Raw genomic sequence first — 144,179 nt, forward strand, 5'->3', positions numbered from 1 at the left:
AAACAACCATGCACATAAAAATATCAGATTATTACAAACAAACTGTTTTTACTGTTCTTTGATATACCTCTTCAATGTCTTGACCATTTGAACCATCTTTATCTTCTTCATTATCATCTCACTCAATGACATCTTCTACAACACATTGTGTAGTAATAACTTCTTGCGGAATTGATTCAAATCTGTCATGCGTGTTGAATTTTTCTTGACTTAACATCAATTCCTGACTACTTAGTACTTCCTGAAATATACAAGCAAGTCTACATCAATTAGATTTAACAAAGACTTCTCAAAAAGCAGGAACTTCACTAAAAAATTGTTGTGCCCACGAACTTGACTTACTAACCTCTATTTTCTTCTTCATTTCATGATACATTACATATTGGTCAAATTCAAGCATAACATCATCACCCTGCATCAAGCAGAACAAATATATTATTAATAAACTTTCTTTTTCACAACTGTGTATAGAAACAACCTGATTGGGTAATTCGAAATATCAGTGAACAAAACATACAACATTTTTTTCTCCTAAACTTTTATCAACTTGATCACTCGTAGTTAGCATCTTTGCTTTTTCTTTGCTCTTCACTGGTTTCTTCTTATTTACTGCTCTAGTTCTTCCACTTGAAAGCACCTAACAGAAAAACAAAATACCTTTTCAGCAAGCTCAATGGATACCATATATTCACTTTCTAGGCAGTACACAATTGAATTTAGAAGAACAAGACTTGGTCTTATTAAACTAAACATCATCAGTTTAATCATATTCAGTGCACAATGTTTTACACTCAATTGATTCAAAGGATATATTTATTCAACAATGATTCAGTTATCAGGTTGTTTGAGAACTAATGGTTCATCTATTTTGTGAAGACAAAGGTTGTTTGATAATTAGTTTATTTTGGAGACGTAAAACATTTACACACTATGAAAATCACTAAATGGTTCGTCTGTTTTGTGGCCATAAAATAAATTTAATAAAATAACAGCATAGTTTCTTCAATTCCAAATTGACCACATAATAATTAGCTTGTACATAAAAAAAGGCAACCATTGTCAGACATGTCCCTTTTTCTCTCAACTTTTTGGTATTCTAGGCACAAGTACTATGAAGTCTTGACATATTTGAAGAGCGTTAACAATAGAACCTCCCATAATTAATTGTGCATTCGACCAGATGTATTGAGTGGAGAAAATTGCTTAATGAAGAGCATGCTGTACGTCCCTTGTATTTAACCATGCCATTTCCCCCCACCTAAACGGACATCCACTTTTGTGGGATGGCAAGACGAAATTTACTGAGAGAAGATGTAGGACACGACGCATGAACCTTCTCCTACCAATCAAGGAAGTAGCCAGAAGGACAAGAAAAACATGCATAGCCTGTGATTGTCTATCTTGTCAAACTATAGGGTTCAGACCCCTGGCGATGCCATATCATACCATCTCAATTCATAACTCAGATGCATCAGAGAATTCAGCATATAACAAGTGTATGCAGACAGCCAGTTCGTTAGTCTATATAATCTACATAGTTTCTGTACTGACTCTCTAAAAGAGCAACAACTTCTTATATCTGCACTTTTTATACCTAACACAAGAACATAGCAGATTAAGAAAAGAACCTGGGATCTGGATGATCGGCTTGAAGACCGTAGGTTTTCAATTCCCATGGACGCCAATACTGGTGGAATTGATGGCCTCCCATCCACGCCGGAGAATTCCCCACCGGAAATCTGTGCCGCCGCCGCCGGCGGCTCGGTTGCCGCCATTGGCGCCGCCAATTCCTCCCCTTCGGGACTGGTCGAGAGAGTCGAGAGGTATCTAGAACAATTCCCCTGTTTTCTTTCCTTCAGAGTCTTTTCCTCCCAGGTCACTTACTTGTGGGCCCTGACTTATCTCCATAGGGACCTAGAAAATATTTCAAAGCTGCCGCTAGGTGTTTTTTTCGAAAAGTAGTGGCAACATGGTTAAACAGAGGGGCTTATTTGTCAAAAACAAACCACGGGCAGGAAAATTCCCCATTTCTCTTCCACTCTTTATTTATCTCTTGCTCCGGTGACTGCCGACTCTCTCATGGATGCCCTGTTGGGAAATTACTCTTCACCAAGATCAACGCAGGTTTGCCCTTTGAAATCTCTTTTCTGTGTCGTTCCGTAGCTTCTAGATCGTACCTTTCGCCAAACTACGAACCCTAGGTTGAGCTTTTTTATCCCCAAATGCTTCAGACACGCTGGATCTACTAAATCTTAGGGGTTTCTTGGACTCTACCCACTAGGTTCCTACTGCTGTTTTCGGTCAGATAAATGAATTTATTAAGCTAGTGTCAAAATCTTAGCCTACTGCACTGAAACTTTTAAACATCTACGCCTAGTTCACTCAACCCTGCCATGGAACTGGTTTGAGATGCGCTGTAGTCTCTATTTGTTATCTCCCCCACCCTACTGTTGTGGTGATGCACTGTGGCCTAGCAGCTCCATTGCCATGTAAAAACTTTTTAATTATTTGTTCAATATTGAAACAGAGATAAAATTTCAAAATCGAATCATAATGGACAAGTCTTGTTGATATAACCTTTGGTCAATATATTCACTATGTTCTTTCTGTCTGTTGATGAGAATGCTTCTTTTTCCTTCTTCTTAACAATGTTGTCTTTTTGTATAATTCATTCATTGCTAGACTGGCAGACTGGTAGTCATGGCATTACTCTTGCTATAACTTTTTTGTTGTTATGTGCAGATGGGTTCTGTAGATCAAAGTTTCATCAACAAGAGGAGCAACCAGCAGCATCTTGACACTCAATTAAATGAGCATAATGCAGCTAAGAGATTAAAAGTAAGCACAACAATCATATCCCCCAAAACTAAATTTATTCAAACTGCTCTTTTCTCCCCTTAATTTAATTTAACTGCTCTGTCACATGTTCATGTTTTTCCCAATTATAATTCATTGATTGTGTCCACCAGGTCACCGAAATTAATCATAGCAGTCTGCTGATCAAGTTTATATCTGAACTAAATGAGGAGCAGAAGCTCATAGTTCATAAGCTTGGGTTCGGTTCTTTGCTTCATATATCGTGCAACTGTATATTGGATGATATATTTGAATGGTTAGCAATGCAGTTCAACACCACTACTTGCAGCATTGAACTAAGAAATGGTTTCAAGTTCCATTTGACAGAATCAGCTGTACACAAAATCCTAGGCATTCCATGTGGTGGTTTTCCAATACAAACAAAGCCTTCAAAACAAACTATTGATTTCATGAACACATTTCTTGGAACAACAAAAGCAACCCCAGAACACTTGCTATCAATGCTATTTGAAAACATATCTGAAGAAGCTTTCTCTAGGATTTTCATGCTCCTTGTACTTTCCATTCTAATTGCGCCAAATTCAAAGGGACTTCTAAGCCCAAAATACTATAGTGCGTTGGTCAACATTGAGTCAGTTCCAAATTACAATTGGTGTCTCTTTTCCCTGTCTTTCTTGGTTCATGAGATTGCCAAAATGCAGTCCAGTGTTGGGAAGAAGAGGTCAAAACTAGCAGGAGGTTGCAAAGTACTATTGGTGGTGAGGATTTATTAGAACTTTAACTTCTTTCTCACTTTAGATCATGTCAAAGACAATTTTTACCTGACTTTTCACTTCCTTCCATATTTTTTGGCAAACTTTGTCAGATTGCACATTTTGAATTCTTGATCACTTCTGACTACAAGATTTCAACCAGTACGTTCCCAAGACTTCCTTTGTGGTCAGCAGCAATGCTCAGATCATTCATCGCTCTAGACACAAAGCCTGGAGTCAATATTGAGTTTGGGAGGCTTGAAGTAAGTACAAAAGAGACAAATATCAAGATTAACTTTATTTTTGCAGTACTTTTTGGCTCATGAAATTTACCCAGCTGAAAATCCAGTTTCATTTTTTTCTTCAAAGCAAAAACAGATGAAGCACATAACAGGAACTCCATTCGCTGATTCTATCGTTGAGCCACCTATGCAATTACCTGATTCAATTTTGCACTACATCAACAGCAAACTGCCATCGATTCACAACATACAGGTTTGCAAATCTAATTCAGAAGCAAGAATACTTGTCTTTTACTTACAAAGTAGTAGGCTCATCTATATTATTTATTCTTGCTTCGATCTAACTTTATTCTTTCTCAATTCTCATTTTCTTCATATCAGGAAAGGATTAAGCTTCAGAGTTCCAGTCAGAAATTTTGGCAGATAGTTTTAACAAACTCTATTCCAACGCCGCAATCTTATGTTGACGATCTCTGAGTTTTTTACCCTCAAGTTCTGCTTCTAAAGACGAACCTCAATATCAACCTTCTTCAGTTACAGCTCTTTCAGGAGTGCACTTGGGTAATGTTGTATCTAATGTTGATTCAACTTGTTCCCTGATACCCATTAGTGCAATGCAGAAACATACGCACTTGGACTCATTCATGTATTCAACTAATTTCTTGGATTTTCCTGGCCCTCATTCATATCCTCCAAGCTTTGATTCAAAAAATACTCAAGATCTAATTGATTCAATTATTCTAAAATTCTCTGAACGCGTGCTTATTGATGAGCAAATAAATTTCGCTCCTACAATATCTATTGGATCTCCAAGTTCCACAGATTTAGCACTTCTAGAAGTTTTCAGCAAAGATGAAATTAATGAAAACTTTTCCTATACAGTCATTTCTCCTAAAGAAGGTAATACAAACTTTTTATACAATAAAGCTTTTGTTCTGTCCACTTTTTCTTTAGTTTGCAGTCCATACATAATTTTCTTCATATTTAAACTACTTACAATATCTCCAGTTCTTTCTTATTATTAGTCAATAACTTTTCATTTTTCTGTGTTTATTCATTGTATAAATACCAGTTGTCCTGGATTCGCTTAGAAACAAACCAACATGGGAAGACTTGAATTCAACAGAAAATCGTAATTGGAGACAAGAGAAATTTAGCTCTACTCATTGGAAATTTATCTCATCTGATTCATCTGCCACAGGTACTTTCAATTTATTTTTCTTCTTCCATAATTTTTATTTTCTCTTCCGTTTTATATTTTAATGTTCATACTAACATAATTTTTTTTCATCTTGTCTTAATGCGAGGAGACTCTTTCTACTGTGCACCACATCGAGTCGAACTAGAAGAATTACAAGACAATTCAATTCTCATTGATTCACATCCGTATCATCAAACACTTGAAAAAAAATGTGAAACCAATCTTCCATCAAGTCAAGTGTCTCAACCAGCAGCTCCACCTAACTCTTTCCCAGCAAACAACACTGAAGATGACATACCAAGTTTCAATGCAATAAGCGATGCACTACAAGATACACTCCCACCCTGTACGACTTCTTATCAAACAAGCTTATACTCTCATCTGGGTTCTTCGTCCAAACTGGTCAAATTTGGGTTCTTCAATGCTAACACTCCATTCCTGTATAGCAATAGTCCACTAAGGCCTTTCAAGATTAACTCTCCGCAGCCTGAAATTTCTTTCGGAACTCCACTTAACGATCCAGCGTTGCTCAAACTCATGGAAGAATTTGAAGCTAAATCCAAAAGGAATCAGATAGAGGCAGGAAAGAAGCAGTTTCAAAACTTCTCTTCTTCAAAAATTGTTCAGCAGCCCAACTATTTGCAGTTCGAACAAGTTATCTTCTCAACACCAGTGCAAATAGAATTCCACAAGACAATGACTGCAGCTCTCCCAGTTCTGGATTCAAGGTTATTTTTATCCAAACTTGATTCCTTTTAGCTGTACAAATCAGTCATAGTTTTCATCAAACTCTACCATACAAACCATTTATTCGTTCTCACATAATTTTTTTGCTAACTTCTAGTTCAAAGTTTCTAACGTTAATTCCAAAACAACAGCCAAAGAATATTCCAAGTGAATGAAGTATGGGTTGACCAGAAAACCTTAACTATTTCCTTAAGACCTGGTTGCTGGATGAATCCGCACTCTTTGGATTGTTACTCAAAGATGCTCAATACTGACCAACTAATCCGCGGTAGGCAAGGCCTAATACCAAATACTGATGTTATTAGGCACATTGTGCAAAGAGAAGATATGGTATGATACATTTAATTCTTTTTCTTTCTCTGTCTTCGAATGTTTTTCTGTGGTAATATCTGCTAGTTTTACCAACCAAATTTTTTTTGTCTGCTTTTATCAGGCAATACTCATGAGGCCTATGCTTGATCATTCAGACCCAATATGCAGAGACATTTTAAGTGAAGCAAGAGTTGGCTTCAGATTGGAAATAGCAAATTTTGTTAGTACCTTTTCTTTTAAACAAAATTTCTCTTACTAAGTTCTTCAAATGGAAAATTGTGACAAGAACTAACCTACTATGAATTTTCACAGGTCCACTTGCCTTGCTTCAATGATAAGCAATGGATTATAATAACAGCAAACCTACAGAGCGGGAGATTTTTTGATATTATGAATCCTGATGGGTCTGGACAAGACAGATTCACAACTATAATAAGCACTGTCTGTTACAATTTCAAGTCACTGTTTGCACTCACCTACCCTAACTGCAATGCATTCAGCATCAAAGACTTTGACTACAGATTCATTGCAGTTCCTAGGACTCATTTCAGGTTAATCAGTTTGACTTCTTACATCATTACCAGTTTTCCTCCATTTCATCCACATCACGATAACATAAATTTTGAAGTTAAGGATTATTATGTTATTTTAACTGGATTTTTTATTCTAACATGCTAGCTAACCTGATTTCATTAATGCAGGTACGACACAGGTGTTTTCCTTCTTCAAATACTAAAAACATATCGTGGGATGGGAGGTCTTGGATTCTCTACTGTAAGAGTTTCTTATCTTCTAAACAACATATTCTAATTGCAATTATTTCATCTCATAGAGGAAAAATTATTCAGTTGATAATCACAACTGTGCAAAACAGGTTGATCTCCAAGCTATGCGCGAAATATTTTTGTATGAGATTGCAACCTACCAAAACAGCGAGGTCCAACTACCAGTCGTGAGATCATTTCTTCAAAACCACGTAAGTTGTAAACACCTCCTTCAATTTTCATACTTCTCTTAAAGCAACTTTGTTACTAAGGGAAATATAAACCAAGAATTCAATCAATCTGTTTCTGCTTTTATTCTCCAGGGTTTCCGGTCTTTCAAATAAAAGGAGTTCGCACAATCAATAGACTGAACAACTGAAAGGTACACTCTAAAAGAAGTGTGTTTTTGAAAACTAGTACACTTTTTTCACATGATCAATTCCATATTCAGATGTATATTTTATATTAAGAAACTAAACATATTCTGTTTTTGAATTTTTCAGGACCACTTGAAGGTGTAAAATGGATGACATCATATTTTCGGCGAGCTTCACATTTCAATATCGAAACAAGGGTCAACAAGAGCCATCCTAAACTTGTTTCTGGCTTCCACTAGTGTAGTTGTTCTAAGTAATACACCCCATGCGAGTATGATTTTACCTATGGAAAGCTATTGGTTTTTTTTAATTCAGTTGTACTACTTAGAATAAAATTTCCTTTCAAACCAATAAACTAGTGCAAGCCACTACCAAATTCTGAAATAATTCATTCAGCAGCTACTCTGTGAATTTATGGAGATTTTTTTTTGTTATGGAAATTCATACCATTTTTTGGTTCACGCATTTTCTCCTACCGAACAAAATCTTATAGAAATTTCCAGTTCAAAGTATATTGACGAAACAATATAAGTAAACAGTATAAGGAAACAGTATAAGGAACTAGCGCTGAAACAGTCCAAACAGAAGAAACAGTGAACTAGCACCGAAACAGTGCAAACGCGCCAGAATTTGGGCCGAACAAAGAATCAGCCCACCATCCTACTTCTGCAGGCGCCAGTTAGGCTAACTGGCGCAGAAGGCGCCGACTAGGAGCTCCCCAATTCTTCGTACTGTTTGTTAGCATGAGATGGGTCAGCCCATAGGGCGGCCCAACAAAGGCCCTACTCTTGTTTATCCTTTTATCCAAAAACAAAAAAAATCTGGTTTATCCAAATGGGGAACGGGTGCCAGTTTGTACCCTAGGCGGCTGCCGGCGGCCGGCGACGCAGTCGAGCTCGCCCAGTTACCGCTCACATTCTCCGCCGGCTGGGCAAGCTCCTCGTCCTACTCCGGCACACCGCCTCGCTCGCGTCTCATCGGGGCTCCCGCGGAAACTATCTGCTCTGGCGAGGGACTCCGGCGGAAGCAGTCTGCCATGCTGAGTAATCCCCTTTGCTCTTCTTTTGATTTCCGAACAAGAATGCTGAGTTTCTACCAGTAGTAAGTAATCATGGCAGTTCCTCTCCTTTTCTAGAATATAAGCAGCCTATATGCGCATCTCTGTATTAGAAAGAGCTTACAGTAGTACTATCATTTATGGCGGAAAGGGGATAAAATCACATCAATGACTGGTTAAGATTCATAGTATCACAGCATTGCCAGGAAATGGCTGCAAAATCCAGTGCCGTGTGTTTCTAATTAATAGAATTACAATATGGTAGTAAGATACAGATGCAGTGTTAGCGGTACTGCAAAATCCCATGTAGTTCAGTATGTAATCGAACATTGGCCAAGCTAGTGCCAAGGAATTACAGTTTACTGCAGATGCGAGATAAGTTCCCTCAGGCGTGTAATGATACACACAAAAACACACACAATGCATGTTCATGTGTTCGTCGTGTTGTGTGGCATAGGACGAATGTCAGACGACACAAAGGGCTTTGGTGGAATCTGCAGGTTCTGCAGCCTCCCAGTTAACATGTTTACCACCTTCGTCATCGACGGCCGGTTCTTCGGGTTCCACTGGATGCACCACAGCCCCACAATACTCAGCTGTCTAATCTTGTCTTTGTCTTCTGCTGTCATTTCCAAAGTAAGCTCCCATTCCTGCCAAGAAATCACTTTCTCGTAGATCCACTCAGGGAGGTATACCTCGTCCTGGATCTCAACACTTGGGTCTGAGTTCCTCCTTCCACTCACCATTTCCAACACCAGCATGCCAAAACTGTACACATCTGACTTGTATGACACCCCTCCAAAGTTTCGAGAGTATAGCTCCGGTGCGATGTATCCCATAGTGCCTCTGGCTGCTGTGAGCGTAACAATGCTTTGGTCCCTTGCACACAGCTTGGCAAGGCCAAAGTCTGAGATCTTTGGATTGAAGTTGTAGTCCAGCAGGATGTTGTGTGGCTTGATGTCAAAGTGGAGAATCCGCTGGTTGCACCCTTGATGCAGGTATTCCATTCCTCGGGCAATGCCTAGAGCAATATCTAGCATTTTGTTGGGTGCAAGGAGCTGTTGAGAAATATTGGAAATATGCGAGAATATGTATTTCTCCAGTGACTCGTTAGGCATATATTCGTAAATAAGAGCCCGTCTACTTCCTTCGGAGCAAAAACCTAAGAGGCGAACGATATTTGCATGGTGGATCAGTCCAATGGTTGCAACTTCATTGATGAATTCCTCCCCCTCTCCTGTAGAATTCTCTAGCATCTTGACTGCCACAGGAACTCCATTTTATAGCTCTCCCTTGTATACACTTCCAAATCCACCCTGGCCTAGTTTATCCTTGAATCGTCTTGCTATCTTCTTAACTTCAGGGAAAGTGTACCTTGTGGGTTTCGATGTGCCATATGCCTTGAGAAACATTTCAACCTTCATATTTATCTCTTCATTATACCTTGACTTCAAGGACAGATAGATCGTTGTGGCCACCATCACCGAAAGAACTATAAATGCGGTTACAGATGATGTAGCTGCATAAACAGAAGTAGGAAATCATCACACTGCAGGCTAGAAAGCCATCTCTTAGTGATTGGCTGATCGTGATGAGGATTAGAGAAATAAGAGTCAGGGTAGCCATTACTAAGACATTAGTGTGTGCTCTGGATGTTTTTTTATAGTTTTATTGGAATGAATTGAAAGGTGTGGTCACGTTGATTGAAGCAGTACCTGCAATGACTTTGACACGTGAGCCTGCAAATACCAAAAAATAAAATAGCATTCAGTTGAAGGTTTGGTAAGTAAAACTGAATTTCACTTCATGACAAACAGGGGAAGTCATAGCTATAAGAGGTGGCTGAAATACTTGGCTCTTTTTCAAACAGTACCAGGAAAAATCATTGCAAGGAGGGAAATGTGTGGCTTTGGTGGGAATGGGATACGGTAGAATTTTAGTTTGTGAGTAATGACTGTACTATGATTATAACCTTCTTATTCAGCTGTTTCATTAAAAGCAAGACTCCTGCTGGGAAACACATATCATCAGAAGTCAGTTCCCGTAACCATGGTTGTGAGGATTGTTACCCTTATATCATAGTTACAACCTTAAGATTCAAATCCCATTTGGGGTTCTAATCAACTAACTATAGAATATGTTTTGTGGCTGAGGTACGATGTAATGCTATCTTTTCATTCCAATCCTACCCACATGAAAATAATTCTATCTAGGTGTCTGATCTTGGCAACCTTACTAGTGTCGTATTTGTGGATGTCTATGAAGTGTTAGACAATGAAAAGCTCCAAATTAAATAATCACAGTTACTGAACTCTGGTTTATTAACAAACACATTTTCTTTTTAGGTTGCTATTGTTTGTTGGATTTTGTATGGAACTTGGGAGAAATGGCTAGGTGTAGGATGAAGACTGAAGCTAAGTGTGCCCAAATAGTTCATACTACTTCACTAAAAATAATTTGATGGAAAATCTCATGGAAGCTTCAAAGAACCGAAAGTAGTAGTGTGTATACATGTAAAATTACAGAGCTTTGAAGTACTAAAATTACAGAACATTAGATAATAAAGGTGGTCTACAGTCATCTATTGTTTGGCTAGTGAATCTTAAATATAAAAAGAAAAAGCCATACCGTGAGGTCTCTTATCCATGCAGAACACTTGGTGCCTTTTTGAGCTGAATGCGCAGGGTCGCCCTTGAAGTTCACATCGTGTGCAACTACTGGGAATGCTTCCATAGTTATCCCAATTAGCATTCTCCCAAGTAGCAGTTGTTTCAGCAAAATTGGTTATTGTTTCCACCAATTGCTTGAATGTAGGGTCATGCATGGATGTTGATGGGTTGGGTATCGGAATGTTGCCATGTGAGATGACCTTGCAGTCCAAGGGAAGCACATACATGTATAGGCGAGGCATCACAAAATATGCAAACTGACTTTGGTTGCTAAAGCAAGAGATTGGGCCGAAAATATTATCAGCAGTATTCTTGGGATATATGCCACCTGCAAATTCAGCAGTGCCACTTGGTGTAAACACACTTGAACAATGTACTAATTTTCCAGGTGTGGACTCGTATAGTGCACAACGATCGACATCAGCTATGGCTGTTAGATTTATGGAGATGAGCTTTTGAAGCGGGCAGGAGTCTACGAGTGGGACGATGCTGAAGGCAGCACGGCTATAATCTATGGCGGTCACTTTGCATGGGCCAAGAAGTGGGTGAAGCAGGATGGTGTCTTGACCAGAGCATGTTATCTTCGCGCATGTTGCACCACATGATGATGATGAATTGCTAGATTCAAGCCGGAGTGGGAACCGGATTTCAGGTCCATCTTTGCTGCACCAGGACGGTGGACAGTGTTTGAAGAAATCCTTGTCATCCCAAGCCGAAGCCGTGGCCATATCAGTTGCAGGACTCAGAAGAGAGAGCAGGAGGACAGCTATAGAAAGTGTTCTACTCATCTTTGTCTACTGTAATGGTGATGGAATCGGAAGGAAGATGAAGCCTAGCAAGACAGCAACTGTGGAAGTCTGTGTATATGAAAGAGGTGATCAGCGTTTATTGCAAGTAGCAGCGCCAATGGCTCTGTACTATTAGCCATACCTAAAAAGAATCCCTGGTTTGAATGCAACCTCTTGTTGTGTTCTAGTGGTTGGATTGTGATTGTAGACTGGCTGGAGTCCACTCCTGTCAGTCTCATCAGCAATACACACCTATCCGAACAAAGAAATAATTGGTCACCATAAATCTTCTCTGCTCTAGTGGTCTGAGTGTGACTATAGACTTGCCACAGTCCACTCATGACGTACTCATATCTCATCAGTGACAGGTGAGTGTGAAAATGAGGAAGCAATTTGGAATTGTACTGGGTGGGGGTTATGAAGTTTATGTAAGTGGGCACAGTTGGGTTCGGTTTAGTTCTTCCACAATTATCAGAGCAAGCCATGGCGATTTGTAGTTCACTTCATCTTTGTACTACCCTGCAAGCCTTGTTAATCTTTGTTGTGCTTGCAGTACTCTGAGGTGATGTTCATGGGCGACACCACTGCGATACTTTCTCCTGTGGACATCTCCATAATATATCACATCCATTCCGCCAGCAAGGGGATCCACATAGGTGCGGTGTTCAATCATATGAGCTGGTTTGTACTGATAGCAAGGCTATAATTCAGATCAACACAGCGACATACTTTGTCACTGAGATCAACTATACCGATTCATCCTTCTGGGTCATCGATGCCAACTTGGACATGAACAGCAGCTGTCCTCTTCCTCACTGGGATCAGCTTCCTTACTTCATCGGGATCCAAAGGTCAGACAAAGACCAGAGCTGGGAATTGCTCCCTAATACACAGACAGTGGGTAGCTTTGTGAATTGCTCGCGGGCGGTGCCAGTAACAAATGAATTTTATCAGTATTCCTACACACCGGTCCCTTGCCTGAGCAACAACCACTCTTTTGTTTATATAGTGACTGACACTGTGTCTATTGAATACTTAGCGCCTTCTTGCGGGTACCTGGCCATGTTTCTTTTGAGTGATCCGGGTCCTGGTAACTACTACAATTTCGGCCATTATGAAGATTTTGTAAAACACCTGAGGCTTGGATTCTCTGTTCGATTCCCTCTGCTGGATCCTCCATTGAGCATTATTGGGCAAATCAACAGCTGCATCGACTGGTCGTTTCGGTGAGTTTTTGGACTTCCTAATCCGTTTCTCCCATGTATAAACCTAATCCTATTCCCCCCTCCCCCCCTTAATATCTTTTATGTACCATGCATGCAATGCTCTTGCAGCGGCCGACATCGTGATACAGGCAACAACATGAAGAGTTGGACCATGGACATCCTTCTTATGGACTTCAGTTTCTGGGCATGCATATTCGGTGTAAATTTAAATAGTAACAATATGCTTCTGTACATGAGGGTCATGATTCGTGATGATCAGTCATTTCATCATGTTCTGCCCCCAGTATTTGCTCTGGTGATTGTGAAGTGGATTGCTGGTACATCAAAATCACATAAATTATTTTGTTCCAGCAAACAAGTGGTGTATTAACCTCACCGCAGCCAATTCCATATGTAAACTTCTTTGTATGCAGTACTTTGCAGGTTCGTGCTAGCACCCCTAGCGGTATTGATCTTCCTTGCCCACAAGTACTGGAAGACAAGGATCACAATTGATGCGGTTGAAAAGTTCCTCCAGATGCAACAAATGATTGGGCCAACAAGGTACGCTTACACAGACATTGTTGCAGTGACAAGCCACTTCAGAGACAAGCTAGGCCAAGGTGGTTATGGCTCTGTCTTCAAGGGCGTGCTACTCCCAGGCAATGTCAATATCGCTGTCAAGATGCTTGAGGGCAGCTCCAACTGCAACGGAGAAGACTTCATCAGTGAGGTCTCCACCATCGGCAGGATCCACCATGTCAATGTGGTCTGTCTCGTCGGGTTCTGCTCAGAGGAAATGAGAAGGGCTCTTGTTTACGAATACATGCCTGGAGGTTCTCTTGACAAGTACATCTTTTCAGCCGATAAGAGTATTTCTTGGGACAAACTGAATGAGATTGCTTTGGGGATTGCCCGAGGGATCAACTATCTGCATCAGGGGTGTGAGATGCAGATTCTGCACTTCGACATCAAGCCACACAACATCCTTCTTGACAGCAATTTTGTCCCAAAAGTTGCTGATTTTGGACTTGCCAAACTTTACCCAAGGAACAACAGTTTTGTGCCATCTAATGCCTTACGTGGGACTGTTGGGTACATAGCTCCGGAGATGATATCCCGGAGCTTCGGTGCCATATCAAGCAAGTCAGATGTTTACAGCTTTGGGATGTTGTTGCTGGAGATGGCTGGAGGAAGAAGGAATGCTGATCCAAATGCGGCGAACTCAAGCCAGTCTTACTACCCATCATGGGTGTATGACAAACTATCTGCTCCAGTGGTGGATGCGATATCTCCAGTTGCTGGTATGCATGAGTTGGAGAGGAAGCTGTGCATCGTTGGATTATGGTGCATTCAGATGAAGTCACATGACAGGCCAACGATGAGCGAGGTCATAGACATGTTGGAAGGTGGCTTTGATGGCCTGCAGATGCCTTCCAGGCCATTCTTCTGCGATGACGTGCACACTGTTGTTCCAGATTCGTACCCTTTGTTATCCGAGCTGACTGAGATCTTGGAGGAGGATGAGTAGTATATATGTGTGTGTGTGATTTAATGTCTCAAGTCTTACGAAATAACCTACTATTATGTTTTCCCAGTCATGTGAAGTTTTATGTGGAAAGATGTAATAATATTTAGCAGTTAGAGGATGTTGATCTCCAACTGTTAATTGAAACGTAATTATCTTCGTGAAACACACATACTATTCGAGTACATCAGTACATTTGCACTTGGCATTAAAATATTGTTAGCATGAATACAGGGTTGAAGAAATGTAATAAACTTTAGGTGGACACACACAAAAGGCATCATGTAAAAAATGCAGAGTACTCTGTTTTCTTCAGCCGCTGATGATTGCCGCTGATTATCACCACATCACTTGATGAATGAAATCCTATTTCCCGGAAAAAAAGAGTATGAACCCTTGTGACTGATTAAAAGCTTGGGACCATGATGATTGCAGAGGAATTTGTGTGGACGGCGGTGTTTACACTTTTATCTTTTTGCTAAGGTTAAGTTCTTGTAACCATGAATGTGAGTGTGTACCTGCAGTCCAGTGTCGCATATGGACCAAAGTAGTGGACAGCAGCAGACACCTCACCCTCAGCTCAGGGTAAGAAAATTTAAGTTGGTTTTCTTGCTGTCACACGCATTCCGACTTAATCGGCGGTAATTTCAGCAGTATAAAAATCATTCATATTACTTCAAAGTTCAGCAGAAAACTGCCCTACAAGCCAAGAATGCAACCTCCTGCCGTACGCGTTCCTGCAATAACGATTGCAGTAATCAAGTCCAGTCTTTGTCATCACAATTTCTACAGCAATAATTGACTGGAAATAGTATGAACGAGTGCAGGCAATTACCTCGTGCCTGGTAAGCAGCCGTTGCGAGGACGACAAGTCCTGTGGCTCATATTAACCACTAAAGATGACTGGACAGCAGCAGCAAACCTCGTTCCCAGGGCACTTCGCTCTCAGGGAAAGGAAAGCCCAGTCTTTGTCATCACAATTTCTACAGCAATGTTTTTAGACATGTAAACATCACAACGACTTGTAGACCGAGAACAAATTGCTACCACATTCCGATTTAATCTGCGTTAATTTCGTCCATATAAATAACATTCAAATACTTTCGCAACAAAAAGAAAACATTCAAATGACTTGGAAATCCAGCAAAAAACTGCTCCTACAGTACGTGTTCTTCCGAGTACCAGTACAGCTGCAGACTAAACTGACATGTGTCCCTCATCTTCAGCAGAGAATTCCCGGCCGAGTATCATCGACATCAAGTAAATTGCTGCAAAACTGACGAGTCCTTCCATTGCAAATTCACTGGACATCAGTGTACCAGCGTCAGTCTCAGGGTAAGTTGCAAACAAAACAAAAACTTCCATCATGTCCAGTCATATAAGCATTGCAAAGACTTGGAATTCCATCCGAGATGCAATACAAACATAGTCCAGCTGAGAATAACTTGGGATTTCAGTCAGGAATTGTGGCTGAGATCCATCCAAAACTCATGTGGTGTTGGTGTGGCCTCATATCGACCATTGCTAGTAGCAACCCCAGCCAGTCTCAGTGGACAGCAGGGAATTACAGCAGCTAAGAATTCCTGCAATTTCGACTGTGATTGTAGACTCGCTGTCGGTCTTCACCTGCAAACACTCGGTCTCGTATGAACCACTACAAAATTTCAGTCATGTAAACAACAAAAGTGAATCGAAACCCATGTGGCATCACACATGTGGAACAATAAACCTGTGAAATTTGCCAATCCAGCACTTCCTGCTTTGAAAAATACTCCCTCCGTTCTAAAATAGATGACTCAACTTTATACTAACTATACAAAGTTGAGTCATCTATTTTGGAACGGAGGGAGTATATATCTAGAGCAACTTCCTGGAATGCAGTTAGTTCAGACCAAATATCCTACAGTGCAGCATTTATTTCCTTCAGCACTGCACTTCTCTTGCTCATTAATTTCCTGCTACTAGTCTCAAGGCAAATAAAAAAAGAGGGAGCAGGGGTGGATCATGATCACATTAGATCGACAGCACTCGAATGCTTTCCAAACCACAGCTGAGAAGCACACTCAAACACACACGTTTTGCTGATACACGAGGCTGAAATTGTCATTGCTAAAGAGAATAGCTGCCACGCACAAGCATGTGCATAAAGCAACAGACGAGAAAATCTTGACTTCAAATAATACAAGGGTATTCAAAAGCATCTTGCTGCATTAGAAAGTCAGCTAGACTAAAGCGCACACTTAGTAAGTTTTTTCAGATAACATAACACTGCCGTTGATGCACGACAAACTCATTGATCATAAAAAACTGTAGCAGCCCCTCCCTCGCCCTGGAGAACACAAAAGCGTTAATCTCCACGTAACCCAGTATAAATAAAGATAAAATATAACAGAAGCACCTATGTAACATGGTATATATGAACAAGATGCATGTACAAACTCATGATCAGCTATGCGTGTAAGAATTACTATTAGTATGTGTGAATCCCAATAGCCAAATGGTTAGTAGTTGAGGGTGCATGCCCAGATTGGCTGCCAGATATTTTCCAAAGAGAGAATCAAACAGTTAAAATTTCACAAACTATGTTCAGAACACTAGTGTAGTGTCTCCTACTCACGGAAGACAAGGCGAGGGAAACTCCCTGGCTGGCTCTGTGCAGCGTGAAGAACTGATGGGCTGTCGGTCTACTAGGACCTGGGACGCCGGAGGCAATGGGGTCCAGGACCATGCTCAAGATGTTGTTCTGAAGAAAAGCTTACAGCTGCTATTTAAGAAGCGTAGCTGTTATCTCAGGAGCGTAATATCGATTCAGTTTTGCTGAGCCTTTTTTGTGCCGTGTTAAACTGAATTTGTTCTGCTGAGTTGTTCTGCCTGCTAAGGCAGTTGCGGGCGCTTAAAAGAATGTTGTTACTGACGTTTCATTTTAATTAATGGAACGGTGTATGAGCCTTTTGATCTATGAAAAAACTTGTGTACAAACTCATGATCAACTCAGCAACATAAAGAAGACCTATATCATACCCGCTAAGAAAAAGATGTATATCATCATATTACTGGCTATATCTCCTAGGAATATCTGTTAGAGTACGTAATGGGTCTATGGGCCTGGGCTGGTGGTATAGCCTGTTAGTGTTAGGGTTAATTAGAGATAAGGGTCGCTTGCTTAGGGGTCAAATAAACCTCTCTATATAAGGGGATGAGACGTTTCAATCTAATCAAGCAAGAATTAAAAAGGAAATCACTTCCCTCTTGCCCGGCCGTGGGCAAAAAGGCCCCCGGCCGGCCCTCTCGTGTCCTCCTTCTAGCAGCATCATAAAAAATTTTCATAGAGAGAATCAAACAGTTCAAATTTCACAAACTATGCTCACAACACTGGTGTAGTGTCTCCTACTCATGGAAGACAAGGCAATGGAAACTCTGTGGCTGGCTATGTGCAGAGTGAAGAAGCAATGGACTGTCGGTCTGCTAGGACCTGAGCGCTGGAGGCAATGGGGTCCAGGACCAAGCTCAAGCTGTTGTTCCGAAGAAAAGCTTGGCAGCTTCTATTTAAGAAGTGCAGCTGTCATCTCAGGAGTGTAATATCCGTTCAGTTTTGCTGAGCCTTTTTGTGTTGTGCTAAACTGAATTTGGTCTGCTGAGTTGTTCTGCCTACTAAGGCAGTTGCGGGTGCTTAAAAGAATGATGTTATTGGCGTTTCATTTTAATAAATGGAATGGCGCGTGATTCTTTTGATCTATGGAAAAAAACGTGTGAACAAAGTCGTGGTCAACTCAGCAACATAAAAGAAGACCTATTTCATATCTGCTAAAAAATGGCTGGAGCATGATAATGTTCAAAAGTATATTCAAAGGATCTTTTTACCTGGTAAACCATTTCAGCATATCGAACCAGAAAGTTATCCTATGTATGGAGGCGAGGGCCGCTCCGGCGGCATCCAGGGCGGTGTTCATCCGCGGCCGCCAAGAAGACCTAGCCAGGATGGACGTCGTGGTAGCAGGCTAGCAACGGGTTGAGTTCGCTCCTAATTAATTGTTCGTAGAAAGCATTTGTTGGGCTTGGGTCCTGATTGCACAAAGTAAAGAAGTGTTGGGCCCCCGTTCATTTGCTCGTTCTCATGAACCCATGATCCTTATCTGACAAAAAAAAATGAACTCAGGATCCAACATAGGATTGGATTATATTCTCAAAAAAAAACATACGAATTTACATCCAACATCCTTACAACAAGACTTTGATGACCTCATCATACATCTCAGTCTAATTTATTTGCAGTCGTCAATCTGCAAAGACCGACCACATCAATCTGAACTGCTTCTGGCTCTTTTGTTCTTGCTACTGTAATTGATAACTTAAATTTCTATTTTTTCAATCAATTTCGGGCTACATTCTGTTGGTACTTCATCTGGTAAGTGATATTTTGCTTCGGCTCGTGCTGCTCTGTGTCTATTGTTATTGCTCAGACTTTTGTGTTGGCAACTCCAATTTCCCTTGTAATTAAATTCCTCTTGTTGCGACTTAATAAATGAATAAATGAATAAGGGATGTGCCATTATCTGACCTAGAAATATGTCTGAAAGTAATATCATCCGACTGTTTATTTAGATTTGGTACAAGCATTGTCTTTCAGGAAGATTCAGAACCAATATGTCTATGTGTGTCTCTGATGTAGTTCATCCTATTAAGCATACGAGCGGTGAATTTTGGGTAACAAAACCAGGACCAGGACCAGGATGGATAAATCTGGTTGACACGAGGGACGGATTCTTCAGACAAATCATGTGAAGCATCTCGGGTTGATGAAACAAAACAAAGTTATTAGATGAGCATAGCCGAGCACAAATTCTGATGTTGGGGACTTAATCATCATCGGAAGACCGTTAAGCTATATAACCGGTCACGATACAACTAATTAATGCCTTGAGCCAAAATGTACAAATGTTTTTTAAGGGTGTATGATAAAGATACACCTATGTATGAACAAGACGTGTACAAACCCATGGTCAGCTCAATAACATAGCATATGCATAAAGAAGAGTTATATCATACACCCTCAAAAAACCAAGAGCTATATCATATTTCTTGCTATATACAATGACAACAAAATAAACCCTTCAACCTTTTACATTTCTTTGAACTTGTAGAATGTGAAACGTCCAAAACAATGGAGAACTATGGACATACAACATGTCGAAGGTCTGCATAATTCACTTATGATACAACATAAAGTCATTTTTTACTTGGCATCACCTTCATTTTAACTGTTTGTCCATGTTATTAGCATGTGCAGTGCAATCCCCATAGCCGAATGGGCACTAGATTGAGAGTGCATACTACCCATATATACTGGCAGCCATGAATATTATCCAAAGTCAAGATCAAACAGTATCAATCTCACATACTATCTTTACAAGATCTTACCACTTGAACTATTTCCGCACATTAGCACATCAAACCACACAGTCATCCTAATATTTCAACTCCATTGGTTCCACTGGCAATGGTTGTGTCTAGAAGCATAAGAACTCCAACAATTAACAACAATCCCACAATAAAGACAAATGGATATGAGAAGGCAACATGAAACAGTTCAAAAAATGAGCTGACAAATACATGTTGAGCAAGATAATTCACTTATATGACTTATTTCTATAGATAAGAGAAGACGAATGGATAAGTTAGTCTCCATACTAGCAATAGGTAAAACAAAACCACGTTTGTTGTAGCATGCCAGGCATATTCATAGAAGGAATATACTTAGCTAACTCATAATGGAGAATTTAGTTTGTAAGACAAATGAACCTATACATTTCCTCATGCGAATTCAATCCTCATCATGTCAACCAGCCAATACTATGCCAAAACAACAAACACGAGAAACAAATATGATATTGGGTATTCTTTTTTAAATAAATAGATTTCAAGGAAAGAAAGGGAATTTATTTTTGCGTATAAAAATTGAGAAAAAAAATGTTTACAAGGAAATTGCTTGGTAAGTTCAAGCTATAAGCGAACATTTAATAATTACAAGAACTGTACGCGAGAAATCATGTACAGAACATAAAATAGGCTGTGTTCATTCTAAGATATAAAGACCAAGGATGATCAACCACCTAGTAGATAGAGACTCGCTAAAGTATAGCAGTAATATGTAGAGCTGATTCCATTAAGTTTCCTGGCTTGCATTGACTTTGGTGAACCATATGAAGGAAATATGCCCTAGAGGCAATAATAAAGTTATTATTTATTTCCTTATATCATGATAAATGTTTATTATTCATGCTAGAATTGTATTAACCGGAAACATAATACATGTGTGAATACATAGACAAACAGAGTGTCACTAGTATGCCTCTACTTGACTAGCTCGTTAATCAAAGATGGTTATGTTTCCTAACCATGGACAAAAGAGTTGTTATTTGATTAACGAGGTCACATCATTAGTTGAATGATCTGATTGACATGACCCATTCCATTAGCTTAGCACCCGATCGTTTAGTATGTTGCTATTGCTTTCTTCATGACTTATACATGTTCCTATGACTATGAGATTATGCAACTCCCGTTTGCCGGAGGAACACTTTGGGTACTACCAAACGTCACAACGTAACTGGGTGATTATAAAGGAGTACTACAGGTGTCTCCAAAGGTAGATGTTGGGTTGGCGTATTTCGAGATTAGGATTTGTCACTCTGATTGTCGGAGAGGTATCTCTGGGCCCTCTCGGTAATGCACATCACTTAAGCCTTGCAAGCATTGCAAGTAATGAGTTATTTGTGGGATGATGTATTACGGAACGAGTAAAGAGACTTGCCGGTAGCGAGATTGAACTAGGTATTGGATACCGACGATCGAATCTCGGAGAAGTAACATACCGATGACAAAGGGAACAACGTATGTTGTTATGCGGTCTGACCGATAAAGATCTTCGTAGAATATGTAGGAGCCAATATGGGCATCCAGGTCCCGCTATTGGTTATTGACTGGAGACGTGTCTCGGTCATGTCTACATTGTTCTCGAACCGTAGGGTCCGCACGCTTAACGTTACGATGACAGTTATTATGAGTTTATGCATTTTGATGTACCGAAGGTTGTTCGGAATCCCGGATGTGATCACGGACATGACGAGGAGTCTTGAAATGGTCGAGACATAAAGATTGATATATTGGAAGCCTATATTTGGACATCGGAAGTGTTCCGGGTGAAATCGGGAATTTTACCGGATTACCGGGAGGTTACCGGAACCCCCCGGAATGCAAATGGGCCAACATGGGCCTTGGTGGAAAGGTGAAAGGGCTGCCCCATGGGCTGCGCGCCTCCCCCCTTCCCCTAGTCCTATTAGGACTAGGGAAGGTGGTCGGCCAACCCCTCTCTCTTTCCCCCTCTTGGGAGTCCTAATTGGAATAGGATTGGGCGGGGGGAGTCCTACTCCCGGTAGGAGTAGGACTCCTCCTGGCGCACCATATGGCTGGACGCACCCCTCCCCCTTGGCCCCTTTATATACGGGGGCAGGGGGCACCTCTAGACACACAATTGATTATTGTTGATCGTTCCTTAGCCGTGTGCGGTGCCCCCTGCCACCAAATTCCACCTCGGTCATACCGTTGTAGTGCTTAGGCGAAGCCCTGTGTCGGTGAAACATCAAGATCGTCACCACGCCATCGTGCTGACGGAACTCTTCCTCGACGCTTTGCTGGATCGGAGCCCGAGGATCGTCATCGAGCTGAACGTGTGCTAAGAACTCGGAGGTGCCGGAGTAACGGTGCTTGGATCGGTCGGATCGGGAAGAAGACGTACGACTACTTCCTCTACGTTGTGTCAACGCTTCCGTTGCGATCTACAAGGGTACGTAGATCATACTCTCCCCTCGTTGCTATGCATCACCATGATCTTGAGTGTGCGTAGGAATTTTTTTGAAATTACTACGTTACCCTACACCATATACACACCATCGTGACTCTCTAAAAAGATTACATCGGTATCCTCATCATAACCCACCACTTTGAGCGGTTCAATCCTTCTCATAGTCCAAGAATGGATCTTAAGAAGTTCACCCAATGAAACAGTCTTCTGCAACAACCATGTGGTAACACCCCGACAATCGACCCTCCTCCGCCACATTTGAAGGTTAAGCTGGCGAGACAAAGCGACAAGACCAACGGCGCCATCCTCTGCGTCAATGATATGAAAGTTGTCGAAATCATTCATATTCATACCTGGAGGCCCCTTGATAACATTAAGGTTCTGCGTGCCCAAATCAAACTCAACTATGTCATCTCCTTTTTTCTTAGCTGGCCAGTAAAGGACATTATCTACAAGGGTGCTACAATAAGGACCAAATGTTGTATCATCTGAAGCTACTGTTGAGATGACATTGCCCCATGTGGCAGTCTCCGAGGAGTAAACGCATGCATAGGGGTGCTTATTCTCTCTGTAGGACACCAAGACCACCTTGAAGGGGCATAAGTGGCAGCTGCCGTGCACATGGCCCTGGTCGCTAGCAGCACAAAGCACTGTCGCGTTAAAGAAGCGTCCGTTGAACTCGGGCGGAATGGGCACTCGGTGATGTTTGCTAGTGATAGGGTCTTAAGCATAGGGGACGACCTTCGTCCTTTCTCTCTATTCTGCCATGGTCGAGCTTTAAGTCTTAACTTCATACCTTACAACTCAGGCAAGAACTCCTTCTTTGATTGATCCATCTTGAACACCTTCAAGATCACGTCAAGGTATGTGCTCATTTGAAAGTACTATTGAGCGTTTTGATCTATCCTCATAGATCTTGATGCTCAATGTTCAAGTAGCTTAATCCAGGCTTTCCATTGAAAAAAACTTTCCAAATAACCCTATATGCTTTCCAGAAATTCTACGTCATTTATGATCAACAATATGTCAACAACATATACTCATCAGAAATTCTATAGTGCTCCCACTCACTTCTTTGGAAATACAAGTTTCTCATAAACTTTGTATACACCAAAATCTTTGATCATCCCATCAAAGCATACATTCCAACTCCGAGATGCTTACTCCATTCCTTAGAAGGATTGCTGGAGCTTTGCATACTTATTAGCATCTTTCAGGATTGACAAAACCTTCCGGTTGTATCACATACAACCTTTCCTCAAGAAAATCATCGAGGAAACAATGTTTTGACATCCTATCTGCAAGATTTCATAAATAATGCAGTAATCGCTAATATAATTCCAACAGACTCTTAGCATCGCTACGAGTGAGAAAGTCTCATCGTAGTCAACTCCTTGATCTTGTCAGAAAACATCTTAACGACAAGTCGAGCTTTCTTAATGGTGATACTTACCATCATTGTCCGTCTTCCTTTTAAAGTCCATCTGTACTCAACAGCCTTGTGACCATCGAGCTGTTCTGCCAAAGTCTACACTTTGTTTTCATATATGGATCCTCTCTCGGATTATATGGCCTCGAGCCATTTATCGGAATCCAGGCCCACCACCGCTTCTCCATAGCTCGCAGGTTCATTGTTGTCTAGCAACATGACTTCCAAGACAGGATTACGTACCACTCTGAAGTAGCACGCATCCTTGTCATCTCACGAGGTTTGGTAGTGACTTGATCCGAAGTTTCATGATCAATATCATAAGCTTCCACTTCAATTGGTGTAGGTGCCACAGGAACAACTCTTTGTGCCCTGCTATACACTAGTTGAAGTAACGGTTCAATAACCTCATCAAGTCTCCACCATCCTCCCACTCAATTCTTTCGAGAGAAACTTTTCCTCGAGAAAGGACCCGATTCTAGAAACAATCCCTTATTGCTTTTGGATCTGAGACAGGAGGTATACCCAACTGTTTTGGGTGTCCTATGAAGATGCATTTATCCTCTTTGGGTTCGAGCTTATTAGCCTGAAACTTTTTCACATAAGCGTCGCAGCCCCAAACTTTTAAGAAATGACAGCTTAGGTTTCTCTAAACCATAGTTCACACGGTGTTATCTCATCGGAATTACGTGGTGCCCCTTTTAAAGTGAATGTGGTTGTCTCTAATGCCTAACCCATAAACTATCGTGGCAATTCGATAAGAGACATCATGGTATGCATCATATCCAATAGGGTGCAGTTATGATGTTCGGACACACCATCACACTATGGTGTTCCAGGCTGTATTAGTTGTGAAACAATATCCACAATGTCTTAATTCTGTGCCAAACTCGTAATTAAGATATTCATCTCTATGATCATATCATAGATCTTCTATCCTCTTGTCACGACGATCTTTCAACTTCACCCTGAAATTTCTTGAACCTTTCAATAATTCAGACTCGTGATTCATCAAGTAAATATACTCAACATCTACTCAAATCATCTGTGAAGTAAGAACATAACGATATCCACTACATGCCTCAACACTCATTGGACTGCACACATCAAAATGTATTACTTCCAACAAGTTGCTTTCTAGTTCCATTTTACTGAAAACGAGGCTTTCAGTCATCTTGCCCATGTGGTATGATTTGCATGTCTCAAGTGATTCAAAATCAAGTGAGTCCAAACGGTCCATTTGCATGGAGTTTCTTTATGCATATACACCAATAGACATGGTTCGCATGTCTCAAACCTTTCAAAAATGAGTGAGTCCAAAGATCCATCAACATGGAGCTTCTTCATGCGTTTTATACCGATATGACTTACGTGGCAGTGCCACAAGTAGGTGGTACTATCTTATATCTTTTGGCATGAACATGTGTATCACTACGATCGAGATTCAATAAACCATTCATTTTAGGTGCAAGACCATTGAAGGTATTATTCAAATAAACAGAGTAACCATTATTCTCCTTAAATGAATAACCGTATTGCGATAGACTTAATCCAATCACGTCTATGCTCAACGCAAACACCAAATAACAATTATTTAGGTTTAACACCAATCTCGATGGTAGAGGGAGCGTGCGATGCTTGATCATATCAACATTGGAAACACTTCCAACACATATCGTTAGCTCTCCTTTAGCTAGTCTCCGTTTGTTCCGTAGCTTTTATTTTGAGTTACTAACACTTAGCAACCGAACCGGTATCTAATACCCTGGTGCTACTAGGAGTACTAGTAAAGTACACATCAACACAATGTATGTCCAATATACTTCTATCGACCTTGCCAGCCTTCTCATCTACCAAGTATCTAGGGTAATTCTGCTACAGTGGCTGTTTCCCTTATTACAGAAGCACTTAGTCTCGGGTTTGGGTAGAACCTTGGGTTTCTTCACTAGAGCAGCAGCTGAATTGCCTTTTCATGAAGTATCCCTTCTTGCCCTTGCCCTTCTTAAAACTAGTGGTTTCACCAACCATCAACAATTGATGCTCCTTCTTGACTTCTACTTTTGCGGTGTCAAACATCGCAAATATCTCAAGGATCATCATGTATGTCCCTGATGTATAGTTCATCACGAAGCTCTAGCAGCTTGGTGGTAATGACTTCGGAGAAACATCACTATCTCATCTGGAAGATCAACTCCCACTCGATTCAAATGATTGTTGTACTCAGACAATCTGAGCACAAGCTCAACAATTGAGCTTTTCTCCCTTACTTTGTAGGCTAAGAAAATCGTCGGAGGTCTTATACCTCTTGACGTGGGCACGAGCCCGAAATCCCAATTTCAGCCCTCGAAACATCTCATATGTTTCGCGACGTTTCAAAATGTCTTCAGTGCCTCAATTCCAAACCATTTAGCATTACGCACTGAACTATCATGTAGTCATCAAAACGTGTATGTCAGATGTTCGTAACATCCACAGACGACGTTCGAGGTTCAGCACACTGAGCGGTGCATTAAGGACATAAGCCTTCTATGAAGCAATGAGGACAATCCTCAGTTTTACGGACCTAGTCCGCATAATTGCTACTATCAACTTTCAACTAAATTTTCTCTAGGAACATATCTAAAGAGTAGAATTGAAGCGCGAGCTACGACATAATTTGCGAAGACCTTTTGACTATGTTCAGGATAATTAAGTTCATCTTATGAACTCCCACTCAGATAGACATCCCTCTAGTCATCTAAGCGATTACATGATCCGATTCAACTAGGCCGTGTCCTATCATCACGTGAGACGGACTAGTCAACATCGGTGAACATCTTCATGTTGATCGTATCTTCTATACGACCCATGCTCGACCTTTCGGTCTTCTGTGTTCCGAGGCCATGTCTGTACATGCTAGGCTCGTCAAGTCAACCTAAGTGTTTCGCGTGTGTAAATCTGTCTTACACCCGTTGTATGTGAACGTTAGAGTCTAACACCCGATCATCACGTGGTGCTTTGAAACAACGAACTATCGCAACGGTGCACAGTTAAGGGGAACACTTTCTTGAAATTTTAATGAGGGATCATCTTATTTACTACCGTCGTTCTAAGAAAATAAGATGTATAAACATGATAAACATCACATGCAATCAAATAGTGACATGATATGGCCAATATCATATTGCTCCTTTTGATCTCCATCTTCGGGGCTCCATGATCATCATCGTCACCGGCATGACACCATGATCTCCATCATCATGATCTCCATCATCGTGTCTTCTTGAAGTTGTCTCGTCAACTATTACTTCTACTACTACAGCTAACGGTTAGCAATAAAGTAAAGTAATTACATGACGTTTATGTTGACACGCAGGTCATAAATAAATTAAGACAACTCCTATGGCTCCTGCCGGTTGTCATACTCATCGATATGCAAGTCGTGATTCCTATTACAAGAACATGATCAATCTCATACATCACATATATCATTCATCACATCCTTTTGGCCATATCACATCAGATAGCATACCCTGCAAAAACAAGTTAGACGTCCTCTAATTGTTATTTGCATGTTTTACGTGGCTACTATGGGTTTCTAGCAAGAACGTTTCTTACCTACGCAAAAACCACAACGTGATATGCCAATTGATATTTACCCTTCATAAGGACCCTTTTCATCGAATCCGATCCGACTAAAGTGGGAGAGACAGACACCCGCCAGCCACCTTATGCAACTAGTGCATGTTTGTCGGTGGAACCGGTCTCACGTAAGCGTACGTGTAAGGTTGGTCCGGGCCGCTTCATCCCACAATGCCGCCGAATCAAGATTGGACTAGTAACGGTAAGCATATTGAACAAAATCAATGCCCACAACTAATTTGTGTTCTACTCGTGCATAGAATCTACGCAATAGACCTAGCTCATGATGCCACTGTTAGGGAACGTAGCAGAAATTCAAAATTTTCCTACGTGTCACCAAGATCTATCTATGGAGAGACTAGCAACGAGGGGAAGGAGAGTGCATCTACATACCCTTGTAGATCGCTAAGCGGAAGCGTTCAAGAGAACGGGGTTGATGGAGTCGTACTCGTCGTGATCCAAATCACCGGAGATCCTAGTGCCGAACGGACGGCACCTCCGCGTTCAACACACGTACAGCCCGACGATGTCTCCCACGCCTTGATCCAGCAAGGAGAGAGGGAGAGGTTGAGGAAGACTCCATCCAACAGCAGCACAACGGCGTGGTGGTGGTGGAGGAGCGTGGCAATCCTGCAGGGCTTCGCCAAGCACCACGAGTGAGGAGGAAGGAGAGATGTAGGGCTGCACCAACGAGAGAGATCAAATCGCGTGTTATGAGCAGCCCAAACCTCAACTATATATAGGGGAAGGGGAGGGGCTGCGTCCCCTTTAGGGTTTCGACCCCTAGGGGTGGCGGCCAGCCTAGATCCCATCTAAGGGGGCGGCCAAGGGGGAGGGGGAGAGGGAGGCGCGCTAGGATGGGCCTTAGGGCCCATCTGCCCTAGGGTTTGCCCCCTTCTCCTCTCCCTTGCGCCTTGGGCCCTTGTGGGGGGGCGCACCAGCCCACCTGGGGCTGGTCCCCTTCCACACTTGGCCCATGAAGCCCTCCGGGGCTGCTGGCCCCACTTGGTGGACCCCCGGGACCCTCCCGGTGGTCCCGGTACGTTACCGATAAACCCCGAAACTTTTCCTGTGACCAAAATAGGACTTCCCATATATAAATCTTTACCTCCGGACCATTCCGGAACTCCTCGTGACGTCCGGGATCTCATCCGGGACTACGAACAACATTCGGTAACCACATACAAACTTCCTTTATAACCCTAGCGTCATCGAACCTTAAGTGTGTAGACCCTACGGGTTCGGGTGACATGCAGACATGACCGAGACGTTCTCCGGCCAATAACCAACAGCGGGATCTGGATACCCATGTTGGCTGCCACATGTTCCACGATGATCTCATCGGATGAACCACGATGTCAAGGACTTAATCAATCCCGTATACAATTCCCTTTGTCTAGCGGTATTGTACTTGCCCGAGATCCGATCGTCGGTATCCCGATACCTTGTTCAATCTCGTTACCGGCAAGTCTCTTTACTCGTTCTGTAACACATCATCCCATGATCAACTCCTTGATCACATTGTGCACATTATGATGATGTCCTACCGAGTGGGCCCAGAGATACCTCTCCGTCACACGGAGTGACAAATCCCAGTCTCGATTCGTGCCAACCCAACAGACACTTTCGGAGATACCCGTAGTGCACCTTTATAGTCACCCAGTTATGTTGTGACGTTTGGCACACCCAAAGCACTCCTACGGTATCCGAGAGTTGCACAATCTCATGGTCCAAGGAAATGATACTTGACATTAGAAAAGCTTTAGCATACGAACTACATGATCTTTGTGCTAGGCTTAGGATTGGATCTTTTCCATCACATCATTCTCCTAATGATGTGATCCCGTTATCAACGACATCCAATGTCCATGGTCAGGAAAACGTAACCATCTATTGATCAACGAGCTAGTCAACTAGAGGCTTACTAGGGACATGGTGTTGTCTATGTATCCACACATGTATCTGAGTTTCCTATCAATACAATTCTAGCATGGATAATAAACGATTATCATGAACAAGGAAATATAATAATAATCAATTTATTATTGCCTCTAGGGCATATTTCCAACAGTCTCCCACTTGCACTAGAGTCAATAATCTAGTTCACATCGATATGTGATTAACACTCAAGGTCACATCCCCATGTGACTAACACCCAAAGAGTTTACTAGAGTCGATAATATAGTTCACATTACCATGTGATTGACACTTGATGAGTTCTGGGTTTGATCATGTTATTCTTGTGAGAGAGGTTATAGTCAATGGGTCTGAACCTTTCAGATCCGTGTGTGCTTTACAAATCTCTATGTCATCTCCTAGATGCAGCTACCACGCTCTATTTGGAGCTATTCCAAATAACTGTTCTACTATACGAATCCAGTTTACTACTCAGAATAATCTGGATTAGTGTCAAAGTTTGCATCGGCGTATCCCTTTACGACGAACTCTTTTACCACTCCATAATCGAGAAAATTCCTTAGTCCACTAGTTACTAAGGATAACTTTGACCGCTGTCCTGTGATCCATTCTTGGATCACTATTGTACCCCTTGACTGACTCATGGCAAGGCACACTTCAGGTCCGTACACAGCATAGCATACTGTAGAGCCTATGTCTTAAGCATAGGGGACGACCTTCCTCCTTTCTCTCTATTCTGCCGTGGTCGAGCTTTAAGTCTTAACTTCATACCTTACAACTCAGGCAAGAACTCCTTCTTTGATTGATCCATCTTGAACACCTTCAAGATCACGTCAAGGTATGTGCTCATTTGAAAGTACTATTGAGCGTTTTGATCTATCCTCATAGATCTTGATGCTCAATGTTCAAGTAGCTTAATCCAGGCTTTCCATTGAAAAAAACTTTCCAAATAACCCTATATGCTTTCCAGAAATTCTACGTCATTTATGATCAACAATATGTCAACAACATATACTCATCAGAAATTCTATAGTGCTCCCACTCACTTCTTTGGAAATACAAGTTTCTCATAAACTTTGTATACACCAAAATCTTTGATCATCCCATCAAAGCATACATTCCAACTCCGAGATGCTTACTCCATTCCTTAGAAGGATTGCTGGAGCTTTGCATACTTATTAGCATCTTTCAGGATTGACAAAACCTTCCGGTTGTATCACATACAACCTTTCCTCAAGAAAATCATCGAGGAAACAATGTTTTGACATCCTATCTGCAAGATTTCATAAATAATGCAGTAATCGCTAATATAATTCCAACAGACTCTTATCATCGCTACGAGTGAGAAAGTCTCATCGTAGTCAACTCCTTGATCTTGTCAGAAAACATCTTAACGACAAGTCGAGCTTTCTTAATGGTGATACTTACCATCATTGTCCGTCTTCCTTTTAAAGTCCATCTGTACTCAACAGCCTTGTGACCATCGAGCTGTTCTGCCAAAGTCTACACTTTGTTTTCATATATGGATCCTCTCTCGGATTATATGGCCTCGAGCCATTTATCGGAATCCAGGCCCACCACCGCTTCTCCATAGCTCGCAGGTTCATTGTTGTCTAGCAACATGACTTCCAAGACAGGATTACGTACCACTCTGAAGTAGCACGCATCCTTGTCATCTCACGAGGTTTGGTAGTGACTTGATCCGAAGTTTCATGATCAATATCATAAGCTTCCACTTCAATTGGTGTAGGTGCCACAGGAACAACTCCTTGTGCCCTGCTATACACTAGTTGAAGTAACGGTTCAATAACCTCATCAAGTCTCCACCATCCTCCCACTCAATTCTTTCGAGAGAAACTTTTCCTCGAGAAAGGACCCGATTCTAGAAACAATCCCTTATTGCTTTTGGATCTGAGACAGGAGGTATACCCAACTGTTTTGGGTGTCCTATGAAGATGCATTTATCCTCTTTGGGTTCGAGCTTATTAGCCTGAAACTTTTTCACATAAGCGTCGCAGCCCCAAACTTTTAAGAAATGACAGCTTAGGTTTCTCTAAACCATAGTTCACACGGTGTTATCTCATCGGAATTACGTGGTGCCCCTTTTAAAGTGAATGTGGTTGTCTCTAATGCCTAACCCATAAACTATCGTGGCAATTCGATAAGAGACATCATGGTATGCATCATATCCAATAGGGTGCAGTTATGATGTTCGGACACACCATCACACTATGGTGTTCCAGGCTGTATTAGTTGTGAAACAATATCCACAATGTCTTAATTCTGTGCCAAACTCGTAATTAAGATATTCATCTCTATGATCATATCATAGATCTTCTATCCTCTTGTCACGACGATCTTTCAACTTCACCCTGAAATTTCTTGAACCTTTCAATAATTCAGACTCGTGATTCATCAAGTAAATATACTCAACATCTACTCAAATCATCTGTGAAGTAAGAACATAACGATATCCACTACATGCCTCAACACTCATTGGACTGCACACATCAAAATGTATTACTTCCAACAAGTTGCTTTCTAGTTCCATTTTACTGAAAACGAGGCTTTCAGTCATCTTGCCCATGTGGTATGATTTGCATGTCTCAAGTGATTCAAAATCAAGTGAGTCCAAACGGTCCATTTGCATGGAGTTTCTTTATGCATATACACCAATAGACATGGTTCGCATGTCTCAAACCTTTCAAAAATGAGTGAGTCCAAAGATCCATCAACATGGAGCTTCTTCATGCGTTTTATACCGATATGACTTACGTGGCAGTGCCACAAGTAGGTGGTACTATCTTATATCTTTTGGCATGAACATGTGTATCACTACGATCGAGATTCAATAAACCATTCATTTTAGGTGCAAGACCATTGAAGGTATTATTCAAATAAACAGAGTAACCATTATTCTCCTTAAATGAATAACCGTATTGCGATAGACTTAATCCAATCACGTCTATGCTCAACGCAAACACCAAATAACAATTATTTAGGTTTAACACCAATCTCGATGGTAGAGGGAGCGTGCGATGCTTGATCATATCAACATTGGAAACACTTCCAACACATATCGTTAGCTCTCCTTTAGCTAGTCTCCGTTTGTTCCGTAGCTTTTATTTTGAGTTACTAACACTTAGCAACCGAACCGGTATCTAATACCCTGGTGCTACTAGGAGTACTAGTAAAGTACACATCAACACAATGTATGTCCAATATACTTCTATCGACCTTGCCAGCCTTCTCATCTACCAAGTATCTAGGGTAATTCTGCTACAGTGGCTGTTTCCCTTATTACAGAAGCACTTAGTCTCGGGTTTGGGTAGAACCTTGGGTTTCTTCACTAGAGCAGCAGCTGAATTGCCTTTTCATGAAGTATCCCTTCTTGCCCTTGCCCTTCTTAAAACTAGTGGTTTCACCAACCATCAACAATTGATGCTCCTTCTTGACTTCTACTTTTGCGGTGTCAAACATCGCAAATATCTCAAGGATCATCATGTATGTCCCTGATGTATAGTTCATCACGAAGCTCTAGCAGCTTGGTGGTAATGACTTCGGAGAAACATCACTATCTCATCTGGAAGATCAACTCCCACTCGATTCAAATGATTGTTGTACTCAGACAATCTGAGCACAAGCTCAACAATTGAGCTTTTCTCCCTTACTTTGTAGGCTAAGAAAATCGTCGGAGGTCTTATACCTCTTGACGTGGGCACGAGCCCGAAATCCCAATTTCAGCCCTCGAAACATCTCATATGTTTCGCGACGTTTCAAAATGTCTTCAGTGCCTCAATTCCAAACCATTTAGCATTACGCACTGAACTATCATGTAGTCATCAAAACGTGTATGTCAGATGTTCGTAACATCCACAGACGACGTTCGAGGTTCAGCACACTGAGCGGTGCATTAAGGACATAAGCCTTCTATGAAGCAATGAGGACAATCCTCAGTTTTACGGACCTAGTCCGCATAATTGCTACTATCAACTTTCAACTAAATTTTCTCTAGGAACATATCTAAAGAGTAGAATTGAAGCGCGAGCTACGACATAATTTGCGAAGACCTTTTGACTATGTTCAGGATAATTAAGTTCATCTTATGAACTCCCACTCAGATAGACATCCCTCTAGTCATCTAAGCGATTACATGATCCGATTCAACTAGGCCGTGTCCTATCATCACGTGAGACGGACTAGTCAACATCGGTGAACATCTTCATGTTGATCGTATCTTCTATACGACCCATGCTCGACCTTTCGGTCTTCTGTGTTCCGAGGCCATGTCTGTACATGCTAGGCTCGTCAAGTCAACCTAAGTGTTTCGCGTGTGTAAATCTGTCTTACACCCGTTGTATGTGAACGTTAGAGTCTAACACCCGATCATCACGTGGTGCTTTGAAACAACGAACTATCGCAACGGTGCACAGTTAAGGGGAACACTTTCTTGAAATTTTAATGAGGGATCATCTTATTTACTACCGTCGTTCTAAGAAAATAAGATGTATAAACATGATAAACATCACATGCAATCAAATAGTGACATGATATGGCCAATATCATATTGCTCCTTTTGATCTCCATCTTCGGGGCTCCATGATCATCATCGTCACCGGCATGACACCATGATCTCCATCATCATGATCTCCATCATCGTGTCTTCTTGAAGTTGTCTCGTCAACTATTACTTCTACTACTACAGCTAACGGTTAGCAATAAAGTAAAGTAATTACATGACGTTTATGTTGACACGCAGGTCATAAATAAATTAAGACAACTCCTATGGCTCCTGCCGGTTGTCATACTCATCGATATGCAAGTCGTGATTCCTATTACAAGAACATGATCAATCTCATACATCACATATATCATTCATCACATCCTTTTGGCCATATCACAATCACATAGCATACCCTGCAAAAACAAGTTAGACGTCCTCTAATTGTTATTGCATGTTTTACGTGGCTACTATGGGTTTCTAGCAAGAACGTTTCTTACCTACACAAAAACCACAACGTGATATGCCAATTGCTATTTACCCTTCATAAGGACCCTTTTCATCGAATCCGATCCGACTAAAGTTAAGGCAAAAACTTGATGCACATAATGTATATAGTGGATAGTTTATGGACATAACTTAGGTGTGGCGGATGACTTTGGGCGCCCGCCACATCTAGCTTATTGCTATTTACATTGATTTGCCTCCAGATTAAAAATGTATCCGAGGCAGGAACAATACATGCCCGCCACTGTTGACTGATACACCACTAACGGGCATGGTGTGCGCTTCCCACTACTCATAGTTTTCATCACGCGGGCAATCTTGGAAGAGTTTACCGGTGGCGGGTGATCATTTCCGCCCGCCACTGCTCGATAAATACAAGTGACAGGCAAGAGGTGTCAGTCGTCACTGCTACTTCTCCAAAAATAGGAGTGATGAGTACTTGTCCACGCTGGCCACTAATATGAGGCCACTTATAAGCCTTTTCCCAGTAGTGCACCTGTGATGTGGCATGACAATTACTAAAAGCATGTATGCCATTCTGCATAGCACGGCAATTCCTCCTACTGTAGCATGGCAAGTTCTTGGACATGCATGGCACTCTCTCTATGTGTACCATAGCAATACATGGCAATCAATGCTAACGTGGTAATTCTCCTCTGCTGCAACTATACTTGGCCATGGGAAACCCGGCCCGGCCTGGCCTTGCCCACGACTGGGCCTTGGCCTAATTTGAGCCCAAATGCCAGGGCGGGCTGGGCTTGAGCTTGACACGTGTGTCTTTTAGCAAAGTGGCCCGGCCTGAGGCCCAACGGGCTTTTGCATTGTTGGGCTAGGCTTGGGCCTGAAATCAAGGCCTGAAGGCCGGGCTGGGCGCGGACCTAGGTTTTCTACTGCAGGCCTTTTTAGGCCTGGCACAAAGCTTGGCCCGGCCTGAGTTTTGGCCAGGTATAGCCGCAAGATGGTAATTTGTAAACATGTAAGCATGACTTTCCTCTTCTCTTTTAGCCTGTCTATTCTATCTGCTGACTACAGCATGTTAAATCTCTGAAATGCCAGACAATTTTCTCTGCTATAGTATGAAAAATTTTCTTCTATAGCATAACAATTATTTCTTCTTTAGCACAAAAATACAAAGGTGAACATGGGTGCACGCGCACCCATGTGAACAATATATTCATAAAAAAATACAAAAAAATTAAAAAAATCTGAATTTTTGCGGCATGAAACTTGGTCGATCATTCTACTCACGTGTGAAGTTTCATGATGTATTGACACCCATGGTATTCTTAGTGAAAAAAATACAAATACGACCATACTATGCATTAAACAATGTTTTTAATATAGTTTTGATTAGCTTCGATTTTGTCATTTTTGCCCAGATTATCACGGACGTGATGTCTTCATGAAACGTCATATGCGAGTATACTGGCTGACTATCTATATTACAAAAATAAATTCAGTTTTTTCTGAATTTTTCTAGTATTTTTTAAAATTTACTATTCATAAAGGGTGCACGCGCACCCATGTTCACCAAATCCGCGTCCTGGCAAATCTATGTGTTATAGGATAACAAATCTCTCTATTATAAGATGGCAATTCCTGAAACGTTTCCTGGAGAGGTTTTTTGAGCGAACGCCGTTCACTCGTGTGAGCCTCCATGAGGGAACGTTCATTCGTGCAACGTCCTCCTGTAGGGAACGTCAGCTCTCTATTAGGGTCCACAACTTTTTGCATGCTCCACTTGAAAACATGACATGACTAGAGAACGCTCTTTCTTGTTGCTGGGCAAGTAGAAAACATCACGGTGGGCATCTCATTCTATTTCACATAATCCAAAACAAATACGAAGAGACGCACTGTAAAACATGTAAACAGTATTGTAAAACACGTAAACAGTTACATAGCGACAAGACACCATTACACTAAAAAGTCAAGTTCTAAAAGTAAATGTAAGCTGATGCTACGATTGTTTCTTCTGCACTTCAATCGAAGTTTTTGATCTTGATTGGAGTTATATCATCCGCCACCTCAAATTTCCCGACTAATCGAGCGAAAAACACCATCTGCTGCTCCAAGGTAAACTTGATGTTTTCGGCCTGTTCAGAGTGAAAAATGTGAAGATGAAATCCATGACAACCTTGAAAGTTAATAGGGTAGAAGATGTAGAAAGGCAACTATTAGTACAGTATTCAACCTTGCGGAACCCATGCTGCTCCCCCTCATACTCAACCAAAGCAACAGGCAGACCTCTTTTTTTCAAAGCCTGGTATATTTTACGTGCCTGGTTTGGTGGTACGACCTGCGAAACATTAAGGCAAGTGAAATATTTTGCTACGGTCTATTTCGGCCTTAGCTAAATGCAGGTTGTAGTTTTGCACAAAACCAGAGCAAACTTTTGCATGTGAGATTGCACCTGACATTTTGCACAAAGAAATGTTGCAGGCAATGATTCATCAATCTTAAGTATGTTCAACAAAGTACATACAAACCCTATGCAAATATGGAAGCCTGGCCATTAGTTTTACAGGAGGAACTGTAATATGACAATCTGAAGAACAGAGTGGCTAATCCACTACAGAAGAAACATGATCTCAAGAGTCCAAAGATAACTTCAAATGTTAAAGAAACACACATGTGCTTGGTTCTACCGACTTGTGTACTCATGAATTCATGATAACCAATGTGGTTGATGATCAACACCTACCTTATCATCCAACCCTTGAAACAGAATTACTGGGCATGTAAATTTATTGACAAAGTTGATTGGTGACCTCTCATAGTAAGCTCTTTCATCTCCTGAAAGGATGTGGTGGAAGAAGCAACTATTAAATTAATCATACTAATTGATGCGTTGAACTCCCCTTTCCGAAACAAAAATGATGAGATACTTTCTTACCGACAAGATTGTCGATATAATGGGAGTCATATTTCTGCGAGTCTGCTCTCATCAAAGACAAATCACCAATCTGATCATCAATTCAGCAAAAGAGTTAGTTTTTATGTTTATACAAACAAACAGCAAAAAAATAGAATGACTAAATTATAGCAACCAAAATGGCACTAAACTGCATTTTCAAGTTTCAACCAGTCCACTAATAAAAACGATCGTATGGATATGGTTATTGGTTAATATGGTATCGAACCAAGACCAGGCCGGTTATGCAAAGCTGGATGTTCGGTTACCAGCCGGCTGATGTGGTTATTGCTTATCATTATTGTTGGAAAATTACTAACCGCTAAAGGTTTGGTTTATTTTGTACAAAACCGAACTAATTTGGTTATTACCAAACAACGAACACTTGCAAGGCCTAGCCCATCTCAGCGCTCATCCTGGACAATTGGGCTCTTCGCCTTTGGTCCGACTCACAATTAAGCATGAAACAATAGCCGGCCGCACAGCATTAGTTCGTTATGACATTAAACTGGCATGTGTACACTATCTACTTGGTGCTTGCTAATGCTAAAATGCTTCCTGCTATAAGAAAATGTTGTATGATATGACTAATGCAGCATAGATCCGCCTGGTTGTGATTGGCTGCTTGTTGCTTGTTGCTTGCTCCTTGCTTAGGTGCTGTTGGTGTTGATACTAGCATGCTTCTGATGTTAATTACTCAATTTGTCATGTGTAAATTTGTACTTTGTAATGTGAACCTGTAAAGTCAGCGAGATACTTTAAGTTCTTGTCAATTTGTCATGTGTTAATTTACCGCAACCATACCGGAGTTGTTTGGTATTAACTGCAACCAAAACACATAAGGAATTCATGAAACATTTAACAAACTATTAAACCATATTAACCAAACGCACCCAGGGTCATTATGGATGGCATGATGACTAAGATTTGTCCATAAGCCCTAGTCCCTAGAGCACTCCTTGAGCTTATTCCCAAAGCCAGCAAATACGTTGTGAGGATATATTATTAGCTGTATATATCAACTAAAAAGGCACATCACACTTGGCCCTGTTCGGAACTCAGAAATTTCACAAGAAAGAGTTCAACTCCCACAAGAATCAGGAAATTTTCCTGAGTTCCAAATAGGGGCTATAAGGATGCGCACAGGGACACATGATGTTCTTGAATATTCCTGCCTTGGGCCAGGCAAAGAGATGCAGCCACTAAGGAAACCTACAGTTGGAGAAGGACTAAGGTCTAAGAGAGATCTCTTTGCGCTCTCCCTCCGGATGAGCAAGGTGCTTGCGACGCCGCTCCAATCCTGGCTTGGCTTATGACCAAGAGCCTAAGCTAGGGCGGGTATTATGGAAGATTTTAGAATTTCTTTGCTTCCAAATGCACCAGACGGCATTAATGGAAGCTTCCATGAGGAAAGGCCTTGCGAAATCTCTTCTGGCCCAAGAAACCATTGAGTTGGTACTCCCATTATAGCAACTGAAATGGAAGCCAGCAGAGGAAAACTTCGGTTTTAGCTTCTGCTGCTCTTTACCTACCTGAGGAGAGTAAATTTCTTTGAGAACAGTAATAGGTTTCTCTTCTTAGTGTAGGGTTTAGCATCTACTGTGGTCTGTTCTGCTGTATGTAGAACACTTTGTTTCTGTTTTATAATGAAATGGAGAAGGGATTTTTTCGTGTATCCGAAAAAGGGGATGAATGAACAAATATAGCCTCCATGACTACCATTTTGAGAATGCAGGCACGTACTGTTTCTAAGAAAACAAATACAGAAACTGCAGAAACCACTGAGTATCTGGTGAAAGTTTGTTTATAGCAAGCCAATAAATAATATATTCTCAAAAGAGAGCACTTACACCATACAAAGATGCTCCAGCCTTGAATGTATCTCTGAATGCGAGTGAAGCTAAAGTAGTGTATCCGCCCGCTGATCTCCCCGTTATACATAGGCGTTGTTCATCTACGCTCCCGCTCTCGACCTTAATTAAGTAAGATGCACTGTGAGCATTGTTAAAAATTCTTATACTATTAGAATCGTTGATCATAGGACGTACCAGGAATCTTGCACAGCTGCAACAATCATCAACATCGACAATACCCGATTTCCCCAATAATCTCTCTCGGTATTCTCTCCCATATCCTTCAGTTTATATTTCAATATAGTTTAGCATACAGTAATAACAATTAATAATTTAAATGAACCCGAAGCCTTAATTACAATCAATATAGAATGAAGAATCCGTCTAATCTGAATACTAGAGGCAATGACAAACCAGTGCTTCCTCCGTAGTTAACATCAAGAAATGCCCATCCTCGACTTGTCCAATACTGGACACTAAGGTCTAGAATTTCACGTGTTTCAGCCGTAGGTCCTCCTGAAAATTGTGGGAAGCATCAAAGCTGCATGGTTTTGTTGTAATTATGGAATACGGAGGATCCTGTAACTCACTTAACAATCCAACTTTCAATGAAATAAACGGACACGTGGTGTGCCCGCGCACACCCATACACACACACACACCACAAACGCATGCCACACTGAAATTGTCTACGAATAATTATTTTGAGACATCAAAAGGGTTCATTAATTTCCTTACCATGCGTTTTGACCAGCAATGGAGGCTTTTCATCTGGTAAACCTTGAAACATGGGATTCAAAGGTGGGTAGAAATAGGCATACGCCTTCTGCCCAGGGCTGGATGTAGGGAACTCAATAAATTCTGGGGTGCTGAAGAAAGGTCTATACTGCACAACATCTGGTGAGGAAGACCAGACTATTGAGAAACTAATTGCTTTTGTTTTGTTCTTATCCAAAGTCACCTGGAAAGAAACACATACATGTTGCATGAGTTGATGCTCTAATACATCGTCGGTACATAACCAATAATGTGGATGTCACATCCTAGACACCTTTGCAATTGACATTGGGACACTTGCAGATGCACCTTCGATATAGAAGTAATCATTTCCAGCAACCTGCCAAAACACGGAAGAGGTCATCTCAACCACCAGCATGAAATTGAAGTAACATGACATGGTACATACATGAAACAAAAACTTCAGATGGAGGGCCTGTAGATTCTGGTACTTACCACATTGGACAAATCAGAGAAAGGGGTGTCGAGCAATGAAACTGAGCCTGAATCACAATTTAGAACACCAAGATATGACCTTCCGAGCTGCCTGTGTTACATCGGTATTAGGATTGTATTTAAAGATGTTTCATCAACAAAAAATATGACAATGAAACAAACAACTTTACAGAATTATCAGAACCTGTAAGTTAAAATGATGTGATTGCTCTTTCCAAGAAAAGCGTAAGAGCTGTTGCCAAAAAGCCACAATGGTCTGGTGAACTCAGCATCTAATGTGTACGCTGGAACAACCTCATTGCTGTGTTCAACCTGATACATAGTGCAGAGATATTTTACGCAAGCAAAGATCAGATGGTGACAAAGAATGTAGTATTTAATCACCATGCCATGTGTCATGACATTTAAAGTTATTACTCCAATCTCCATGACCCAAAACACGAACAGTGTCGTCAAAATGTATGTTACATTCTTTGTCCACTCCCTCTGTCAGTTATGAAAAACAGAACTCAAGTACTGAAAGAAAACCACATTACCCATTTATAAATGTTCCAGAATCCACTCTCTCTGTCAGTTATGAAAAATAGTTCTCCTGCAAGTTTGCATGCATCAAGCCATGGTTAAATTCTGGTTGTCAGTAGTCACCTTTTAGTCGTAGAAGCGAATATATTAATACTAAAGTTGTATAGGTAATCAAACAGTTCAATCACTAGGTAGTGTGATATGTGAACAGAAGACCCAGAAAACAATAGCACATATGCACTTCCGTATTGAAGATAACCTTTATTGATCTATAGAGAAGAATTCCCCACAAACTATGATAGTCCATTTAGTTAAAGCAGCTCCAATAAATATTGAATCAATAAATTGATAGACCAACAACAGAAACTAGTGACGTCAATCTCAACATAATATAAAACAATTCGATCTTCAAATAGAAGAGTGTACTGAAACGATGAAAACGCACAAGTAGAGTAGGTTGTTTGACTTTGTTCAAGAACAATACTTTAGAAACCATGAAGATGTGCAAAAAAAAGTGTTTAACTTACTTAAGAAACAAAACGAAAGAGCGAAATAATACGCTTACGAGGAACGTCTTTATCACCCAAGTAAGCATAGTAACATAACTTTAAGAAAATAACAAGGAATATAGGCAAATTTAGCTGGCAAATGACACCTTTTGGAGACCATTTAGGCTCAGCAAGGGATTCCACCAGCATTGGGTTGCCTCCAGCAACACAGACCCGTTTGGTCAACTCTCTGCACACAAACAAATCAGCAGCAGTTAGAAATTTTAAAAGCCCATGATAAATGGAGTGTAATACTAGAGCTTGCTGCAACGTATTAAGCACAGTAGTCACTAATCTAGCCTGTACCATGATGCAAGCTACTCCCTCTGCTCCTAAATATAAGTCTTTTAGAGATTACACTACAAATTATATAGGGATGTATATAGACATACTTTAGAGTGTAGATTCACGCATTTTGCTCCGTATGTAGGCCATGGTGGAATCTTTTAAAAAAACTTATATTTAGGAATAGAGGGAGTACTATATATATACAAACAGAATCCCATATACGCTTTTAGGAAAATGTGAATACTGTATAGTTCCTTAATTAGAACGAAAATATGCAAGTCCAAGTCAAAACTGACATTAAGAGAATGTCACTGGTTGGGGCCTGTGGCGGTCTAGGGTTTTATAGCCGTTCACCAGAATGGCAAGGCCGAAAGTCTCACCACCCCGGAACCATCTGGTGGAGGTACGGCACCTACGCGAAGACAGGGTGCCATTATATACGCCAGGCCGATCAACTTGTATGACAGGTAAACAAAACAGATTTGGATCCTAAGGATCTTATCTAAGGAAACAAACTGTATCTAATCTTACAAGAAAACGCAGCATGTACTAATATCTAGTTCAAACGATAATTCCATTTACCCGCTTTCAGAGAAGTAGCCAACCCAGAGTTCTGATTTATCCCATGGCATGTTTGGATGACCCCACTCAATCCATGCCATCCGCTTTTTGTTTTGATCAATTCTTGGAGAAGCATAGAAGTCATTCCCACTGACCAGCACCTTGGGTTCTTCAATACAGAAAATATGTGAGGTACTGTCAGTCAAAACATCAACCCAGAGTAAACATAGGAAGAATCAAACAAAAATATAGATCTACTTGGTACAACCGTACAAGCTATATAATTTTCTAGTCTTACCATGGATATCCCCACCGCTTAAGTTTATACACGCAATTGTTGTAGCGGGATTCAAGTTACTCGTTCGCCTATCTATCAAGAAATTTGAGCATGTCAAGAGTACAATAGTTCATCCTGCAACTAGACTACATGTAAGTCTGTAAACAAATTATATGTGAAGTACCTTCCATCACAGTAACATAACGACTGAAGTGTGGATCAAAGACACCACCAGCATAACTGACATCAGGTGCACCAAAATCGGGTGTAAGAGGCACGGGCAGACTTCCAACTGTAATAATCATGTGAAATGATTTCAAATGAAAAAACATCATAGTTTAATTTAATTTGCTCAAGATGAAATATCAAATGGTTCTAAAGAGATGTAATTACTTAGTGCCAATTCCTACAACCCTCCCTAGCCATCTTGTGTACTCAGCCTTGTACAGCCTTCTTACTTGTACAGTTTTTTATAGTTAACAAAACATATGCTGTTGAGACCTCCACTACAGTTTTCAGTCAAATAAGATTGGCTAGTTTTCCTGTCAGACACATCATATCACTTCATCGGCTGTCAATGATAAGTATTGAACCTAAATGCAAGTTCTTCTCCTGCAGTCATGATCCATGAATCATGAGGATTAGGACAGAGAGCCTTAGCTAGCCTACCGATTCCGATATTGGGTGATCCCACAGATAAGTTTTTTAGGCATTCAATCCTGGGCTTCAGAACTACTCCCTATATTGTATGGGCTATGTTGGCATCACTCTTTTTTTTGTTTTTTTTTCCTTCATACTATATTGCATATTGTACTCATATTACGCATTTGAATGAACACAATATGCAATCTATGCACTAACCCATGAAGGGATATGTAATGGAACGTAAGATTGTTTTATCTGATAGACACTTTATAATTCCAACTTAATTACCTGTTTTTATTGGCATGTCACATGTGGATTAGAGTTTTGTTGAACTAGCTGCATTATAAGTGATTACCATCCCACTTACTTTCAGTCGGTTGCTTGTACAGACGTTGATCCTTGTAGTTTGAGAAAACAACAGTATTATCTTGGACTGCAAATGCACCACCTCCATATTCTTGAACAAGGGTGCGTGCTGCAAATTCCGGAGGTATGATATCCACAGGCTTGTCATCCTCCTTTACAATAACCATACGCCTGGAAACAAAATTAGTTAAATCTGACACAAAATATTCAATTTTGAGTTTCGATGCAAACTAATTGAAGCCTACCAGGATTGAATATGGTACAACAAATATTCAGCGTGTAGGATGCACGCACTCATGGCATATGGTGCGAGGAAGGATTTTATCATTCAGTTCATCTGAAATACGAATACCATTTTATCTTGTGTGTAGGATGCACGCACTCATGGCATGCAATTTTATTCAGAGAAAAGGCACTTGGACCGGTTTTTCACTGAAAGCGAAGTTTTCAGAGTATATATGCTGGTATCCAGCAGCTTACATTCAGTGCTATATATATATAGAACCAGCAGCTTACAACAAGAAAGAGCAGTGACTTGGAGAAAGAGGCTTCATTTGCCACGACGAATAGGCTGGGGCCATAGCTTGCACGCTTGAATGTTCTCAAGCATGTTGACTTAACATTCATCAAGCAAATACATCTGTCATGTGTCAAATTTCATCACTCGCGTCGCATACTCCTGTGCATGCACTTTTATAGTTTGTTTATACAGAGAAAAACAGTTTCAGACTTCCAGCTATAAGTCGTGGAATCAGTGTCGTTTGGGATGTCGTCCCTCTTCTGAGAACTGCCTAAATATAAATCTTTTTAGAGATTCCAATATGGACTACATACGAAGCAAAATGAGTGAATCTACATTCTAAAATATCTCTATATACATCCGTATGTAGTTCATATTAGAATCCCTAAAAAGACTTATAGTATTTAGGAACGGAGGAAGTAGATCTTTACTCTTATGGTAAACAAAATACGTGCTATATATATTTATGCCGAGACCATAACGCCCCACCTCCAAATAACATTTTCCTTATATTCAGTGCTATATATATATATATATATCAACTTGAGGTGATAGAACCCGTCAGTCCTTTGGTACAGTGGTGCGTGCCCAATGCAGTTAGATGCCCCAAAAAGCAGCTATAGAAACAACTCCAGATATGCCCCTACAATGTTTAGCAATTCGAAGCTACGAGGTACAAATCTGGGAGCGTCTCCTCATGCCTTGCGGTGAATCAATAAGCAGTTGTAAGCATTGACGCAGTGGTTTACTCACCCTTTCTCCTCGGGGCGTCCCTCGATCCATAGTAGGCGGCCGTCTCCGGCAAGGGCGATGCCACCGAGGCGCTTGTCGGCGCCGGAGACGACGTCTGCGGTGATGGGCGACCTCCAGGACCCGTACGGCGCCGCCGTGGGCTTCTCCCCTCCCGCGGCGTCAGCCGGCGCTGGAGAAGCTGGGGAGGAGGAGGACATGCCGGGCGGCGCGGCGGAGGCGGATGCGGGGGAGGAGGCGGAGCAGGCGGGGAGAAGTGTCTCCATGGCCGGGGGGCGTGGACTGTGATTTTATAGGGGTTTAGGTGGGGTTTTGCGACTATGGTGCGAGTGCAGCATCATTCTGACTATCATCCCGAATATGAAATCAAATCAACAGAGTTTTTTTTTTCCTTTAAAGAAAATAAAATTTTAACTGGAATTTTGCATTATATGTTTCTTAACAAAAATGTTCTTTTTTTCTCGTACATTCTCTGCATTATATTGCGAGATTGAGCTCCCGTAGCGAGAGTTTCTGCCGTACGTGTTGTCTTTTCTTTGTGTGAGATTGAGCTCCCCTGTAACAACAGCCGGTGTACCCAGCCCCAACTTGGTTACTCTTCGCTTTGGTGAAAAGCAGAGCCCCGCGCCTGTTTGTCTAAAACGATGAGCTAGGAAATTTGGCGATCACTAGCCTTGGTTATGATGGTGTCTCGGGCCGGGTACAACAGCTTGGTGGTTTCTCTCTTGGGGAGGGAGATGGGTTACTCAGATGGGCACTAGCCATTGTTTCATGGACCCGGATATCCAGCGAAAGTCAGATTTTTTAGGCATGACAAATCATAAGTTTTTCATGGCAAGTTGTGTTTGTCGAGGATGGCAAGCTTAGTTGGCGAGCATGACAAATATGCCCCAGCTCATGACAAATGTCTCGGGCTGGGTGCAACAGCTTGGTTGGGTTTCTCCTTGGGGGAGGGAGATTGGGTTACTCTATCTACACTAGCCACGGATATCCAGCGAATGTTAGATTTTTAGGCTTGAAAAATCCAATTTTTTTCACGGCAACTTATGTCCGTCAAGGATAACAAGTTTAGTTGACGAGCACAAGAAATCCGTCTCAGTTTATTTTTTGCCAAAAAAATTGCCGTGCTTGCAAACTACAATTGCCATCCTCGCGCCAGTAAAAATTGCCATGAAAAACGTTTGATTCGCCATGTCTAAAAATCTGACGTCAGGTTTTTAGTCTTTCCGCTGTTTAATTTGGCCCAAAGGTTCTGAGTTGCTACCTTTCTCTGTGCCAGCGATTCCTATCTGCTATCGTTCATGTACAATAGGTTAAATCCGGCGTGGCGGGTCACTTGGTTGCCTTTATCTTCTACATTAGTTTTGGGGACCTCCACGGGTCTTCTCCCTTATAAGTCTGGCTACTCGAGCCTTAGTTAGTTGTTTAATAGTAACGCCAAAGATGTTAGTCAGGGTATTCGCGCCGTCACATGCTTACTTATATACCAACCATAAACTAAAAGGAGCGGATGGATATCGAGACCTTGAGAGCAAGCGCCTTAACAATGGGCTTTTTTTCCATCAAACGACGCTAGACTTTGTAGGCTACTGAAATGAGACAAAGTTCCCACCAACCACTTAGTTTAGCCATTTTAACTGGTTTAGGCATACCAAGATATCACATGAGTTTAACTTACGGGTTTGACTATATCACTATAATATGCACTATTTACGATCCTCTTTTATCAAACATCTAAGTATGACATCTGCACTATTTATGATCCTCTTTTGTTTGTCTCAGATTATTTGATTGACGCTCACACCCTTCTCTAGCAGGCCGTGTCCCGTTGGCTGCTAGTAATCACTTTGCGCGACCTTCTCACCCAGCGATCTGACTTCTGGCTAGGGCCTAATCCAAACTTGAGGACCCATGTGTGGATGTCCGCTACGTGTGACTTTCTTTTGTTACCAATCAAACATGGCACCTGGATGCCTACGGGTTTGGAAACGATTGTAGTCTAGCTGTGAGCTTGCAGTTTAGTCCAGTACGTGTAAAGCTTGAGAGTTACTTGGAGATGATTAGCATTTGTGAACAATTTTTATAAGAACATTGTTTCAAACTTTGTAACTTTTTTGAAAAGAACAAACAGATTTTAAAACTTGCAAACATGTTTTGTAAAACGTGATTTTTTTTATATTTTCTAGAAAAAATGAGAAATTCTTTTTTTAAAAATACAAAGAACTTTGCAAGTTCCAAACACCTTTTGAGACAGAAAAATGATTAAGGAAAAGAAAAGGAAACCCCTTTTTTGGAATAAAAAAGTAAAAGAAAAGGAAAGCCAATGAAGAAAATAACAAAAAAAATAAAAACTAGGAAAAAACGTGATGAAACCAAAACCAACAGCCTCATTGGTTTCATAAGCTACCCAGACCATTCTGCAGACGATCCTGACATAACCGGTCGAATTGGCCTTTTTTTGCTCAAATCGGAAGAATAACCGTAATAGGTTGAACAATTAGCACGCGCTAGCATCGTTGGGTAAGAGGGGGGAAATAACGTCACTGGGGATCGACTCTTGGGCGTTAGTTTGGCCCGACAACCAACTAGCCAAACTAATCGTAGCTATCAAGAAATATAATCTTAGTATATTTAACCATTTTCACATATTTTTATGGCTCAAGAACACAAACAAATGAATCGTGTCAGCTACTGACCGACCGGTAAAAACCTGAACCGATGACATCTGGTTCGATCACCGGTCAGGATTTTTAAACTATGCTTGTAAGCGGGGACAACACTTACTACGGGGCCAGTTGCAAGTCGAGGGGGACTTGCAACTGGTAGAAGAACAAAAAGAAAGGCCCGATTATGAGTCGATGGTGGACATGCAACTGGGACAAAAAAATTGCGAGTGCTAGTTGCGTGTCGACCGTGAACTTGGAAATGGAACAACAAAGGTCATACCCAGTTACATGTCTAGGGTGGATTTGCAACTGGGATAAAAAAAGGTCGGGCCTTAGTTGTGAGTCAAAGGTGGACTTGCAACTTGAACAAAAAAAGGTCGGGCCCCAGTTGTGAGTCGAGGGTGGACCTGTATCTGGGACAAAAAAGGACCCCGGTTGCGAGTCTAGCATGACTTCCAACTAGGATAAAAAAGAGTAGGCCTCAATTGCAAGTCGAATATGGACTTGGAAATGAGACAAAAAAATATCCGGCCCCAGTAGCGAGTTGGGGGTGGACTGGCAACTTGGACAAAAAAGGTCGGACCCCGATTGTGAATTGATGGGCTTACAACTGGGACAAAGAAAAGATTTGGCCCTAGTTGCGAGTCGAACATGGACTTGCAATTGGGACCCAAAAAAGGTCGGGCCCCAGTTGCGAGTCGAGGATGGACTAGCAACTAAGACAAAAAGGGCGGACCCCGGTTGCGAGTCAAAGATGGACTTGGAACTGGGACAAAAAAAAGATTATGCCTCAGTTGCAAGTTGAACGTGGACTTGCAAATAGGACAAAAAATTGTGTGACCAAGTTGCGAGTCGAGGGTGGAATTGCAACTGAGACAAAATAGTCGGACCTTGGTTACAAGTTGAAGATGGACTCACAATTAGGACAAAAAATAGGCCCTACTTGCGACTCGAGGGTGGGCTTGCAATTAGGACAAAAAAATATCAGGCCCAGTTGTGGGTTGAGGATGGCCTTAAAATTGCGACAAAAAAGGCCAAGCCCCAGTTGCGAGTGGATTTGCAACTGTAAAAAAAAAAGTTGTTTCCACGGAGTCGAGGATGGACCCTGCTAGTGGGACAAAAAAGGTCGGTCTCATTGCGATTCAAGAGTGAACTTGCAACTGGGCAGAAAAAAGTTGAGCATTAAAGGTATACATATAATTGTCATTCACTAGACAAATACAACGTTGATGAGGTTGAATTTTTTTTTGACAAGCAGCAAGATATTATTTGTGTGCAGTAGAATAAAAACTGAAAAAGCAAAAGAAAAACATATGAGACTAAGGTGATTAGAAAGTAATATATTTAGTGTATCACAGGTCTGCTCAAACATCGAACCTCTTGGCATCTGCATCCCAATCGCTTTTCAAATGAAAGAAAACTGAGCTTGGCAGCCCAACATGGGAAGAAAACTGCAGCCTAAAATTGAACACAACCAAAACGACAACGGCCCAACGAACAACACAGGAAACGGGCGAGCTGGAAACAGTGAAACAACCGCTTCCTACGAGATGCTCGAAAAAAAAAAAGCGGCTTCGTGCGAGCCTGTGTGCGCAAAAATTCAAATCTTACAGCCTTTGATTAATTGGTCATGTACTTAGATGTGAGATAACCAGGGCTAGGCCGGCAAAATTGGAGGCCCCGTGCAAAACTCTAAAATGAGGCCTACCTGTTAAAAAATCTTCTTTGTCGCTTGTGATCAGCACGGGAACTATTTGGGTAGCTCGCGTTGGTAATTCGTGGCCTCCGTGATCCGTCAAAGTTGAAGGCCATTGCATGTAGGGAGGCGCTCGCTTTGGCAGAAGACCCACTCTTGCGAAGTTTCATCCTCGCACCTGATTCTAAGTAAGTAGTAGGAGATATACTGAAGGGTTGTCATTACTGAAATTCAACATCAAGCTAGTAGTTTTAATTGTAACTTTATTTTTGAAAGTAGAGGGTCGAACAAAGAAGCTCGTAATCTATCTAAGGTTTCACATGATTAGGTCAGGGGCGTCATGTGTGGCTGAAACAACCCCATGATCCGGGATATATTCCACAATTTGTAATCTTTGATGAATTTTTTCGATAAAGGATGCTTTATTACTTAAAAGGTTTAAGCATTACACCCGGCCTCTGCATACCAAGATGCACACAGCCAAAAGAAGTCCACACACAGAACACAAAAAAAAAGGCGAAATACTAAGAAACATCTAGTGTTTGTATAACGCCTAAGACGTAGGAGGGCCAATCCTGAGATCATGCTGCCACCCATGTTGGGTAAAAGTATCCCTCGCCGTAGCCTCCAATCGTGTACAGACCTCCATAAAGAGGCTGTGATTCTCCATATGTTGTAGAGACGACCATAAACGAAGCGTCCCGGTACATCTGTAGATAACCTGCATAAGAGATGGACTTTTCTCGTTAAAAACCTTATCATTTCTACATAGCCAAAGCGACCAAATAACGGCGAGCGCTCCCACCCTGAGAAGAGTTCTAAACTTGTGTTCGATCCCATGTAACCAGTTGCCAAATATATTAGCAACACTACAAGGAGGGTAGAAGCCAGAAGCTATTTGGACGACTGACCATATAGAACGAGCCAATTTACATTGAAAGAACAAATGTTTTATTGTCTCATCATGCTGACAAAAGACACATTGCGTACTTCCATGCCAATTCCTCTTAACAAGGTTATCTTTAGTAAGAATGACTCCGCGACGAAGATACCATGCAAAGATTTTATTCTTAAGAGGTATTTTCATCTTCCAGATCTTCTTCTTATTATCAACTGGCACATCGGATTGGAGCAAGGCTCTGTACATGGACTCCACTGAGAATTGACCATTCCCTTGTAGGTTCCAGCGAAATTCATCGGACCCTTGTGACAATTGCACCGTGGATAACCGCTGGAGCAGGATGTTCCACGATTGGAGTCTAGGTCCAATTAAATCTCTTCTGAACGACACGTTTGGCGGAAATTATTCCATAACCGTGGCGATAGTATCACCCTTGTGGCGCACAATATTATATAGAGCTGGGTATTGTTCCCCGGGTGAAGCATTGCCTAGCCACTTATCCTCCCAGAATCTAATTTCCGAGCCATGCTTAATCGAGAAAGAGCCATAGCGGAAGAAATATTTCTTCGTCGCCATTAAGCCAGCCCAAAAGTGAGAGTCCCCAGGCTTCCAGTACACCTGCGATATCGCCTTTGAACCCACATATTTTCTCTTTAGGAGAGTTTGCCATACACCATCTTCCGTCAATAACTTAAACAACCATTTGCCGAGGAGGGCCCTATTCTTAACCTCAAGGTCATGAATGCCCAACCCGCCTTGGTCTTTGGGACGGCAAACCACACTCCATTTAGCCAGTCTATATTTCTTTCTCTCGCTATCTCCTTGCCAAAAGAATCTTGATCGAAAGTAATCCAATCTGTGTAAAACTCCTTTTGGCAATTGGAAGAAGGAAATCATATATAGTACCATATTGCTTAGTACTGAATTAATGAGTACCAATCTTCCACCCAGAGATAGCAATTTGCCTTTCCAACTGCTTAGTCTTTTTTGTAGTCTCTCCTCGACGTGTTTCCATTCAGCATTTGTGAGTCTCCGATAGTGTATCGGTATCCCCAAATATGTGATAGGAAACTGGCCCAAGCCGCAGCCGAACAGGTCAGCATACAAATGGGCCTCGTCTTGAGCCTCGCCAAAACAATACAATTCGCTTTTATGGAAGTTGATCTTAAGACCCGAGAGTTGCTTAAAAGCTGACAAAATTAATTTCAGATTTCTCACTTTTTCTAGGTCATGATCCATGAAGAGAATCGTATCATCAGCATATTGAAGAATAGAGAGACCACCATCCACAAGATGGTTCACTACTCCATCAATTTGGCCATCAGCCTTGGCTCGCTCAATCATGACAGCCAACATATCCGCCACTATATTGAATAGCATGGGCGATATTGAGTCACCCTGTCTTAATCCTTTCTTCGTTTGGAAGTAGGGGCCCACGTCATCATTGACTTTAATGGCCACGCTACCTCTGGAAACGAAACTATGGATCATAGCGCGCCACTCTGCAGAAAAACCTTTCATTCTGAGAGTCTGCTGAAGAAAAGACCACTTGACTTTGTCATAAGCCTTTTCAAAGTCGATTTTGAGTACCACCCCATTCAGTTTTTTCCTATGTAGTTCGTGGACTGTTTCATAAAGGATAGCAACTCCATCTAGGATGTTTCTTCTTTGCATGAAAGCGGTCTGTGAAGGGCGAACCACATGATCAGCAACCGAATTTAGCCTAATTGTTGCAACCTTCGTGACTATTTTAAAACTAACATTAAGGAGGCAGATAGGTCTATATTGTTGTATCCTTTCAGCCTCATTAACCTTAGGTAATAAAATAATCTCACCAAAATTTAAGCGAAACAATTCTAGTTGGCCAACATGTAGGTAACCAAACAGATGTAGGAGATCCGATTTGACGACTTCCCAGAAGTTCTGATAGAACTCGGTAGGGAAACCATCCGGACCCGGGGCTTTGTTATGCTCCATTAGGAAGACCGCCTTTCTAACTTCGTCCTCAGAATATGGAGCTGTTAGAAAGCTATTTTCCACATCAGAGACCTGAGGGATGTCATCTGTTCGGGACTCATCCATCGAGAAATGTCCTTCCTCTAGGGCTCCGAACAGTTTTTTATAATAATTAGTGATATAAGATTTAAGTTGCTCATGCCCCTCTATCGTGCCCTCCTCCTGATGTAGGGAATGAATAAGTTTCTTCCGGTGTCTACCATTAGCGACACCATGGAAGTATCTAGTATTCGAATCACCTTTCAAGATAAATTGAGAGTTTGAATGTTGGTACCATTTGAGCTCCTCTTCACGCAGCATGCGAGCTATCTGTGCATTCGATTGACTCTTGGTATCGATTTCATGCTCAGATAGAGGTCTGACCTCAGCTAGAGACTCTAATTCATCAATAATAGATGAAAGACGAAGCTTCTCTTTTTTTAGGATACCCGCCGTATGCCTAGCCCAACCACGTAGGAATTTACGTATTGCACGTATTTTGTTATTCCATTTGTGTATTGGGGTATGTCCGGCAACCGTTTTTTCCCACACCTCCTTAACCATGTCATGGAAGCCATCTCGAAGCAACCAACCAAGTTCAAACTTGAACTTGGCTCTCCGCTGAGGACGTGGCATACCAGCAGTTAGGAGGATGGGTGCGTGGTCTGATAGAGCCTCGATGCGAGGTAGAGCACGAACAGAAACCATCGGGAATTTTAGTTCCCAGTCGGTATCCATTAAAACGCGATCTAGTTTCTCATATGTCGGCTCTGAAATACTGTTTGCCCAAGTGAACTGTCTTCCAATCATGGAAACCTCTCGCAGATCTAGACTGTCAATGACAGCATTGAAAAGGAAAGGCCAATGATCATCAAACCTACCACAGCTTTCCTCAGTTGGAAATCGTAGCAAATTGAAATCACCACCAATAAGAATGGGGTATGGATTATCTTTCACCAGATTAACCAATTCTCGAAGAAAATCAGCCTTGAACTCATCCTGGGCTGCACCATACACAGCGACGAGAGTCCATGTGAAGTTATCAGCCCTGTTGCGAATATGGAGTTTAATGTGAAACTCACCATCCGAACTAGCCAAAACATCCATAGTCCCTGTATTTACGCCAAGTAAAATGCCCCCAGAACGACCTCTAGGCGGTCGTGAAGTCCAAGTGTAGTCTATCCCGCCAGAAAGACGGTTAAGCAGACTTGCTGAGAAATCACGTCTCCCCGTTTCAGAGATAGCCAAAAAGTCTAAATTGAATTCACTATTGCATTCCGCAATGAATAGATGTTTAGCCAAGTCACCAAGACCTCTGCTATTAAAGAACATGCCATTCATGAGGAAACATTAGGAGATTTAGAAACTTTGGCCCTCTTAGAGGGCTTACGACCTTTTTTGGAACGGGAGGCCTTTGATTTACGTCCGGAAGCTGTAAGCTCAATCAATGAACTAAGACCGGGCTCATCTAGGCCAACATCCGAAACCTGTCCTACTAAATGAGAGAGTAGCTGACCATCTGATGTGGCACGCAGCTCCTCCTCATCTAGTTGTGAGATAAAGGACTTGCTAGAAACACGTGGCGTAACCCTTAGGCGGTCATATTCCAAATGTCTCAAGGCATTTGTTGAAACAGAAATATCCTTCTCATTGCTTCCTAGGCTTACACCCACATTATCCAACTTAGAAGCGATGGTTGTAGCGGAAAAAGATAAAAAGGATTTGGTTGACGACATCATACCTTGATTGTCTATGTTAAGCACTGCTTTACGCCGCATAGCCTTTGCCAGGGAGTCCTCATCGGTGTCCATCATCCCGTCATCGGTAACCATGTGCCGGTTACTCCGGCGTGTGGGTGTCACACCCAATGAAGGTAGACGCACAGGATTCGCTGCCGGAGGAGGGGATGAGGGTGAAGTAGCAACCCCCTCCCCGGCGGTCTCACACGCCAGTGCAAGTGACGAGTCCGCTGAAAAAAAAGGCTTTGATGAATAAAACTTGGCTTTTCCCCTAAAAAAACAAATATAGTTTTTTTCGAAACTAAAAAAAAAGGCTGCTACAATACAGTGTTTTCTTTGTCAGTACTAACTGAACTTAGTTTAGCTTTATAAAATAGGCTGCTACAGACTTCTTCCAATTGTGTGGAATAAAATCAAATAGTGATACGGCTGACTGTGGAGTAAAATCGACTAGTACATTAGGCAACAATCAAATTAGATGGGTCAGATGTGCAAAAGAAAAACGATGGGCTATACTTTCTATCGGAGAATACTGCTAGAGACTTGGAATTGAACGACTTTGTGACAAATTGATACAGCAATGTACTGCAGTTTCTACAGAATTAGATGAGCAGGATGTGCCAAAAAAATTGATGTACCTGTAAAAACTCAGATAGAGAATTGATAATGTGAGCTTGAGATTACCATTGACCAGGCGGTGACTTACCGGAAGAGGTGCCGACAGCAGCGAACTTGGCGCTGGTAGCACAGCTTTCGGCGAACTGAATGTACGGCAGCCAGCAGTGGCGGAGCCACCTCCCTGCGACCCGGGCTAGCCCAAAAAATTACTACTAAGCACTAGTGATAATTTATGGTTAAAAGAATTATTTTTTAGGGCAGGTGGCAGCTCACTCTGTCACAGTTCAGTCATGCCCGGGCTGCATTTATGGGCTGGCTCCGCCACTGGCAGCCAGCATAGCCTATAGCTCGCGGACGGAGAAGTTATGTCGATTGGTGAACAGACGCGGAGGGGCTGTGGCGCTGGATCGAGAGTCGAGACCTCCTATCAAAGTTTTAAATAGCGTGCTAAGCCTCTTAGGGGTGGACCTCTTCTAAATATAGCGCGCTAAGCCTCTTAGCGGCGGACCTTTTCTATTTAAAATGTTTCCTCAAGTGTTTGAACAAAAAAACTCTTAACACGGGACATTTTCTAAACGCTATAGCGTGCTATAGCGGAGCTATAGCGGGCTATTTAATGCCTTCTATGCGCCGCGTTATGCGGCATACTGCCGAGCAAACGCACAGGCGAGTCTGACCTGGGCCGGCCCAGTAGTGCACTGTATGGCAGGATAAAAATACACAAAAAATGAAACGCTATAGCGAGCTATTTAAAATATTTCCTCAAGTGTTTGAACAAAAGATCTTAACACGGGAGCTTTTTTAAACGCTATAGCGGGCTATTTAAAATCATGCCTCCTATGCGCCGCGTTATGCGGCATACTGCCGAGCAAACGCACAGGCAAGTCTGACCTGGGCCGGCCCAGTAGTGCACTGTATGGCAGGATAAAAATACACAAAAAATGAAGCTTCGCGCCAGCTCGTAGTCGAACACTGGAGCTCGCGCGGTGGTGAGCGCGACAATACCCAACAGATGACGGACCCTTAGTGAGTTAACAGCATAGTAAAGGTTTAAGAATTATCATCGCGTATAGGCATGCTGCAGGTGACCAAAATGACACTGCAGCAGTATTGTAGCTAATGTATTTTCTTTCAAAAAAAGTACATATTTCAAATTTCGAAAATGTTTTTTGAACGCACGAACACTTTTAATAAACATATGAAATTTTTTCAAAAACTGAATATTTTTCCTATCACACGAACATTTTTCAAAAAAAGTGAACAACTTTTATTTTCGCGAACATTTTTGTCAAATTTTGAACATTTTCTAAAATTGCAAACATTATTTTGAAGCGTGATTTTTTAGAAATAAGAAAAAATTTCAAATTGCGAACATTACCTTGGAAACGTGAACATTTTCTAAAATTTACTAACATTTTAAAACACGAACATTTTTCGAAATTTATGAACATTTTCTGAACGAACATTTTTTCAAAATGTGTGAATTTTTTAAAAAATCTTACAAACATTTTTTAAAATTTGTGAACATTACTTTAAAACACGAACATTTTTTCAAAATGTATGAACATTTTTTCAAAACAAGAACATTTTTTCAAAATTTGGGAATATTTTGAAATTTACAAACATTTTGAAAACGCAAACATTTTTGAAAATTTGAGAATATTTTTTAAAACCTGAACATTTTTCAAATTTTATGAACATTTTATGAAAACACGAACATTTTTTCAATATGTGTGAACATTTTTTTCCAACATGGACATTTTTTGAAAGCTCCAAACATATTTTCAAAATTGCAAAAAATTTGAATTCTAAACATTTTTAAATTGTTGAATTTTTGAAAAAGAAACAAAAAAGGAAAAAAATTTAGAAAGAAACAGAAAATATAAAAACGAAAATTAAAAAAAGAAACAGAAAGGAAAAAACGAAAGAGAAAAAACCTAAAAGAAAACCAGCCACAAAAAACAACAGGAAAAATGAAAAGCCGAGAGAAAACCACCCGTCCGTAAAAGCTATGCTAACCGCTAACAGGCCGGCCCAGATCGCGCCGCTCTCTTGTGACCCTCTGTGCGAAGCCCCGACAGTTTGACACAACGTGCGTCATATAGGATTTCCCTTGAGAGTCATCGTCGACGCGCATGATTGGCATCGAGCTAACAGCAGCATGGGCTTGATGAAGCCTCGAAGGCCCATTTCTAGCATTCAATGCGTGCAAGATAATAGGCCTGCGACCTATCTATGGGTTGTGGTGAAGTGCTACAGAAATTTGGGGCCTGTCGGAGCTGAAGGCCCTATGCGGCTGCACAGGCTGCACTCCCCTGAGCTCGGGCCTGGAGATAACTATAAACAAATCAATTAACTTAAAGGCTATTGGAACACCTAAGAGCATCTACAGCCGGACTTTGGGCGCGGGGATCACTGACCGGATAGGAGAGAGAAGCATAAAATAGCAAAAAAGTTGACCCAACCTGACCCCTCATATCATGCCTATACGCCGGGCTGTCCGCGAACCCCTATATCCATCTCAAATATAGGGAGGATATGAGGGCTCGCAAATGGGCACGGGCGTGCCCGATCAGTCCGCCAGTAGGACGCGCCCCACCCGGGACCACTTTTCTCTTTCTTTATTCATTCTTTTCATTTTTTTTCTCTTCATCTCCACTAATCACATGCAAGTGATCGGACATATGAGGAAGAAAATGAGAGGAGCATGGCTGCACGGACGGATAAATAGGGGCTCAAAATGAACATGCCAGGTCACTAACCGGGCACGTCTGTGGGCGTTTAGGGGTGAAGGAAATATGCCCTAGAGGCAATAATAAAGTTATTATTTATTTCCTTATTTCATGCTAAATGCTTATTATTCATGCTAGAATTGTATTAACCAGAAACATAATACATGTGTGAATACATAGACAAACACAGTGTCACTAGTATGCCTCTACTTGACTAGCTCGTTGATCAAAGATGGTTAAGTTTCCTAACCATAGACATGAGTTGTCATTTGATAAACGGGATCACATCATTAGGAGAATGATGTGATTGACTTGACCCATTCCGTTAGCTTAGCACTTGATCGTTTATTATGTTGCTATTGCTTTCTTCATGACTTATACATGTTCCTATGACTATGAGATTATGCAACTCCCGTTCACCGGAGGAACACTTTGTGTGCTACCAAACGTCACAACGTAACTGAGTGATTATAAAGGTGCTCTACAGGTGTCTCCAAAGGTACTTGTTGGGTTGGCGTATTTCGAGATTAGGATTTGTCACTCCGATTGTCGGAGAGGTATCTCTGGGCCCACTCGGTAATACACATCACTATAAGCCTTTCGAGATTAGGATTTGTCACTCCGATTGTCGGAGAGGTATCTCTGGGCCCACTCGGTAATACACATCACTATAAGCCTTGCAAGCATTGTAACTATTGAGTTAGTTACGGGATGATGTATTACGGAACGAGCAAAGAGACTTGGCGGTAACGAGATTGAACTAGGTACTAAGATACTGACGATCGGACCTCGGGCAAGTAACATACCGATGACAAAGGGAACAACGTATGTTGTTATGCGGTTCGACCGATAAAGATCTTCGTAAAATATGTAGGAGCCAATATGGGCATCCAGGTTCCGCTATTGGTTATTGACTAGAGAAGTGTCTCGGTCATGTCTACATAGTTCTCGAACCCGTAGGGTCCGCACGCATAACGTTCGTTGACGAGATAGTATTTATGAGTTATGTATGTTGGTAACCGAAAGTTGTTCGGAGTTCCGGATAAGATCACGGACATGACGAGGAACTTCGGAATGGTCCGGAGACAAAGATTGATATATGGGATAATAGTGTTTGGTCCCCGGAAGGGTTCCGGAATTCATCGGAAGGAGTTCCGGATGTTTCCCGGAATGTTTCCCGAAATGTTTGGGTACGAGAACACTTTATTTGGGCCAAAGGGGAAAGTCCACGAGGCTTTTGGAAAGTGCAAAAGGAAGTTTTGCGGAGACCTGAGGCTAGACGCCAGGAACCCTGGCGTCTAGGGGGTAGACGCTGGGAACCCTGGCGTCTAGCCCTGGAGTCCGAGAAGGACTCTTGCCTTTCGGGCAAAACCGACTTTGAGGAGGCTTTTACTTCAAGTTTCAATCCCAAGGCTCAACATATAAATAGAGGGGTAGGACTAGCATCCAAGACACATCAAGAAACACCAAGCCGTGTGTCGGCAACCCCGTCCCCTCTAGTTTATCCTCCGTCATAGTGTTCGTAGTGCTTAGGCGAAGCCCTGCGGAGATTGTTCTTCACCAACACCGTCACCATGCCGTCGTGCTGCCGGAACTCATCTACTACTTCGCCCCTCTTGCTGGATCAAGAAGGCGAGGATGTCATCGAGTTGAACGTGTGCTGAACGCAGAGGTGCCGTACGTTCGGTACTTGATCGGGACGGATCGTGAAGGTGTACGACTACATCAACCGCGTCGATAAACACTCCCGCTTACGGTCTACGAGGGTACGTAGACAACACTCTCCCCTCTCGTTGCTATGCATCACCATGATCTTGCGTGTGCGTAGGAATTTTTTTAAAATTACTACATTCCTCAACAAGAGGGTCATATTTGCTATGTCCGGCTATAGATGCTCCAATGCCCCACATCAGTGAATCTACATCCATACTCATATCTTAAATGTGAAACCGGAACCGTTAGGCATCAGACTAGTGATGCCTAGCAGTCTATCAGACCAGTAGATAGCCCTTGGATTGGACTCCATGCACCCTTGGATAACCAGCGCTCTTTCTGTTGAGTGTTCCCAATACTGAAACAAACTAATGCTGATTACATGTGATTCCTCCATAGGATTTTAGCAAGTTGATTAGTAGTCCTTTCAACGTAGGTCCCTCTAGTATCTTGCTTCCATTTAAATCGTTACTTCTTACGTATAATAGCTTCCTACAATCACACTTATAATTTAAATTCCCTTTAATTTAAAGTCTTTTTTATACCATCTTATTTTCCGGGAACTTCCACCAAACAAAAAATTGTTTCTTCTGCTACTAAAATTTGCTTCCAGTGCTAGTGCTTTTGTCCAACAAAAAAAATCCAACATAGTAATAAATCCATTATGTTTCCATTGCTTAGAAAGTTTGCTTCCAATGCAACTGATATTCGCCTCAAAGTAAGAACTTTTTTCGATGTGCGAGGCAGTATTTGCTTCACATGGGAGAAAACTTATTTCTAGGCGGTCATATCACATTAACTAGTTATGGTACCACAAACAATGCTTCATTTTAATTTCATATTTATTTCAATCATATGGAATTGATGCTTCCAACAATACAAATTACAAACTATGCTTTATAATCCATAGCAATTTTTCCCCAAATATTGTCAAGTGGTGTGCTTCCTTTATTTTTCGCATATGATTTCATATGTAATGCTTGTAGTTTTTTCGTTTACTAGAAATTTCATAGCAGTTGTGGTTCCATCCCTGTCTCTCCTTGCTCTGCTTCATCCACCATGTCCGACCTAACCTTGTGAACTCCATTATTTCCCCCCAGAAGTCATCAGGTGACGCTGTTGTCGAGGCACGAGAGTGGGTGGGGAGTAGCGAGGATGGCACCATGACGGGGGCGACACACTCTTAACCTGTGGTAGCCGAGGGCGAATCTTGCTAGTTTGCTTCCAAGCCGATGACGAGAACACTAGCCACTGAGATTGTCGATCTCATTCCACATGTCGTTCCACCGTCAACCACCACGGCATACTCACGATCTGCAAACATTTTCTCCCAGCCTGCACCTGTCGACCTTGCGAAACTTCAGGAAGCATGAGTTGTTGGATTTGACTACAAATAGGAAGCACGGAAATGAAGCAACGTGAAACATTGTAGAAGCACAAGTGTTATACATATGAAGCAAATTGTGGAAGAAACACAACTATGATACTTATGAAGCAAACTAATTAAACGTATGAAGCATGAAATTTTGGGTACATCATATCGAGCAATCAAGCATAATCTGCATACTGGAAGCATAGTTTTTAAAAAGTGGGAATAACAAAAGATTTCTACATGGTCATTTAGACTCAGATCATGAAGATAGCCATTTTGTCCACAATATATTTGAAGTTTAGGAAGCATGAGGGCGCAGAATGAAGCATGGAAACGAAGCAAAACTGAACACACTGAATACAAGGCTCCTCGCGGAATTTATACAAACCGAGGATGCAAAAGTATGACAAGTATGCATCATGTCGTATTGACTGACGATCGTCCATTCGTCCTGGCGAAGAAGGGACGCCGGAGCCAACTACCGGCAACATCAACCTCCTCTGCAGCGTTGGCACGGCTCACAGCCACCTCCTCGGCGGAACAAAAAAGTCTAACATGAATTAGAACATACACGGGGAAGGAAGCTAAGAGCACACATATATAAGACCTACGAAGCATGAAGTCTGAAGGAAAAAAAATCTGTTGCTACCACAACATAGATGTGGCATATTGAAAGCATCCTGTTATGCAAAAAAATAGCACATCTATTTTCAAGATTTGGATGCTGCAATTTGTGATGTGCATATCAATATCATCAACCTAACTAGAGTTATGTGGGCTTACATGAACTAAAGTTGTGGACAGACACAAAATCATCACACGTCCATTTGAATAAAAGTACACTACAATTCAAACATGTCGATTTGTACTTCAAGATTACAGAACCTGGTGCATATAGTATTTGTATGAGTATATAGCAAAAAACTACCACATTACAGGCTACCGTTACAAAAAACTACCATTTATTTTAATGTTTCAAAAATTTACCACAAAATTGTTTGGCGGTTCCAGAAAACCCAAATGAGTGAAGTATTAGATGTTAACCAGGTTTAGGACAGGGTGGGGCCCACTTGTAAGTGTTGACCGTTAAGACCAATAGCGTTGACTGTTAAGGCCCACATGTCATCCACCCAGCCCATTAAAAAAAGTGATAAAACCACACAGGCGGGTCAACTCTCCCGCACTCGACCTCTCCTCTCCCTCTCTCAATAGCGCCGCCGCCACGCCTAGGAACTCAGGCAGCCGCACGCCGGCCATGCCCAGGAGCTCAGGCCGCCGCTGTGCTTCGGCCATGGTCCAGGAGCTTGGGGGCGCCGTGCCCAGCAGCTAGAGCAGCCGCCGCCATTCCCAGGAGCTCGTGCCGTCGTTCCCAGGAGCATCTGCTGCGCCGCGTGCAGCAGCCGGCATGCCCTCGAGCTCCGCAGCCAGAGCAAGGCCGGCCGACACGAATAGGTCCCTTCGCCAGCTCCGACGACAAGCTCGCCGGCGGGGACTGGATTGTTTTTAAAAAAATATACAAGCCCCTGATTGTTGTTTAAAAAAGATACAGGGACCCGATTGCTTTTATGTTTTATGTAGGGACCTGGTTGCCATTTATAAATATGTGGGGTCCATTTGTCATAACCTGTCAATGGTTAAAACTAACAGTCAAAGCTAACTGTCAACCTGACAAGTGGACCCTAGCTCACATAATCCGAATCAATTGTAAACAGCTTGGTCATTTGGGTTTTTTTTGGAACCGCCAAATAATTTTGTGGTAGATTTTTAAAAAAATAAAAGTGGTAATTTTTAGTAACGATAGCCAGTAATGTGGTAGTATTTTGCTAGTACTCGTATTTGTATTTTGATTTTCGAAAAAGGATGGATTTTATTACTCAAATGAAGAATCAAGAGAATGCAATCAGAGTGAGCGCACACCCGGCCTCTGCATAACTAAACATGCACACATCCAAACACCAACACACGCATAAAAAATATCGTCGGCAAATAGCAAAGTCATATAAGACCAAAGTTATGCCTAAGCGAGAAAGAAGAAGAAAAATCTCTGAAGCGATCAAATCCGTGACCGACAAATTACAACGATGACCATATGCACACCAATCAACTCATGACACCACAATGACCACGAGGTTCTTCAACAGCAACTCCTTCAGGAAGGGAACAACGCTCGAGCGTCACCGTCACCGGATCCAACCACCAAAGGTTAGAGTCTAAGTTTTCACCCTGAAGAACCATTCCGAGCATATCCGAGCAATGCCTTCAACAAGGTAACGATGCAACAATATTTTCATTGCCAAGTATAACCAGCTCAGGTCAGACCTAGGTTTTCACCCTGGAGCTCGAGACTGGGTACTCGGGAAGCACCACCATCGAAGTCAATAATGTGTTGTCGCCACCACTTTTCCGCGATTTTAGCAGCTCCATGCGTTGGGCTATAAAACCGACCACGCTGCTGCACAACCATACCCTCCGCGTCAAGCCATCGTCCATAAATTATATCTCACCGTGGAAGTTAACCCGCGGATCTGGAAAGAGTAACCCTCGCAAAGACCTTACGGTGTTCAGCCAATCCGCGACGAGTCTGCCATAACCGGACAGAGTATTTGTACTTTTGATACAACAAAGATATCGAAGGCTAAATTAAGTTGAAGATGCAAGTCGTGAGGCAAATAACATGGTGCAGATGGCATGCACGGCCACCTGATGCTGGCTAGCGCATCAAAGAGGTCGCGCGGCGGGTTCAGATCTGGGCGCTGTGGTGGCTGATCTGCTCGGACACGGTGCGCGGGGATGTAGTTCTGGCGGCGCTGTCGGAGAGGACATAGGGGCAGTGCCCCGGTGGACCGCAAGAACGGAGGCGAGGTCCGACGGGGAAAGGCAGAGGAAGAGAGGATACGGAGAGAGATGAACGGGGGCGAGGGATTAGGGGGCAGTTATGGTAACGTGGCTCCAAGAAAATTGGGTGGTTAGCAGCGGGGTGTGGCTCAGCCGTGCGATTAAACAAGCATCAACGGATCACGAGTGGTCTGAGGATTGATTTGTATCACAGGTATGACATCAACTATCTTAGTCAAGCGGAGGCCAACTTGGCTAATCGTGTCGTTCTTATCAATCTAGGCCCATGTGACACCTGCAAGGCTGCAATCATAGAGCGCCTAACACCTGAAATATGGGCACAAACACCATAGATGCGATGATGAAATTTCCCATTTTCGCTGATCAATTGGTGATTTGTTCTGCATTCAAACTCCTAGCGAGTGACTGTAGCTTAAGCCCGCGTTATCTAGCAATTCCAGATGTGTTCAGTATCCACACACTGAAAGTTGCATCATTTTTCTCACTTGAAGTCGCATTGCCACACAGATCCACATATCCACGGTTTCCCCAATAAGATGGTTCTAAACTAACAAACACCATCAATATAAAATGTATCATCTACCTCCGGACAAACTTGTAACCATATATATTTGGCGCCGAGGGAGGCACTTCATTAAGAACCTCCCTCCCATGGCGACTTGGGCGGCGGCACGATCTCCCCAAGCAAGGCCTGGCACGCATCCTTCCCTCGCCTTGTGGTCGCCCTTTGGACCTGGCCGGGTTAAGCCTGTGCGGATCTGGCAGCGGCGGGGGCCTGGCGCCCTTGTGTGGCTTATCCTTGGGTGGGAGGCTCGAGTGACAGGCGGACGGCGTGGCGCCCCTCCGCACGCATCGCTAGGCTCGGTGCCGGTGGGTGGGCATTAATTGGCATGTCGATTTGCTTTCTTAGTTTTCGGCATGGCCATATGAGACTCCTAATTAAATGATATTTCCATTTAAGTGATATCCAATTTTCTTGAAGGCGTTGTCGTTGAAGAACATCGTTGTCCTTGTGATGTCAAAAAATGGTTGGTGCGGATATGGTCATTGTTCTAGTTTGTCGACCATATTGTTTTGATCTCCTTAGGGATTTTTTGCCCTTTCGCTTTGGCATAGCTTTGGTCTTATATGACTTTGCTCTTTGCCGGCGTGTTTTTGGTGTGTGTGTGTGTGTGTGTTGGTGTTGGCTGTGTGCATCCTAGCTATGCAGAGGCCGGGTGTGTGCTCATGATGTATGTATCCACTTGATACTTCATTTTGAGTCAATAAAATCCACCCTTTATCTAAAATATGCACCCTGATCTTGTGAGTTTGAAGTTGTGAGGTGTGTTTATCTGGATTTACGAGCGTTTCTATGCTCGTCGATACACATATAAGTCATGTTCGCAATCCTGCCAAGGGTAGTGACGATTTCCCGCTCCCTCACTTGAAATGACTTTCAACACAACAACTTCACTTCCAGGGTAAGAAAGTCCCATCTCTGCCATTGAAACTTCTACATCATTAATTTAAGTCATGTAAGCATTCATACAACTTCTTGTCCAACACTAAAATTTTGTAGGTGATGGGGTTAAATGAACTGACTAATGTGTGCAATAGAAAATGGGCTATTAATATATTACTTTCAACTTATGGATTATGATATAGAAAACCACGGGAGAACTATGGGCATATAAGAACTGGATGATCAACATATCATTTATGCTCCAACATGTAGCATCGTCACCATTTTAATTGTTTCTCTACGTTGTTGCATGTGCGAATCTAAATCTCATCCACATGGACAATATTTTGAGGGTGCATGTTACCCACATTGTCTGTCACATATCTTCCAAAGAGAAAAATGAAACATTTTAAAACTCACAAATTATATTCAGAAGATCTTCTTTCCTCTTGAACCGTTTTAGCACATTAGCACATCAAACCAGACAATTATCCTCACTTTTTAGCTCCATTAGTTCCACCGGCAAAGGTTGTGCCTAGAAGCATAAGAACTCCGATAGTTGACAACAGTTCCATGATAGAGACAAATGGATAAGAGAAGGTAACATGAGACAATTAGAAAGATGAGATGGCAGGTATAACTTGAGAAAAATAATTCACTTATATAACATATTTTTATAAGTGTGTTATAAGTCACTATAGATACTAGCAATAAATAAACAAAACCACATATTTTGTAAAATGAAAGTAATATTCATAAAAGTAGTCACTTAACTACCTCATAATAGAGAATTTATCTAGTACGAAGATGAAGAAATGGCATAGCCTAGAATTTTCACATGTAAACTCATTCTTTATCATCTCAACAAGACAAAATTATGAGAAATAAATTTATTTCTATGTGTTAACAAAATTATGACAAATATTCACCTGTAGGAGGGGCCATGAACAGCCATGAACAAATGACAAAATCACTATGATTTTAGTAAGCATGTATTGAACCGAAGTTATTTTGTTGTAGTTAATTAGTTTAATAGCAAAATCAGAAGAAACAATAATGGATACAAAATATCCAGCCTTGAGGTTTCATACATAGTATCAACTAAGTTAACATTTGACATTTGATTTTGTATTTTTCAGGAAAGAAAACAACTATATCAAAAGATAGTACATGCTAAATTAATGTGGCTATGAGTTCATCCATCTAGCATAGGGACAATTATTAAGTTTATATTACCATAATTGGCATGCTAAGTTCAAGTGTAAGTGAACAATTAAGAATCACAATAATTTTATGTGAGCAATCATTTACAAAAATAACTAGATTAGGCTACTCCTACTACATAAAGACAAACGATGAGTGATCACCTGGTAGGTAGAAACTCCTGAAAGGATAGTACTTCGTAGAACATGGTACATCAATTTTTGTGGAATGCATTGACTTGAGTTGAACCATATAGGCACTATCGTGCATATATAAAAAGATTGCATTTGTATCCTCATCATACCCCATCAATTTGTTCCATGGCATCGTTTCCTAATTTTGAGGAAGGGTCTTAAGAATGTTATGCAATGCAACTATCTTTTGGACCAACCATATGGAAACACCTTCAGAATTGACCTCCCTCTGCCACACTTGAATGTCCTGGTAAGACAACATGGCAACACCAACAATACAATCATCTGTCCGTATAATCTGACACTGACATATGCCAAAATCATTCATATTGCGAGGCCCCTTGATCAGGGTAAGCTTCTGCCCCTCCAAATCAAACTCAACTATATCGTCTCTCCCATACCTAGACAACCAGTAAATCACATTGCCAACAAGGGTGTTGGGGCAACAAGGACCATACATAGTCTTAGGTTGAGTCCCAATTGAGATGAGATTGCCCCATCTGCCGGTCTCTGAGGAGAAAACGCGGGCCATAGGTCGTCGAAGATCATGTATGAACATGGACAACAGGACCACTTTGAAGGGGCTGGCGTGGCAGCTGCCGTGCACATGGCCCTCGTCGCCGGCGGCGCAGAGCACCGCCCCGCTGAGATAGGTCATGTCGAACCCCGGCGGAACAGACATGCGGTGCTGCTCGCCTGTGATGGGGTCGCACAGAACAGCCTCTTTATTCTTTGAGTCTTTGACGAGGATGCGACCATGGCGGCAACTGAGCACACAGTAACGTACTTTACTGTAGCATCCAAGGGTGAAGCGCTTCGGAGGGATGCGGTCGGGATGATTCAGGACGGGGTGGAACACGTTCTGGCGGCTGTTGCGACACACGAGCAAGCCGAGGAGAGGTGGCTTGCGGTGGTGGGCACGTAAACAGCGAAGGAACTGGGGGTCAGTGATGACGCGTCGCCAGCGCCTGCAGACCGCGGATGCACGCAGGAGGGCGGACGGCTGCGGCGGGAGGCGGAGTAAGACCTCCCAGAGCATATCTTCGTCGTTGTCCAGCAAGGTGCCGTGTCGGCGGCGGCGATGGATGAGTCGGGCTCCCTCGTCGCTCGTGTGGGCCTGGGGATGAAGACGCGTGCTGCGTCGGCAGGCCACCGTGTCGCCCACGTCACTGGCATGGATTTGGGGATGGAGACGTGGGCTACGGCGGCGGCATATTCCGGCGTCCACCTCGCCGTGTTGTTGGCGTTTCATGTCGACGTACGCCGCCAAGGCAAGGCAAAAGATGTAGCTAGCTAGCTCGGGGAAGGAACACACGGCCGGGAGTGCTCTGTTGGTTCGTAGTTGTAGTCCGAGCAGCGGATTACGCCGAGTTGATTGGTGCGCACGTACGTACAGAAAAGCTAATTAAGCAGCTGGAACACAGGCGATTTGATGGCAGCAACGTAGTACTGTTTTATAGTATATCTTTGATCTCTTCTCACGGTTTGTTTACAAGTCCTACTAATCGGTTCTAGTCCGAGCCGGACGTAGACCCCAACATAATTATTTTACGCATAACAATTACAGGTACATTGATTTGGACTAAGATCTAAGAAATACAAAGTAACTCATAGAACTAAGAATTACAATAAAATCTCTTGTAAAAACATGTTCTTCATGGTATTAATCTCTACTCGTAAAAATACTCCAAAGACTTCGGTAACGCTAGTGAAGAATAGCCTAGCTATGGCTTGACCTGGCCATGGGCAGCCCAGCCTAGCACGAAAAAGCCCGACCCGGCCCGGACCGACCTTGTCCATGGGCCGGGCTCGGGCCTAGATTTTGAGCCCGAAGCCCATCATCCTCTGGAGTGTCGTGGCCTAGGTGTGGTCGGAGCTCGCCAGTGATGCAGCCCGAGACCGGCCTTCATGTCCTTGAATAAATAGATCCTTGATGCACAGGTAATGATGCACAGGTCCCCGACGCATAGATTGCAATGAACAAGGAAATGGTGGACGGGTTTATGGCGAAGGAGACACCGGTGTACAGGTTTTGCGTCACACTCTTGGAGGGGACCGTACGGCGGAGCCGGAGCTCGCGGACGGCGCAGCCCGAGACTCGCCTTTCCCATCACCGCGTACAGGTCATTGGTGGAACCAATATCCGCAACGACGTATCTAAGAACGGTTCCTCTTTCATGAGGCACGCGTCCCCAACGAACAGGTCAATGTCGTACAGATCCTTCACCGAGCCGGAGTTTGCAACGACGTTGTCTAAGACCGGTCCCTCCTTTGAGAGGTTCACCCACTGGGGTGGACAGGGTCGTGACGTACAGGTCCATGGCGTCGCCGGCGTATAGGTCACTCTTTCGCGTAGCACCAGCCCAAGGCGACGCGGCCTCTACAACGCCACCCTCCACGGCCCCGTGAGGCGGCACCTTTGCCTTGGCGGACCGCCAAATACTTGCGTCTAGCCGAGACAAGGCGCCAACCATCTCGGCCACACCAATGTGAGCGTGTGTTAGTTTTTACACAGACGCCGGTCTCTCCAAACCATTACTCCCGCAAGGCGTAGCCCCTTGAACACCCTGATGAAGCAACTAGTTGTCGACAAGTCTGAGCCGAGTGCGACCCATGCTACCAAACACCAACTACTACAACGCCGCCAAGACCGACAAGGCACGACGGCGAGGGCGGGCGCGGCCACTGTCGTGGTTTTAAGTCTGACAGTAGTGTAGGGGGGTAAGAATGGAGAGGCAAGGTCCTAGCTATGGAGTAGTTGTAGACACACGAGGTTTACGAGTTCAGGCCCTTCTCGGAGGAAGTAATAGCCCTACGTCTCGGAGCCCGGAGGCGGTCGACTGGATTATGTGTGTACGAATTACAGAGATGCGAACCCTTTACACTAAGGAGGGGGGTGGCTTATATAGAGTTCGCCAGACCCCTCCGGCCCTCAGTTATGCAGGGTTTAAAGTACATTAAGGTCGGGCGTTACTGGTAGCGCCACTAATAAAGTGCTATGATGACCATAAAGGCTACTTAATGCCCAACCGTTAGCATGCGGAGTGTCTTTAGATCTCCTGGCCGTCGAGTGGCTGGGTCTTGGTTGAGTGGTTGGCTTCATGGTCGAGTGTCTTTGAGTCCGTCGAGTGGATCACCTCTAAGTCGATTGAAAGGTAATTTATTCTAGGGATGTCCTTGGGGAGGGTAGCTTGGACAGGCCCATGACCCTATCCTAGGTACATAGCTTCATCATTAGCCCCCGAATGGATCGAGGTTTGAGAGGGGAAGGAGTTGAGAACTCTTCTGACCCATTCTTCATGTCATGAGTATATCTTGTTTTGGATCAATGAACCTGGATGACGTCACCAACTTCTTTTGCGGTCGCCTTGATCCATTCATAGTTTTCTTTAGTCGAGTGAATTTCTTTACTTGAAGATACCCGAGTGGCTGCGTGGAGGAGATCTTCCGTCTGACAAGTTGTTCTGCTGCCCGCGGATTTCGCGGGATTTGAATTTCGGGAAGCGCGCGGGACGGGGGAGGCCGCAGTAATCGGATGGGATAGGACGGAGCCGCCTCGATCTCCGTGCCACCTTTTTCGCCATGTATCGCGCGCGCGACTGTTGCGGGATTTGACAGGATCGCCTGGGCCTACAGGTCAGCCACTTGTTCAGCCCAGGGCTTTCGAACAGTGCGCCTTCACCCTTTCCTCTCGAATTCATCTGCCACCTCTGCTCTCGTCTCAGCACCGCCGGCCTGTTCGAGCTTTGACTGCGGCGATGGTGAAGGAGAAGACGGCGGCCCTGGAGTGTGGGAAGAAAGCGACGGCGCAGGCGAAGGTGAAGAAGTCCGGTCGGGGCGGATCTTCTTCGAGGTCTGCTCTGCCGCCGGGTTGGATCCAGGGCGACTGGATGCCTTCGGCAATTCGACAGGACGACATCGATGATCTGGTCGAGGGGGGATTCATTCCTCACAAATCCGCGCGTCTCCCGGGGAACAAGATCGAGCCGTGGCCTCGCGAGGGTGAGTGTGTTCTTATTGCCACTCACATCGACCGCGGATTCTCCCTGCCCCCTCATCCTTTTTTTTGGAGTTTCTTGAACTTTTTCAGGGCGCAACTCCACCATTTCACTCCGAATTCCATTGTGTATGTTGCTGCGTTTGTGTCTTTATGTGAGAACTTCTTGGGCTGCCGTCCTCACTGGGGCCTCTTCAAGCACATTTTCACCTGTCGCTCTCAGACGGTGAAGAAGGCCAATCCGAGTGATGAGTGGACTCAGGTGATCCTGATGTGCGGGGGTCTTGGGGTCCAGATGAGAAGCAATAGTTCCTTTCCAGCTATGATCCTTCTTGATTCAGTCCGCGGGTGGCAGTCGACCTGGTTCTATTTTAGAGACCAGCTGACGCCAGGACAGGCGACAGGTCTCACTCATTTCTCCCTGAACCGAGCGGAAAAACCTTCTTCTCTGAAAGTGACACCGGAAGAGAAGGCACAAGTTAAAGTGCTCGTTGGTCGAGTGGTTCAGCTTGTCCGTGACGGGGTGACTGGAATGGATTTACTAGAAGTCTTCCTCCGGAGACGCATCCAACTGCTCCAAGCTCGTGATCATCCGATGTGGATGTATTCGGGTCTTGACGACACCACTCGGATCCACCCGGAGGCGGTCGAGGATGCTACATTGGAGGGTGATACATCTCCAACGTATCTATAATTTTTGATTGCTCCATGCTACTTTATCTACTATTTTGGACTATATTGGGCTTTATTTTCCACTTTTATATTATTTTTGGGACTAACCTATTAACCGGAGGCCCAGCCCAGAATTGCTGTTTTTTGCCTATTTCAGTATTTCGAGGAAACAAAATATCAAACGGAGTCCAAACGGAATGAAACCTTCGGGAACGTGATCTTCTCACCGAACGTGATCCAGGAGACTTGGACCCTACTCCAAGAAGTTTCCGGGGGGTCACGAGGGTGGAGGGCGCTCCCCTGGGCGCGCCCCCCTGCCTCGTGGGCCCCTCGGAGCTCCACCGACGTGCTCCTTCCTCCTATATATACCTACGTACCCCCATTAGACCAGAGACAAAGCCAAAAACCTAATTCCACCGCCGCAAGTTCCTGTATCCATGAGATCTCATCTTGGGGCCTGTTCTGGAGCTCCGCCGGAGAGGGCATCCATCACGGAGGGCTTCTACATCAACACCATAGCCCTTCCGATGAAGTGTGAGTAGTTTACTTCAGACCTTCGGGTCCATAGCTAGTAGCTAGATGGCTTCTTCTCTCTTTTTGGATCTCAATACAATGTTCTCCCCCTCTCTCGTGGAGATCTATTCGATGTAATCTTCTTTTTGCGGTGTGTTTGTTGAGACCGATGAATTGTGGGTTTATGATCCAACTTATCTATGAATAATATTTGAATTTTCTCTGAATTCTTTTATGTATGGTTGAGTTATCTTTGCAAGTCTCTTCGAATTATCCGTTTGGTTTGGCCAACTAGATTGGTAGTTCTTGCAATGGGAGAAGTGCTTAGCTTTGGGTTCAATCTTGCGGTGTCCTTACTCAGTGACAGAAAGAGTTGCAAGGCACGTATTGTATTTTTTCCGTCGAGGATAACAAGATGGGGTATTTATCATATTGCATGAATTTATTCCTCTACATCATGTCATCTTGCTTAAGGCGTTACTCTGTTTTTTACTTAATACTCTAGATGCATGCTGGATAGCGGTCGATGAGTGGAGTAATAGTAGTAGATGCAGGCAGGAGTCGGTCTACTTGTCACGGACGTGATGCCTATATACATGATCATACCTAGATAACCTCATAACTATGCTCAATTCTATCAATTGCTCAACAGTAATTTGTTCACCCACCATAGAATATCTATGCTCTTGAGAGAAGCCACTAGTGAAACCTATGGCCCCCGGGTCTATTCTCATCATATCAATCTCCATTACTTTATTTCACTTGTTTTGCTTTTACTTTTCACTTTGCATCTTTATACCAAAAATACCAAAAATATTATCTCTATCAGATCTCACTCTCGTAAGTGACCGTGAAGGGATTGACAACCCCTAAGAGTTGGTTGCGAGTTGCTACCGTTTTGTGCAGGTACGAGGGACTTGCGCGTGACCTCCTACTAGATTGATACCTTGGTTCTCAAAAACTGAGGGAAATACTTAGGCTACTGTGCTGCATCACCCCCTCCTCTTCGGGGAAAACCAACGCTAGCTCGAGATGTAGCAAGAAGGATTTCTGGCGCCGTTGCCGGGGAGGCCTACGCCAAGTCAAGTCAAGATTTACTCTCCCGTCAACGAGCCATTTCTGGCGCCGTTGCCGGGGAAGCCTACGCAAAAGTCAACATACCAAGTACCCATCACAATCTCTATCTCTCGCATTACATTATTTGCCATTCGCCTCTTGTTTTCCTCTCCCCCACTTCACCCTTGCCGTTTTATTCGCCCTCTCTTTCCCAATCTCCTCCTCTTTTTCCCTTTGCCTTTTGTTTGCTCATGTGTTAGTTTGCTTACTTGTCTCTATGTCGAATTCCTTATCCGCTCCTATGTCTCCCGAGTTTGAAGTTCTTCACTTCAAGCAACGGCAAGGAGAAAACTTAAAAGATGCTTGGTATAGGATGATGGAATCTTATCATAAGTGCACCCTAGAGGTGAACTTTAGAATTCTTCTTCACAATTTTTATGTTGGGTTAAACATGATGCATAGACAACTCTTGGATTGCATGGCCAAGGGAAATTTCATTAATATTGATCCCGGTATTGCGCATGAGATTATAGAGGGAATAGTGGGAACACAACCCCAAAAGGGAGGATCTCATCCTACCCAGGAAGAAACCCAAGTGTTTGAGAAGATTTGCGAAGTAACAAAGATTTTACAAAAGTCTCTTGAGCCTCTTAAAAATATTAGCGGAAATCTTAACCGTATGAATATGTTGATTACTCTTTGCAATAAACGGTTGGATTCTTTAGATCTAAAAATTTCCGAGTATGAAGGGAAGAGGGAAGAACCCCCCGGATTCGAGCATGACTCCGCTAAAAAGTTGAAAATTAAAGATGGCAATACCTAGATCTATCCTTGCTTTTATGCCTAGCTAGGGGCGTTAAACGATAGCGCTTGTTGGGAGGCAACCCAATTTTATTTTGTGTTTTTTGTTTTTGGTTCTGTTTAGGAATAAATAATCCATCTAGATTCTGTTTAGATGTGGTTTTATCTTTTAATTAGTGTTTGTGCCAAGTTAAACCTATTAGATTTTCTTGGAAGATAGTTATTTGATCTTGCTGTAATTTCCAGAATCTTTGCGCTCAGTGCCCGAATTGTCAAAAATCACCAGAACGTGATAAAATAGTGATTCCAATTTCTGCTGATCAATAAACAAATTGCCCAGGTCCTCTAATTTTGGTAGAATTTTTTGGGTTCCAGGAGTTTGCGTTAGTAACAGATTACTACAGACTATTCTGTTTTTGACAGATTCTGTTTTGCGTGTGTCGTTTGCTTATTTTGACGAATCTATGGCTAGTAAAATAGTTTATAAACCATAGAGAAGTTGGAATACAGTAGGTTTAACACCAATACAAATAAAGACCAAGTTCACTACAGTACCTTAAAGTAGTCTTTTGTTTTCTTTCTCTAACGGAGCTCACGAGATTTCTTTGAGTTTTGTGTTGTGAAGTTTTCAAGTTTTGGGTGAATTCTTTTGATGGATTATGGAACAAGGAGTGGCAAGAGCCTAAGCTTGGGGATGCCCATGGCACCCCCAAGATAATCCAAGGACACCAAAAAGTCAAAGCTTGGGGATGCCCCGGAAGGCATCCCCTCTTTCGTCCACTTCCATCGGTAATTTACTTGGAGCTATATTTTTATTCACCACATGATATGTGTTTTGCTTGGAGCGTCTTGTATTATTTGTGCATTTGCTTGTTAGTCTACCACAATCATCCTTTCTGTACACACCTTTTGAGAGATCCATGCATGAATTGAAATTTGTTAGAATACTCTATGTGCTTCACTTATATCTTTTGAGCTTGATAGTTTACTCTATGTGCTTCACTTATATCTTTTTGAGCGTGATAATTTTTGCTCTAGTGCTTCACTTAGATCTTTTAGAGCACGGTGGTGGTTTGTTTTAAAGAAACTTGATCTCTCATGCTTCACTTAGATTATTTTGAGAGTCGTTAATAGCATGGTAATTCGCTTAATGTTAATATACTTGGTATTCAAGATATGTGAAACTTTCTTTTTAGTGGGTTGAATACTAAGATAAGTTTGATGCTTGATAATTGTTTTGAGATATGGAGGTGATAATATCATAGTCGTGCTAGTTGAGTAGTTGTGAATTTGAGAAATACTTGTGTTGAAGTTAGCAAGTCCCGTAGCATGCACGTATGGTTAAAGTTGTGTAACAAATTTGAAGCATGAAGTGTACCTGGCTTGTGCATCCTTATGAGTGGCGGTCGGGGACGAGCGATGGTCTTTTCCTACCAATCTATCCCCCTAGGAGCATGCGCGTAGTACTTGATTTTTGATGACTTCTAAATTTTTGCAATAAGTATATGAGTTCTTTTGACTAATGTTGAGTCCATGGATTATACGCACTTTTACCTTTCTGCCATTTGCTAGCCTCTTCGGTACCGTGCATTGCCCTTTCTCACATTGAGAGTTGGTGCAAACTTCGCCGGTGCATCCAAACCCCGTGATATGATACGCTCTTTCACACATAAACCTCTCTATATCTTCCTCAAAACAGCCACCATACCTACCTATCATGGCATTTCCATAGCCATTCCGAGATATATTGCCATGCAACTTCCACCATCATCATCATCATCATGACATGCTTTACTTTTGTCATATTGCCATTGCATGATCTTGTAGTTGACATCGTATTTGTGGCAAAGCCACCATGCATTATTTTTCATACATGTCACTCTTGATTCATTGCACCATCCCGGTACACCGCCGGAGGCATTCATATAGAGTCATATCTTGTTCTAGTATCGAGTTGTAATCATTATGTTGTAATCAATAGAAGTGTGATGATCATCATTATTAGAGCATTGCCCAATCAAAAAAAGAGAGAGAAAGGCCAAAAAGAAAAAAAGAAAGGCCCAAAAAAAGAAGGAGAAAATAAAAAGGGCAATGCTACTATCTCTTTTTCCACACTTGTGCTTCAAAGTAGCACCTTGTTCTTCATGTAGTGAGTCTCATATATTGTGCTTCAAAGTAGCACCATGATTTTCATATAGTGAGTCTCATAAGTTGTCTTGTTCATACTAGTGGGAATTTTTCATTATAGAACTTGGCTTGTATATTCCAACGATGGGCTTCCTCAAAATGCCCTAGGTCTTCATGAGCAAGCAAGTTGGATGCACACCCACTAGTTTTGTTTTGTTGAGCATTCTTAGCTCTAGTGCATCCGTTGCATGGCAATCCCTACTCCTTGCATTAACATCAATTGATGGGCATCTCCATAGCTCATTGATTAGCCTCGTTGATGTGAGACTTTCTCTTTTTTGTCTTCTCCACACAATCCCCATCATCATATTCTATACCACCCATAGTGCTATGTCCATGGCTCGCGCTCATGTATTGCGTGAAGGTTGAAAAAGTTTGAGATTATTTGAGTATGAAACAATTGCTTGGCTTGTCATCGGGGGTATAGAAGTTGGGAACATCTTTGTGTGACGAAAATGAAGCATAGCCTAACTATATGATTTTGTAGGGATGAACTTCCTTTGGCCATGTTATTTTGAGATGACATAATTGTTTGATTAGTATGCTTGAAGTATTATCATTTTTTATGTCAATATGAACTTTTGTTTTGAACCTTTCGGATCTGAATATTCATACCATGATTAAGAAGATTTACATTGAAATTATGCCAAAGTATCACTCCGCATCAAAAATTCTCTTTTTATCATTTACCTACTCGAGGACGAGCAGGAATTAAGCTTGGGGATGCCTGATACGTCTCCAACGTATCTATAATTTTTGATTGCTCCATGCTACTTTATCTACTGTTTTGGACTATATTGGGCTTTATTTTCCACTTTTATATTATTTTTGGGACTAACCTATTAACCGGAGGCCCAACCCAGAATTGCTGTTTTTTTGCCTATTTCAGTATTTCGAGGAAACAGAATATCAAACGGAGTCCAAACGGAATGAAACCTTCGGGAACGTGATCTTCTCACCGAACGTGATCCAAGAGACTTGGACCCTACTCCAAGAAGTTTCCGGGGAGGTCACGAGGGTGGAGGGCGCCCCGTCCCCTTGGGCGCGCCCCCTGCCTCGTGGGCCCCTCGGAGCTCCACCGACGTGCTCCTTCCTCCTATATATACCTACGTACCCCCATTAAACCAGAGACGGAGCCAAAAACCTAATTCCACCGCCGCAAGTTCCTGTATCCACGAGATCCCATCTTGGGGCCTGTTCCGGAGCTCCGCCGGAGAGGGCATCCATCACGGAGGGCTTCTACATCAACACCATAGCCCTGCCGATGAAGTGTGAGTAGTTTACTTCAGACCTTCGGGTCCATAGCTAGTAGCTAGATGGCTTCTTCTCTCTTTTTGGATCTCAATACAATGTTCTCCCCCTCTCTCGTGGGGATCTATTCGACGTAATCTTCTTTTTGCGGTGTGTTTGTTTAGACCGATGAATTGTGGGTTTATGATCCAACTTATCTATGAATAATATTTGAATCTTCTCTGAATTATTTTATGTATGATTGAGTTATGTTTGCAAGTCTCTTCGAATTATCCGTTTGGTTTGGCCAACTAGATTGGTAGTTCTTGCAATGGGAGAAGTGCTTAGCTTTGGGTTCAATCTTGCGGTGTCCTTACTCAGTGACAGAAAGAGTTGCAAGGCACGTATTGTATTGTTGCCATCGAGGATAACAAGATGGGGTATTTATCATATTGCATGAATTTATTCCTCTACATCATGTCATCTTGCTTAAGGCGTTACTCTGTTCTTTACTTAATACTCTAGATGCATGTTGGATAGCGGTCGATGAGTGGAGTAATAGTAGTAGATGCAGGCAGGAGTCGGTCTACTTGTCACGGACGTGGTGCCTATATACATGATCATACCTAGATAACTTCATAACTATGCTCAATTCTATCAATTGCTCAACAGTAATTTGTTCACCCACCGTAGAATATCTATGCTCTTGAGAGAAGCCACTAGTGAAACCTATGGCCCCCGGGTCTATTCTCATCATATCAATCTCCATTACTTTATTTTACTTGTTTTGCTTTTACTTTTCACTTTGCATCTTTATACCAAAAATACCAAAAATATTATCTCTATCAGATCTCACTCTCGTAAGTGACCGTGAAGGGATTGACAACCCCTAAGCGTTGGTTGCGAGTTGCTACCGTTTTGTGCAGGTACGAGGGACTTGCGCGTGACCTCCTACTAGATTGATACCTTGGTTCTCAAAAACTGAGGGGAATACTTACGCTACTGTGCTGCATCACCCCTTCCTCTTCGGGGAAAACCAACGCTAGCTCGAGACGTAGCAAGAAGGATTTCTGGTGCCGTTGCCGGGGAAGCCTACGCAAAAGTCAACATACCAAGTACCCATCACAATCTCTATCTCTCGCATTACATTATTTGCCATTTGCCTCTTGTTTTCCTCTCCCCTACTTCACCCTTGCCGTTTTATTCGCCCTCTCCTTCCCAATCTCCTCCTCTTTTTCCCTTTGCCTTTTGTTTGCTCGTGTGTTAGTTTGCTTACCTGTCTCTATGTCCAATTCCTTATCCGCTCCTATGTCTCCCGAGTTTGAAGTTCTTCACTTCAAGCAACGGCAAGGAGAAAACTTAAAAAATGCTTGGTATAGGATGATGGAATCTTATCGTAAGTGCACCCTAGAGGTGAACTTTAGAATTCTTCTTCACAATTTTTATGTTGGGTTAAACATGATGCATAGACAACCTTGCTTTTTTTCATTCTGTTTGCTTAAAATCAGTCGACTGACTTTTGTCTTGTTTGTTGTCTTCTAGACCATTACTGAGATGTACTCGATGCCCAACGGGGCGCAGGAACCGACCGAGGAGGGGGAGGCGAGCGGAGGCGAAAGCGAGGAGGAGTGGCAATCTGATGGAGAGGAGGAGGAGGATGACGACGACTCCAGTGGAGAAGAGGAGGAAGAAGTCGATCCTCCCCACACAGAAAAACGATCCAAGCTTACCCACGACCCCGTGCGCGCGCGCGGCAAAGCGACTACGCCTGTTGGGCAGTCGTCAAAACGTCCTCGGACGTCCTCTCCGGCACCGACTAAAAAAGCGCCGAAGCAACCACGAGCGGCGTCGTCAAAGCCGCCGAAGGCCTTGCCCAAGATGAAAATGACCGTTCCCACCATCTCCGGGTAACAGCAGAACTTGTGCTTTTTCGTTTAGCATGGATAGGCTCTTGGTCGACTCATTGACTAAACCGACTGGTTTCTGAAACCTGTAGCGCTGCTACCTCCGAGACCTCCGCCAAGAACGAAGACCAGGAAATGGAAGACGCTGTCACCTCCAACCTTGGTACAGTCTTTGTGATTTCATTCTTGGTCGACTGACCACCCTTTTCTGGTCGATTGGATTGTTGTTTTTGAATTTGGATTTTTCCTGTAGCTCCTCCTCATGTCATTGATCTCCCGGATGATGATGACGAAGTGCCGCTGAGGGCGAGGAGAAATAGGAAGGTGTCGGCTGGCAAGACACCTCAAACTGCATCAGTACCTGAGGCACCAGTTCAGGAGGGTGGCAATACCACTCGGACCTCTGTGTCCTTTGCTGTGCCACTGACGAGTGTTCGTCCCTCATCGTCGACTGCTGACCCGCCCTCCCTTTTTGCTACACACCACGTCCCAGAGGACCAAGCGGGTGCTGCTAGGGAGGCTATATATACGCCAGGCGGGGATCATGATGGAGCAGGTGAAGGTGGTCCGGGAAGCCATCCAAGCAGCCTATGATGCTAGTTCAGCTCTTCAAAGCAATGTCCAGGTTAGTTTATCACCGCTTGTTCTGTTAGGATATGCTATCTGAAGACTCTCTTTTCGAAGATCTTTGCATTTGTACACCCGCTGGGTGCGTCGATTGAATTCTTTGGACTAGTGGGGGCATGCTGAGTGCACCCACTGGGTGTAGTCCCCGAGTCTACGGTGGACTGCTGGCAGTCGACTGTAGTATTTATATTGTGTTGCTTCACTCAAACTTCTTCACTCAGTCTGGTCAGGCCATGTCGAATGGAATCTTGGAACCAGTGGGGGCACATTGAGTGCACCCACTGGGTGTAGTCCTCGAGACCATGGTCGACTGCTGGTAGTCCACTAAGGTCTGAAGAACCCCCCTTTTTTGTAGATCATGATGAGATCATAACCTCTTAGTCTCTTTCGGTCGAACCAGTGGGGGCACGCTGAGTGCACCCACTGGGTGTAGTCCCCGAGACTACTGTCGAATATTTTTGATTCGGCTGTAGTCTTAGAAACGTCACGATTTTTCTCTTAGTCGCTCGGAAGCAACCCACCTTTGATATCTGTCGACTGATTCTTCGCAGAAATCCTGCGAGCTTGTGGCTCGCTATACTGAATTGGAAAACAAAAAGATACAGCTCAACCTTGATTTGAAGCTTGCCCAAGAGAACTTGTAGAAGACTAGAGACGAAGAAAAAGGTATGGCTGGTGAGAATTTGACGACTGTCTTTTCTTTCTGCCCATTCTTGATGCTGATCTCACTGCCATTTCGCAGATAAAATGGAGGAGGCTCTGAAGAAGAAGGACCATGACCTGGCCGAGGCGCAGAAGGCGGCTTCGGACAAAACGAAGCTTGCGGAAGAAAAACTGGCTTCAGTCGGTAACCTTGAAGAGGAGAACTCCAAACTGAAAGTTGCTCTCGATGCGGCCAACCAAGAGGTGAGCCGTCTGAAGAATGATAAGATAGCTCTGAGTGACAAGGCATATGAACTGGCAGGGAAGAGGAACGATCTGGAGCTTATCTGGGAGGGCTCGCCAAGAAGTTATTCGTCATGCTTGAAGGTAATCTCTCCTACCTGACTGACTTGTTGTCATCAACGTAAAGCCACTGATTTATCTTTGAATTGTGTTTACAGAATTTTGCCAGAACTTCGAGGAGGAGACCAGTCGAGTGGAGACAAGCTTGGACCCCATTAACTCTCCGGTGAAGGATGAAGCTTCTATGAACGTGCTCCGACTGGAGTCTCGTATTGCTGGTGTGGTCGACTACCTTGCTCGAGTGAAGGTTGCAGCGTCGCGGATCGACACAACACTCTGGCCGGGAGCGACACTTCAAAATGACCTCGAGTCTCTAATGGCTCGACTGAATGAAGTTCCAGGTCGAGTACAGGAATGGAAGAAGTCTTCTGCCAGGTGTGGTGCTGACGTCGCTCTGTCACTTGTCCGTGTTCACTGCAAGGAGGCGCGAGAGGAAAAGCTGGCTGCTATCCAAGTTGCCAATACCAGGAAGCACAACTTTCAGTCTTTCATGGAGACCTTCATTGCTGCTGCCACTCGGATTGCTGACGGGATTGACTTGGACCAGTTTGTCGCACCCTCCAGTCCTCCGCCTGAGGAGTAAAACTTCTATGCTTCGCTTTAAATTTTCCTCGGAATGCCGAGTGGATTTTGTAACTGTTAAACTCTTTCGGGCTGAATGCTCGAGTACTTTGATCTGCGGTTTGGGACCTTTAGGATTTATCTGAACTTGGTTTATCGTTGAATATCTTCATGAATTCTCTGTCGAGTGGAACTTGTTCTTCACTCGAGACAACGTTTGTATTTGTGGCGTGGCTCCGAAGGAGAAGGTAGCAATCGACCTGCACCTCGTCGTCCTTGCGGATTGGGATGTGGCGTACGTTGTGCTTGCGGCGAAGCTCCGAAGGAGAAGGTGGCAGTCGACCTGCACCTCGTCGTCCTTGCGGATCGGGATGTGTTTCATACTTAGGCGAGTACTGGACTGCAGCTAAGCCTCCGAGTGAGAGGATCCCTCTCCACTCGGTAGGATTTTTGAAACTTAGGCTAGTACGGGGCTGCAGCTAAGCCCCCGAGTGGGAGGATTGCTCTCCACACGCAAGATCATGGTGATGCATAGCAACGAGAGGGGAGAGTGTTTTCCACGTACCCTCGTAGACCGAAAGCGGAAGCGTTATGACAACGCGGTTGATGTAGTCGTACGTCTTCGCGACCCGACCGATCAAGCACCAAAACTACGGCACCTCCGAGTTCTAGCACACGTTCAGCTTGATGACGATCCCCGGACTCCGATCCAGCAAAGTGTCGGGGAAGAGTTCCGTCAGCACGACGGCGTGGTGACGATCTTGATGTTCTACCGTCGTAGGGCTTCACCTAAGCACCGCTACAATATTATCGAGGATTATGGTGGAGGGGGGCACCGCACACGGCTAAGAGAACGATCACGAAGATCAACTTGTGTGTCTAGAGGTGCCCCCTGCCCCCGTATATAAAGGAGCAAGGGGGGAGGGCCAGCCGTCCCTTGGGGCGCGCCAAGGAGGGGGGAGTCCTCCTCCTAGTAGGAGTAGGACTCCCCTTTCCTAGTCCAACTAGGAAGAGAGAAGGGGGAAGGAAAGAGAGGGAGAGGGAGAGGGAAAGAGGGGTCGCGCCCCCTTCCCCTAGTCCAATTCGGACTCCTCATGGGAGGGGGCGCGCCACCTCCTGGGCTGCTGCCCTCTCTCTCCCCTCAGGCCCACTAAGGCCCAATACTTCCTCGGGGGGTTCCGGTAACCCTTCCGGCACTCCGGTTTTCTCCGAAATCACCCGAAACACTTCCGGTGTCCGAATATTGCCGTCCAATATATTGATCTTTATGTCTCGACCATTTCGAGACTCCTTATCATTTCCGTGATCATATCCGGGACTCCGAACAACCTTCAGTACATCAAAACATATATACTCATAATGAAACTGTCATCGTAACGTTAAGCGTGCGGACCCTACGGGTTCGAGAACAATGTAGACATGACCGAGACACGTCTCCGGTCAATAACCAATAGCGGAACCTGGATGCTCATATTGGCTCCTACATATTCTACGAAGATCTTTATCGGTCAGACCGCGTAACAACATACGTTGTTCCCTTTGTCATCGGTATCTTACTTGCCCGAGATTCGATCGTGGGTATCTCAATACCTAGTTCAATCTCGTTACCGGCAAGTCTCTTTACTCGTTCCGTAATACATCATCTCGCAACTAACTCATTAGTTGCATTGCTTGCAAGGCTTAAGTGATGTGCATTACCGAGAGGGCCCAGAGATACCTCTCCGACAATCGGAGTGACAAATCCTAATCTTGAAATATGCCAACCCAACATGTACCTTTGGAGACACCTGTAGAGCACCTTTATAATCACCCAGTTACGTTGTGACGTTTAGTAGCACACAAAGTGTTCCTCCGGCAAACGGGAGTCACTACTAGGAAAAGGCCTACTAATGGCGCACCAATTTTGCCTACTAATGGCGCATCACTGGTGCACCATTAGTATCACGCCACTAGTATTTATTACTAATGGCACACCACTGGTGCGCCATTAGTATCTGGTATACTAATGGCGCACCACCCAGTGTGCCATTAGTATATATAACACCATGCGCCATTAGTATGCCTCCCAGGGGCCATATTTAACCATGTGCTTTGGCACACTAATGGCGCACTGCGGATGGATGCGCCATTAGTATACTTGGCATACTAATGGCGCACTCTGTGGTGATGTGCCATTAGTATGAATATTAGGTTTTATTTTCTTTTTACTTTTCTGATTTTTGCACAGGTTACAAAATATATTATTTGACAGAATATAGACAGTAGCACACAGCAACAACAGATTCATCAAATACAATAGAAGATTAGTCTCCGAATACAATTCTTCATATTAGTCTCCGAATTCAAAAGACCGAACAAAGATAAAACATTACAAGTCTCGAGACCGCGAGTATCGAGTTTGTCGGAAGTAATACTAATCCTAACAAGTCCTACTAATCATCATCATACAACTTCTACTCGTTATTCATAACAAGTCATACGATCATCATCTTGATAGTCATTGAACCAACCCTACTTAATTGTTCTTAGCAGATGATCATCAGTATTAGGCAGGACCTAAATACCCTATTTAAGCTAAAATAGCATAAAACAATATAGACCCTGACTCTCCATTATGGAGAATGGAGAACATCCTTTCTCCAATTCTTGCGCTTCGCTTCCTTTTGCTTCCAAGAAGCTCCTTACGACTGTCCATACATTTTTTCCATCCTTTGATTTTCATGTCTCCACTTCTTTTAGAAATCTCGTATGGACAGTTGAGATTCGTAGGATGACCTGGCTGTATGTTCAAAACATTAAGACTACCTTTCTGATACATCATATGAGGCACACAATTCTCTGGGATTATCTGTTGAAAAACATAGTAATAACTTCATAGTTAGCAATGATGTACTAGTTTTAGAAGTATGCAAAAGATGCACGGATGTCGTAATAGTAAAAATCTTACCAGGGTATCTCCATGGTAGTTACCGTAGTTGAACACATGCACTAGTGGCATGTATTTACCATAATGTTGAGGAGTTTGATTGTGGATATTGTAATTCTCAATGTCAGTACAAAATCCGACCAGATGATTTTTCTCCTTGTAAGTTGTTAATTCGAAGCCATCGGTGTAGTGGGTTTTGTCTACCATCTCCTGCACATTCTTTGAACAATAAAAATAAGCTGTCAATGGAAATAAGCTGTCAACTATTTTGAAATAAACAATATAAATTAGCTAATAACTATGTTTGAGAAACTCACATAGCGGTAGAACTGGAGGCGTATCAACAAGGACCCAAATGTCCATATTGTCTTGGTTGATGTCAGGATTACCAAGATCCATGGTGATAAGCATACCCTCATCAAAACCATACATCTTGCAAAATGCTTCCCAATTTTTGCAACCAAAATGGGTTACGCTCTCAGAATTATATAGATTTACTTCAAAGTCCACATCGTGATGAGTCCTTAGGTGAATTTTCTTTGTTTCAGAAATTTCATGGTCTTCAAAATCCATCCTCTCCAAGACATAGCATCTTGCATGGCATGGGATAAGCTATACTCGAATTGTAAAAGATGAAAATTACACGTTGAAATAGTTGAAGTCATGCTTAATTATGAAAATAACACTTGTCATCGTTGTGTACCGTTTCAACTTCGAAGGTCTCCTCGAGCTTAATGCTGAAGCGGCGATCATCGTCCAGGTGAGGCATGTCGCACAGACCTCGATCGTCGTGGCACCAGTCGCACTCCCCCGGGAGACTTTCGTCGTCCGATGATGATGACGACATATCCTACGTTCATAATTCAAAACTACATCATTTAGGGTTTGTCGACACCGAGGCATCCTAAAAGCTAAGCTTTTATCATTTAGGGTTTGTCGACGCTGATCATTTAGCTTTTATCATTTAGGCACCCTAGGTTGGGCCTAATCACTTGGCACTAATCACTTGGCTCTATTGCCACCTATGTTGGGTTTATCATCTAGGGTTTATCGATGCTAACGAGAATTCTAAGTTGGGCCTAATCACTTGGCTCTATTGCCACCTATGGTTTAATGCAGCAAGAATGGCGGGGCAGTTGATCCTACTTAACTAAGTACTAAGATACCCCGGCCCATGCATTAGTCGCAAGTACCCCATATGTCCTATTTTTAGCAAAGTCATGCTAAAATTCACGGAAAATTTCGGCATGACCTTTGCTGAAAATAGGACATATGGAGTACCCGAATTTGCCGGAACGGAAGTTAATCGACATTCCGGCAAACTCAAGGGCCTCTCGGGGTACAGCAGCAGTATCACAAGTTGACAAAATTCCCAAGTAGTACAGGAGCAACATCACAAGTAGTACCAATGAACATATAGTCCAACAACTTCAAAAAGCTGAAGTTCTCAGCATGAAGTAAACAGGAGTATCCAGAATAGTTATTTGCTTGATCTCAAGTTTGACATATACGATAGTGATAGATGTAAGGAGCAGAACAATGCCAAAGCCACAACCTAAAATCAGGAACAAATAAAAACACAAACTACAAATTGATGCGATCTAAATATACTTTTCCCTTACAACAAAATAGCACTGTGATTTACAATGTAATACTCCAAGCTGAGCTGCTTACATATGATGCAACCAGAAGGTTTTTGTCAATCCAAAAGGTGCTAACAAAATGTGCAAGCTCCAGCGATCCATCTGTGGACTGGTGCAAGCATCTCGGAGTTGGAATATACGCTTTGATGAGTTGATCAAAGCATATAGTTTTATACAGACCTGCAGTGAAGCCTGTATTTACGAGAAAGTGAGTGGGAGCACTACAGCATTTCTAAATAAGTATATGTGAATGACATATTGTTGATCGGAAATAATGTAGAATTGTTCTGTAAAGCATAAAGGAGTGTTTGAAAGGAGTTTTTTAAAGAAAGACTTCGGTGAAGCTGCTTACATATTGAGCTTCAAGATCTATAGAGATAGATCAAGACGCTTGATAAGTTTTTTCAATGAGTACATACCTTGACAAGATTTTGAAGTAGTTCAAAATGGAGCAGTCAAAGAAAGAGTTCTTGCCTGTATTACAAGGTGTGAAGTTGAGTAAGACTCAAAAGCCCGACCACGGCAGAAGATAGAAAGAGAATGAATGTCATTCCCTATGCCTTGGTCATAGGTTCTATAAAGTATGCCATGCTGTATACCAGATCTATTGTATACCCTACACTGAGTTTGGCAAGGGAGTACAATAGTGATCTAGGAGTAGATCACTGGACAGCGGTCAAAATTATCCTTAGTGGAATAAGGATATGTTTCTCGATTATGGAGTGACAAAAGGTTCGTCGTAAAGGGTTACGTCGATGCAAGTTTTGACACTGATCTAGATGACTCTAAGTCTCAATCTGGATACATATTGAAAGTGGGAGCAATTAGCTAGAGTAGCTCTGCAGAGCATTGTAGACATAGAATTTGCAAAACATACTGGATCTGAATGTGACAGACCCGTTGACTAAACTTCTCTCACAAGCAAAACATGATCACACCTTAGTACTCTTTGGGTGTTAATCACATAGATATGTGAACTAGATTACTGACTCTAGTAAACCCTTTGAGTGTTGGTCACATGACGATGTGAACTATGGGTGTTAATCACATGGTGATGTGAACTATTGCTGTTAAATCACATGGCGATGTGAACTAGATTATTGACTCTAGTGCAAGTGGGAGACTGAAGGAAATATGCCCTAGAGGAATAATAAAGTTATTATTTATTTCCTTATATCATGATAAATGTTTATTATTCATGCTAGAATTGTATTAACCGGAAACATAATACATGTGTAATACATAGACAAACAGAGTGTCACTAGTATGCCTCTACTTGACTAGCTTGTTAATCAAAGATGGTTATGTTTCCTAACCATGGACAAAGAGTTGTTATTTGATTAACGGGATCACATCATTAGTTGAATGATCTGATTGACATGACCCATTCCATTAGCTTAGCACCCGATCGTTTAGTATGTTGCTAATGCTTTCTTCATGACTTATACATGTTCCTATGACTATGAGATTATGCAACTCCCGTTTGCCGGAGGAACACTTTGGGTGCTACCAAACGTCACAACGTAAATGGGTGATTATAAAGGAGCATTACAGGTGTCTCCAAAGGTAGATGTTGGGTTGGCGTATTTCGAGATTAGGATTTGTCACTCCGATTGTCGGAGAGGTACCTCTGGGCCCTCTCGGTAATGCACATCACCTAAGCCTTGCAAGCATTGCAACTAATATGTTAGTTGTGAGATGATGTATTACGGAACGAGTAAAGAGACTTGCCGGTAACGAGATTGAACTAGGTATTGGGATACCGACGATCGAATCTCGGGCAAGTAACATACCGATGACAAAGGGAACAACGTATGTTGTTATGCGGTCTGACCGATAAAGATCTTCGTAGAATATGTAGGAGCCAATATGGGCATCCAGGTCCCGCTATTGGTTATTGACTGGAGACGTGTCTCGGTCATGTCTACAATGTTCTGGAACCGTAGGGTCCGCACGCTTAAGGTTTCGATGACAGTTATATTATGAGTTTATGAGTTTTGATGTACCGAAGGAGTTCGGAGTCCCGGATGAGATCGGGGACATGACGAGGAGTCTCGAAATGGTTGAGACGTAAAGATCGATATATTGGACGACTATATTCGGACATCGGAAAGGTTCCGAGTGATTCGGGTATTTTTCGGAGTACCGGGTAGTTACGGGAGAAGTAATGGGCCTTGATGGGCTTTAGTGGGAAGAGGAAAAAGGCTGCTGCGCCCCCCCTCCCCTCTAGTCCGAATTGGACTAGGGAAAAGGGGGCCAGCCACCTTTCCTACTCCTCCACTTCCTTCTCCCTTCCTCCACTCTTGATGGACTCCTACTAGGAGTTGGAGTCCTAGTAGGACTCCCATCCTGGCCGCACCAATAGCCTTGGCCGGCCTCCTCCTCCTCCATCCTTTATATACTGAGGCAGGGGCACCCCATAGACACACAAGTTGATCCACGTGATCGTTCCTTAGCCGTGTGCGGTGCCCCTTGCCACCATATTCCACCTCGGTCATATTGTAGCGGTGCTTAGGCGAAGCCCTGCGACAGTAGAACATCAAGATCATCACCACGCCGTCGTGCTGACGGAACTCCTCCCCGAAGCTTTGCTGGATCGGAGCCCGGGGAGTGTCATCGAGCTGTACGTGTGCCAAGAACTCGGAGGTGCCGGAGTAACGGTGCTTGGATCGGTCGGATCGTGAAGACGTACGACTACATCAACCGCATTGTGCTAACGCTTCCGCTGTAGGTCTACAAGGGTACGTAGATCACACTCTCCCCTCTCGTTGTTGTGCATCACCATGATCTTGCGTGTGCATAGGAAATTTTTGAAATTACTACGTTCCCCAACAGTGGTATCAGAGCCTAGGTTTTATGGTTTGATGTTATATGCACGAGTAGAACACAAGTGAGTTGTGGGCGATATAAGTCATACTGCCTACCAGCATGTCATACTTTGGTTCGGCGGTATTGTTGGATGGAGCGGCCCGGACCGACATTACGCGTACACTTTCGCGAGACCGGTTCTCCCGACGTGCTTTGCACAAAGGTGGCTTGCGGGTGACTGTTTCTCCAACTTTAGTTGAACCAAGTGTGGCTACGCCCGGTCCTTGCGAAGGTTAAAACGGAGTCTATTTGACAAATTATCGTTGTGGTTTTGATGCGTAGGTGAGATTGGTTCTTGCTTAAGGCCGTAGCAGCCACGTAAAATTTGCAACAACAAAGTAGAGGACGTCTAACTTGTTTTTGCAGGGCATGTTGTGATGTGATATGGTCAAAACGTGATGAGTTATAAGTTGTTGTATAAGATGATCATGTTTTGTTGAACTTATCGGCAACTGGCAAAATCCTTATGGTTGTCTGTCTATTGCATAAGATGCAAGCGCCCAATAATTGCTTTACTTTATCGCTATGCGATAGCAATAGTTGCAAGAGCAAGTGTTGGCGAGACGACCACGTGACGACACATTGATATAGATCAAGATGATGGAGATCATGGTGTCATGCCGGTGACGATATAGATCATGACAGTACTTTGGAGATGGAGATCAAAGAAGCAAGATGATGATGGCCATATCAAGTCACATATTATGATTGCATATGATGTTTATCTTTTATACATCTTATTTTGCTTAGTTTGACGGTAGCATTTTAAGATGATCTCTCACTAATTATCAAGAAGTGTTCTCCCTGAGTATGCACCGTTGCGAAAGTTCTTCGTGCTGAGACACCACGTGATGATCGGGTGTGATAGGCTCTACGTTCAAATACAACGGGTGCAAAATAGTTGCACACGCGGAATACTCAGGTTATACTTGACGAGCCAAGCATATACAGATATGGCCTCGGAACACGGAGACCGAAAGGTCGAGCATGAATCATATAGTAGATATGATCAACATAGTGATGTTCACCAATGAAACTACTCCATCTCACGTGATGATCGGACATGGTTTAGTTGATTTGGATCACGTGATCACTTAGAGGATTAGAGGGATGTCCATCTAAGTGGGAGTTCTTAAGTAATATGATTAAATTGAACTTAAATTTATCATGAACTTAGTCCTGGTAGTATTTTGCAAATTATGTTGTAGATCAATAGCTCGCGTTGTTGCTTCCCTGTGTTTATTTTTGATATGTTCCTAGAGAAAATTGTGTTGAAAGATGTCAGTAGCAATGATGCGGATTGGATCCGTGATCTGAGGTTTATCCTCATTGCTGCACAGAAGAATTATCTCCTTGATGCACCGCTAGGTGACAGACCTATTGCAGGAGCAGATGCAGACGTTATGAATGTTTGGCTAGCTCAATATGATGACTACTTGATAGTTTAGTGCACCATGCTTAATGGCTTAGAGACGGGACTTCAAAGACGTTTTGAACGTCATGGACCATATGAGATGTTCCAGGAGTTGAAGTTAATATTTCAAGCAAATACCCGAGTTGAGAGATATGAAGTCTCCAACAAGTTCTATAGCTAAAAGATGGAGGAGAATCGCTCAACTAGTGAGCATGTGCTCAGATTGTCTGGGTACTACAATCGCTTGAATCAAGTGGGAGTTAATCTTCCAGATAAGATAGTGATTGACAGAATTCTCTAGTCACCATCACCAAGTTAGTAGAACTTCGTGATGAACTATAATATGAAAGGGATAACGGAAACAACTCCCAAGCTCTTCATGATGCTGAAATCAACGAAGGTAGAAATCAAGAAAAACATCAAGTGTTGATGGTTGACAAGACCACTAGTTTCAAGAAAAGGGCAAAGGGAAGAAGGGGAACTTCAAGAAGAACGGCAAGCAAGTTGCTGCTCAAGTGAAGAAGCCCAAGTCTGATCCTAAGCCTGAGACTAAGTGCTTCTACTGCAAAGGGACTGGTCACTGGAAGCGGAACTACCCCAAGTGATTGGCGGATAAGTAGGATGGAAAAGTGAACATAAGTATATTTGATATACATGTTATTGATGTGTACTTTACTAGTGTTTATAGAAACCCCTCGGTATTTGATGCTAGTTCAGTTGCTAAGAGTAGTAACTCGGAACGGGAGTTGCAGAATGAACAGAGACTAGTTAAGGGTGAAGTGACGATGTGTGTTGGAAGTGGTTCCAAGATTGATATGATCATCATCGCACACTCCCTATACTTTCGGGATTAGTTATGAACCTAAATAAGTGTTATTTGGTGTTTGCGTTGAGCATGAATATGATTTGATCATGTTTATTGTAATACGGTTACTCATTTAAGTAAAAGAATAAATTGTTGTTCTATTTACATGAATAAAACCTTATATGGTTACACACCCAATGAAAATAGTTCATTGGATCTCGATCTTAGTGATACACATATTCATAATATTGAAACCAAAAGATGCGAAGTTAATAATGATAGTGCAACTTATTTGTGGCACTGCCGTTTAGGTCATATTGGTGTAAAACGCATGAAGAAACTCCATGCTGATGGGATTTTGGAATCACTTGATTATGAATCACTTGATGCTTGCGAAGCATGCCTTATGGGCAAGATGACTAAAACGCCGTTCTCCGGAACAATGAAGCAAGCAACAGATTTGTTGGAAATCATACATACTGATGTATGTGGTCCGATGAATATTAAGGCTTACAGCAGGTATCATTATTTTCTGACCTTCACAAGATGATTTGAGCAGATATGGGGATATCTACTTGATGAAACATAAGTCTGAAACATTTGAACAGTTCAAAGAATTTCAGAGTGAAGTGGAAAATCATTGTGACAAGAAAATAAAAGTTTCTACGATATGATCGCAGAGGTAAAATATTTGAGTTACGAGTTTGGTCTTCAGTTAAAACAATGTGAAATAGTTTCACTACGCACGCCACCTGGAACACCACAGCATAATGGTGTGTCCGAACGTCATAACCGTACTTTATTGGATATAGTACAATCTATGATGTATCTTACCGATCTACCACTATCGTTTTGGGGTTATGCATTAGAGACAGCTGCATTCACATTAAATAGGGCACCATCTAAATCCGTTGAGACGACACCGTGTGAACTATGGTTTGGCAAGAAACCTAAGCTGTCGTTTCTTAAAGTTTGGAGTTGCGATGCTTATGTGAAAAAGTTTCATCTCGATAAGCTCAAACTCAAATCGGAGAAATATGTCTTCATAGGATACCCAAAGGAGACAGTTGGGTACACCTTCTATCACAGATCCGAAGGCAAGACATTCGTTGCTAAGAATGGATCCTTTCTAGAGAAGGAATTTCTCTCGAAAGAAGTGAGTGGGAGGAAAGTAGAAAACTTGATAAGGTAATTGTACCTTCTCCCTTATTGGAAAATAGTTCATCACAGAAATCTGTTCCTATGACTACTACACCAATTAGTGAGGAAGCTAATGATGATGATCATGTAACTTCAGATCAAGTTACTACCGAATCTCGTAGGTAAACCAGAGTGAGATCCGCACCAGAGTGGTACGGTAATCCTATTCTGGAGGTCATGTTACTTGACCATGACGAACCTACGAACTATGAGGAAGCGATGATGAGCCCAAATTCCAAGAAATGGCTTGAGGCCATGAAATCTGAGATGGGATCCATGTATGAGAACAAAGTGTGGACTTTGGGTGACTTGCCCGATGATCGGCAAGACATAGAAAATAAATGGATCTTCAAGAGGAAGACGGACGCTGATAGTAGTGCTACTATCTACAAAGCTAGAATTGTCGCAAAAGGTTTTTGACAAGTTCAAGGTGTTGACTACGATGAGAGCTTGTCACTCGTATCTATGCTTGAGTCTGTCCGAATCATGTTAGTAATTGCCGCATTTTATGAAATCTGGCAAACGGATAAACAAAACTGCATTCCTTAATGGATTTATTAAAGAAGAGTTGTATATGATGCAACCAGAAGGTTTTTGTCAATCCGAAAGGTGCTAACAAAATGTGCAAGCTCCAGCGATCCTTCTGTGGACTGGTGCAAGCATCTCGGAGTTGGAATATACGCTTTGATGAGTTGATCAAAGCATATAGTTTTATACAGACATGCGGTGAAGCCTGTATTTACGAGAAAGTGAGTGGGAGCACTACAACATTTCTAAATAAGTATATGTGAATGACATATTGTTGATCGGAAATAATGTAGAATTGTTTTGTAAAGCATAAAGGAGTGTTTGAAAGGAGTTTTTTAAAGAAAGACTTCGGTGAAGCTGCTTACATATTGAGCTTCAAGATCTATAGAGATAGATCAAGACGCTTGATAAGTTTTTTCAATGAGTACATACCTTGACAAGATTTTGAAGTAGTTCAAAATGGAGCAGTCAAAGAAAGAGTTCTTGCCTGTATTACAAGGTGTGAAGTTGAGTAAGACTCAAAGCCCGACCACGGCAGAAGATAGAAAGAGAATGAAAGTCATTCCCTATGCCTTGGCCATAGGTTCTATAAAGTATGTCATGCTGTATACCAGATCTATTGTATACCCTGCATTGATTTGGCAAGGGAGTACAATAGTGATCTAGGAGTAGATCACTGGACAGCGGTCAGAATTATCCCTAGTGAAATAAGGATATGTTTCTCGATTATGGACGTGACAAAAAGGTTCGTCGTAAAGGGTTACGTCGATGCAAGTTTTTGACACTGATCCAGATGAATCTAAAGTCTCAATCTGGATACATATTGAAAGTGGGAGCAATTAGCTAGAGTAGCTCCGTGTAGAGCATTGTAGACATAGAACTTGCAAAATACTTACGGATCTGAATGTGACAGACCCGTTGACTAAAATTATCTCACAAGCAAAACATGATCACACCTTAGTACTCTTTGGGTGTTAATCACATAGATATGTGAACTAGATTACTGACTCTAGTAAACCCTTTGAGTGTTGGTCACATGACGATGTGAACTATGGGTGTTAATCACATGGTGATGTGAACTATTGCTGTTAAATCACATGGCGATGTGAACTAGATTATTGACTCTAGTGCAAGTGGGAGACTGAAGGAAATATGCCCTAGAGGCAATAATAAAGTTATTATTTATTTCCTTATATCATGATAAATGTTTATTATTCATGCTAGAATTGTATTAACCGGAAACATAATACATGTGTGAATACATAGACAAACAGAGTGTCACTAGTATGCCTCTACTTGACTAGCTCGTTAATCAAAGATGGTTATGTTTTCTAACCATGGACAAAAGAGTTGTTATTTGATTAACGAGGTCACATCATTAGTTGAATGATCTGATTGACATGACCCATTCCATTAGCTTAGCACCCGATCGTTTAGTATGTTGCTAATGCTTTCTTCATGACTTATACATGTTCCTATGACTATGAGATTATGCAACTCCCGTTTGCCGGAGGAACACTTTGGGTGCTACCAAACATCACAACGTAAATGGGTGATTATAAAGGAGCATTACAGGTGTCTCCAAAGGTAGATGTTGGGTTGGCGTATTTCAAGATTAGGATTTGTCACTCCGATTGTCGGAGAGGTACCTCTGGGCCCTCTCGGTAATGCACATCACCTAAGCCTTGCAAGCATTGCAACTAATGGGCCTTGATGGGCTTTAGTGGGAAGAGGAAAAAGGCTGCTGCGCCCCCCCCTCCCCTCTAGTCCGAATTGGACTAGGGAAATGGGGGCCAGCCACCTTTCCTACTCCTCCACTTCCTTCTCCCTTCCTCCCCTCTTGATGGACTCCTACTAGGACTTGGAGTCCTAGTAGGACTCCCATCCTGGCCGCACCAGTAGCCTTGGCCGGCCTCCTCCTCCTCCATCCTTTATATACTGAGGCAGGGGGCACCCCATAGACACACAAGTTGATCCACGTGATCGTTCCTTAGCCGTGTGCGGTGCCCCCTGCCACCATATTCCACCTCGGTCATATTGTAGCGGTGCTTAGGCGAAGCCCTGCGACAGTAGAACATCAAGATCGTCACCATGCCGTCGTGCTGACGGAACTCCTCCCCGAAGCTTTGCCGGATCGGAGCCCGGGGAGTGTCATCGAGCTGTACGTGTGCCAAGAACTCGGAGGTGCCGGAGTAACGGTGCTTGGAGTGGTCGGATCGTGAAGACGTACGACTACATCAACCGCGTTGTGCTAACGCTTCCGCTGTAGGTCTACAAGGGTACGTAGATCACACTCTCCCCTCTCGTTGCTGTGCATCACCATGATCTTGCGTGTGCGTAGGAAATTTTTGAAATTACTACGTTCCCCAACACTACCTTGGTTGGAACAGTCAATGTAATCTACTAGGACAGTAATAAGGCATGCATTTACAAGTTTAAGAAAAGTCTATAGATCTTGCTTCAGTTAATCTGCAAGGAAGCCTATAGATCTTGCTCGAATGCAGTAGCAAACTAAAGAGGAAAAACTGAAGATTACTGTGAATAACAATGTACAGTAGCAAACTCAAACTGAATCCAGTAACCATCTGAATTTACAGTAGATTTTCTACTCCAAGTTCAAGCCCAAACATCTGAATTACTTTAGCTAAGATTGTACATTTCTGAACTTGTTTCAATTGTTGAACATGTATCAATTGGAAACCTCGACGGTGCACCAGGTGGAAGAGGATAGCAGCATGGGGAGAGGGGAAGCTCACCGGGTGGCACAAGGAGGCCGGCGAGAGCTTAGTAGCAGCAGAGGGTGGCGGCGTCCGAGGGGGAAGACGAGGGCGATGCAGCAAAGACGAGCTCGAGGCCGGGGTCGGGGAGGACGAAGCAGAGCTCGTGGACTTGCCGCCGAGGTGCGGGGACGGCGATGGCCGCGGCTAACTTGGCGACAAGGCTCGGGATCTGGCGGAGAAGGCGAGCGGGGGAGAGGGCGAGCACGGTGGCGCGGCTATGGCGTCGGCCGGATGACGGAAGGAGGGGGCGCGTGTGAGGGTGTGGCGAGGGGGATCGAAGTGGATCTGGCGAGGGAGGGACGAAGGGATCAGTCGAATTAGCAATGGCGCACCCCAGAGCGGTGCGCCATAAGTAATCTTTTTTTTGACAGCAATGGCGCACCACCCAGAGGTGCGCCATAAGTAACTTTTTTTGCATAAGTAATTTATTATTATTATTATTTTTTTTTGCATCTAATAATTTTTTAGAAAATGCATATGAATATGAAACAGTAATTATTTTTTTATAAAAACAGTAATAATTTTTTAAAAATATCATCAAATTTCTTATTTGAAAATATTTATGAATCGAAAAAATATCATCAAATTTATTATTTGATAATATCATCAAATTTGTTATTTGAAAATATAAACAAATTTGTTTTTTTGGATTTTTTAGTTGCATTCATTTGTGACGGTGGAGCGGGGGAGGGTGCGGGGGGTCGGCGGCGGTGGCGCTACATATGTGGAATACTCAGTTTTGACTAGGGGGATCTGGCGAGGGGGATAGCTATCGAGAGGGAGGGGGTCGAGATCGACTGTCCTCATGAATATTCAATATTTTTTCATATGGAATATGAAAAAATATCATCAAATTTGAAAAAATATTCATGAATTCAAAAAGTGCCCATGAAATTTAAAAATATTCATGATATCAAAAAGTAAAAAAAAAGTGCCCATTACTAGTTTAAACTAGTAATGGCGCACTATGCAACGGTGCGCCATTAGTAGTTTTGCAAAAAAGTAAAAAAATACAGTAGTGGCGCACTCTATGGCCGGTGCGCCATTAGTAGTTCTAACTACTAATGGCGCACTCTGCCCGGATGCGCCATTAGTATGTTTGAAAAAATGAAAAAAACATTTTGTTACTAGTGGCACACCGTTTGCCGGGTGCGCCATTAGTGTCTTCCACACTAATGGTGCACCAACAGATGGTGCGCCATTAGTATATAGTAATGGCGCACCATATGTATGGTGCGCCATTAGTGTCAATTCCATCTATAGCCCTTTTCCTAGTAGTGAGTTGCACAATCTCATAGTCATAGGAACATGTATAAGTCATGAAGAAAGCAATAACAACATACTAAACGATCGGGTGCTAAGCTAATGGAATTGGTCATGTCAATCACATCATTCTCCTAATGATGTGATCCTGTTAATCAAATGACAACATATGTCGATGGTTAGGAAACATAACCATCTTTGATCAACGAGCTTGTCAAGTAGAGGCATACTAGTGACGTTTAGTTTGTCTATGTATAATAAACATTTATCATGAAATAAGGAAATAAATAATAACTTTATTATTGCCTCTAGGGCATATTTCCTTCAGTCTCCCACTTGCACTAGAGTCAATAATCTAGTTCACATCACCATGTGATTTAACATCAATGGTTCACATCTTTATGTGGTTAACACCCATAGTTCACATCGACATGTGACCAACACCCAAAGGGTTTACTAGAGTCAGTAATCTAGTTCACATCGCTATGTGATTAACACCCAAAGAGTACTAAGGTGTGATCATGTTTTGCTTGTGAGAGAAGTTTAGTGAACGGGTCTGCCACATTCAGAGCCATATGTATTTTGCAAATTTCTATGTCAACAATGCTCTGCACGGAGCTACTCTAGCTAATTGCTCCCACTTTCAATATGTATCCAGATTGAGACTTAGAGTCATCTAGATCAGTGTCAAAACTTGCATCGACGTAACCCTTTACGATGAACCTTTTGTCACTTCCATAATCGAGAAACATATCCTTATCCCACTAAGGATAATTTTGACCACTGTCTTGTGATCTACTCCTAGATCACTATTGTACTCCCTTGTCAAACTCAGTATAGGGTATAGGGTATACAATAGATCTGGTACACAGCATGTCATACTTTATAGAACCTATGGCTGAGGCATAGGGAATGACTTCCATTCTCTTTCTATCTTCTGCCGTGGTCGGGTTTTGAGTCTTACTCAATTTCACACCTTGTAACACAGGCAAGAACTCTTTCTTTGACTGTTCCATTTTGAACTTACTTCAAAATCTTGTCAAGGTATGTACTCATTGAAAAAATTTATCAAGCGTCTTGATCTATCTCTATAGATCTTGATGCTCAATATGTAAGTAGCTTCACCTAGTTCTTTCTTTGAAAAAACTCCTTTCAAACACTCATTTATGCTTTGCAGAATAATTTTACATTATTTCCGATCAACAATATGTCATTCACATATACTTATCAGAAATGTTGTAGTGCCCCCACTCACTTTCTTGTAAATACAGGCTTCACCGTAAGTCTGTATAAAACTATATCCTTTGATCAACTTATCAAAGTGTATATTCCAACTCTGAGATGCTTGCACCAGTCCATAGATGGATCGCTGGAGCTTGCATATTTTGTTAACACCTTTAGGATTGACAAAACCTTCTGGTTGCATCATATACAACTCTTCTTTAAGAAATCTATTAAGGATTGCAGTTTTGTTATCCATTTGCCAGATTTCATAAAATGCAGCAATTGCTAACATGATTCGGACAGACTTTAATCATCGATACGAGTGAGAAAATCTCATCGTAGTCAACACCTTGAACTTTTTCAAAAACCTTTTTCGACAAGTCTAGCTTTGTAGATAGTAACACTACTATCAGCGTCCGTCTTCCTCTTGAAGATCCAATTAATCTCAATTGCTTGCCGATCATTGGGCAAGTCAACCAAAGTCCACACTTTGTTATCATACATGGATCCCATCTCAGATTTTATGGCCTCAAGCCATTTCACGGAATCTGGGCTCATCATCGCTTCCTCATAGTTCGCAAGTTCGTCATGGTCTAGTAACATGACTTCCAGAACAGGATTACCGTACCACTCTGGTGTGGATCTCACGCTGGTTTACCTACAAGATTCGGTAGTAACTTGATCTGAAGTTTCATGATCATCATCATTAGCTTCCTCACTAATTGGTGTAGGTGCCACAGAAACCGGTTTCTGTGATGAACTACTTTCCAACAAGGGAGCAAGTACAATTACCTCATCAATTTCTACTTTCCTCCCACTCACTTCTTTCGAGAGAAACTCCTTCTCTAGAAAGGATCCATTCTTAGCAACGAATGTCTTGCCTTCGGATCTGTGATAGAAGGTGTACCCAACTTTCTCCTTTGGGTATCCTATGAAGACACATTTCTCCGATTTGTGTTTGAGCTTATCAGGATGAAACTTTTTCACATAAGCATCGCAATCCCAAATTTTAAGAAACGACAACTTTGGTTTCTTGCCAAACCACAGTTCATATTGTGTCGTCTCAACGGACTTATATGGTGCCCCTTTTTAACGTGAATGCAGCTGTCTCTAATGCATGACCCCAAAACGATAGTGGTAAATCTGTAAGAAACATCATAGATTGTACAATATCCAATAAAGTACGGTTATGACGTTCGGACACACCATTATGCTGTGGTGTTCCAGGTGGCACGAATTTGTGAAACTATTCCACATTGTTTTAATTGAAGACCAAACTCGTAACTCAAATATTTGTCTCTGCGATCAGATCGTAGAAACCTTATTTTCTTGTGACGATGATTTTCCACTTCACTCTGAAATTCTTTAAACTTTTCAAATGTTTCAGACTTATGTTTCATCAAGTAGATAAACCCATATCTGCTCAAATCATCTGTGAAGGTCAGAAAATAACGATACCCGCCGCGAGCCTTAACACTCATCAGATCGTATACATCAGTATGTATTATTTCCAATAAGTCAGTTGCTCGCTCCATTGTTCTGGAGAACGGAGTCTTAGTCATCTTGCCCATGAGGCATGGTTCGCAAGCATCAAGTGATTCATAATCAAGTGATTCCAAAAGCCCATCAGCATGGAGTTTCTTCATGCGCTTTATACCAATATGACTTAAACGATAGTGCCACAAATAAGTTGCACTATCATTATTAACTTTGCATCTTTTGGCTTCAATTTTATGAATATGTGTATCACTACGATCGAGATCCAACAAACCATTTTCGTTGGTGTGTATGACCATAGAAGGTTTTATTCATGTAAACATAACAACAATTTATTCTCTTACTTAAATGAATAACCGTATTGCAATAAACATGATCAAATCATATTCATGCTCAACGCAAACACCAAATAACACTTATTTAGGTTCAACACTAATCCCGAAAGTATAGGGAGTGTGCGATGATGATCATATCAATCTTGGAACCACTTCCAACATACATCGTCACTTCACCCTTAACTAGTCTATGTTCATTCTGCAACTCCCGTTTTGAGTTACTACTCTTAGCAACTGAACCAGTATCAAATACCGAGGGGTTGCTACAAACACTAGTAAAATACATATCAATAATCTGTATATCAAATATACCTTTTTCACTTTGCCATCCTTCTTATCCGCCAAATACTTGGGGCTGTTCCGCTTCCAGTGACCAGTCCCATTGCAGTAGAAGCACTTAGTCTCAGGCTTAGGACTAGACTTGGGCTTCTTTACTTGAGTAGCAACTTGCTTGCCGTTCTTCTTGAAGTTCCCCTTCTTTCCCTTTGCCCTTTTCTTGAAACTAGTGGTCTTGTCAATCATCAACACTTGATGCTCTTTCTTGATTTCTACCTTCGTCGATTTCAACATCATGAACAGCTCGGGAATCGTTTTCGTCATCCCTTGCATACTATAGTTCATCATGAAGTTCTAGTAACTTGGTGATGGTGACTAGAGAACTCTGTCAATCACTATCTTATCTGGAAGATTAACTCCCACTTGATTCAAGCGATTGTAGTACCCAGACAATCTGAGCACATGCTCACCAGTTGAGCGATTCTCCTCCATATTTTAGCAATAGAACTTGTTGGAGACTTCATATCTCTCAACTCGGGTATTTGCTTGAAATATTAACTTCAACTCCTGGAACATCTCATATGGTCCATGACGTTCAAAAAGTCTTTGAAGTCCCGATTCTAAGCCGTTAAGCATGGTGCACTAAACTATCAAGTAGTCATCATATTGAGCTAGCCAAACGTTCATAATGTCTGTATCTGCTCCTGCAATAGGTCTGTCACCTAGCGTTGCATTAAGGACATAATTCTTCTGTGCAGCAATGAGGATAAACCTCAGATCACGGATCCAATCCGCATCATTGCTACTAACATCTTTCAATTTAGTTTTCTCTAGGAACATAAATTAAACAGGGAGCAACATCACGAGCTATTGATCTACAACATAGATATGCTAATACTACCAGGACTAAGTTCATGATAAATTTAAAGTTCAATTAATCATATTACTTAAGAACTCCAACTTAGAAAGACATCCCTCTAATCCTCTAAGTGATCACATGATCCAAATCAACTAAACCATAACCGATCATCACGTGAAATGGAGTAGTTTTCAATGGTGAACATCACTATGTTGATCATATCTACTATATGATTCACGCTCGACCTTTCGGTCTTAGTGTTCCGGGGCCATATCTGCATATGCTAGGCTCGTCAAGTTTAACTTGAGTATTCTACGTGTGCAAAAGTGGCTTGCACCCGTTGTAGATGGACGTAGAGCTTATCACACCCGATCATCACGTGGTGTCTGGGCACGACGAACTTTGACAACGGTGCATACTCAGGGAGAACATTTTTATCTTGAAATTTAGTGAGAGATCATCTTATAATACTATCGTCAATCAAAGCAAGATAAGATGTATAACAGATAAACATCACATGCAATCAAAATATGTGACATGATATGGCCATGATCATCTTGCACCTTTGATCTTCATCTCCAAAGTACCGTCATGATCTCTATCGTCACCGGCATGACACGATGATCTCCATCATCTTGATCTATATCAATGTGTCGTCACATAGTCGTCTCGCCAATTATTGCTCTTGCAATTATTTCTATCGCATAGCGATAAAGTAAAGCAATTATTTGGCGCTTGCATCTTATGCAATAAAGAGACAACCATAAGGCTTTTGCCAGTTGCCGATAACTTCAACAAAACATGACCATCTTATACAAAAACTTATAACTCATCACATCTTGACCATATCACATCACAACATGCCCTGCAAAAACAAGTTAGACGTCCTCTACTTTGTTGTTGCAAGTTTTACGTGGCTGCTACTGGGCTTTAGCAAGAACCAGTCTTACATACGCATCAAAACCACAACGATAGTTTGTCAAGTTGGTGCTGTTTTAACCTTCGCAAGGACCGGCCATAGCCACACTCGGTTCAACTAAAGTTGGAGAAACTGACACCCGCCAGCCACCTGTGTGCAAAGCACGTCAGTAGAAGCAGTCTCATGTAAGCGTACGCGTAATGTCGGTCCGGGCCGCTTCATCCAACAATACCGCCGAACCAAAGTATGACATGCTGGTAAGCAGTATGACTTATATCGCCCACAACTCACTTGTGTTCTACTCGTGCATATAACATCAACACATAAAACCTAGGCTCGGATGCCACTGTTGGGGAACGTAGTAATTTCAAAAAAATTCCTACGCACATGCAAGATCATGGTGATGCATAGCAACGAGAGGGGAGAATGTTGTCCACGTACCCTCGTAGACCGAAAGCAGAAGCGTTATGACAACCCGGTTGATGTAGTCGTACGTCTTCGCGACCCGACCGATCAAGCACCGAAACTACGACACCTCCGAGTTCTAGCACACGTTCAGCTCGATGACGATCCCCGGACTCCGATCCAGCAAAGTGTCGGGGAAGAGTTCCGTCAGCACGACGGCGTGGTGACGATCTTGATGTTCTACCATCACAGGGCTTCGCCTAAGCACCGCTACAATATTATCGAGGATTATGGTGGAGGGGGGCACCAAACACGGCTAAGAGAACGATCACGGAGATCAACTTGTGTGTCTAGAGGTGCCCCCTGCCCCCGTATATAAAGGAGCAAGGGGGAGGGCCGGCCGGCCCTTGGGGCGTGCCAAGGAGGGGGGAGTCCTCCTCCTAGTAGGAGTAGGACTCCCCTTTCCTAGTCCAACTAGGAAGAGAGAAGGGGGGAGGAAAGAGAGGGAGAGGGAAAGAGGGGCCGCGCCCCCTTCCCCTAGTCCAATTCGGACTCCTCATGGGAGGGGCGCGCCACCTCCTGGGCTGCTGCCCTCTCTCTCCCCTCAGGCCCACTAAGGCCCAATACTTCCCCGGGGGGTTCCGGTAACCCTTATGGCACTCCGGTTTTCTCCGAAATCACCCGATACACTTCTGGTGTCCGAATATAGCCGTCCAATATATCGATCAGTATGTCTCGACCATTTCGAGACTCCTCGTCATGTCCGTGATCACAGCCGAGACTCCGAACACTTTGGTACATCAAAACATATAAACTCATAATGAAACTGTCATCGTAACGTTAACCGTGTGGACCCTACGGGTTCGAGAACAATGTAGACATGACCGAGACACATCTCTGGTCAATAACCAATAGCAGAACCTGGATGCTCATATTGGCTCCTACATATTCTACGAAGATCTTTATCGGTCAGACCGCATAACAACATACGTTGTTCCCTTTGTCATCGGTATGTTACTTGCCCGAGATTCGATCATCGGTATCTCAATACCTCGTTCAATCTCGTTACCGCCAAGTCTCTTTACTCCTTCCGTAATACATCATCTCGCAACTAACTCATTAGTTGCATTGCTTGCAAGGCTTAAGTGATGGCATTACCGAGAGGGCCCACAGATACCTCTCCGACAATCAGAGTGACATATCCTAATCTTGAAATACAGCAACCCAACATGTACCTTTGGAGACACCTGTAGAGCACCTTTATAATCACCCAGTTACGTTGTGACGTTTGGTAGCACACAAAGTGTTCCTCCGGCAAACGGGAGTTGCATAATCTCATAGTCATAGGAACATGTGTAAGTCATGAAGAAAGCAATAGCAACATACTAAACGATCGGGTGCTAAGCTAATGGAATGGGTCATGTCAATCACATCATTCTCCTAATGATGTGATCCCGTTAATCAAATGACAACACATGTCTATGGTTAGGAAACATAACCATCTTTGATCAACGAGCTAGTCAAGTAGAGGCATACTAGTGACGTTTAGTTTGTCTATGTATTCACACAAGTATTATGTTTCCGGTTAATACAATTCTAGCATGAATAATAAACATTTATCATGAAATAAGGAAATAAATAATAACTTTATTATTGCCTCTAGGGCATATTTCCTTCAATTAAAGCATAGGTTCTTCCTCTTCCATCTAGCGATCACTACCCCGATCTGCACCCACGACCACCACATCAACTGCCGTCGGGGCTGCCCTAAGCACGCCACCCTCAGAGAAACTGACCAGAGGAAATCACCAATAACCGGCACTGATGTCGTGTCATCCAAGACGGTGTCACATACAAAAGAAGACGATGGGCCAGGCACCCGACCCCGGCGACCTGTACTGTGGTCAAAACCATGTTTGTGCCCTAAGCACGCTCTTCGATTACAAACTTGAGAGTCACCATCGCCAATACAAAAAAGGGTAGCATGTCCTTCAATAAGATTAGAACCCATGTGCGCTATGGGCGCACGACCTAGCCTCTAGTGTATTAAAAAACAGTGAATATATACGGACCTATGGTGGCAGAACCCCCTCCCCCTCCCGAGTCGCCCCCGCGTGGGCGGCCGGGTGGCCCCCAGATCCCGTCGACCGGCCCTCCCACTCTCCTCCTCCTCCTCCTCCCTCGCCGCCGCCCAAGCGTGCGGCCAGGCGAAGCCTGCCATTGCCGGCAGCGGCGGGGGCTCGGGCCCTCTCGCTCGGGTGGGGCTGGCGCGGGCTGGCGCCCTCGGGCCAGAGCATGGCGGCGGGCCAGACGCCACGGCGGGTGGTGGTGGTGCCTCGGCGACTTCGCTCCCCCGTGGCAAACGGCCTCGCGATCTGGTGCGTCGCGGTCGCCAGTGACGGCGGCGGCGTGGCCGGATCGGTTCGCAGCGGCGCGGCCGGATCTATGCCCAAGCGCGGGCCTTGATCGCTGGATTGCCGTCGGCACGGTGGCGGGTGCGACTTGTCGGCAGCTGGGCAGATCCGCCGGGATTCTACCCTTGTCTGGTCCTTAACATCACGGGCAACTCTGGGGGAAACCCTAGATCTCCTTGGGATCGAGGGACGGCGGCGCTTTTGCGTCGTAGTCCCTCTTTAGGGCATCGTTTTGGAGTTTACTCCGGTTGAAGGGACCAGCGACGTCGGCGGCGCACGTCTGGTGGAGCAACTGCCGATGAAAATCGCGCTGACTACGGTCATGGCGGACGATGGCGGCGTCTTAGATGTCGTTCCCTTGTTGAGGCATCGTCGTTGCAGTCTGCGTCATCAGGCTTGGGATGCTCCAGGGGGAAACCCTAGATCTTGGTCTTCCGGATTGGATGATGATGGCATTTATCGCTTTCCCTCCTGGGGGCATCGTTTTGGAGCAAGTGATGGCTGGGGGGATGGTGGAGCGGTGCTTCATCTCACACATTAATGGCAGCGGTTATCGGCGGCATGGCGCTGTGGAGGCTCGGCGTCCGATGCGCGGGATGGACTCGCGTTGGAGGAGGTAGATGTCTGGCGTCATGGTGACGTCGATGGCTGAGTGACCAGACAAGGTAGATGCCTCAATATGATCTGAAGACGGACCTGTGGAAGATGGCGGTGACGACACACGAGTGCGTCTGACCGGATTGTGCCCCAGACCAGGTATGTGGCTCGGCTGGGGCTTCCGGCTTTTGATGTTAGGCTTAGGTGAGTGGTCTGAGTGGCCCAGCTAGCATCCCTTCATCATATGGATAGGAGTAGCGGCATATGTTGCCAAGATGGTGGATTCAGGCATATTGTTGTACTACTTTATAAGGTCCTCGAGAATAATCAATAAAGTGGTTGTATGCATCTCCCAGATGTAGAGGCCGGGGGTCATCCTCCTTTTCTATAAAAAATTTCGCTTCTCCTAACCTCTTCACCAAGCGGTGTTTTTCTAATGGATGGAAAATGAGCTCATCGAATGGAGGGGTGGCCGCATAAGCTACAAACTCATCGTATGGGTGAGCTCATTTTTCCTGTGAAAACTAGCAATTTCACAGGCAAAAGTGCGATGGGTCGGGTACCATGTCAGAAATACCAACTTTTAACACATAAAACCGTCTAGTTATCTTGTCAGATCCACTGCTGAAGAGAATAATGGTGTTGTTAACAACCAGTTTACTTACCTCTTCAATGACTGGATTAACAAATGGGGTCTTTTGGAAATCAATGTAGCCAATAGAAAATTTACTTGGAGTAATAATCAAGATAATCCCATTTTTGCGACCATAGATAGAGTTTTTGTTTCTTTGAATTGGGATATCCATTTTCCTTTGTCAGTAGTTACTCCACTTCCCCGTGTGGGTAGTGATCACACACCGTTGATCCTGGACACCAGGGCTCGGAGGGTTACCTCCCCGAAGATTTTTCGATTTGAAAAATGGTGGCTTGACCATCCTGATTTTAAGAAAATGGTGATTGATACGTGGAATATCTCTGTCCCTGGTAAAACAGCCATAGATATTTGGATGAATAAGAGTAAGCTTTTTAGGAAGAAATCCAAGGGTTGGAGTATTAACATTGAAGCAGATATTAAGAAGAGGAAAATATAGCTTTTGCTCGAATTTGACATCTTGGACGTTTTCGCTGAGAAGAACCAGATTGATGACGGAGATAAAACTAGAATGGAAGAGATTAAGAAGGAACTTGCCCTGATCTGGAGCAAGGAGGAAACTGCCTTATGGAAACGTTCCAGAGATCGTAGGATTATGGATGGGGACAAAAATAATGCATATTTTCATGCTATGGCTAACCAGACATAGGAAAAAACATTTGTCTGAACTAATTGGCGAAGATGGCCCTGTGTATACCACCCAGGGAATGTTGGAGGTTGCTACCTCCTATTACAAAAACCTATTCTGCTATGAGAACAAACATAATATCTGTCTTGGTCCTTCCTTTTGGGAGGAGGATGAATTAGTTACACAAGAAGAAAATGACCATTTACAAAAAAACTTTTCTGAAGAGGAAATTAAGGAGGCAATATTTGGCTCATACGCCCATGGGGCTCCTGGCCCTGATGGGTTATCCTTTTTATTCTACCAGTCGTTTTGGGATGTTATGAAAAAAGATTTTATGGCCCTGGTCAGAGATTTTGAGGAAGGGAAATTAGATTTACAACGTTTAAATTTTGCTTTGATTGTTCTTATTCCTAAAGAACCAGATGCCAGGGAGATGAAGAAGTTTCGTCCTATTAGTCTGAGTAACTGTGGTATAAAAATCTTCTCTAAAGCTATGACGAATCGGGTCTCCCCTGTGGGACGTAGGCTGATCTCCTCTAACCAAACTGCCTTTATTAAAGGGAGGTATATCTTAGAGAGCGTGGTTATGGCCCATGAAGTAATCCATGAGATTAAAAAATCAGGCTCGCAAGGTCTGGTCCTAAAATTGGATTACAAGAAGGCGTATGATAGGGTTAGCTGGGAATTCCTGTTTGATATGCTCCATTCGAGAGGGTTCGGCCCCAAATGGATTGCTTGGATTAAGAGCACGCTTTTCAATAGCACATTCAGCGTGAGGATTAATGACACTACTGGCCTATACTTTGTAGGTGGGAAAGGACTCAAACAGGGGGATCCACACTCCCCTCTGCTATTTAATCTTGTTGCTGATGTTTTTACAAAGATGCTCAAGAAAGCTGCTTCTCAAAATTTGATTTCTGGGCTTTTGCCCCATGTTATCCCAGGAGGTGTGGTTAGTCTGCAATACGCGGATGACACCATACTCTTCCTGAAAAAATCCACTCAGAAAGCTAGGAATTTTAAGTGGCTTCTGTCATGCTTTGAAAACCTATCTGGTATGAAAATTAACTTCCACAAAAGTGATCTTATGACTATAAATATAGAGGACACAGTTGCTAGTGAATTTGCTCAAATCTTCTGCTGTAAAAAAGGTTCTTTTCCTATTAAGTATTTGGGAGTGCCTCTGCACTATGACAAGTTGAAAAAAGAAGATCTCCAACCTGTCATTGACAGGATCATTAAAGGGATTTCTGGTTAGCTGGGGAGATATCTTACTTACAAAGGAAAAATTATACTGCTTTGTGCTTGCATTATTAGCATTCCTTCCTACCTAATGTCTGTGATCAAATTCCCTAAGTGGGCTATTAATGCCATCAACTCACAAATGGCTCACTTCTTTTGGGGGAATGTGGGTGATCAACATAAATACCACTTGGCTAACTGGGGTTTGATTACCAGGAAGAAGGAATTTGGAGGTTTGGGGGTTCCCAATATCAAAGAGTATAATATGGCTCTATTAGCTTCTTGGGGTAAAAGATTTTTTACCAACCCTGACTCTGATTGGGCTAAACTTCTTCTCTACAAATATAGAGTTAATTCTCCAAATCTCCTCTGGGCTAAAAGTGAAGGGGGCTCTACCTTTTGGAAGAGCATTACTTGGGCTCTGGCTGCTGCAAAAACCTTTTATAGGTGGAAGCTGGGTGATGGTAAACTCATTAGTTTTTGCCATGATGTGTGGGTGGGGGATTGTTCCCTTAAAGTGCAATTTTGGGACATGTTCAATATCTGCAATCAAGTGGATTGTACTGTACCTCAAGTGTGGGATGGTAATGAGTTGAAATTAACATTTAGGAGATGTGTTGACAGATCTGGGATGATTCTGTGGAACCATCTTGTCTGTTTGATTAAACATTACCCTCTACTAGATGATCTGGACACCCCCGTTTGGGGATTAGAAACTAATGCGGCCTTTCCAGTTAAATCTTTTTACAAACAGATCAACTTTGGGGGTGTGTTTTCTAATGTTAGTACTAAAATGTGGAAGATTCTCTGTCCACAAAACATTCATATTTTCTTGTGGCTTTCTATCCACAACAAAATACTGACTAGAGATAATCTTGCAAAAAGAAGGGAAGTGGATGATCCTTCCTGCTTGTTCTGCTCTGAACCTGAAACTGTTCAACATCTGATGTTTGATTGTGTGGTGGCCCAACATGTTTGGGGCTTTGTTGCGGAAATCTTCAAAATTGATAACATATCTTGTTTTGATAAAGTTGTGGCCTTCTGGCAGATGCATAAAGTTAAAGCTGTTCTGAATCTGGTTACATCTGCTGCCTTATGGAGCTTGTGGAGACTAAGAAATGAATTCTGTTTTCAGGGGTGCAAGTGGATGAATGTGAATTACATTCTTGCAAAACTAAGCTGTTATTTGCACCAATGGAAGGTTCTCCGCGACAATGGGCAAGCAGACCTGCTACAACGATGCATCTTGCTGCTGGACAAGCGACGTGGGGAACTCCTCCGGATCGCCTGGAGATGAGACTTGGGGAGACCAACTGATCAGGGGCATTCGAAAAAGGAAAAAAGCGACAGCTGATCTTCTTTTGATGTCCTATTTTGTGTTGGTTCCCTTCTGAAACTCAGTCTAAAACTTCCGTAGCTTGCGTCCTGGACTTGGTTCGTAGTCTTTCTAGCTGTATGCGTTTTACTTTGAGCCTGATACTCTGGATGATCGTCGTTCCTGATCGTGTAATCTGTGAACTGTTTTCGTGCTCTGCTTCAATAAAATGGGGCAGGGGGGGGGGGCGACCCCCTTTCGTTAAAAAAAACCGTCCAGTTCCGGTCACTTTCAATCAAGCAGAAATATCTGCATAAATGATGGCACGTATGAACCACAACACACAGCAGAAACCTCAGCTTCAGCCTTCAGCCACATAAATTGGGTCTTAAAAATGTGGAAAACAAACTTAACAAAAACGAACCATCACAGAAACAACAAGCCGAAAGAGTTTAACATCCTACACATAGGGGGGCCCTGTGGGGGGGGAAGCAATGCCACCGGAGCGTCGCACCGGGCCTTCATACATGCGGGGTGGTATGGTGGCATGTCTGAAAAGGCGGCACGCGCCTCCGGGGTGTGGCCCCCCTCACGGACGGCGCCGCCACCGGCACCTGGAGGGGGGAAACAGAAGCGTCAGGTCTACACGGAGGGGATCTTGCTGTGGGTTTGGCCCGGATGTTGCTCCCAAGTGTTCCTATGGACTGACCTAACACAACTGGGTGGAAAGGTCCACCGGTGAAAGCCCGTCCGTGGAAAGTCAAAGGGCTAGATCTCATGGTCAAACGCTACAGGGTTAGGCGGGCGGGGGCCCTGAGGGGTAGCAATGCCACCGGAGCGTCGCATCGGGCCGTCATAAATGCCGTACGGTGTGGTGGCATGTCTGAAGAGGCGACGCGCGTCTCCGGGGTGCACCCCCTAATGGACGGCGATGACACAGTAGTAGACGTTCTACGGTAACGGTGCGGCGTGAATCTATATCTATACCTTTACTAATAAAAGGGTTATCACGTCTTCCTCCCTAATTTTGGTCTGTTTTCAGTCCGTCCTCCAAAAGTTTCGTACGTCAGTTGAATCGATCGATTTGAACCCAATCAGATCGAGAGAAGCTACCTGTTGGGCTTTATCGTCCATTTGCGCACGACCCAACTAAACCAATTTGATGCTGCCCGTCCAGTCCAGCCTATCGATCCATTGTGTTAATTTTTTTTGAAATTCTTCTGTAACTAATAGTCCCACCCTGCTATATTACATCGAATCCTAGCAACTTATATACGTTCTCTAGTCACAAGAATCAAACTGCCAAGGCAAAACAAACATGGAGATCTACCTCATATATGCATCACCAATCGAAAAATATCTCCGAGGAATAAGAGCGGAGCAGCCTATTGAAGATGGCCCGATCGGTGGGACGAGGTAGCAGGCCGGCTGGAGATGGGGCCAAAGGTTCAGAGCGGTATCCAAGCGGTGGAGACGAGCGGATCTAGGTGGCGGGCGGCCGGATCGAAGAAGGGGACGGCAAGGATGGAGTTAGGGCAGAGCTCGAGGTGCCGGCGGAGGATCACGTTGCAGCTGTGGAAGGCCATGAGGGCTTGCGGGGGCGGCTTCGGCCGGGGGAAGCTTGGGAAGAGGAATCTAACGGGAGACCCGTGGGGCAGCCGGTGGGGCTAGAGGCAGGCGCTGGCGAGGGGCACGAATGCGAACGCCTTCGCGGGGGGAGGGGGCGAGGGGGTGGGGGGCTAATGGACGAGAGGGGAGGCAGCCCGGGATGGTTGTGCGCTGCTCATGTCTCTCTTTTTTTTTCATTTAAGCATAGGAAATAAATGGCTAACAAAAACAATGAAACCTTTTATCTGATTTGTTGGGGCTATAATAAGATCTAATGGAAGAGAAATCTATCGAGGTTACGGCTCTGCCGGCGATGCGTGAAACTTGCAAGGTTCGCTTCACGATGGGTACAGAGATGGACAAGCTCTCATGGAGGAGAAATCTTGGAAGATTACGGCTCTGCGAGCGACACGTGAAACTTTGCAAGATAACTTACAACATGTCAGTGTGCATGTATGACGACTGGTAAATCACACGGACGTGTTAGCATGCACACATGTGTTTGTTCTCAGAACCTATATGCACACGTTATCGGATTAGCTACTAGATATTTTTGTCATAAGGCTGGATTTGGCTCTGCTTGTCTCCCTCACGAACTCACACTGACTGATTACCAAGACATAAAAACTGGAAAACTAATACATATACATAGGTTAGGACACACACGGCAAAAACATATAGCCTACGCGTCCAACAAAATAAAATGTCTTCAGGCAGTGTTGACCCCAACAAACGAGAACACTGACATTTATATGTCAGTTGATCTTAATGAAGCTATTAATCTAGATCAGAAAAAGGAAGTCATGCCTAACGTCCCTAAAGATGGACATATTGGAGGTGGTATGGAGGAACTTGGCAACCACATGATACACCCTTTTGACCCAAACATTGATGCTATGGAGGAACAACAACAACTGCATCCAGGTAAAATTACCTTGAAAGTATTGCATACTCAACATTTTTATTGTCTATAAGACGCTACAATTAATAATCTGGTGTGGTATTTTTTCACTTGGCATCGACGATCTGATCTAGAACGTTATACTGAGTCAGACGAAAAATGTGGTGTGTAAACATCAAACTTATTCTCTATCTGGCCAACCTAATCGGAATTATTGGTATTTTCTCTCGTTGCAACGCACGAGCCCTTGTGCTAGTATTATTAAATACTCGAAGTGCGATAAAATCATGAGTTTTTTACACGACGTGGGCACATGTGCTATAGGACTGATGGTAATTTTTCATAATTTTTGGTGATGGAGACGTATCTGAACACTTCCCTCTACGCGGATTGCTCTTCGCGTGTCTACGACTATGGCCGGTGGTCTCTGGGGGCTAGCATGCCGCCAAATCTTGCGTAGGCGGCCTCTCACAAGTCCGGAAGTGTTGTGGCGGTTGCAAACGCCCGACACGCGTCTCCAGGGTGTGCCCCCCTCACTGACGGCGCCGCCGTCGGCACCTGAAGGGGGGAAACGGCCGCATCGGGTATACACGGAGGTGATCTTGCTGTGGGTTTGGCCGAGATACTGCTCCCAAGTGTTCCTACGAGCTGACCTAACACAACCGGGTGGAGAGGTCCACTGCTCAAAGCCCGTCTGGCGAAAGTCAAAGGGCTAGATCTTGTGGTCAAACGCTACATGGTTAGGCGACGCAGGGGCCCTTGGGGAGGGCAACTATGCCATCAGAGCGTCGCACTCATACGTGTCGTACGGTGTTGTGGCATGTCTGAAAAGGCGGCACGCGCCTCCGGGGTGTGGCCCCCCTCACGGACGGCGCCGCCACCGGCACCTGGAGGGGGGAAACAGAAGCGTCAGGTCTACACGGAGGGGATCTTGCTGTGGGTTTGGCCCGGATGTTGCTCCCAAGTGTTCCTATGGACTGACCTAACACAACTGGGTGGAAAGGTCCACCGGTGAAAGCCCGTCCGTGGAAAGTCAAAGGGCTAGATCTCATGGTCAAACGCTACAGGGTTAGGCGGGGCGGGGGCCCTCGGGGGGTAGCAATGCCACCAGAGCGTCGTACCGGGCCCTCATACATGTCGTACGGTGTGGTGGCATGTCTGAAGAGGTGGCACGCGTCTCCGGGGTGTGGCCCCCCTCACGTCGCCGGCATCTGTAGGGGGGATGGCCGTGTCGGGTCTACACAGATGCAGACGGCAAATAAAAAACACCGGCATCCATCATGGAAAACGGACAATTACTCTGAAACCTTCAGTGCCCAGAAACCGGATAGGTGCCCGGGCACCGAAAGTTTCAGAGTAATTGTCCGTTTTCCTAACGAAAGTCTAATGAATACCGAAGCTTGCTTCATATGGATTAGCCAAGAATTTAAACTAGTCATATTGCTCTTCCTTGGCGGTGTGGGACTATTTTTTGCAGTTCTTGAGATTCTATCTATGCTGAAGGCAAAGCCGTCGGCATAGGTTGCCACGTGGCGTCGTCACCTATGCCAACAGCTAGGCCGTCGGCATAGATCGCCTTATCCACTCGGGGGCGAGCCACCACGGCCACTCATTCTCCTCATCTCCCGCGCCGCTCCACACAGGCCTCCACCCGTGCCGCTCCCCGCCGCCCGCTACCGCCACTCCACCGGCGCCACTCCCCTTCCCTCGCCCCTCCTCGCCTCCACCACAACCCTCTCCGCCCCTTCTCATGCCGCCGTCGTCGCCACCTCAACTCCACGCCGCCGCGGCCACCACTCGCCCCCACCCACGTGCGTCGTCGCCGCCCATTCCACCTCGTCCCCTACCGTCGCAGTTGCCCCGCCCCACCACCATCCCACCCCCCGTCACCCCGTCCGCCCTGCAGACGCCGCGACCCCGTCCACGTCGCCGACGTCGCCTTAACCCCACCCCTCCCTCTCCTGCTCGGGCCTCTGTCGGCCTTCGCCACGCTGCCCCGGGCTCGGAGACCCTCTCCGACGACGGCCTGCAGTCGCCCCGACCCCGTCCACATCGTCAACGACGCCCCGACCCCGCCCCCTCCCGCTGCTGCTTGGGCGAGGTGAGCCTTCTCTTTTTTTTCATTTTCTTTTATTTGTTAGATGAATGCCACTATTAGATGCATGAATGGATATTAGATGCATATGCTAGATACATGGATATTTTTTTGTTTTGTGTAGTTTTATTAGGTTTTTAGATACATAGTAGATAGTTTTTATTAAGTTTGTCAATGGATGTTAGTCAAGTTAACAAATGTTTTAGACACTTAGTTTCTAAAATATAGATGAATAGATGTTGGTTAAGTTTGTGATAGATGGATGGATATTGGTCAAGTTATTATTTGGTCAAGTTAGTGTTAGGTCATGTTGATTCATAAGTAGAAATTCGAGACACTTATTTTCTAAAATAGATAATGAAGCTTTTTTTGCAATTTGACACATTGTTTCATGTTGATGCATAATGTTGTGCCAATGCTTAATGTGAGGTGATGACCCATTTTTTTTGACTCGGTGGAATTAACAGGATTTGTGGTGTTCCATCTTTGTGGAGTGATCGTCAACGTTGGAGGTGTTGGTCCACGATCGTCCCTCCTTTCATCGACTACATCCTCTACATCGGAGGGTGAGCAAAAATTCCATGACTTCATCCGCTTTTTTCCATGTCACTAGATTTCATTTTCACATCAAGCCACGTAACCTAGGCGTCTCCCGTCCGAAAGGGTAGCATCGATAAATATGCATTCAATTGCATATTTATCACCGCACCTCTTTCGGATTGTCCAACTTTTTCCACTGACAGCCCGAGGATGTGTAGATTGGGTACATTATTCATGCTCTACCCCATTCCGAGACAGGATTTTGGCGGCGCCTCCCCGTTGTTCTCCGGGTGCACATTCTCCCGGCATTTTGCCGAGACATGTATTTGGAGAACAGCGGGGAGGTGCTGCCGAAATTTTGTCTTGGAATGGGGTAGAGCATGGAAAACATACTCAATCTACACATTCTCGGGTGGTATTAGGACCCATCTCTACCTATTAGAGATGTAGGTTGATTAAACGTCGTTTCTCGTCAACCCTGTAAAAAATAAAATATTGTTGTGAGTAATATAAATGAATCCTTAATTTTTTTTGTGTGGCTTCCAATAAAGCAGAGATGGCAGATAATCAGTGGATGTATAGTGGGTTTTTCCATCAGAATCAAGTAACAACAGAGTGGGTCGAGAAAACTGATGTGTTTTTGAAAGAGAAATTGCGTAGTCCAATGAGGATTGTGCCAGAATGCCCCTGTGCCAAATGTAAGAGACGTATGCGCAGATATAAGAGTGAGATGACTAAGCACCTTCGCACGCATGGATTTATGCCAAACTTTCATATGCCGATAAACTTTGCCCAACAGGACTGTGGTAGAGAGGAGCTGATATGACAACGTGTCGCTCGTTATGAGGATGATGGGGTTAGAGACATGCTAGATGATGTCTTTGCTGCATAGCCGACACCTCCGTCACATTCAGCGAATGAACCGGAGGAGCCGGAGGAAACCACAAAGGCCTTTCTGGATATCTTGGCCTCGTTAAAGAAACCTCTTTATGAGGGTGCCAAGCTCTCTATGCTAGATGCCATCTCGCAACTAATGGCAGTCAAGGCCGAGTACGGCTGTAGCCGAGGTTGCTTCGAAGCATTTCTGGGAGTATGGGCTAACAGCCTCCCTGAGGGCCATGAACTGCCGAAAACCATGTACGCTACAAAGAAAATCATGAAGGCGCTCTCCATGGATTATGAGAAAATACATGTTTGTCCAAAGAATTGCCTTTTGTTTAGGCATGAGTATGCGAATGACAACTACTGTAGGAAGTGTGGTTCCTCTCGGTATATTGAGGTGGTCGATGGCAGGGTCAGAAGCAGCAGCTAGAAATCCCTGTGAAGGTTGTTCAGTATCTTGATTTTATAAAAAAGACTGCAGCGCCTTTTCATCACCGAGGAGTCTGCCAAAATGATTAAGTGGCATAAGGAAGGGAAAAGGTACTATCCAAATAAAATTGTACATCCATTAGAAGGTGAAGCATGGAAGTCATTCGATATAGAATACCCGGAGGAAGCAGCCGAGGCTGGGAATGTAAGAATTGCTATATCATGTGATGGGTTCAATCCATATTGTATGTCGTCTAATCCATACAGCCGCTGGCCCGTGTTTGTTATTCCACTCAATCTCCCTCCAGGCGCCATAATGCAATGCAAGACCATGTTCCTGTCGCTTATAATTTCGGGGCCTGAATATCCGCGGAAGAATTTGAGTGTGTTTATGTAGCCATTGGTGGATGATTTGCACCATTCTTCATACTTCCCGAGGTTGACATACGACTGGCATCTGTAGAAAAATTTCTTGATGAAAGTTTGGCTACAGTATTACATGCATGACTTTCCCGGCTATGCCCTATTCTGCGGATGGTGTACAAGTGGGAAGATGCCTTGCCTAGTGTGCATGCAGGCTTGCGTTTCATTTGGCTGAAGAAGGGTGGCAAGTATGTTGCCTTTGACCTGCATCGATAGTTCCTCCCTCCAGACCATCCTGATAGGGAAGACATGAAGAACTTCACAAAAGGCCTAGTCGTCCATGAAGTAAACAAGATTCCAATGTTTTCTGGTGCGGATGTGCTTGCTCAGCTAAAAGCTCTTAAGCCTGCCGGCGAAGGGAAAGGCAAAGCCAAAGCCAACGCCACAGGCGAAGACGGGGGCGAGGGCGAGGGCAAAGGAAAAGGGAAAGGAAAAAATGTTTTGAGGTAGATTACAATAGTATGCTTAATCTGCTCTTCTGTTATTAATGTTCTTTTATGTATGCTTAATGTGCTCTTCTGTTATTAATGTTCTTTTCTATATGCATGTTTATTTGATATCCTTACTAGTTGTTTATTCTCTTGTCAATGCAGGTTTGCTAATCATGGGCAAGTCCAGCGGCGCCGGTTTCCTCAACAAATTCAAATCACTTACTCGGAGTGCACGAGCCCACAAGGTCCCCCCTCCCCGACTACGCGATGATGACACCTCACAGGGAGGTCGAGGGGTAGGGGGAGGAGACCCTAAAGGAGGAGGGGGGTGGGGGGAGAGCTCCTAGAGGAGGAGGAGGTGGGGGGAGAGTCACCCTGGTCAAAAAAACTCCGGGCCCTATCCGAAAATAGGGGGGTCTTCAATGCCCTCCTATACTGAGGCACCTTCTGAGTCTGAGGAGGAGGAGTATGTTCCTGATGGTGAGGAGGAGGAGGGCGAGGAGGAGGAGGCCAAGGAGGAGGGGTGCGAGGAGGAGGGTGAGGAGGAGGAGGGCAAGGAGGGTGGTGGAGGGGAGGTTGACCCCAAGTTGTGGGGTGACTTACCATCGTGTGCTCCGAAGGGGTGGCTGTGTGGTATTGTCGGAGTACCTACACCACCTTCTATCGAGGCGCACAAGTGGCTCATTGAACCTGTGGGGATAGAGTAAGTGCCTCTCAATCATATTTTCAACACATGATAACATTTTGTTATTTTACACATGACAATTCTTTGATTCTTTTGCAGGAACTGGATCCTTCATGGAAAGGGTCGTAAACCGAATGGCCTTATCACTGTCCTGTTGAAGGAGTTTTGGCCGGGCCTATTCTGCCCGCGGCTGGACAGGGACTCGGAGCTGCGGGTTTTGGCCACGGGTTGGGCCCACTACGAGGCTTCCAGCCACGCGGAGTACGGGACGACCGCTAAGGCCATGATCACCAAATTTTGGGTAAGTTCTCTTCTGAATCACTTGTCTTTAGTCTTGTTCATAGTTTATCATTGAATAACTCAACTCATGCCTTGTTTGCTTCTGGTTTTATGCATGATTGTAGGAACTCTATAGAGTTCTTGATGATCACAAGGCCAGAGCCAACGTGGTCTTGCTGGCAGCTGCGAAGAAGAAAGATCGTCAGTTGCAGTACGAGGTGCGCTGGGTTGTCGTCTCGCACTACTACCTTCATCAAAAGATGAGCAAAACTGAAGCGCGGAAGCAACGACTTACCTTGAACAGGGAGCAGTTCATGAGGGTAACTATTACTGACTTTTCATTCCAACATATAAGCAGTCTATTTAATTGTTTCGTGCTCACATGTCATGCTTCCAAATTTTGCATAGGTTATTCCTCCTTGGTGCTATGCAAAGGATGACGGATGGGCGAGTTTGGTGGATAGGTGGCTTGGTGACAATGCAGAGTTTGCTGCCAAGAGCAGCAAGGCTCGGGCTAACCGTGGAAAAGACGGGACACGCGGCCAAGGAAACAGGAACCACTGGGCTTCAAGGCCATGAAGGTATATCTATAAGCATGATGTATTTTTGTTCTTCTTTTTACCGTCATGTTCTTATGTATGGCTAACTTCTGTTTGACGTTGCAGGAGGACAAGTTCAAGAGGCCGCTCTCAGACATGGATTTGTGGAAGATGGCCCATGAGCGGAGTGATCGCAAGGCCGGCGAGAGCCAGTACCACGGCAAGACCGAGGAGCACCTGGAGTCTTACACTCAGCAGTTTCAGAGGTTGCATCCGCCTGGGCCGGATGCTCCTGACGCCGTCCAGTCTCAGATAGATGACACTGCGGTGGCGGCCATCCAGCCGAAGTCCCATGGCCGGTACCCGTGTTTCGATGGCTTGATCACTCCTTCGGTCTGGTACACACGGCTTCGGGCTACCAACCCGAGCCTATTAGAGAGTACGGGGCGTTCGCAGCGTCCCTTAGCCTGCCAGCATGTTGTAAGTACTTCCCCCTTGTCTTCTTTCTCTCTAACTTTCTCAGTTTATTTTCAGCATTGCCCACTTAGAAACAACCTAAATTTTGTAGGCATATAAGGCCTTTGTCGAGCATAGGAATCTTGAGTGCGGGAGTACTTGCAACGAGTGAAGGCAAACGATGATTACAACCGTCAAATGATGGCGGTTAGTTTTGCCCTCTTAAAACCAAGCTAAAATGTGCACTTTCATTTCTTCTGACCTTCTAGTTTGCTTGTTTAACTAACATCCAGGCTATGTTGGCGTCTTGGACTAACCGCACTGATCCACCACAAATGCGACCCGCACCGCCACCTGCTGGAGAACCCCCACACGTGCCCACGTTCGATGAATGGGTGGCACTAGGCAGTGAGACTCCGGTTAGTACGTTTGCCCTTACAATCTCTTCATTCAACACTATCATATCATATTTACCATTACAATCTCTTCTCAAACATGTAGGAGACCGGGAGCTCGACTCCAGTCACTCCGATCTGGTAAGGAGGTGGCGGTCTTGGCGGTGGTGGTTTTAGCGGTGGTGGTCTTGGCTGATGTCAGTAATGATACCCGTGTTGGTGCATGCCGTGCCATACTTTTCATGTTCCATAGTTCTTATTTACCGTTCTTTAGATGACGATGATGATGTCCGTGTCTCATACTTGCGTTCATTAAGTTTCGCCGATGATGATCTTGATGATCTTTAGATGATGACGATGATCTTTAGATGATGATGATGATGATGATCTTGAGATGATGTTGTTGTGATCTGTCATATTTGTGTGCTGCATTTGCTGTGAATTTGAATGAAATGAGCAAAACAAAGAATATAAAAAAAACATAGCAGAACTATGCCGACGGCCTTGCCCAGGAGAAGCCAGGGGCCGACGCGTGGCAGTGGTATGCCGACGGCCTGGCCATCGGCATACCACTATCGCCAAGAGAAGCCAGCGGCTGCCATGTGGCAGTGGTATGCCGACAGCCTGGCCGTCGGCATACCACTGCCACGCGGCAACCCGTGGTTGGCCAGCGTGTTTGACGGCACCGGCAAGGTGAAAATCTACGCCGACGGTGTTTCTATGGCGACGGCCATACGGACCCCGTCGGCATATATGCCTATCCCGACGGCTTTTCTATGCCGACGGCCTGACACAAGTACGCTGACGTTATTTACACCGACGGGGATATGCCGACGGTGGCCATCGGCATAGATCTAGGCCGACAGCGATGGGCCTAAGCCGACGGCCGCGGCCGTCGGCATAGGGTGCTGGACTTCTCTCGTTGATTTTCTGCTCTTAGTCTCAAGGCACATAAAAAAAGGAGGAAGCAGGGCTGGATCATGATCGCATTAGATCGACAGTGCTCACATGCTTTTCAAACCATAGCTAAGAAGCACACTCAAACACACACGTTTTGCTGATACACGAGGCTGAAATTGTCATGGCTAAAGAGAATAGCTGCCATGCACAAGCACATGCATAAAGCAACAGACGACGAAATCCGACTTGAAATAATACAAGGGTATTCAAAAGCATCTTGCTACATTAGAAACTTAGCTACACTAAAGTGCACACTTGGTAAGTTTTCTTCAGATAACATAATGCTGCCGACCACGTTGATGCACGACAAACTCATTGATAATAAAAAACTGCAGCAGCCCTTTCTTCACCCTGGAGAACACAAAAGAATTAATCTCCACATAAACCAGTACAAATAAAGATAAAATTTAACAGAAGCACCTATGTAACATAGTATATGAACAAGATGCATGTACAAACTCATGATCAGCTATGCGTGTACAAATTATTATTTGTATGTGTGAATCCAAATAGCCGAATGGTTAGTAGTTTCAGGGTGCATGCTCAGATTGGCTGCCAGATATTTTCTAAAGAGAGAATCAAACAGTTCAAATTTCACAAACTATGTTCACAACACTGGTGTAGTGTCTACTACTCACGGAAGACAAGGCAATGTAAACTCCGTGGCTGGCTCTGTGCAGCGTGAAGAAGCCATGGGTTGTTGGTCTGCTAGGGCCTGGGATGCCGGAGGCAATGGGGTCCAGGACCATGCTCAAGCTGTTGTTCTCAACAAAAGTTTAGCAGCTGCTAATTAAGAAGTGTAGCTGTTATCTCAGGAGCGTAATATCCATTCAGTTTTGCTGAGCCTTTTTTGTGCTGTGTTAAACTGAATTTGTTCGGCTGAGTTGTGCTGCCTGCTAAGGCAGTTACGGGCGCTTAAAAGAATGATGTTACTGACGTTTCATTTTAATAAATGGAGCGGTGTGTGAGCCTTTTGATCTATAAAAGAAACTTGTGTACAAACTCATGATCAACTCAGCAACATAAAGAAGACCTATATCATACTCCCTCCATTCCTAAATATAGGGTGTATAGTTTTTGGCACGGAAATTAAAGAAAGCACATATGGTGAAAATTTCATAAGTTTTGGGCGAGATTACACTTGACTAATTGACATGATAAAATAGAGGAGTTGGCATAATATAAGTAAATGTAATCAAATCCCTAAAAAACTTATCCAAACGAATGGTGCGACGCAATGCACCATATACGGTTTTTTTTCTCAAAAATCTATACACCTTATATCAAGGAACGGAGGGAGTATCTGCTAACAAAAAGATGTATCATCATATTACTGGCTATATCTCCTAGGAATATGAAGACAACAAAATAAACCTTCAGCCTTTACACATGAATTTATTGGTTGACGTTGAATTATATAACTGGTGTTTGTAATGACAAAATGAGCTAGTAACATATTGTTGTCAACCTATAGATTCTGGAACAGCTGAACCAAGAGAGAACTTCAGGTGTACAACATTTGAATCATCTGGATATCATTAATGGTCAAAAGGGAGTCACTTTTCTTGCATCACCACGATTTTAATTGCTTGTCTGTGTTATTACCATATGTGAATCACTATAGCTAAATGGAGAGTAGTTTGAGGATGCATACTAACCAGTGTCCGCCAGATATTTTCCAAAGAGAAAATCAAACAGTTCAAATCTCACAAAGTATATTCAGAAGATCTTCTTACCTGGTGAACCATTTCAGCACATAAAACCAGAAAGTCATCCTATGTATGGCGCAACATTTCAGCTCCATCACATCCACTAACAATGGTGGTGCCTACAAGCGTGAGGCATGCATTAATAACATTCCAAGAAAAAGATAAATGCATATGAGAAGGCAATAGTGACTCTGTTACATAGATGAATGGGCAAATATAAGAAAAACAACTCACTTTTGTATTTATGTTTTATAGCCCGCTAATCATACTGGCAAGTGGCAACAGATAAAACCACATATGTTGCATTTTGCAAGGGATATTCTTGAAAGCATTATACATAGCTACCTCATAATGAGAAATTTAGCTCATATGAAAGCAATACACGGTATATAATTTATCTCATGTATACTCATCATATAAAAACGTGCTAAAACTCATAGAATTAGCAACAAAAGTCATCTTGGGTATTTAAACTAAATAAATGGAGCATGATTAGAGATAACAAACGTGGAAAAAAAACCGGTACAGATATACATAGTCACTTGCGGGACGAGACTAAGCAAGTGACAAGGAAAACTATTATTCTGGAAGGTACGCTTTCAATGAAAGTTCTTTTATGCTGTTGAGAAATTAGTAAGATTATAAGTACTAGATAAAAGAATATAGCTAGATGATTTTCCAAACATGTCAAATGAGTTAACCATTTGACATTTGAATTCACATTGTTACTCATTTCCTTTGATATTTGATTTGTTATCTCCCAAGGATGAAGACAACTATACTGAATGGCAACACTATGTACAGCTATATTAAATGAAACAGTATTTTTATAAGTTCATCCATATAGCGAAGGTATATATTCGAGCATCTATGTAAAGACATAAAAGGACTAGGTTAATCCTACAATGCGAGGACTAATGAAGAAGAATCACCTGGCATATAGAAACTCTTGAAAGAATGATGAGCACTAACATACTGGGTTTCACAAAGTTTCTTTGATTGCATCGACTTCAGTTGAACTATATATACATTGTGGCCCACATATAGAAATATTTCATCAGTATCCTCAGCATATCTCAGTCTAAATAATAACCCTGGCCTCTCTCCTTTAACCCCAGGGGGGATCCCATCAATTTTATGCATGTCAATCGTCTTCCACAACACCCATTTGGTAACACCTTGACAATTGACCTTCCTTTGCCACATTTGAATGTTATGGTAATAGTGAGACAATATAGCGATACCAACAGCGCCATCCATGATCTGGATGACCTCACGCATGTCAAAAAAGTGACGTGCCTCATCTATAGTGGGAGGAGCACTGATCAAAGCTAGGATGTGCCCATCCAAATCAAACTCAATCATGTAATCTCTACACAACCAGTAAAGTGCATTACCAACTAGTGACCCATGAGTACCGCCACCAGGAAGCTCACATGGAGTCGGAGTTGAGACCATGTCGCCCCATATGTGTAACGCCCTCGATGCGGCTATATCTCCCACGTGTCGAGGCACGACTTAGAGGCATAGCCGCATTGAAGGCAATGTCGCAAGTCGGGAAATCATCACACATCCCATGTACATAAATAATATAAAGGGGAAGAACATAGTTGGCTTACACTCGCCACGTCACATCAAAGTACATAAATAACATCCATCATACAATTCACTCATGGCCCGACTACGGCGCCAAAATAGAAAAGACCCCCAACATGCGACAAGGCCCTGAATCTAACCCCGAATAGGCACCACTACTGATCATCAGGAAAAGACACATAGTAACGCTGAGAGTCCTCATCGTACTCCCACTTGAGCTCGAGCGCGCCATCTGGAGCTGTGTCATCTGTCCCTGCATCTGGTGTAATAGTAATCTGTGAGCCACAGGGACTCAGCAATCTCGCACCCTCGCGATCAAGACTATTTAAGCTTAATAGGTAGGAAAGGGGTAATGTAAGTGGAGCTGCAGCAAGCGACTAGCATATATGGTGGCTAACTTATTCGCAAAAGAGAGCGAGAAGAGGAGGCAAAGCACGAGCGGGAAACTAGAGAGCAACCAGCGCAAACATAACTCCAACACCGTGTCCGCTTCCCGGACTCCGCCGAGAAGAGGCCATCACGGCAACACACTCAGTTGATTCATTTTAATTAATTAAGGTTCAAGTTATCCACAACCGGACATTAACAAATTCTCATCTGCCCATAACCGCGGGCACGGCTTTCGAAAGATCAATCCCTGCAGGGGGGTCCCAACTTAGCCCATAACAAGCTCTCACGGTCAATGAAGGAATAGACCTCCACCCAGGACACACCGATCAGACTCGGTATCTCGGTACAACAAGATGATTCGACAGGTCAAAACAAGTCCAGCAACACCGCCCGAATGTGCCGACAAATCCCGATAGGAGCTGCACATATCTCTTTCTCAGGGCACGCTCGGATAGGTCAAGCTACGAGTAAAACCAGCCCTCGAGTTTCCCCGAGGTGGCCCCGCAGGCTGCCTGGTTCGGACCAACACTCAGAGGAGCACTGGCCCGGGGGGGTTAAAATAAGATGACCCTCGGGCTCCGGAAACCCAAGGGAAAAAGAGGCTAGGTGGCAAATGGTAAAACCAATGTTGGGCATTGCTGGAAAAGCTTTAATCAAGGCGAACTATCAAGGGGTTCCCATTATACCCCAACCGCATAAGGGACGCAACAATCCGGGAACATAACACCGATATGACGGAAACTAGGGCGGCAAGAGTGGAACAAAACACTAGGCGAGAGGCCGAGCCTTCCACCCTTTACCAAGTATATAGATGAATTAAGATAACATAGCAATATAATGATATCCCAACAAGTAAATAAATGTTCCAACAAGGAACGGCTCCAATCTTCACCTGCAACTAACAACGCTATAAGAAGGGGCTGAGCAAAGCGGTAACATAGCCAATCAACGGTTTGCTAGGACAAAGGTGGGTTAGAGGCTCAATCATGGCAATTGGGAGGCTGACAAGCAAGTGGTAGGCATCGTAGCATTGGCAAAGCAAAAGAGCGAGCAAACTAGCATAGCAAAGGTAGTAGTGATTTCGAGGGTATGATCATCTTGCCTGCACAGTTGTCAGAGTTGACTGGATCCTCAAAAGCAAACTCAACGGGCTCCTCGTTAGCAAACTCGTCTCCCGGCTCTACCCAATAACACAAACAAGCAACAAGGATACAATCAACCACGTGCAAGGGCAACCAATAATATGCAAAGATGGTATGCTATGCGGGATGCGGTGCGGGATGCAAAAATGCAAGACGTGACAGGAAATGCATGAACCTGGCCTCAACTTGGATAACCAAGTCTGCCACTGGATAGAGGGGAAGAAATCCCCTGAAAACGATATAAAGATCATAGGAATCGGAGCTACGGTTTGGAAATGGCAAGCGTTTTACGAAACGAACCGGTCTGCGATTTACAGCAAGTAGGCTCCGAAATGCAACGAAATGAACATGCTACAGCCACCAAACATGAAAACAAAATACATGTCAGGGATGTACACAAGATGCTTAACAAGTCACTAGGACTGACCAATAGGCAAATTCATCCATTAAGGGGTTCAAACAAGCATGGCAAAACTGAATAAGCAAAACAGATTTCAGACTTAAGTGAAATTAACACTAGTCTGAAATTTCAGACCACGATGCTCTCTTCGGAGCAGCAAAACAACATGAAACACAACCTGAACATGGCAAGTAAGAGCATGGAATGGAGCTACTCAACAAGCTTAACAAAACACCCAAAGTGACCTGGGGCCAAAAGGGTTCACAAAATACTCTAACGAGCACACGAACATAGATGAAACACAATCAGTTTTCAGACTTGGTGAAAACTGAGACATGCTGAAATTGTAACTCACGGAGGCATGTAAACGAGCTCGATGCACTCACTACGGTGCAAGTCATGGCAAGGCAAGCATATATCCATAAAGAAGGCACAAAATGCTAGCTAGACATGGCAAGAACAATGGCATAGCATGCATGGATCACTAACAATAGCACCGGCAAAATCGCAAGAGTTCACGATCTGCCCAAATTAACAATGATGCAAAAGTTGAGCTCGATTGACTCAACCTAGAGCACTCCACATATGAAAACAAAGACATGGATGGATAGAGCATCACAAGGTTAACAAATGTCCCTTAATGATCATACTCAAAAGGGGCACGGATCACTAGGAAACAAGCTAAACATATGGCATCATGAACTAAAACATCCCAGACTTAGTGAAAATCACTATGTCCCTGAAAACAGCAAACTCAGGTACCCCTCTTGGCAAGCTTGCACAAGACACCACACATATCCTAAAAATGCATGGGTGGCACCTCTGGAAAGAAGACAAAATGCTTAACAATTCATCCCAAAGGGTCACTGGCATATCATGCACACAATAATCATGGCAAAAATGACAAAAGTCTATGATGAGCTAACGGATCTGCAATTTAACTCACGATGCCTCCTTCTAACAGCATTTTGGGCATCAAGATGAACTCAAATGCAAATGACGCAATGGAATGAAATGATGTACTCGTCGAGACGAAGATTGTGATATATCATATGTCCAAAACGGAGCTACGGATGCGGAGATATGAGCAGTCAAACATGGCATGAAAAAATTAAGGGGGGAAGGGAAAGTCAACCCCAGATCTAGGGTTCGTCCGGCGCGCGAACCGAGGCGGCCGGATCTCGCCGGAACAGTGCTCGCCGCAGCTCGGGCTGGGGCGCGGCGACCGGATCCGAGGGAGGGGCGGCGAGGAGGAGGCCGGATCTTGCCGGCGTGGAGGAGGAGGCGGCGGCCGGCGCTCCCGGGCGGCGAGATGAGGCGGCGAGGAGCCTCGGCCGGCGCGGGCGCGGCGCGGCGAGGTCGGTGGCGACGAGCGCCGACGACGGGTGGCGAGGTCGTAGGGCGGAGGAGGAAGAAGGAGGCGGCGGCAGCGGTTCCTCTGGCCCGTGCGCGGGCGCGGGCGGGCCGGCCGTGGGCCGGGCGGGCCGCGGCGGCGCGGTGAAGTGGGTGCGGCGGCTCGGCGAATAGGGAGGCGCCACATGGCACTGGCGGGGTGGATCGGACGTGTCCGGCGCCGGGCGGACGTGTCCGGCGCGCGGAGGAAGGGGAAGACTAGGGTTTCGGGGGAGGAGGAGATCCGAATTTTTAGGGGACTATATATAGGCATAGAGGGAGCTAGGAGAGTCCAAATGAGGTGCGGTTTTCGCCCACGCGATCGTGATCAAACGACCGAGACAATGGAGCAGAGTTTGGTGGGTTTTGGGCCTAATTGGAGAGGTGTTTGGCTGCAACACACACGAGGCCTTTTCGGTCCCTCGGTTAACCGTTGGAGTATCAAACGAAGTCCAAATGACCCGAAACTTGACAGGCGGTCTACCGGTAGTAAACCAAGGCCGCATGGCAAGTCTCGGTCCAATCCGGAAATGTTTAATCCCCACACACGAAAGAAAGCTAGAAATGGCCACCGGAGGAGAACGAAGCGCCGGAATGCAAAACGGACAACGGGGAAAATGCTCGAATGCATGAGATGAACATGTATGCAAATGCAATGCATGAGATGACATGATATGAGATGCACGAAAAAGAAAACAACACATGGAGACAAAGACCCGAACCCGAGAGATAAATATAACTTAATGCCGAAAACGGCAAGAGTTGGAGTACAAATTGGGAAAGTCATATCTGGGGCGTTACAATATGCCAGCCTTCGAAGAGTAAACAGATGCTAAGATGAGTTGTGGACCACTATAGTAGGTGCTCGTGGATAGCAAGACCACCTTGAATGGGCTCAAGTGGCAGCTTCCATGCACATGGTCGCGATCAGTAGCAGCACAGAGCACCGCCCCGTTGACATACCGTTTATTGAACTGCGGTGGAATGGACACACGGCACTCCTTGCCCGTCATGGGGGCAATGACAATAAGCTCCTGCTGTAATGTGAGCATGATGAGAACACGACTGTGGCGGCACCCAAGCAGTCGGACCCTGAAACAGTTGCCGCTGTCAATGCCGTGAAGTCGCAGGTCGAAACGCTGTGGAGGGGTACGGTCGGGAGTGTCGAGGATGGGTATAAACACGATACCATCGGCGCTATTCCCGAAGAAACCGAGGAGGGGCGTCTTTTGGTGGAATGCGGAGAAGCGACGGTGGAACCTTGGGTCAGTGGTGGCGCGCCGCCACCGCTTGCAGACGGCGGAGGCGCGGGGCAGGGAGGAGGGCAGCGGCGGGACACGGAGCAGGATTTCCCACAGGAGATCGTCGTCTTCAAGCGGCGAGGCCAGCGCCTGCGAGCTGCGGCTGCGGCTGCGGCGACTACTTCTGCAGATCACTCCGGATGCCTCCTCACTCGCGTGGACCTTGGGACGGAGGCGCTTGCTGCACCGGCGAGCCACTCCTTGAACCTGGGGATGGAGACGAGGGCTGCAGCGTCGGGTTACTCCATCGCCCTCGTCAGTCGTCACTCGCCTGGATTAGGGGATGGAGGCGAGGGCTGCGCCGGAGATTCACTCCGGCTCCCTCCTCATTTGCCTGAACCTGGGGATGGAGGCGTGGGCTGCGACGCTGGGCCGCTCCGGCGGCATCCAGTGCGGCGTTCATCCGCGGCTGCCAGGAAGACCTAGCTACGATGGACGTACTGGTAGCAGGCTAGCAGCGGGTTGAGTTCGCTCCTAATTGTTTGTAGAGAGAATTGATTGGGCTTGGGCCCTGATTGGACAAAGTAAACAAGTGTTGGGCCCGCGTTCGTTCGCCTGTTGTCACGAACTCATGATCCTTTGTCTAAAAAAACGAACTCATGATCCTTGTCTGAGAAAAAAAAATATGAACTCAGGATCCAACACAAGATTGGAGTATTCTCAAAAAAACAAAAACCATACAAATATACAACCAACGTCCTTACAAGACTTTGATGGCCTCATCATACATCTCACCCTAATTTATTTGCAGTCATCAATCTGCAAAGACCGACCACATCAATCTGAACTGCTTCTTGCTCTCTTTTTTTCGCGAATACGCAAAGCTTGCGTATCATTCCATTGATAGAAGAAGAAGAATGAGTACAGGGGGTACAACACATGACACAAACGCAGGCGTGAACATGGTGCCCGGAGCAGAGAGACAAGAGATGCTAAACCCAAACACAAGAAAACATCACAGCTAAACCAACCAAACCCGAGCTAAGAGCGGCACTACCAAACCAACGAGAACTCCGACATCATGTGAGCCAAGACCGGGGACACCGCGAACAAGCAAGATAGTGCCTTCAAGAAGGAGAACGACGCCGAGGCTCCGTCACTATCCGGTCCGGGAGACCCGGACCTAGGGTTTCCCCTGAGCTCGAAGAGGGGCGCAGCTGAAGAAGGCCTTGGCAGCGCCTCCATGGAGGAAAACGACACCCGCGGGCGCCGTCGCTGCCAGCACCGGCGAGCCGAGTAGGGATCTCTCCCTGGCCTGAAGCTGAGCGATCCCATAGCCGCCGAATCCGAAATCGTAGATGGGGGAGCCAATGCTGATTGGAGTCGCCAAGTCGTGGAGGGGTTGGTCGGGCTGCACCTGCCTTCGGAGGGTGGCACCACCACCGCACCCAGGAGCACCGGAGATGGCAAAAGGAGGGGGCTTTGAGGTGTACATGGTAGGGCGGACGAGGCAAACCACGCGGGGGTCTTGCCACAACGGCTTTCAGCGACGCCGGCGAGCAAGGGCTGGAACACGCAGGCCGAGCTGTCGTGGCCTTGACCGTCGAGATTTCGGCGGGCAAGGTAAGCTGGAAGGGGCGCAGCTACCCAGCCGCCGGGCCGGAGCATCCCGGTGGAGGACACCGGCGGCAAAGGGCACCGGAGAGACGCGGGCCTGTAGCCGCTGGGGCCGGAACAACACCAGCAAAGACCTGCCGCGAAGGGCTCCAAGTCCGCCCCAACCGCGTACACCACGCTGCCACCACACAAGAGCCACCACCGTGGCATGGGGAGGGGGAGGGCCGCCGGAGACGAGGGGGCCGCCAGCACGAGAGAGCAAGTCGCGAACGCCCGCAACCGGCCGCCTCCGCCAACAAGCAGGTCGAGCAGCAGCTGGGAGGGTAGCCCGAGAACCGCCGGAAGGAGACCGGGTCGGGGGCAGAGGAGGGGAGGCGCGTGAGGAGGGGGCGCGGCCGAGGATGGCGGGGGAGGGGGCGCGACCGGCTGGGGAGGGGCCAAGCCGCCCCGGGCGGGCCGGATCCCACCGCCGACGTCGACCAGCAGGAGAGGGGCGGCGCCGCCGTGGCGACGAGGGGAGGCGGCGGGCGTCGTTGGGGCGTTGGCGGCACAGGGGGGGCAGATCCGCCCCGCTGCCGCCTTCCTGGGGCCCGGCTCGGCTTCGCCGGCCGGCCCTCTGGCGGCGGCGATGCGGGGGAGGCTGCCGGCGGGGGCTCCTAGTAGCGGCGGCTAGGGTTCCCCCGTGTCGCTAGAGGAGGGCGACTCGGGGGGGGGGGGGCTCTTTTGTTCTTGCTACTGTAATTGATAGCTTGACTTACTATTTTTCCAATCAATCTCGAGCTATATTCTGTTGGTACTTCATCCGGCATCGATATTTTGCTTCGGCGCATGCTGCTCTGTGTTTTTGTTATTGCTCAGACTTTTGTGTTGGCAACTCCAATTTCCCTTGTAATTAAATTCCTCTTGTTGTGACTTAATAAATAAGTAAATGAATAAGGGATGTGCCATTATCTGACCTAGAAATATGTCTGAAAGTAATATCGTCCGACTGTTTATTTAGATTTGGTACAAGCATTGTCTTTCAGGAAGATCCAAAACCAATATGTCTATGTGTGTCTCTGATGTAGTTCATCCTATTAAGCATGCAAGCGGTGAATTTTGGGTAACAAAACCAGGACCAGGACCAGGATGGATAAATCTGGTTGACACGAGGGACGGATTCTTCAGACAAATCATGTGAAGCATCTCGGGTTGATGAAACAAAACAAAGTTATTAGATGAGCATAGCCGAGCACAGATTCTGATGTTGGGGATTTAATCATCATCGGAAGACCGTTAAGCTATATAACCGGTCACGATACAACTAATTAATGCCTTGAACCAAAATGTACAAATGTTTTTTAAGGGTGTATGATAAAGATACACCTATGTATGAACAAGACGTGCACAAACGCATGGTCAGCTCAATAACATAGCATATGCATAAAGAAGAGTTATATCATACACCCTCAAAAAACCAAGAGCTATATCATATTTCTTGCTATATACAATGACAACAAAATAAACCCTTCAACCTTTTACATTTCTTTGAACTTGTAGAATGTGAAACGTCCAAAACAATGGAGAACTATGGACATACAACATGTCGAAGGTCTGCATAATTCACTTATGATACAACATAAAGTCATTTTTTACTTGGCATCACCTTCATTTTAACTGTTTGTCCATGTTATTAGCATGTGCAGTGCAATCCCCATAGCCGAATGGGCACTAGATTGAGAGTGCATACTACCCATATATACTGGCAGCCATGAATATTATCCAAAGTCAAGATCAAACAGTATCAATCTCACATACTATCTTTACAAGATCTTACCACTTGAACTATTTCCGCACATTAGCACATCAAACCACACAGTCATCCTAATATTTCAACTCCATTGGTTCCACTGGCAATGGTTGTGTCTAGAAGCATAAGAACTCCAACAATTAACAACAATCCCACAATAAAGACAAATGGATATGAGAAGGCAACATGAAACAGTTCAAAAAATGAGCTGACAAATACATGTTGAGCAAGATATTCACTTATATGACTTATTTCTATAGATAAGAGAAGACGAATGGATAAGTTAGTCTCCATACTAGCAATAGGTAAAACAAAACCACGTTTGTTGTAGCATGCCAGGCATATTCATAGAAGGTATATACTTAGCTAACTCATAATGGAGAATTTAGTTTGTAAGACAAATGAACCTATACATTTCCTCATGCGAATTCAATCCTCATCATGTCAACCAGCCAATACTATGCCAAAACAACAAACACGAGAAACAAATAGGACATTGGGTATTCTTTTTTAAATAAATAGATTTCAAGGCAAGAAAGGGAATTTATTTTTGCGTATAAAAATTGAGAAAAAAAATGTTTACAAGGAAATTGCTTGGTAAGTTCAAGCTATAAGCGAACATTTAATAATTACAAGAACTGTACGCGAGAAATCATGTACAGAACATAAAATAGGCTGTGTTCATTCTAAGATATAAAGACCAAGGATGATCAACCACCTAGTAGACAGAGACTCGCTAAAGTATAGCAGTAATATGTAGAGCTGATTCCATTAAGTTTCCTGGCTTGCATTGACTTTGGCTGAACCATATACACACCATCGTGACTCTCTAAAAAGATTACATCGGTATCCTCATCATAACCCACCACTTTAGCGGTTCAATCCTTCTCATAGTCCAAGAAGGGATCTTAAGAAGTTCACCCAATGAAACAGTCTTTTGCAACAACCATGTGGTAACACCCCGACAATCGACCCTCCTCCGCCACATTTGAAGGTTAAGCTGGCGAGACAAAGCCACAAGACCAACGGCGCCATCCTCTGCATCAATGATATGAAAGTTGTCGAAACCATTTGTATTATACCAGGAGGCCCCTTGACCACAATAAGGTTCTGCGTGCCCAAATCAAACTCAACTATGTCGTCTCCCTTTTTCTTAGCTGGCCAGTAAAGGACATTAGCTATAAGGGTGCTATGACAAGGACCAATTACAGTATCATCTGAAGCCTCTGTTGAGATGACATTGCCCCATGTGGCAGTCTCCGAGGAGTAAACGCATGCATAGGGGTGCTTATTCTCTCTATAGGACACCAAGACCACCTTGAAGGGGCATAAGTGACAGTCGCCGTGCACATGGCCCTGGTCACTAGCAGCACAAAGCACTGCCGTGTTAAAGAAGCGTCCGTTGTACTGGGGCGGAATGGGCACGCGGTGATGTTTGTTTGTGATAAGATCACAAACGACGACCTCTTCATGCTGCAAGACCAGGACGCGGCCGTGGCAGGAATCAAGCAGGATGCGGTCGCTGTAGTGTCCAAGGGAGAAGCGCCCAGGGGTGATGCGGTCGGGAGCAGGGGCCAGGACGGGCGTGAACGTGATCGGTGTGCTGCCGTAATGGAAGAAGCCGAGGAGGGGTGGTGCGCGGTGGTGCGCGTAGAACCGGCGAAGGAACTTGGGGTCGGCGAGGATGCATCGCCACTGCTTGCACACGGCGGAGGCGCGGGGAAGAGAGTATAGGTCTAGGGGGAGGCGGAGGAGGATCTCCCGGAGCATATCTTCGCTGTCCGGCAGGGAGGCAGGCGGCTCCGGTGAGCGGCCGTCGCCCTCCTCGCTGGCATGGGTCCGTGCGCGGAGGCGCTTACCGCTGCGGCGGTTGCAGGCCACTCCGGCGCCATCCTCGTCGACATTGATTTGGGAACGGAGGCATGTGGTGCGTGAGCGGGCCGGTCGGGATCCCTCGTCGCTCGCGCTGCGGCCGCGGCCGGGCATTAAAAGAGACGTTTCCATGCAAGCTGTTGTCGGCGTGCATATGTTTCTCCTTTTTCTCAGGATACAAACTTGACACAACCTGTGGTGTATATATAACGGCCGACCTGACGGATGTTAGAATAAATCCGAAGCATACCGTTGATCATCCGAGGACCAAGCAATCACACGAGCACGACACCGAGATTTGTTAACGAGGTTCACCGATATGGCTACATCCCCGGGGCTGACTATGGGCGCTCCTCCCCATGACACCGCTACAATACCGCACCCGGTCGCCCTGGACACCGGCACATGCCGCCGGCTTCCCCTGCGTTCCGGTGCTATTATGTTGGCATAGGTTACATCGTGTGTCTACCCTCGCTATATAAGAGAGGCCTAGGATACAAGTGTCATACTTGAACACGACTTCATATCCTATCTAAACACAATATAACTACAAGTTCAACTGTAACCTACCTCGTACACTATATTCGACACAACTCCAACAAACTCCACCTTGGCGAATATTCTCCACCACCCTGAATATGTCAATGCGTCAAACTTCCATGTACATTGGACTTGAGCTTATCCCATGAGTACCGCTGCTACTTCAAAGACTCCATGTGACTCCACCTGCAACTTGTAATCCTTTCTTTTCTTGACCACAGTCAACACTCGAGCAAAATTAAGTTCCTTGTTACTCTAGTTTGTGCTCCCAACTTCCAAAGTATCAGTCCAACGCCATCACACACTGATCACTGACCTGTGTAAAAATGAACAACTCACATATTGGGTGACACACATAAGACTTACCTGAACTCAACATCACGACTCCTTTCTTGACCGCCTGTCTGAAACTTGAAAAAATTTCATCATTGCTTGTAGTCATCCTGAGTCAAATTCACAGTTGTCTCACCACATGTATGACCACTAGAGCCCTGGCCCGTCTCCATGCCCCGTGCGCGCCGCACGCCTCGCCGCTATTACCGCGTCGAGTCTCCGCTGTCCCGGTCGAGTCTCAAGGGTCGCAAACCCACACCACTCAACCCCCACTACAGAGTACCACCGATCATCACCGACCGATGACGAGTTTCACGCTTCCATCAGACCACTGGGCTCCAGTCCGAACTGCATGTCACTCGCTTTTCCCGCTGAATAGGCTTCGATTCTCTGGATCCTTACATCGTAGCCCCTCAATCCAGCTCCACCTTCAACATGACTCCATGGTAGATAATCAGTCAATCCCGCGCCCCGTCGACTTCAAGCTCTCGTGTGCACCGTCTTGAATCAACCCCGCGCCATAGCCTTGTCGAAGCCACACAAGCACTCGGGCCTATGCCACGTGTTTCCACGCCCAGAAGTCAGTCACCATCAGCATCACGCTCCTATGTCGCTGCCGCCGATCCCACCACCGTCTTCTGTACCAACCGACTTTCATCGATCCGTCAGACTATCTAGTCCGACCCAGGCATACCTTGTTCGACTGCATGACACGCTCAAGGCTCCCACTTCCATCTTAGCTGACATGACTTTCCGCAACACCTTCAAGCATCTTTGTTGTGCCAACAATTTTTCACCCATATCTACCATAACCCAAGGTTTTTCAGTTCCGTTGAACTTCTCCACCTCAAACCAGATATCCATTGACACCATGGTTCTTCGTACGGCTGACCTTGTGAAAAATACATGAGCTATCTCCATGTGATGCACAAGTACACGACACATACGTGCACTGCTAGCAATTCCAACCAAAAAGTTTTTGATCTTCACGTGGAGTAGCTCTAGCTCAACCTCCCATGCTGGCTGTTGCTTTATCGCGATGCTTTCCAATGGATGCGTATCCCTGATTCTTTTCTTCTGCCGAATTGATCTGGCTGCCGTGCCTCATCTTCTCGTACGTGAATACGTCTTGCATGCACCAGCACGCCACGGAGACAAGGTCCCTTCGGGACTCGGTCCCCTTTTTATTTCAAAACAAAACTCACTACGGCTTCAACGTTGTACACCTTCCCGATCAGCCTGGCCACGTCCTCGCGCTTCCACGCCCTCACGCTTCCACGCCCTCACGCTTCCAGCACGGCCAGCATCGCTAGCCCTCCAGGCTCCAGGCCTGCCGCCCCAGCACGCCACGCCGCACAGGGCTCGGCCAGCCATGCGCTTTTCCGGGCGGCTTCCAAAGCTGAGCCGAGCCATCTGATCCGATCGTAAGTCCTGTTGCCGCACGTTACGCCGCCGCCGCTCGCTGGAGACGCTCGCCCGATCGATCGATCGCCGCACGTCTCACCTTGTCTGCACACGAGAGCCTTCCATGGATCTGCTTTCGTCCGATCTCGTCAAGAACCACGCCGATAGCCGACTGCATCTTAGACTTGATCCTTCCTCTAAATCAATGATTTGTCTCTTCAAATCAAACCTTATTCTGATACCAGTTGTTAGAATAAATCCGAAGCATACCGTTGATCATTCAAGGACCAAGCAATCACATGAGCATGACACCGAGATTTGTTAACGAGGTTCACCGATATGGCTACATCCCCGGGGCCTGACTATGGGTGCTCCTCCCCATGACACCACTACAATACCGCACCCGGTCGCCCTGGACACCGGCACATGCCGCCGGCTTTCCCTGCGTTCCGGTGCTATTATGTTGACATAGGTTACATGGTGTGTCTACCCTCGCTATATAAGAGAGGCCTAGGATACAAATGTCATACTTGAACACGACTTCATATCCTATCTAAACACAATACAACTACAAGTTCAACTGTAACCTACCCTGTACACTATATTCGATACAACTTCAACAACGGACCTAGCACAAAACCTCCAAACCTACACGGACACAACACGCGGACACAGGCAAGCAAACTCCTAGCTGGAGCCGGACTCAACATGAACATGTACTACTAATCCTAACCGGACTAGTAACACCGGCGTCCTCACTCATAACCGTACTACTAATCCTCTAAATCTTTCAGCAGAAAACTGCTGGTGCGAGACTGACAAGCCCTCTGCCTCACTCATTTGCCATCACACTTCTCTTCCATCCAAACAACGACTCAACTTTCTCTCGATGCAACAATAAACACGTGGATTTGACAGTCCAGCATTTGTTGCTTTTATTTAAAAGAAATCTCGAGCAAGTTCCTGTAATACAGCGAGTTCAGGCCAAATAACATATTTCTCTCCCTAGTCTGGTCTCTTGCAGTGCGGCAGTTATTTCCATCAGCGCTGCACTTCTCCCATTAATTTCCTGATATTCATCTCAAGGCAAATGAAAAAAAGGGAGGGACCACGGGTGGATCAAGATCGACGGCGCTCACACGCTTTCTAAGCCACAACCGAGAAACGTTAACACGCTCAAACACACAAGTTTAGGCTGAAGCTGTCATGGCTATAGAGAAGAGCCGCCTAGCACACACAAACACGTACATAAACCGAAGGACGATGAAGAGGTCATCCATTTGTTGCAGGCCACTCCGGCGCTACTACTAAGGCCAGTAGTTGTATTGTGGCATCAAACACACCCACACTATTACTAGGCGGGGAACACTATACGCTTGCTAGCAGCACATGTTTCAGGTCCCGCACTACTACTACAACATGTCCAGAGGACATGATGGGGACCACTTAGTAGTAGCGCGGACTTTCTGTGCCCGTTCTACTAAAGAATGTCGGTAGCCCATTTTGTTTGCTTGGGCAACTATTAAGTAGTAGTAGCGCGGCCCTAGTAACCCGCGCCACTATTAAGTGATTGCCTATAGAGGTTTTCCTAGTATTGTTGGCTCATAGTCATAAAGGTTTGAATTAAATTGAAATAATTGGGACGTCGCGTGGTCGGCGGCGTCCTTCCTTTGGTCGTCTCGAGCTCCGTCGCGCGTCAAGTTCTTCGGGTGGCTGCTGTCGCTGGCTCGCATTCATACGAGGGATGTGCTCCTGCGCAAAACCATCCTAACGGTGGCAGAGGCTGGGTGTCCTTTACTAGTAGAAAACGGAGCTTTAAAACCGGTTCGTAAAGGTCTTTAGTGCCGGTTATGGAACCGGCACTAATTGGTGGGCACTAAAGCCCCCCCCCCCTTTAGTACCGGTTCGGCACGAACCGGCGCTAAAGTGCCACCACGTGGCGTGAGCTCGCGCCCTGGTATGGGGGACCTTTAGTACCGGTTGGTGTTACCAACCGATACTAAAGGTTTTTTTTTTGAATTTTTTTTTAGAATTTTTGAAAAAAAAATGATTTTTAATTTTTCTGAATTATTTGGTGATTTAGTCTCTAATCACCTCTCTTAACTGCTCAAGTGTGGATCATTCATTCCAAATCATCTAACTTACCGACCGGTCACCCATCCCTCTCACTACTCCAGCCCGAGCACGCTTAACTTTCGGGTTCTATTCTCCTTCGTTTCCAAGTCTGCACTTGTTGTTTTCCTGACAATAGTAAGATGCCAATCCTATTAACCCTCAGGAGTTTAGCCCCGGCCTGACGCCAGCCTGCCATCACCCCTTTAGTACAGGTTCGTGGCACGAACCGGTACTAAAGGTTCAACACGAACCGGCATTAATGCATAGCCGTTCGAACCGGCACTAATGGTACCATTAGTGCCGGCTCAAATTCAAACCGGCACTAATGTGCTTCACGTTTGACCCTTTTTCTACTAGTGCTTGCTGCCCAGCCGCGCTTGAGACTGCGAACCACCTCATCTTCGGGTGCCCTTTTGCGGTCCGATTCTGGCAACGCATCGGCGTGTCGACGGAGGGGAGAACGGTGGAGTCCTTCCACCTCCTAGACGCGTCCCCTGCGGTGGGAATGGCGTCGCCTGCTGCCTTCATCCTCCTCTGTTGTTGGAGGCTTTGGAAGCGACGGAATGCGGTTGTCTTCCGCAATGACCTGCAGTCCCTTGCAGCCACCTTCAAAGCCCGCCGAGACGACGCCGTGCTCTGGCGCGCGAGGCTGCCCCCCGGCGATCGTGCTCATATTGATGTCTGGCTATCTGTTCTTAAGGTTTGAGTAGTTCAGCCCCCCCCCCCCCCCCCCCCGCCTCCTGATAATTCAAAAAAAATTGAAATAATTCATAAACCCGAGTTATAGGGTGATGTGTATGTGTGTGTGTGTGTGTGTGTGTGTGTGTGTGTGTGTGTGTGTGTGTGTGTGTGTGTGTGTGTGTGTGTGTGTGTGTGTGTGTGTGTGTGTGTGTGTGTGTGTGTGTGTGTGTTATTTTCTAGCCTCTCAAATAATCATGTTCACTTGTAGATACAAAACTATCATGTCAGAACAATCATGTACAAGCCTTGTGTTTGGGGTAGATTCAGAACCAATATGTCTATGTTTTTTTTGCGGGGAATATGTCTATGTTGCCTTTGATGTAGTTCATCCTGTCAAGTATACAAAGCGGTGCATTTTGCGTAACAAAACCAGGACCAGGAGTAGGACGGATAAATCTGATTGACACGAAAGATGGATTCTTTAGACAAATCATGTGAAATGTCTTGGGTTTGATGAAACAAAAGAAAGTTATTAGATGAACACAACCATAGTCTCTGACATTAGGGACATTAGGGACTTAATCATCACCGGCCGAGACTATTAAGCTAGTCGGTCATGGTACATGTAATTAATGCCTTCGACCAATAAACCTGCATTGACTGGGCACCAGTGTTTTATTCAAGCACACAGGTGTTGATTGAATGTTATCGTGTCAACCAATCTTAATGTGTTCCTTTCGTGGGAGGGAGTTGGATTTTTCTCATCGTCCCTGCCAGCTGCATGCTTCTCCTCTACACCAGCTATCGTCCTAGCATGGCTAGTGTAGCCTTCATTGTTTAAGGGCATCTCCAACCGCGGCCCGTAAATTCTCTTCCGCATTCGTCCGCGGACAGGGAGATCAGTCTGCGGATACGAATGCGGGAGGCCATCATCCAATGCTATCCTGTATATGTCCGCCAGTAAATTCCAATTCAGAATTGCTTTGATCCACACAGCATGCCGGATCACACCTGCGCCAGATCGCATGCCCAGTGACAACGAAAAAGAAGCAAGTATGCTTAGTTTTCACATGCCCGAATCCAAAAGAACATTAGTTGGGTAGTCTGTGATATTTTCTGCCCTGTCGGACTGGCAATCCCAGCCATCTGCTCCTGAGGAAGAGGTGGCGGCGGCAAGGAACGAGGGTTGGGGGTTGGGGCGGGACGCGCGTGGCGGAGATTTGAGAAGGTGTACCGAGGGAAGTTTTAAAACCGTCTTTTTGCGAGGGAGGTGGTTTGGAGGGGGGGGGGGGTTGAAACTGTCGTGGGTGGGTTGCCCCATTTGTGCCAGATAAAACGCCTGCCACATCACTACTAGTGGCCGGCGCAAGCAAGAGCTCGCCACTACTATGTTATTGTACTAGATTTGGTTTAAATCATTTCAAGTTCAAATTTCCACGGGTAATAGACACCATTGAAAGCCCCATGCTCAAATGTTTTCATTTTTTAAATTGTTTTGCTATTTTTCCGGCATTAGTTGACATTCCGACAATTATAATGGAAAACAATATTTGGCTGTGCAGACGAGCTTTGAATGTGATGAGACTTGCCATGGTGTACTCATTGGACACCTGTAGTATGTGGTAAAATTTTGACACCGTTAAGGCAAAAACTTGATGCACATAATGTATATAGTGGATAGTTTATGGACATAACTTAGGTGTGGCGGGGGGCTTTCTTGGGGCCCCCGCCACATCTAGCTTATTGCTATTTACATTGATTTGCCTCCAGATTAAAAATGTATCCGAGGCAGGAACAATACATGCCCGCCACTGTTGACTGATACACCACTAACGGGCATGGTGTGCGCTTCCCACTACTCATAGTTTTCATCACGCGGGCAATCTTGGAAGAGTTTACCGGTGGCGGGTGATCATTTCCGCCCGCCACTGCTCGATAAATACAAGTGACAGGCAAGAGGTGTCAGTCGTCACTGCTACTTCTCCAAAAATAGGAGTGATGAGTACTTGTCCACGCTGGCCACTAATATGAGGCCACTTATAAGCCTTTTCCCAGTAGTGCACCTGTGATGTGGCATGACAATTACTAAAAGCATGTATGCCATTCTGCATAGCACGGCAATTCCTCCTACTGTAGCATGGCAAGTTCTTGGACATGCATGGCACTCTCTCTATGTGTACCATAGCAATACATGGCAATCAATGCTAACGTGGTAATTCTCCTCTGCTGCAACTATACTTGGCCATGGGAAACCCGGCCCGGCCTGGCCTTGCCCACGACTGGGCCTTGGCCTAATTTGAGCCCAAATGCCAGGGCGGGCTGGGCTTGAGCTTGACACGTGTGTCTTTTAGCAAAGTGGCCCGGCCTGAGGCCCAACGGGCTTTTGCATTGTTGGGCTAGGCTTGGGCCTGAAATCAAGGCCCGAAGGCCGGGCTGGGCGCGGACCTAGGTTTTCTACTGCAGGCCTTTTTAGGCCTGGCACAAAGCTTGGCCCGGCCTGAGTTTTGGCCAGGTATAGCCGCAAGATGGTAATTTGTAAACATGTAAGCATGACTTTCCTCTTCTCTTTTAGCCTGTCTATTCTATCTGCTGACTACAGCATGTTAAATCTCTGAAATGCCAGACAATTTTCTCTGCTATAGTATGAAAAATTTTCTTCTATAGCATAACAATTATTTCTTCTTTAGCACAAAAATACAAAGGTGAACATGGGTGCACGCGCACCCATGTGAACAATATATTCATAAAAAAATACAAAAAAATTAAAAAAATCTGAATTTTTGCGGCATGAAACTTGGTCGATCATTCTACTCACGTGTGAAGTTTCATGATGTATTGACACCCATGGTATTCTTAGTGAAAAAAATACAAATACGACCATACTATGCATTAAACAATGTTTTTAATATAGTTTTGATTAGCTTCGATTTTGTCATTTTTGCCCAGATTATCACGGACGTGATGTCTTCATGAAACGTCATATGCGAGTATACTGGCTGACTATCTATATTACAAAAATAAATTCAGTTTTTTCTGAATTTTTCTAGTATTTTTTAAAATTTACTATTCATAAAGGGTGCACGCGCACCCATGTTCACCAAATCCGCGTCCTGGCAAATCTATGTGTTATAGGATAACAAATCTCTCTATTATAAGATGGCAATTCCTGAAACGTTTCCTGGAGAGGTTTTTTGAGCGAACGCCGTTCACTCGTGTGAGCCTCCATGAGGGAACGTTCATTCGTGCAACGTCCTCCTGTAGGGAACGTCAGCTCTCTATTAGGGTCCACAACTTTTTGCATGCTCCACTTGAAAACATGACATGACTAGAGAACGCTCTTTCTTGTTGCTGGGCAAGTAGAAAACATCACGGTGGGCATCTCATTCTATTTCACATAATCCAAAACAAATACGAAGAGACGCACTGTAAAACATGTAAACAGTATTGTAAAACACGTAAACAGTTACATAGCGACAAGACACCATTACACTAAAAAAGTCAAGTTCTAAAAGAAAATGTAAGCTGATGCTACGATTGTTTCTTCTGCACTTCAATCGAAGTTTTTGATCTTGATTGGAGTTATATCATCCGCCACCTCAAATTTCCCGACTAATCGAGCGAAAAACACCATCTGCTGCTCCAAGGTAAACTTGATGTTTTCGGCCTGTTCAGAGTGAAAAATGTGAAGATGAAATCCATGACAACCTTGAAAGTTAATAGGGTAGAAGATGTAGAAAGGCAACTACCAAATCCGCGTCCTGGCAAATCTATGTGTTATAGGATAACAAATCTCTCTATTATAAGATGGCAATTCCTGAAACGTTTCCTGGAGAGGTTTTTTGAGCGAACGCCGTTCACTCGTGTGAGCCTCCATGAGGGAACGTTCATTCGTGCAACGTCCTCCTGTAGGGAACGTCAGCTCTCTATTAGGGTCCACAACTTTTTGCATGCTCCACTTGAAAACATGACATGACTAGAGAACGCTCTTTCTTGTTGCTGGGCAAGTAGAAAACATCACGGTGGGCATCTCATTCTATTTCACATAATCCAAAACAAATACGAAGAGACGCACTGTAAAACATGTAAACAGTATTGTAAAACACGTAAACAGTTACATAGCGACAAGACACCATTACACTAAAAAGTCAAGTTCTAAAAGTAAATGTAAGCTGATGCTACGATTGTTTCTTCTGCACTTCAATCGAAGTTTTTGATCTTGATTGGAGTTATATCATCCGCCACCTCAAATTTCCCGACTAATCGAGCGAAAAACACCATCTGCTGCTCCAAGGTAAACTTGATGTTTTCGGCCTGTTCAGAGTGAAAAATGTGAAGATGAAATCCATGACAACCTTGAAAGTTAATAGGGTAGAAGATGTAGAAAGGCAACTATTAGTACAGTATTCAACCTTGCGGAACCCATGCTGCTCCCCCTCATACTCAACCAAAGCAACAGGCAGACCTCTTTTTTTCAAAGCCTGGTATATTTTACGTGCCTGGTTTGGTGGTACGACCTGCGAAACATTAAGGCAAGTGAAATATTTTGCTACGGTCTATTTCGGCCTTAGCTAAATGCAGGTTGTAATTTTGCACAAAACCAGAGCAAACTTTTGCATGTGAGATTGCACCTGACATTTTGCACAAAGAAATGTTGCAGGCAATGATTCATCAATCTTAAGTATGTTCAACAAAGTACATACAAACCCTATGCAAATATGGAAGCCTGGCCATTAGTTTTACAGGAGGAACTATAATATGACATTCTGAAGAACAGAGTGGCTAATCCACTACAGAAGAAACATGATCTCAAGAGTCCAAAGATAACTTCAAATGTTAAAGAAACACAAATGTGCATGGTTCTACCGACTTGTGTACTCATGAATTCATGATAACCAATGTGGTTGATGATCAACACCTACCTTATCATCCAACCCTTGAAACAGAATTACTGGGCATGTAAATTTATTGACAAAGTTGATTGGTGACCTCTCATAGTAAGCTCTTTCATCTCCTGAAAGGATGTGGTGGAAGAAGCAACTATTAAATTAATCATACTAATTGATGCGTTGAACTCCCCTTTCCGAAACAAAAATGATGAGATACTTTCTTACCGACAAGATTGTCGATATAATGGGAGTCATATTTCTGCGAGTCTGCTCTCATCAAAGACAAATCACCAATCTGATCATCAATTCAGCAAAAGAGTTAGTTTTTATGTTTATACAAACAAACAGCAAAAAAATAGAATGACTAAATTATAGCAACCAAAATGGCACTAAACTGCATTTTCAAGTTTCAACCAGTCCACTAATAAAAACGATCGTATGGATATGGTTATTGGTTAATATGGTATCGAACCAAGACCAGGCCGGTTATGCAAAGCTGGACGTTCGGTTACCAGCCGGCTGATGTGGTTATTGCTTATCATTATTGTTGGCAAATTACTAACCGCTAAAGGTTTGGTTTATTTTGTACAAAACCGAACTAATTTGGTTATTACCAAACAACGAACACTTGCAAGGCCCAGCCCATCTCAGCGCTCATCCTGGACAATTGGGCTCTTCGCCTTTGGTCCGACTCACAATTAAGCATGAAACAATGGCCGGCCGCACAGCATTAGTTCGTTATGACATTAAACTGGCATGTGTACACTATCTACTTGGTGCTTGCTAATGCTAAAATGCTTCCTGCTATAAGAAAATGCTATATGATATGACTAATGCAGCATAGATCAGCCTGGTTGTGATTGGCTGCTTGTTGCTTGTTGCTTGCTCCTTGCTTAGGTGCTGTTGGTGTTGATACTAGCATGCTTCTGATGTTAATTACTCAATTTGTCATGTGTAAATTTGTACTTTGTGATGTGAACCTGTAAAGTCACCGAGATACTTTAAGTTCTTGTCAATTTGTCATGTGTTAATTTACCGCAACCATACCGGAGTTGTTTGGTATTAACTGCAACCAAAACACATAAGGAATTCATGAAACATTTAACAAACTATTAAACCATATTAACCAAATGCACCCAGGGTCATTATGACCTGAGGAGAGTAAATTTCTTTGAGAACAGTAATAGGTTTCTCTTCTTAGTGTAGGGTTTAGCATCTACTGTGGTCTGTTCTGCTGTATGTAGAACACTTTGTTTCTGTTTTATAATGAAATGGAGAAGGGATTTTTTTCGCGTATCCGAAAAAAGGGGATGAATGAACAAATATAGCCTCCATAACTACCATTTTGAGAATGCAGGCACGTACTGTTTCTAAGAAAACAAATACAGAAACTACAGAAACCACTGAGTATCTGGTGAAAGTTTGTTTATAGCAAGCCAATAAATAATATATTCTGAAAAGATAGCACTTACACCATACAAAGATGCTCCAGCCTTGAATGTATCTCTGAATGCGAGTGAAGCTAAAGTAGTGTATCCGCCCGCTGATCTCCCTGTTATACATAGGCGTTGTTCATCTACGCTCCCGCTCTCGACCTTAATTAAGTAAGATGCACTGTGAGCATTGTTAAAAATTCTTATACTATTAGAATCGTTGATCATAGGACGTACCAGGAATCTTGCACAGCTGCAACAATCATCAACATCGACAATACCCCATTTCCCCAATAATCTCTCTCGGTATTCTCTCCCATATCCTTCAGTTTATATTTCAATATAGTTTATTATACAGTAATAACAATTAATAATTTAAATGAACCCGAAGCCTTAATTACAATCAATATAGAATGAAGAATCCGTCTAATCTGAATACTAGAGGCAATGACAAACCAGTGCTTCCTCCGTAGTTAACATCAAGAAATGCCCATCCTCGACTTGTCCAATACTGGACACTAAGGTCTAGAATTTCACGTGTTTCAGCCGTAGGTCCTCCTGAAAATTGTGGGAAGCATCAAAGCTGCATGGTTTTGTTGTAATTATGGAATACGGAGGATCCTGTAACTCACTTAACAATCCAACTTTCAATGAAATAAACGGACACGTGTGTGCCCGCGCACACCCATACACACACACACACCACAAACGCATGCCACACTGAAATTGTCTACGAATAATTATTTTGAGACATCAAAAGGGTTCATTAATT

General features: G+C 44.0%; 4 protein-coding genes across 4 annotated transcripts in view; 1 reads left to right on the forward strand and 3 right to left on the reverse strand.

Moving 5' to 3' along the window:
* The first annotated feature begins 8,024 nt into the window (after window positions 1-8,024).
* On the forward strand, window positions 8,025-14,629 carry LOC125548227 (rust resistance kinase Lr10-like). Its single transcript, XM_048711889.1, has 4 exons — window positions 8,025-8,255; window positions 12,847-12,952; window positions 13,061-13,269; window positions 13,366-14,629. The coding sequence occupies exons 1-4, from the start codon at window positions 8,249-8,251 to the stop codon at window positions 14,460-14,462; spliced, it is 1,419 nt and encodes a 472-aa protein (XP_048567846.1). The 5' UTR covers window positions 8,025-8,248; the 3' UTR covers window positions 14,463-14,629.
* Window positions 9,110-12,094, reverse strand: LOC125548237 (rust resistance kinase Lr10-like). The gene is made up of 3 exons (XM_048711898.1): window positions 10,898-12,094; window positions 9,985-10,008; window positions 9,110-9,788 (listed from the first exon to the last, which is right to left on the reverse strand). Exons 1-3 carry the CDS (start codon window positions 11,724-11,726, stop codon window positions 9,550-9,552), a joined length of 1,092 nt encoding a protein of 363 aa, XP_048567855.1. The 5' UTR covers window positions 11,727-12,094; the 3' UTR covers window positions 9,110-9,549.
* A 21,456-nt stretch (window positions 14,630-36,085) lies between the features above and the next one.
* LOC125548217 (dipeptidyl peptidase family member 6-like) lies at window positions 36,086-45,065 on the reverse strand. The gene is made up of 18 exons (XM_048711883.1): window positions 44,776-45,065; window positions 43,504-43,673; window positions 42,676-42,783; window positions 42,513-42,584; window positions 42,236-42,383; window positions 41,473-41,555; window positions 40,832-40,887; window positions 40,480-40,607; window positions 40,296-40,386; window positions 40,114-40,179; window positions 39,801-40,023; window positions 39,477-39,578; window positions 39,258-39,343; window positions 39,060-39,182; window positions 37,192-37,261; window positions 37,000-37,091; window positions 36,490-36,594; window positions 36,086-36,391 (listed from the first exon to the last, which is right to left on the reverse strand). Exons 1-18 carry the CDS (start codon window positions 45,036-45,038, stop codon window positions 36,278-36,280), a joined length of 2,100 nt encoding a protein of 699 aa, XP_048567840.1. The 5' UTR covers window positions 45,039-45,065; the 3' UTR covers window positions 36,086-36,277.
* A 96,028-nt stretch (window positions 45,066-141,093) lies between these two features.
* The window catches only part of LOC125548248 (dipeptidyl peptidase family member 6-like), an 8,127-nt gene continuing 5,041 nt past the window's right edge, over window positions 141,094-144,179 (reverse strand). The window contains 7 exon segments of the mRNA XM_048711906.1: window positions 141,094-141,399; window positions 141,498-141,602; window positions 142,008-142,099; window positions 142,200-142,269; window positions 143,447-143,569; window positions 143,645-143,730; window positions 143,864-143,965. Coding sequence (XP_048567863.1) covers window positions 141,286-141,399; window positions 141,498-141,602; window positions 142,008-142,099; window positions 142,200-142,269; window positions 143,447-143,569; window positions 143,645-143,730; window positions 143,864-143,965 — 692 coding nt within the window. The 3' untranslated portion in view covers window positions 141,094-141,285.

The sequence above is a fragment of the Triticum urartu genome, chromosome 1 (genome assembly GCF_003073215.2).
Source record: "Triticum urartu cultivar G1812 chromosome 1, Tu2.1, whole genome shotgun sequence".
In the NCBI taxonomy this organism is placed as follows: Eukaryota; Viridiplantae; Streptophyta; class Magnoliopsida; order Poales; family Poaceae; genus Triticum; species Triticum urartu.

Coding starts and splice junctions, on each gene's coding strand:
- LOC125548227 (XM_048711889.1), top strand. Junction 12,953..13,060: donor TGCATCGACTGGTCGTTTCG/GTGAGTTTTTGG, acceptor ATGCTCTTGCAG/CGGCCGACATCGTGATACAG. Junction 13,270..13,365: donor GATTGTGAAGTGGATTGCTG/GTACATCAAAAT, acceptor CTTTGTATGCAG/TACTTTGCAGGTTCGTGCTA.
- LOC125548237 (XM_048711898.1), bottom strand. CDS start 11,726: ATGAGTAGAACACTTTCTATAGCTGTCCTCCTGCTCTCTCTTCTGAGT. Junction 10,009..10,897: donor CATGGATAAGAGACCTCACG/GTATGGCTTTTT, acceptor TGGTATTTGCAG/GCTCACGTGTCAAAGTCATT. Junction 9,789..9,984: donor ACGTGTCAAAGTCATTGCAG/GTACTGCTTCAA, acceptor CTGTTTATGCAG/CTACATCATCTGTAACCGCA.
- LOC125548217 (XM_048711883.1), bottom strand. CDS start 45,038: ATGGAGACACTTCTCCCCGCCTGCTCCGCCTCCTCCCCCGCATCCGCC. Junction 40,387..40,479: donor CACATCATTTTAACTTACAG/GTTCTGATAATT, acceptor GATGTAACACAG/GCAGCTCGGAAGGTCATATC. Junction 40,024..40,113: donor TCCCAATGTCAATTGCAAAG/GTGTCTAGGATG, acceptor GTTTCTTTCCAG/GTGACTTTGGATAAGAACAA.